This window comes from Phallusia mammillata, chromosome 5 (assembly GCF_965637545.1).
Source record: "Phallusia mammillata chromosome 5, kaPhaMamm4.hap1.1, whole genome shotgun sequence".
Classification (NCBI taxonomy): Eukaryota; Metazoa; Chordata; class Ascidiacea; order Phlebobranchia; family Ascidiidae; genus Phallusia; species Phallusia mammillata.
In genome coordinates, this window is record NC_137256.1 from 13,946,262 (window position 1) to 14,085,083 (window position 138,822).

At 36.7% G+C, this 138,822-nt stretch overlaps 20 protein-coding genes and 1 long non-coding RNA gene across 27 annotated transcripts; 12 read left to right on the forward strand and 9 right to left on the reverse strand.

Moving 5' to 3' along the window:
* Positions 1–4,076: 4,076 nt before the first annotated feature.
* Positions 4,077–9,119, forward strand: LOC145228040 (T-cell immunomodulatory protein-like). The gene is made up of 13 exons (XM_080093013.1): positions 4,077–4,227; positions 4,333–4,420; positions 4,477–4,635; positions 4,703–4,874; positions 4,964–5,168; positions 5,425–5,570; positions 6,381–6,476; positions 6,626–6,766; positions 6,831–7,038; positions 7,095–7,169; positions 7,430–7,595; positions 7,729–7,825; positions 8,310–9,119. Exons 1-13 carry the CDS (start codon positions 4,129–4,131, stop codon positions 8,485–8,487), a joined length of 1,830 nt encoding a protein of 609 aa, XP_079949139.1. The 5' UTR covers positions 4,077–4,128; the 3' UTR covers positions 8,488–9,119.
* A 4,178-nt stretch (positions 9,120–13,297) lies between these two features.
* Positions 13,298–17,974, forward strand: LOC145228038 (uridine-cytidine kinase-like 1). The gene is made up of 16 exons (XM_080093011.1): positions 13,298–13,475; positions 14,153–14,234; positions 15,001–15,100; positions 15,155–15,261; positions 15,347–15,517; positions 15,579–15,650; positions 15,711–15,806; positions 15,860–15,953; positions 16,013–16,074; positions 16,153–16,169; positions 16,314–16,412; positions 16,475–16,631; positions 16,696–16,818; positions 16,888–17,010; positions 17,068–17,209; positions 17,392–17,974. Exons 1-16 carry the CDS (start codon positions 13,408–13,410, stop codon positions 17,424–17,426), a joined length of 1,548 nt encoding a protein of 515 aa, XP_079949137.1. The 5' UTR covers positions 13,298–13,407; the 3' UTR covers positions 17,427–17,974.
* Positions 17,539–21,981, reverse strand: LOC145228039 (uncharacterized). The gene is made up of 2 exons (XM_080093012.1): positions 21,610–21,981; positions 17,539–18,586 (listed from the first exon to the last, which is right to left on the reverse strand). Exon 2 carries the CDS (start codon positions 18,559–18,561, stop codon positions 17,908–17,910), a length of 654 nt encoding a protein of 217 aa, XP_079949138.1. The 5' UTR covers positions 18,562–18,586; positions 21,610–21,981; the 3' UTR covers positions 17,539–17,907.
* A 1,192-nt stretch (positions 21,982–23,173) lies between these two features.
* On the forward strand, positions 23,174–25,228 carry LOC145230477 (small ribosomal subunit protein eS21-like). 2 transcript variants are annotated; one of them, XM_080095904.1, is made up of 5 exons: positions 23,174–23,259; positions 23,634–23,792; positions 24,015–24,098; positions 25,031–25,086; positions 25,153–25,228. In XM_080095904.1, exons 2-5 carry the CDS (start codon positions 23,694–23,696, stop codon positions 25,172–25,174), a joined length of 261 nt encoding a protein of 86 aa, XP_079952030.1. In that variant the 5' UTR covers positions 23,174–23,259; positions 23,634–23,693; the 3' UTR covers positions 25,175–25,228. The 2 variants fall into 2 exon arrangements, with proteins under 2 accessions (XP_079952030.1, XP_079952031.1); XM_080095905.1 differs by lacking the exon at positions 23,174–23,259 and adding an exon at positions 23,380–23,494.
* Positions 25,229–29,441: 4,213 nt separating this feature from the next.
* On the reverse strand, positions 29,442–31,699 carry LOC145227634 (uncharacterized). The gene is made up of 5 exons (XM_080092510.1): positions 31,179–31,699; positions 30,972–31,115; positions 30,800–30,903; positions 30,474–30,634; positions 29,442–29,988 (listed from the first exon to the last, which is right to left on the reverse strand). The coding sequence occupies exons 1-5, from the start codon at positions 31,232–31,234 to the stop codon at positions 29,608–29,610; spliced, it is 846 nt and encodes a 281-aa protein (XP_079948636.1). The 5' UTR covers positions 31,235–31,699; the 3' UTR covers positions 29,442–29,607.
* Positions 31,700–31,768: 69 nt separating this feature from the next.
* LOC145227630 (uncharacterized) lies at positions 31,769–38,054 on the forward strand. Its single transcript, XM_080092502.1, has 7 exons — positions 31,769–32,385; positions 32,503–32,583; positions 33,797–34,441; positions 34,509–34,614; positions 34,673–37,074; positions 37,192–37,237; positions 37,505–38,054. The coding sequence occupies exons 1-7, from the start codon at positions 32,177–32,179 to the stop codon at positions 37,658–37,660; spliced, it is 3,645 nt and encodes a 1,214-aa protein (XP_079948628.1). The 5' UTR covers positions 31,769–32,176; the 3' UTR covers positions 37,661–38,054.
* LOC145227631 (uncharacterized) lies at positions 37,868–46,462 on the reverse strand. Its single transcript, XM_080092504.1, has 16 exons — positions 46,133–46,462; positions 45,879–46,024; positions 45,703–45,807; positions 45,516–45,641; positions 43,951–44,046; positions 43,697–43,807; positions 43,449–43,639; positions 43,007–43,167; positions 42,821–42,934; positions 40,874–40,985; positions 40,723–40,817; positions 40,444–40,634; positions 40,212–40,382; positions 38,756–38,899; positions 38,339–38,399; positions 37,868–38,269 (listed from the first exon to the last, which is right to left on the reverse strand). Exons 1-16 carry the CDS (start codon positions 46,223–46,225, stop codon positions 38,174–38,176), a joined length of 2,013 nt encoding a protein of 670 aa, XP_079948630.1. The 5' UTR covers positions 46,226–46,462; the 3' UTR covers positions 37,868–38,173.
* Positions 46,463–46,486: 24 nt separating this feature from the next.
* LOC145227632 (uncharacterized) lies at positions 46,487–60,966 on the forward strand. 3 transcript variants are annotated; one of them, XM_080092506.1, is made up of 17 exons: positions 46,487–46,947; positions 47,008–47,116; positions 48,238–48,314; positions 48,513–48,598; positions 48,660–48,706; positions 55,026–55,102; positions 55,177–55,238; positions 55,304–55,478; positions 55,537–55,642; positions 55,717–55,810; positions 55,993–56,153; positions 58,834–58,985; positions 59,895–59,961; positions 60,021–60,087; positions 60,151–60,194; positions 60,276–60,308; positions 60,378–60,966. In XM_080092506.1, the coding sequence occupies exons 1-17, from the start codon at positions 46,777–46,779 to the stop codon at positions 60,422–60,424; spliced, it is 1,575 nt and encodes a 524-aa protein (XP_079948632.1). In that variant the 5' UTR covers positions 46,487–46,776; the 3' UTR covers positions 60,425–60,966. The 3 variants fall into 3 exon arrangements, with proteins under 3 accessions (XP_079948632.1, XP_079948631.1, XP_079948633.1); XM_080092505.1 differs by having other exon boundaries at positions 60,276–60,966; XM_080092507.1 differs by lacking the exon at positions 60,021–60,087 and having other exon boundaries at positions 60,378–60,505.
* On the reverse strand, positions 59,795–62,769 carry LOC145227633 (hsp70-binding protein 1-like). 2 transcript variants are annotated; one of them, XM_080092508.1, is made up of 8 exons: positions 62,229–62,769; positions 62,022–62,146; positions 61,227–61,426; positions 61,046–61,170; positions 60,791–60,989; positions 60,581–60,727; positions 60,381–60,521; positions 59,795–60,313 (listed from the first exon to the last, which is right to left on the reverse strand). In XM_080092508.1, exons 1-7 carry the CDS (start codon positions 62,245–62,247, stop codon positions 60,386–60,388), a joined length of 951 nt encoding a protein of 316 aa, XP_079948634.1. In that variant the 5' UTR covers positions 62,248–62,769; the 3' UTR covers positions 59,795–60,313; positions 60,381–60,385. The 2 variants fall into 2 exon arrangements, with proteins under 2 accessions (XP_079948634.1, XP_079948635.1); XM_080092509.1 differs by having other exon boundaries at positions 59,795–60,521; positions 61,227–61,423; positions 62,229–62,764.
* Positions 62,770–67,314: 4,545 nt separating this feature from the next.
* Positions 67,315–69,218, forward strand: LOC145228794 (high mobility group protein 20A-like). The gene has a single exon (XM_080093979.1). The coding sequence runs from the start codon at positions 67,443–67,445 to the stop codon at positions 68,316–68,318; it is 876 nt and encodes a 291-aa protein (XP_079950105.1). The 5' UTR covers positions 67,315–67,442; the 3' UTR covers positions 68,319–69,218.
* Positions 68,401–69,218, forward strand: LOC145228795 (mitochondrial S-adenosylmethionine carrier protein-like). Its single transcript, XM_080093980.1, has one exon. The coding sequence runs from the start codon at positions 68,401–68,403 to the stop codon at positions 69,208–69,210; it is 810 nt and encodes a 269-aa protein (XP_079950106.1). The 3' UTR covers positions 69,211–69,218.
* A 34-nt stretch (positions 69,219–69,252) lies between these two features.
* Positions 69,253–76,095, reverse strand: LOC145228796 (GTP-binding nuclear protein ran-1-like). Its single transcript, XM_080093981.1, has 4 exons — positions 76,011–76,095; positions 75,762–75,943; positions 69,856–69,978; positions 69,253–69,724 (listed from the first exon to the last, which is right to left on the reverse strand). The coding sequence occupies exons 1-4, from the start codon at positions 76,093–76,095 to the stop codon at positions 69,443–69,445; spliced, it is 672 nt and encodes a 223-aa protein (XP_079950107.1). The 3' UTR covers positions 69,253–69,442.
* Positions 76,010–76,950, reverse strand: LOC145228797 (uncharacterized). Its single transcript, XM_080093982.1, has one exon. It carries the CDS (start codon positions 76,858–76,860, stop codon positions 76,249–76,251), a length of 612 nt encoding a protein of 203 aa, XP_079950108.1. The 5' UTR covers positions 76,861–76,950; the 3' UTR covers positions 76,010–76,248.
* A 4,470-nt stretch (positions 76,951–81,420) lies between these two features.
* LOC145228461 (ras-related protein Rab-35-like) lies at positions 81,421–87,286 on the forward strand. The gene is made up of 6 exons (XM_080093515.1): positions 81,421–81,563; positions 81,621–81,671; positions 81,980–82,103; positions 85,696–85,820; positions 85,892–86,016; positions 86,083–87,286. The coding sequence occupies exons 1-6, from the start codon at positions 81,512–81,514 to the stop codon at positions 86,215–86,217; spliced, it is 612 nt and encodes a 203-aa protein (XP_079949641.1). The 5' UTR covers positions 81,421–81,511; the 3' UTR covers positions 86,218–87,286.
* Positions 86,954–99,399, reverse strand: LOC145228460 (uncharacterized). Its single transcript, XM_080093514.1, has 19 exons — positions 99,230–99,399; positions 98,761–98,893; positions 98,523–98,688; positions 98,289–98,383; positions 97,964–98,186; positions 97,696–97,841; positions 96,111–96,309; positions 95,897–96,021; positions 95,453–95,592; positions 93,602–93,795; positions 93,500–93,542; positions 93,333–93,431; positions 93,219–93,282; positions 92,925–92,994; positions 92,645–92,708; positions 91,736–91,897; positions 89,803–89,842; positions 89,575–89,648; positions 86,954–89,518 (listed from the first exon to the last, which is right to left on the reverse strand). Exons 1-19 carry the CDS (start codon positions 99,345–99,347, stop codon positions 87,081–87,083), a joined length of 4,593 nt encoding a protein of 1,530 aa, XP_079949640.1. The 5' UTR covers positions 99,348–99,399; the 3' UTR covers positions 86,954–87,080.
* Positions 99,400–100,295: 896 nt separating this feature from the next.
* LOC145229777 (uncharacterized) lies at positions 100,296–101,114 on the reverse strand. Its single transcript, XR_013860480.1, has 3 exons — positions 100,956–101,114; positions 100,816–100,874; positions 100,296–100,750 (listed from the first exon to the last, which is right to left on the reverse strand). It is a non-coding gene; the product is annotated as an uncharacterized LOC145229777 (long non-coding RNA).
* Positions 101,115–107,242: 6,128 nt separating this feature from the next.
* LOC145229880 (growth/differentiation factor 6-A-like) lies at positions 107,243–109,671 on the forward strand. Its single transcript, XM_080095222.1, has 5 exons — positions 107,243–107,372; positions 107,586–107,723; positions 107,788–107,888; positions 107,953–108,063; positions 109,175–109,671. The coding sequence occupies exons 1-5, from the start codon at positions 107,249–107,251 to the stop codon at positions 109,328–109,330; spliced, it is 630 nt and encodes a 209-aa protein (XP_079951348.1). The 5' UTR covers positions 107,243–107,248; the 3' UTR covers positions 109,331–109,671.
* Positions 109,672–120,669: 10,998 nt separating this feature from the next.
* Positions 120,670–121,777, forward strand: LOC145230522 (2-oxoglutarate and iron-dependent oxygenase domain-containing protein 3-like). The gene has a single exon (XM_080095964.1). It carries the CDS (start codon positions 120,855–120,857, stop codon positions 121,746–121,748), a length of 894 nt encoding a protein of 297 aa, XP_079952090.1. The 5' UTR covers positions 120,670–120,854; the 3' UTR covers positions 121,749–121,777.
* A 5,827-nt stretch (positions 121,778–127,604) lies between these two features.
* Positions 127,605–129,390, forward strand: LOC145228995 (CDP-diacylglycerol--glycerol-3-phosphate 3-phosphatidyltransferase, mitochondrial-like). Its single transcript, XM_080094231.1, has one exon. It carries the CDS (start codon positions 127,703–127,705, stop codon positions 129,248–129,250), a length of 1,548 nt encoding a protein of 515 aa, XP_079950357.1. The 5' UTR covers positions 127,605–127,702; the 3' UTR covers positions 129,251–129,390.
* A 10-nt stretch (positions 129,391–129,400) lies between these two features.
* LOC145228994 (pentatricopeptide repeat-containing protein 1, mitochondrial-like) lies at positions 129,401–132,960 on the forward strand. 3 transcript variants are annotated; one of them, XM_080094227.1, is made up of 14 exons: positions 129,401–129,531; positions 129,853–129,975; positions 130,048–130,175; positions 130,246–130,386; positions 130,461–130,628; positions 131,085–131,234; positions 131,303–131,412; positions 131,508–131,688; positions 131,753–131,959; positions 132,022–132,207; positions 132,320–132,445; positions 132,509–132,593; positions 132,651–132,781; positions 132,835–132,960. In XM_080094227.1, the coding sequence occupies exons 1-14, from the start codon at positions 129,411–129,413 to the stop codon at positions 132,925–132,927; spliced, it is 1,950 nt and encodes a 649-aa protein (XP_079950353.1). In that variant the 5' UTR covers positions 129,401–129,410; the 3' UTR covers positions 132,928–132,960. The 3 variants fall into 3 exon arrangements, with proteins under 3 accessions (XP_079950353.1, XP_079950354.1, XP_079950356.1); XM_080094228.1 differs by having other exon boundaries at positions 132,022–132,177; XM_080094230.1 differs by lacking the exon at positions 131,085–131,234.
* On the reverse strand, positions 132,808–137,404 carry LOC145228996 (homer protein homolog 2-like). Its single transcript, XM_080094232.1, has 8 exons — positions 136,241–137,404; positions 136,013–136,169; positions 135,461–135,618; positions 135,258–135,360; positions 134,411–134,547; positions 133,995–134,151; positions 133,744–133,935; positions 132,808–133,472 (listed from the first exon to the last, which is right to left on the reverse strand). Exons 1-8 carry the CDS (start codon positions 136,243–136,245, stop codon positions 133,293–133,295), a joined length of 1,089 nt encoding a protein of 362 aa, XP_079950358.1. The 5' UTR covers positions 136,246–137,404; the 3' UTR covers positions 132,808–133,292.
* Positions 137,405–138,822: the final 1,418 nt, after the last annotated feature.

The following is a 138,822-nucleotide window of genomic DNA, read 5'->3' on the forward strand; positions in this document are numbered from 1 at the left end:
CTCTAGAAAGGAACGTTGATGGGATTTGTTCATTGTAGGCTAATGAAGCGGTGTCCGTTTTAAGTTAAAAAAGGTGCGATGAACCATTCAAATGCTGGATTAACTATCTAAACCTTTTTGCAAAAACTTTTTGTGACTTGCCTCGACTCGAACTGCTAATGACTTGACTCGACTTGAGACTCGAACCCCTTGTGACTTGACTTGACTTGGGACTCGGACCCCTACTGACTTGACTTGAGACTCGACTGATAGGACTCGTTACCCAACCCTGGTACTTGGTCGTCAGACCCGGGGGTCATTGCACCAGCCTGAGGTTTGTATCACAAATCATCATAGCCGCCGAGGGAAGTTGTTTGTGTTATTAACATCCTTCATAAAGTGTTGCTTGCAATGGCGTTAATGGGGCCACGTGGCGGACAATTATTTTCGAGCGTGGAACTAATGCCAAAAAACACTCCCTTTACAAGAGCCTGTTAGCCAAAAAATATGGAATTGTTTTAGGTCTTACTTGGTCTGCAGATCAACGCCGCCAAAAATCCACTGTTCCCGTATTGGGCGCGCTTGTGTTGGATCCGTGTTCTGCGTGCTACCATACTTTCATCAACGGCCACAACGTTAGGCCTTGAAAGCAGATCATGGGTGCAAATCTAACGAAAGTGTTTACATTTACTGAATAAGCTTACTTCTTGAAGAAAATTGCACCAACCCACACCCACAACCTGCCTTAATTTGAGATCAATGCCTCAGTCATAATCTCATCTTGACATACATCCAATGTCCCAAAATACAGTAACAAAGTTGTTGTAGGTCAAGATGACTCTTTTCAAAAAAGGAGCCTTTTCGAATGGAAACATTTTTCCTGCATGTCTGTTAAAACACGTACGAAACAATACTAAAAACAACATCAATTTCAAAATATTGGCCCTACAATATGTATTATCCATAGATACAGGCCATCCTTGACCGACGCGCAAACCTTCTCTTCCATATTAAATCCTGCAAAACTCCCATCTCCGTAAGTTTCCTTAAATTTAATTCACTGATCGCATTAAACAAAACAGTATAATTCAGTTAAATTGCATCAACAAAGTGAATAAATAACTCATAACGGGAGGTAACACGTTTCACTACTCACGAAAAAATACGGCATTGTTATGGTGTTGTTCTATGTGACGTAACATTTAAGATCTACAGCAGGGGTTCCCAACCTTTTTAGCTGCTCGTACCCCTTTGTCAGGTCAGAGCATTCTTCGTACCCCCAAAAAAATTCTGATGGAATTTTTCAGATATACTGTATATTATATTAAACATTAAACCGATATTTCATACAAAAATGCAAAAATTACATGGCCGTTTTGCCCCGGCTTCCACTACTTTCTCTAGTTCTAGAGGTGGAGAGTAGACCGTTTGTAGCAGATTTACAGCAAGGCTACACTGAATGGCCTCCTTTATTTGTGCATTTTCTTCCGAACTTGCTTCGTTGTTTATTGCTGGCAGAAAGTAAAGAAAGGAATGTTATGAGACAATAAGGCTTCCTACTAAATAACAACAATTATTTGCAGATAATTGTTGTTGTTTTTTCAAAGCAAAGACCGTAATAACATAATATCATTTACAATTCCAAAATAAAACTGTACTGTGAAATCTGTTTAAAACGCTGCTCTGTGAACCAAGGATCTTCGTACCCCTTGATGTTCAATCTCGTACCCCCAGTTGGAACCCCTGCTCTACAGTTTGCAAAAATCAGACAATTTGTGTTTCCCCTTATATTTGCTGTACCATTTTGGACACAAAATGGCTCCATACGCTTTATCGTGCAACAATGGCTTTGACAACTTTTGTTTAAAATATACATTTGGTGAAACAAGCTTCAACTCAACAACAAAAAGCAAGGAAAAATTATAGGAAACAGAAGCTTTGTGGTAATAAAAGTACATCAGGTGTCGACATAGGCTTTCCGTTGTTAAATTGACCTCTTGAAGCGGGTCGAGATTCGTCGGGGTGCACCTGTTTATCGGTCTCTTTTATCGGATCCGAAATGTCCTTGAGCTTTCGGCTCGAAACACGGTGCAAACATTCACAAGGCATTTGACTTTCACCAACTTCGACCCCACCATCTTAACCCTAGGCATTGTGACGTCACACTGAAACGATCGCTTGGTGCCGCACTTACGAGGAGGCGCAAAGAGATGCACGCTGTAGACTGGGCCCTTCCAACAATTATTGTCACGGTTGACTTTCTACGATCTAAACTTTAGCCGTAACCAGCACAAGAACTTCTGGCCATTTCGTAATCGTAGAAAACGATTGTCATTTCGCAATTTCCTGCTTAAATATTACAGTTTGGAATTTGAGCATGTGCAGCTCATCGGCGAGCAAGAGGTGTTTTGCAGAAACGAGCAAGTTTAGAAGTAGAATACATGTACTAAATGTGGCCCAATGGAGGTATTTTTTTGGCATGGCGTTATTAGAATCATTGAGGACGTACCAATTTTCAGCTTTGTGCGATGGTCGTTCCAAAGAGTATTAAAAAAAAGTTTTCTATACTCTTTGGTCGTTCTTAAAATGGGAAATGGTATTTCGTGAAATGGGAAAATTGTCAGGCTATAAGAAAAATGTGTGGCGTCATAGCGACGTATCTGTACTATGACATAGTTCATTATGTGCAAAGTAGGGTTGCCATACGTCAGGATTTTCCCTGACATGTTAGGGAATTCATGGTTTAAATTTGCGGCAGGGAGAAATGTTAAAATGTACTTAAAAGTCAGGAATTTAAGAAAAAAATATAGATATACTATGAAATAAATGCACCAACGGAGAAAATTTCTGGTAGTTAGCTACAACCGCGTTCAAACCATGAACGTAAAGAGGTAAACTGGGGGCGTCTAACAATACGCGTTAAATGCATAAATAAAAATCCGCGTCTCAAGAAAACACAGCGTTCGATGCTAACGTGGGGACGAGGGAAATTTCATTTGCTGTAACTGTGCACCTATAATATGCAAGGAACCAACTAACAACAAAAAGTCGAATTTCGTTAGATATAAAAACGTTTTTACAGTGGCATTGCATTTCAAATTTAAAAAGGCCTTCTCGGCTCCCAGGGATATTTTTGTGTGAAAATTTGATAATGGTCTGAATGGTTTTTAGAGGGGTAAAGGTTGGCGATCTGATATGTGCTTATTGTTTCAAGGATAGTGAGAGTAGTGAGTTTATTCCGGAATAAGTATTTGGATCGCAAAAAGGTTAACGCTGCGGTTCTCAAACTGGGGTCCGCGGTCATTTAGGACTCCGTGAGGCAATTTTGCGGGGACCGCAAAAAGGTGGAAGTAATTCTATATTCTTATTTGTCGTCAGTTTGTGCAAATGAATAAGTTTAAATCAAAGTGAATATGAGAATCAACCGTCTCCATTGCTAAACAATAGGCTTTATTGCATGACAATTAACAAAAATGCAATTGTTCGCGCGCAAATTGTAATGTTTAACGTTAAATGTTTTAATGTCAGATTTGGATCATTGTTTTGCAGAATTTCGCGTAACTAGCTAAAATCCTGCAATTAACTTTCGTTTTTCTGAAATACACACCAGGCTTAAGGACCGCAAGCCCTCGAAATAATGGCAAAGGGACCGTTTAGAGAAAATAACGAAAAAGTTTGAGAACCACTTGGTTAACGCAACTGAGATAAATTTTGTCAGGGATTGTGTATCACAAAATATGGCAACCCTAGTGTAAAGGTCATCGGTGTAGGTACAGGTATGACGTAAATGTGACGTGTGATCATGATAGTATACCAGACCCGTTTTTTTAATACTCTGTGGAATAAATCATACTTTTACAAGATCCGAATAGAAATGATTCGTTAAATGTATACTTGGCCCAACTACGTTGTGGCAATCAACATTGGTAGAGCTGCTAACGTGAGAACCCGCGATTTGTTAAATATCAAGAGGTGGCGTCAACATTTACCGTAGCAATCACTGCCCAAGCGTGTCGAGCACAACAGACTGATCGCATTTTTGATTTGTGGAGTGTGGACTGTGGTCGTGCGTTTATGAACAGAATTCTTTTTAATGTCGATTATAAGTCAGCAAAAAAATAACCCACTTCTTGTTTGTAACTAGCTGCAATGTCATGCAACAATAAGTTTAGACTACTGATAAGATGTTTTGTTGTAGTTGTTTGCTCACAATATTCTGCTGCACAAATCCTTGAAGTTTCTTCAGAAGTAAGAAGCACTTCTATTTTTTATTAAACGTTGCAAATCCTTTATTTTATGTTTAAATGATTATTATCAAGCATGTGGTTTAGTGTTTGTTTCATTAACTTTCAGGTCTTTCCCTCTGGAACAGAAAAAGGTTTTGTTGCTGCCTATGCTGATGTCAATAATGATAAATACACAGATGTTTTTATGGTGAAAGGTAAGTAGAGGATTTGTTTAAAAAAATTATCAATTTAATTTTCACCTGTTTTGCAGGAACTAATGAAATCAACATTCTGGCAGCAGCCACTAAGAACTTGATTTCTCTCTCTCATTTGCAAACAGTTACATGCAACTGTTCAGGTTCTATTAGTGCTTTATTTCCTGCTGACTATAATGCAGATGGATACCTTGACCTTTTAGTAACAACGTCAGGTATGAAACATCACAGTTGACTTGTTCATTAAAGTTGATTAGTCAATATGCATCATTTATACTTCAGAACAATCAAAACAGGAGTCCATTTCCTTGTTTCTTACCTTTGGAACTAAATCAAGGTTGCTTTCTGGAAATTTTGTACCAATATTAAGTAATGTGAAAGATCAACCATTGCTACTTGATGCAAATGCTGATATGATTCCTGATTTGTTCCTTTCTCTTAGTAACAACTCAAGGTATGCAACTGATGTAACTCTTGTAACAAAAAGACAAACTGCTATTCAATATGTAGATATAATGTGAGTAAACAGTATGTTTTTGTTAGATTGTTTTTGCTGGGTCACACCAGCCCTCCGGCAACAGACTGGAATTATAAAATCATATCATTCATTGCAAGCACAGTTATGCCATCATTGTATGAAATGAGGGTTCCTCATTCATGTGCTTTTGTTGATACGGATGCTGATGGAAATGCAGAGCTTGTTGTTACCTCAATAAATGAAAAGGTTGCAATTTACGAAACATGGAAGGTAGACATTTTCATTTCAATGTCAGATACTATGTAAATGTGGCTTTTTTTGTAGAGATTATAATATTACATAGGTTTTTTTTAAAGAAATCCTGTTTTAAAACCAATTCGAATTGAGTAACAAATGAATATTTTCATTTGTTAACAAATGGTGTCTGTGAAAAAACATTTACCAAAATGTAGTATATCTGAGTTGGCAATATACATGAAACTGTATTTCCAGTTGCAAAATTCAGTTTGTGGATTTTGAATTGCAGGGTACGGCCACAGGGTTAAACCAGAGTAGCTGCGAAACTCTAGACCTTGGTGCAAATTTTGAAATTGGACAATCTGTATTTGTTGATTTGGATGGAGACTCAATTCAAGAACATTTAGTGCCAGTGTGTGAAATTGTTGGGATGAGGTATGTACAATCCCTGTTTAATACATTATTTGCATGCTAAAGGAAAGGTATGGATGGTAATTATGTGTCCCCTTTGAAGTGCCTGTGCTCTTGTCAGACAATCAAATCCCATGGGAGAGATTGGTTAGTTTATGGTCAATCAGATATGTTAGTTTACGGTCGGACCACTGCTTTATGCATGACCAGGTGTGCCATCAGGCTTTGTTCTCGCTAGAATAGAGCTGTAACATTTTTAGTTTTGTATCACAATGACGGACATTACATGTATTGGGTGGCAGACGGTACATATAATCTTTGTCCAAGAGGACAGAGACAGTCATGCAGTGGCTTCTGCCAGGATCATATGCGACATGAGAGAAGGGAGAAAATAGTTGACAGGTTAACCGTTGTACGAATCAAACTATAGAAAAGTCTCAAACACGTCTGGCAAAATGTTGCAAACAAAACAATAAAAAACGACCATAACATGTCAAAGGGTTATTGTCTGCATTATCACTGCAAGAGGTGTTTCTATCGAACTAGACACACAAATGTGCCAATGTTAGTGCTTTAATATTATCAGGATTTAATGACCTAATTACCAAACTATTTTGTAACTTTTCTTTGGAGTTTAGAAATATTCGCATCATATTTATACTGTTACTTATTTGCATTTACATGTCTGTGGGGACCCATTCGTTTTTGCAAGGCAGAACAATCATGTTAGTAGATCAGATGATGTATAGAGTAAATTGTTAAATAGGACAGAGAATATATAAATTGGCAATATATAGGAAAGCCGCCTTTCTAGTTTTTCCAATAATTTTTTAGGTGCAACCAAAGTAAAATTTTTGCACAGCGTGGTGAGAAATGGGTGGAAGTTTTTGTTGCAGAACCTGATTGGAATTTTGTGTCTATAAAACAGAGGTAAGAATTGTGATGTTATTAAACTGTTTGACTATTTTTTATCAAATGTACATTACTGGACAGCTTGGGATTTAATATATGTACTTTTTACTAATTTTTATTGTTTCACCATTTTAATAAGAAATATGTTTTACCTTATGCCTTTGTAGTCACATGAAACAACCAATCACACTTATAACTGGGGACTACAACCAAGATACTTTTATTGACATTTTGTGTATAATGCAAAACAAACTAAAAGGTGACTCAACTACACAGGAAACTGTAATATTATTTGGAAAGCAATGCAGGCATGTATTCCTTTTTTTAAATGCTACATATTAACATACATTAACATTTGTATATTTTTTTCAGTGAGGAATACTGTCAGATATTTGGGCACCAGTTCAAACTGTCATTGATTGTTCCCAATAGTGAAGGTTCATTTTCCAGTTCGTTTTTTGACCTATCCAATGATGGCAGTCTTGATGTTTTTGTATCTGTTGCCAAATTAGATGGATTGCACTCAGTTCATGCCTACCGAAACACATTGGCAATAGATGCAAGCTTTCTATTTGTAAAGGTTAAGCAAGTGAATAAATTTAGAATATTTAGGTCAACTATTATTTTATTTTTCAGATACTGTCAGGAAAAACAAAAACTGGCTCTAATGTTGCTGGTGGTACAGTGTCATATTCTACAATAAACACTATGGTGTGTATACATTATCTAATCCTGTGTTTACCATGTGTCATGTTATATGACATTTACCTTGGGGAGCAGTATTAAGTTTCCCATGAAATTGGTATGAAATATTTTAATTGTTAAATATCCAGCATTTTACGTTTTTTTTATGTTTCAAAGGTCAAGTCGTTTATTACAAACAAGGTTTGAATGTGACTTCAAAGCAGTTTTTTTGTATTTTTTACGAAACATATTCATATTTATGTGGGTTTTGTGTTACAAAATTTCAGGGTGGAATGTTACAAAATTCAGCAACACAACTTTCACAGACAGCTCATTTATCTCTTCAGTTACCTTATGTCAGTTTTAGTTTGGGAAGGCTGCCAAATTTTGTTGATCAACTGCAAGTTGCTGTACCCTCTTGTCTTCTTCCTTCTCAATTTTGTGCAATACCATGTAATTAAGTTAATGCATCCACATATATGCATAATATTTCAATAATTGTACTATTTTAATCATTCACTGGACTAGCAAACTTAACCTAGTAATTGTAAAAGTTTGGTTAAATACTTTGAGCTTTAATCTCCAGATATTTCTAATCACAATCAGTCCAAAAAGCTCTGGACAATGATTATTCCAAACTCTCAGATGTATGTTGTTCCTCATCCTCCGAGTGATTCCAGCAGGTAATTCGACATAACTATTCTTAGATGAACACTATGCTCAGTGACAAATCTGTTAATACCACTACTCACAATATAAAGCCTGAACATGATTTGTCTAATGTCTGTAATATTATTTGGGCTTCCTAGGAGAAGTATTAACTGATAAAATATGGTCTTGGACAACAGTATCAAAGTTAAAGCTAGAGAAAAAGAATATGAAAGCTTTCTGTTAATTTGTTTTTTTTTAATACCTACGATTTCTAATGCAGTTCTAAATTACTGAATTTTGACATTTGTTCAAAAAAAAATTACACAATTTTCAACTCTGTAGCCATTGTCCAACAGCTGTTGCTTTTTAAAATACTATTTAAGTTTTCATCCATACTCTTTTTAAAAAAACCTGAAAGGCACAAAAAATGAAGCCAATCTTCTAGTTTACTCCCAATGCAAATATTGATAAATTATAAATTCGGTACATACCAACACCACAAAAACATTTTTACAGGTGGACTAATGAACTACTGGTTACTCCAGGACACAATCTTCTTGACACACTTGCTGTACTAGTTGCAACATGTGCTGTGGTTGCTATTGCAATTGTTACCTTACACTGTATGGAACGACGAGAGGACAGACAGGAAAAGATACAAGAAGCTCATCGATTTCATTTTGATGCGATGTAGCTTATGCTCGTTGTGGCAATGAAAGTTACGATCTTCATGATATGAAGCCTAGGATATTTTCAAGCACATCTTCACTGTGAAAAGTCTAAAGTGCAAACGGAGTCATATCAAGCTGGGCCACTGTTTCTTGACAAGGATCCAAAATGAAGAGATTTGTAAGCAACCTGTGATGTGATGGGTTTGCTGAATTGGATCGTTCGAATCAGCGGCTTCAACAGATCAATTTGTTTAGGTTCGGCCAAAACCGATTTTGTTCATGCACACAAGTGTAAAGTGTCCAATTTTTTGAATTTCATTAAGGTTCATGCAAGTTTATTCTCAAGTTGGCAGATATGAAGAGATCGTGGGAATATGTGCAAATCATTTACTTAAAGTCAACTTGATTAAAGAAAAAAGCTAGTGTATCTAGTTTGTAATAACGCTTTTTTCGTACCAACTGCTTGCTGCATTTTGTCTTGCATTTTTTCTTGGGGACCGGCAGAAAAATTTGCAGTGGACAAATGAAATTTTTGGGTAAAAGTTGTATGATGTAGTTATTTTTTTATTCCAGAGGGGTAAGCGCCCCTTACTCATGTCTCTGTTTTCTGGCGCCCAGATCTGCTTTCCACGATATTAAAACTAAATGAACTAAAGATGTTTTCAGTCTGTTTTCTCGATAAGCTTCGATCTGAGTGCGAAACAGCTTTGGTTTTAGGTACATCCGGTTAATCCTGTGGTTGTCAAACTGCGGTGTTTTTTAGATGGTACGCGAGCAGCTTTCTGCTATACGTACTTCAAAACAGATCCGGAAATGCAATTTAACTGACCCAAGTGATGGACGTTCTTTTGGAAATGCTAACATTGCTTGTTTTAAACACTGTCCTATTATCTTGGTCTACACATCCAAACAGCGCGGCCCTACTATGCCGAACAGGCAGCACATTTTTATGCATTACCATACCTGCGTGGGTAAAATTCCTGACGGTTTCAATAAATATCTTTGCCGACACCAAACAAACTTGTGCGTTATAGGATGTTGTTACCAACCCAAACAGTCCATTTTTGGTACATTAGCATTTTGAAAGAGATGAAAAGTGCATTTTTCCCCTTAAAGCAGCTGTTCTTAAACTGGTGTCCGTGAGGCAATTTTGGCGGGACCGCGAAAAGCTTGAAGTAAGTCTATAATGATATTTGGCGTCAGTTTGTGCCACTAAATAAGTCTGAATCAAAATAGATCCGACTGTCTCCATTGCTACACAATAACCTTTATTGCATGACAACTAACAAACATGCAATTGTTCGCACACAATCGTAATGTTTGTGTTGTTTTGTCTTTTCTGTGTTGTCACATGCTGTCTTTGGATCATCATTGTGCGCAATTTTGCATAACTAGTTAAAATCCTGCAGTCAACTTTCGTTTTTCTGAAATACACATTTAGGCATTTTAGGTTCAGCCGAAGCCGCTCAAATCGATTCGCTGGTTCGAATTCATTCTTTGAAACTTGACTACTTGCTTGAAATGTCATGTACCCCACTGTACATACCGTATTTACTCTATTGTAAGCCGCGGCTTATATTGTTTTTTACCGGCCGTTGGTGCGGCTTAACCGGGGGCGGCTTACAATCGAGGGCGGCTTACATTTTAATTTTATACCCATAGTATTTCTACACTCCAACATTTTAATTTATTTGGGTCAAAACTTGTATGCGTGTACGGATTATACGTCGATATACAGATAAGGGCAAATAGTTATAGAAAAGATGTATTATCAACAGGGGCGGCTCGTGCGAGGGGGCTGCGGAGCTGCAGCACCCCCAGTATTTTTACTTGACATTCCTATTCCAAGTTGTTATACCAAACAATCTTTACATATAGTTTTTATGTTTGATCAGTGTATACTAAGAATAACTTTTATGGCATTAATCGGCATTTTATTAAAATAAAATTAATAAAAATTTTGTATTATTTAAAAATTAAAAAAAAAAAATAATAATAATAATAAGTTATCTATGGCGGAGCTGCAGCTCCAGTTTCGTGACGTTTCATGACGTTTTCAGTTGTGCGCATGCGCACTTGAAAAAGCTACATGCCGGGCGAAATAGGCGAGAGGGGACTGTGGCTCGCGCAGCCCCTCCCGTGACGTAGCGCTAGTTGTGTTGTCTGCTTCGCGTCAGTGAGCTCCAAAGCCAAACCCGTGTACTGTGTTTTTAAGTTCGACAGTGAGTGCAGTTAAATAATTATTTTGCTATCATTAAATTTATTGTTTGACTGTTAGTCGTGACTTTTTAAGATGACTGTAAGTGGGTTTCAGTTTTTACAGTTATCATTGAATTGAATAAGTGTATCTCACACCTTGAAAAAGAAAAAAGGTCATCTAACACCTTTTAAAGTCACAATTAACCTTTATAATAAATAACTGAATTAAAAAGATTTATGAAAGTATGGGACAAAAAATCTGCTACTCAAATGTCATGCAGGAATAAGCAACAACAAGAAATACTCAGTTTTAGTTCCTAATGCTACCAAAAAAAATTAAATTTGTGACTGTGAAGTTAAATGCCTCACTGAAATTCAGGCAATATCAAATGCAGAACAAACAACTGCAAGCAACAGGAATTTTGAAATGAAGACAAAAAAAGAGTGAAGACAATTTAAAGTGTGGATTTCTTAACACACCATGTGGACAGTATTTGCAACCAAGTGCAATCATGTGTATTGATATAATGGACATGTACTGTTTGTCTAATCTAAACAGTAGCTGCTAAATTGCTTCACAGGAAGTGTTTCTTAAGAATGAACATTCTACAGACAAGATAGTAGTGACACCAAGCACGTCCTATTGTTGACAAAGAAAAGCTAGTTACTCAAATGAAAATGTTTCTGTAGATCTGATGTTCATGATTACTTTGAAAATAATTAATCTAGAGATGATGTTTTGACAAGTTAAATTACTAGGATGAAAAATCCTTTTTGCTGTTTTCATAATTCCTTCAAAGGCAAAACAGTTCTTTTTAACACTGAAAAAGATGCCAATTTTTCTGGGGAACACCAATATTTCCAAAAGACTTGCACTTGCAGTGCTAGTACTAAATAGAAAAACAGTTTCTTAGTTATCATTTGGGATTAAGGAAGAAGCTATCAATTATCATGCCCAAACTATAACTTCATGATTCATTTTGGTTGGAAAAAGGAAGCACAAGATTTAATAATATGGTTTAAATTTAAGTGAGAGTGTTGTAAATTTTAAAGCTTGAAGGCGTTTTGCACTTAAAAAAGAAATTATAAGCTATTTGCCAGCAAGCAGCAATTATAGCAGTTAAGAAACTAAAATACAATTAATAGTCTGTACACAAAAATTCAAGAAAGATGTTTAAATGAACAAGTTCTGAAACCAATGTAATGTGGTTGTTAAATTTGTTAGTTATGATACCAATAAAAAGCTGTATGGCTAGTTTTTTTTTGTCACAATAATCTGTGAAGTGTCATAGAATATGTCAAAATGTTGAAAACGCTGACTGTGGCTAAATTTACTTAAATGAAACCTGACAATTTTTGTTGTCGAACTGAAATACTTCGACCTTTTTCGACTCATTTATATCTATTTTTTCTATTACTTTTTTTTCTATATTCCTGTTGTGTTTTACCGTATTTACAACCGCTTCGTTTCGAAGCTGTGCCACGTGTGCTTTTGTTTTTCACATTATTACTGAACGTTATTGTGTTTGGCCCGTCGCTGTGCAAGTAAACAAAATACACAAATGATGCCGTCTGCTGTTTACACTCGTGTACATTATTGCGTAACAAAAATTACGTCACAATGGAGTTGCTAATTAAGATTTGTATTACTTGTTTTTCTGCACAAAACAAATGGCTAGAAAACTAGAAATGTAGCTTTTCAATATATTGCCAACTCATATATATTCAGTAGAGGGGGGGCAGCACCCCCACAAATTTCAGGCACGAGCCGCCACTGATTATCAAACAATAGTATCTAAAATTCTAGCGTGCGGCTTACAATCAAGGGCGGCTTACATTCTTTTTTAACACCTCAACATGCGGCTTATAATCGAGGGCTACTTAAAAACGAGGGCGCCTTTCAATCGAGTAATACGGTAGTGATTTTTTACCCACACCCCAACAGGGGATTTCCCCAAACTTTTACATGTGCTGGCTGCGGTCGAAGACGTTTGTTAAGAAAAGTCCGTTCGAACGATCCTTAAGTAAAAAAACACGTAAAATGTACCCGTTGCTCGAACACCGGTAGTACACACACCAACAGCCACCTCCAAAAGTGAGAATTGTGTGTTAAATGTTGCCAAATTGATAATAATGGATATGATGCGATAATTGTAAGTGTTCACTGTTCGTTGTGTTCAGGTGTTTAATAACATGTTCACTGTTTTATTATAGGTGATTTACAAATGTCATTAAAGTAAATAAAGAAAAAAATAACTTTTTTTATCTTTAAATGCGCGAAACTTGTTTGTTGTGGAGACAAATTTATGTGATATTATGAAAGAAATAAAATAATGATTGCATAAGATTTTTTAAGCCAGTTAAGAAGGGACCCAATGCTACAAACAAATACCAAACACAAATATTACAGTTCTCAGGCAATCGATGATAACTCTAACATAAACATGTAATAGCAATGCTATAATAAATTATTATACCATGTAAAAATTTTTTGATAAATCAAGAACCATTGATTGTAATTGTAATGGCAAATAGTATCAAAACATTAGTTTGAAATTTAAAAAAAATCCCAAAAACTACACTGTTAATGCTTGTCAAACAGTTTAAAAAGACATTTTTGGTGTATTCTAAATTCAATTGGGCAGTAGTTTGATTTTATTTAGCAATGTGAAGGACTGTAGTTAAATTGTGTATTTGACAACTTTTTGCGGTTTTGGTAGCTTTTTTGTGAGTAGTTATTTCAAATGAATTGCATGGATAAAGGGCCAAGTAATCATCACAAGGAACGGAGGTTGTCATCAAGATCAAACAGGTTTGTTTGTTTATGTGTGAGTTTGTGACTTAATGTGTGAAATAGTGTTTTTATCCAATTTTTTCTTCACAAAATTATTGACCAAATAGGATGACATAACATCTTTTATAAATGGCCGTTGTCAAAAGCAACAAGTTTTGTTTAACTCAAAGCGGTTACCCAACTATTTAGGTAATATTGCCAGGAAATTAATGTTTATTATTCACAATTACAAGCATTTAATGATTTTAGGAGAATTGTTTGTTCACAGTTTGTACCTTTGGTGTAAACAATAATAATCCAAACAATCTGTAACACAAACCAGTGACACCCTATCACAGTGGTTTGGAAACCAATAGGCTCACGAGCCAAATGTGACTTTTGATGTCTCACAAATCTCACTTTGCATTTCTGAACACAAAAAGGCTTTGTATTTCTAAATGTATTTTCATCCATGTCTTTTTTAACACACTTCTAAGTCTTGTATTGAAGTGTAACAGAAAAAAAAAACTGTTAGTAGTATTCAAAGTAAAAAAATGTATGGCTTTCATAGAATTATTGTTTAAAGTAGGTGACTTTAATGCCTCTCTCAGAAGCAAACATAGTATAGGACCAATAGCTTTATATTAGAATTAGTTTTGTTAGTTTAGTAATTGTTGTTTTATTTTGTGATTAAGAATTGTAAACAATTGTTTCAGTGGTGAATCTGATGATATCATCGAAACCGCAAGAATACCCACTTCAACTGGAAGACGCAAAAGAAATACAAGTGTTTCTGAAGTAAAAAAAATGAAATGTTAATTTAAAAGACCTGTCTTTGCATTTAAACTGCTGTTTAGCACCTGTAGTAGGGTAACAAGTCTTAAAGACAATCTTGTTGTTCAATTCATTAACGAAGTCAATAATGATGCATAATACAGAAACACCTGTAATGGAAGGTAGCACAAGAGAACTGCATTCCAACAATTTTTATTCATATTGTTGGTCATGGACACATGACCAAAGCATTATCTAAACCAGGGGTCTCAAACACGCGGCCCGCCAAGGGTTTTTGTGCAGCCCGCGAAGTAACTTTTTAGAAGTTGTGTTTTACTCTGGCGGAATACCGTTTTTGACTAGAAAGTTTACATAATACAATCATTTTTCTATTAGTGGTATATGTCACGTTTTCACAAGATAATCAAACTCGCTCCGTTTTAGAATCAGCAATTGCGATTGTTGCGTCATATTTCATACATTGTTACGTAATTGTAGGGCATTGTTTCCACATAAAGCACAGTTGACTTTCACTTTGCTACACTGTATATCTGTTTGTTATTTAATACAATATTGTTTTTTAATGTCGCTAATGGCACAAATGATCATTTCATTTTTTAATCTTGCAATATTTTGTTTGATATCGATATAGTGCGGCCCTTGACTTACTTAGAAGTTTATTTTTGGCCCCCAAAGCAGTTTGAGTTTGAGACCCCTGATCTAAACCAATATAAGTAGTACTGTTGTATATGTTATGTGCAATGCAATACTTGATGCATTTGCATTGCAGCCTATTAGTGTCATTCAAACAACAAAACGAGCAATATATACTGCCGGCAGACCACCTTGGTACAATGAACAGGGGGAACAGAAAGAAGCATTTATTATAGGTATGTTGAAAAAAAAACTGAAAAAATAACATACAATCAAGTCATTTTTCAAAGGTTTGAGTGGAGGTAGTGCATCAGGTAAAACAACTGTTGCTGAAAAAATAATTCAGGCACTGGACTTCCCATGGGTTGTTCTTCTGTCAATGGACTCATTTTACAAGGTTGTACATTTGTTGGCATACATGAATATTAGGTTATTCCAGGAAAAATATGAATTTGTATTTTACCCTGTTCTGTTCTGTTTAGGTGTTGACTCCCGAGCAACATGAAATAGCTGAACAAAATGAATATGACTTTGATCATATTGATGCATTCGATTTCGATCTTTGTTGTGAAACTCTAAGAAATCTGAAGCAAGGAAAGAAAGTGGAAATACCAATGTATGACTTTACAACACATGCAAGGAAAAAAAACACTGTATGATTTGATCCTATTTGCTGAAAAACATGTGTAACAAACATATTTATTTGCTTTGCAGAAAACGTTGTATGGAGCTAATGTAGTAATATTTGAGGGAATAATGTCTTTTGTAAAACCTGAACTGCGAGAGGTAAATTAAAAAATCATATTTATATCAGTGCTGCTTTTTTAAACTTTATACAATATTTAGATACTGGACATGAAAGTGTTCGTTGATGCAGATTCCGATGAGCGATTGGCAAGGAGGTTAAGAAGAGACATAACACAACGTGGCAGAAACCTACAGGTCTGTTTGAAAGTTGCATTAAGACATGAAACAGTACATGTTATGATATGCAGGGAGTATTACACCAATACCACAAATTTGTAAAACCAGCATTTGAGCAGTTTATTGAACCAACCATCCAATATGCAGATATTGTTGTTCCAAGAGGTATTTATTACAGATTTTTCTAATTAAAATGCTTTATCAACTAAAAAAGTTTGTTTTAGGTGGCTCAAATGAAGTTGCAATTGACTTGATTGCACAACATGTTCACACTCAGTTAGAAATTGTAAGTGAATTTATTCAGCAAACTGTGTTGCTCACCTTGTATTAAACCCTAGTTCATTTTTTTATGTTCTGCGAAAAGCGAAATCTAAACTTCAGGTATGTCGTTGAATTGTAAGATAAAAGTTTAAAATAAATGTCATATTTCACTCAATAAAATATTTTGCCAAAATTGCTTTTAGCAATACTGTGGCTATATAATCTGTTGCCAATTGCACTATGCCACTGGCGTTTATTTTGTAGGAGTCAACTAGCTAATGCCCATATAGGTCAACCTCTACCTTCTACATTACATGTCCTCGATAATACCCCACAGGTTCAGGGAATTCATACAATTTTAAGGTGCGTGAAATTCAACATTCGGGGCAATTTCTGTTTTCTGGAATTCCATGAAAATTGTTTAGGGACCAGTCCACAAGTCGTGATGACTTTGTGTTTTACTCCAAACGTCTCATGCGCTTGTTGTTTGAGTTTGCACTTTCATTTCTGCCACATTCAGATCATAAAGTTGAAACTCCACAGGACAAAGTTTATGATGGAAGAAAATTCAGTGGAACAGGGGTAAACAAATGTTCACATATTTATTTAATTACCAAGCTGATTTTGATGATTTGTGATGTATTAGTTGTGTGGCATGTCAATTCTGAGGGCTGGTGAAACAATGGAACCAGCTTTATTTTCTGTTACAAAAGATATACGTCTAGGAAAGATCCTTATTCAGACAAACCTTGAAACAAATGAGCCAGAGGTATTTTTTGGAAAAATGCTGCTAAATGTCAGCGATCATATTTAATGTCAATGTTTGTTAATTCACCAGCTTCATTACATTCGTGTGCCAAGAAAAATTCATGAAGATCATGTGATATTGATGGATGCAACAGTTGCAACTGGGGCAGCAGCCATGATGGCAATTAGGGTGTTGCTTGATCATGATGTGAAGGTATGCAATTAAATGATTGTAATAAATCTCCATACCTTTTATCACCACCACTTTCAGGAGGAAAACATTTTATTGGTTTCTTTACTGATGGCTGAAACAGGAGTTCATTCAGTGGCATATGCCTTCCCAAGAGTCCAAATAATCACAACGGCTGTTGATAAACAACTGGACTCAAATTATCACATTATTCCTGGGTTAGGTAGGTAACGCCATTGCTCTAAATATAGTTCTCAAATTGAGTCCATTCTATAAAAATATGTTTTTGTAAAAACTATTTAGTTGCTGAGATAGCTCTTTCACTTCTTCCTGTGCTAAGCCACATTGTTACACTGAATAATTTAACAATTTTCAGACAATCTTATTTTATGTGTATATTTGCAGGTAATTTTGGTGACAGATACTTCGGCACTGAGTAAATAAAACTGGTTCAACCATTTGATTGTTTAGTATCACAACTTTATGAGTAAACAATTTCTAATTGGTTCTAACTATGCTGCTTGTTGTTGTCTCTTGTTATTTGATCGCCTGTAATTTTTACATATCCTGCTGTTTTAATAATTCACATCATGGTGCATCACATATATAACACATGCAATTTAGAGATACATAGCACTTTCAACACTGATACATGAAAATCAACAGTTAAAGAAAAGTTTTTTTTTTACAAACCAACTACATTGCAGACCTTTTTGTTTACACGTTAAACTTCCATTTTAGGACCAAAATAGCAACATAATCAACTTATGAATATCCTACAATGTACTCAATTAACTTAAAATAAGTCAACTTCTACACAACTTTGTTAGCAAGAAGACAATATGAAAACTTGGACACTTTGATGAAACATTACTGCCATGATTCAACAGCTTTTAATAGAGAGCCTCTATAGTGTGTGTGTCATGTGTACATCATTTCTGCCATTTGTGACATTTTCCGGGGGGAAAATAAAAAGTTATCAAAAGCACATGTGAGGTCATGTACACTTACCAAACTGTCAATTTCTTGTTTAGCATACTGAACAGGTGCACTTGTCTGTAAGTGATGCACATCACTTCTCACATTATTTTGCATTGTTTTCAGTGGAACACCAGAATCTGGTTTTGTTTGTAGATATAATTTACTGTCAACAACTTCAAACTTCTTCTGTTTCAATTTTGAATTTGATTTGGGGGTTTTCCTGCAGAATCGCAACCCCACTTCATTTGATAATGTTTTAAAACAGCACACAGTGTTGTGGCAAATAGATCCAAACAACCTGGAATTATTTTGTCTTGAAAATGAAGGAACTAATTTGTCTTTGGTTTCTGGTTCTGTTTTTATTTTTGTCTCTAATACCATGTGTTGCAGTAAAGAAAGGCATTTTAATATAGACTCTGCTTCTTCCAGGGTTGTGCCTCGCTTGTACACAAACTTGGGCTGCTTTAAAATTTTTGTTCGATTTGTGCTTCCAGCACAACAAGATATCCTGGTTTTCAATGTATGCCTCTCCAATACTTTTTGCTTCTTTCGTGGGTGACAGAATAGTTTATGTCTGTGTTCTTTTCTTTTCATACTTCTTAACCAATCTTATGTTTTCCTAAAATATAGTCATTTTAAGAAAAACTACTAATAGACAGTCCATGGTCATCGAATTTACAAAGTTGAAGGTTTCAAACCAAAAAGAGGGTTTACCATTTCTAATAAATTCTATAAGATTTCAATTAAACTTGCACCCATCACTACTTAATAGATGAAATCTGACCGCTGAATAAAACAAATTATTACTAATCCCCGAAAAAAGGCCTTCTATAAATCAGATATATGTTTTACTACCAACTGTGAATGACCTACCAAGATTGTAAACCAGTTGACCACTGAGTGAGGAATATATATAGTGTCCAGGCCATGGGTCTTCCTTTAATATTCTTTAATTAATCTCATGCCCCATTTAAGTTTATGTTGGTAATCAGGTGTTATTTCTAATAAATTCTATAAGATTTCAATTAAACTTGCACAGTCTAAAAGTCTTTAAACCAACATTACATTAGACCAGTGGTTCTTAACCTTTTTATAACGGTCGAACCCCTACGATATTCTTCAGCCTTTGGTCGAACCCCAAAGTTACATCCTAGGTTTTTAACCCATTTTGTTTGGTGGGTCATAATTATTTTTTGTTCAAACGTAGTGGCAACATTTACTGTTTTTCATTTTGTTAAATTTTGACATAATAATACAAGCAACTTGTTTCAGGATAATTCCGGGAATTTTTAGTTTTTACAAAAATGAAGCATTGTATTTTTAGCATCAGTACACAGACATGAAAAAGATGAAGTATATGATAAGTTTTTGCTGCCAACCAAACTTCGTTGTTTTTCTGCTTACGAACAATGCGCACAGTGCTCTTTGTTACGTAAAAAAAAGAAAATAAAACCTTAGTGCAGGGGTGCACAACCTTTTTGCTAGGACGGCCGCATCGCAGATTCTTACTTCACCAACGGCCGCCATGTACCTGCTTTTTTGTTTTGAAATACTTGGTTTATATCATATATATACCATCTAATAGCGCCCCCAAAACCCAGATTAATTTCTAGTTTGGTGCACAGATTAAGCTGCACAGCATGGAGATCAGATTAAGTGTTTATGATGTCATAATCTATATTGTGATGCTTGTGGTGCCTGTTTTATTCGCATTGTTTGCACACAATAGGAAAAAGTGTGACCCATATGGTTATTAGGCGGGTAATATTCTTTTCAGTACCACAACGTCACGGCCGCCTGAACATATATTTTAACAAACATGTTCATGACCGCACAAACTCGTCTCTGCGGCCGCAGGTTGTGTACCCCTCCCTTTGGCAAATAGAAATGCCTTTTTTAGCGACTATAGACCCTATAGGGCATTTACTTCAACTCTGTGTCCATGTACTTTTTACATCAATGTGATGTTACTTCATTCTCTAGTTTCAACAAGGCTATTTGTGACCAAAGCCAATTTTGAAACAGGTAAAATGTTATCCCGAAAAATCATATAGAAACTGACAAACAAAGAAGCCAATAGTAGCAAGGGTGTGATAAATCCTTCCCAACCTTATGCCCAGTCTGCAGAGTATGGCAGCTGGACATTTCACATGCAGAAATTTAGCATACTACCTGATCCTGTTTATTACTTGTGCTGTACCTGGTATAATTGGCCTTAATCAGACTTATAGGTTTTGCGTGCACGCACAAAGGACACAGTGGTCCTGCATGCACAAGATCTTGTAGGGTACTGCCATATTCTACAGACTAGCCTCACACCATGTGTGGCAGCCAAATTAAATGACCGCAAGACGGCCTTTTTCAGGAACAGAACATATCATTTATTAGGTTCTTTCTGTGACCAAAGACTAAGCCACGCAAAACTAAAAAATACACATGCAGACTTAATAGTAGTGATGGGACGAGTACCCGGTACTGGGTATCGATGGTATCGAACGATTTCAGTTGTATCGATACTCGGTATCGAAATATTTTGTCTCAGTTTTCGATACCAACGTGCGAGTACCGAAGGCCGATTTACACCATAAGAATATGGGCAACTTTATGCCAATATTTGCTTCGGACAGCACAAAATTGGAAAAAAGTTCCGCCAGTTTATGTATATTTTTTCGCTATCACATGGAGATTACATTTTTCGGCATGTGTGTGTGCACGCCTGTACCCCGACCATGGCAGATAAATTAGCCAGTGATATACAACTAAGTACAACACTACACCTAAGTACTCGGTATCGAAGGTATATTCATGTGGTACTCGGTATCGGTACTCGCTTCAAAACCTGGTATCGACCCATCACTACTTAATAGATGAAATCTGACCGCTGAATAAAACAAATTATTACTAATCCCCGAAAAAAGGCCTTCTATAAATCAGATATATGTTTTACTACCAACTGTGAATGACCTACCAAGATTGTAAACCAGTTGACCACTGAGTGAGGAATATATATAGTGTCCAGGCCATGGGTCTTCCTTTAATATTCTTTAATTAATCTCATGCCCCATTTAAGTTTATGTTGGTAATCAGGTGTTAGTTTTTAGTTTTATGACAACAGTAAAGTATGTCAAGAATGTTTGTGTTTACCCACCAACGTGTAGAAAAGCCACTGATAAACATTTCAATTTGACAGAATTAAGAACCAAATAAAAATTTAATAGTTAACACTGCTGGATATCCACCCAAATGTTGGCAATTCAGCGCCGGAATAATTGCAACACAATAATTGATAATGATTTAAAACATTGCAACCAGATTGTGCACCGTCCCTTGTCAACCATTATAAGACCTTTCAAAATAGTTAAACTGCATCACAAGGGTAAACAAATGGAAACTAAGTGGCAACAGATAACAGTGTTAATGATTTGTGACAATTATTCTTTAAACGTAAACAAAAGCTAACTTTATTCAAATTGGCTGGGTAATCACTAATCACTGTGGCGAAAATTTTAACAAGGAACCATAACAACAACTGTTTAAAAATTTAGCACATAACGATTGTAAACATATGTCTAATATTTTGGAGTAGAGGGTTGAAAAACAGACAAGCGTAAGTCCAATTATAAAAGTTACAAAACAACGTACTTGACATGTGTAAATTTTCTCAAGCCGTGCATATCTGCGTTAGGCAGAAAAGAAAATGGTATGAATACAATAACCATAATTACTATGATATAAATCACTCAACTCCAACAGGCCAACGGCTAAACCTGTAAAAAACAGAACTGACAAAAATTATTTATCAACATAGATTTTTCCATTGCCAATTGATAGTAACGATTGTCACTTCGATCGACTATCACGTAACAACCCCAAACACTGCATTTCCAATATGTACTGTCGACCCGACTAAAACGATGTAGCCGTTGTACTGCACTAATGCACTTGACTTAACCTAAGTTGCACAAGTGTCCGTCACCCACCCTTTCAGCACAAAACCATTTGCCCGTGACAACTATTCTTTAATTTACCCATAAATGTGATATCTATGGGTTGCGACCTCAAGTTGGTTCGTTGGTTTTGAGGGTGGTTTTGATTAACTTTATTTTGCAACGGCATTAAACTGTTGTGCAATAAACTCTGCATCGAGTCACGAGCCGTTCTACACTCTACAGCAGTGGTTCCCAACCTTTTTAAACTTGCGGCACCCTATCAAAGAGATAAATAGTTTGCGGCACCCTGGAAAAACTAGATCAATTTTATGAGTTTTCTGTATTTCAAATAACTGTATAAAAAAACACAGAATAACTGTATGAAATAACACAGAGTTAGTTGTGTAGCGAGCGTAAATAAACGTATTTATTCAAAAGTCAGTGTGAAATTTGGGCTTGGCTTCTTGCACAAAGTCCCCTAATATCTGGGGTCACATTCGATAAAGCCACTCGCATTTCTTCGTCGACTATAAGTAGTCGTTCTCGTTTTTTAGTTTTTATGTTCGTTAATAGGGAAAATCCACTCCCATATAGGTATGGCGATGAAACTGCAACAAAAGCACAGTAGCTTTCTTTCCAACGCAAGGATTTTCATTTTCAATTTTTATCCAGAACTCGTCGAGAGGCATCTGCTTGTACATAAGCCTTAATATTTCCATCGTTATTTCCATCGAATGCCAACTAATTCTTATTCTTTAAGATTCAAAACAATATGAGAGCCCAGTAAAAATGGATTTCTTACCCATGCGCAATTTTTCGTGGACAAGCTGGGAAAAAAACTTCTCAAAACTTACTGCCAGCGACTTCCCCACTAAGCGACTCTCCAGAAAGGAGCCTGGAATACCTGCGAGACGCGAAACTTAATACGCAATAAAAGTCTATAGAATATAAATAAATTCCGCACTTAACGGGTTAAAGTTAAAACAAAGAATGGGTCGCATTATTGGAATATCAATATCTCGCGGCACCCTTGAACATTCCAATCGGCACCCCAGGGTGCCGCGGCACCCCGGTTGGGAACCACTGCTCTACAGTTTGGCAAAATGCATCGTTTGGACAAAATCGGAATTTTCGGTCAAAGGTCGAATAATTTCGGCCGAAGCTTGGATGGCAATGTTCACATAACCTGAATTTTAGTAAAAAATATTCCAACATACACAGGCAACTAAAATACTATTTAGGCATGGGTAAATCTGATATGGTTGTATGACATTTATGATTTCTATTACTCTTGAAGTTTTTGACAAAACCGAGTGGTGAAGTTCTTTTCTTTCCACGCGGCAAACACGACCAGGTGTCTGTGGTAAGAATATGCTTTATTTCGTTATAGTATTTTTGCATTGTGATAAACATAATTCATTTTTAGTTAGTGTTCGAGGTTTTTAAATGTGTATTGATTGTGTATACTTGGGTCAGATTATTGTTATGACTTAATTTTAAGTTGACCGTTTTCAATCATTTGTGAATATTGTTAAATGTGACAATCGTTTATTTATGTATCACGCACCGACTAAAAACTAGCGAAGTAGATAAATCAGGTATGTACTAAATTGGGTAATAATATTATTACAAAATATATAACTCTTTGTTAGAATATATTCCCATTTCCTACACTGCAGCTTTAATGCAGATTTATATGGTATGCTGTAATTGTTGAAGTTAAAATTGTTTTTGCAGAAAGAGATCGTAACTCTGAAAACTCTGACAGACAAGAAGTCTAAACCGCAAGCAAAAAGTATGCAGAACGACGCAGGAGAAATTGTTGACTTGTATATTCCTCGCAAATGCACAGCCAGTGGCCGTATTATTGGTGCTAAAGACCATGCATCTGTACAGGTAAACAAATGTTACAGTGCTGGGGACTAATCATATCATAATGATGAAAGTGTTTAAAAAACTATGAAAAAACAGACGTTTACACCTATTGTGCTCATGGTCTGGCACACAATCCTTTTTTTTAAATACTGGTTGAAATTGAGCCTGACACGACAGGGTTATTAGTAAAAACAGGGTTATCAGTATCACATTATAGGTTTAATATTTGATTTTTATTCACAGCTGTCCATCATTGATGTTGACGAAACTGGGCGAGCATTAAGCACATCCAAGGCATACACTGTCTGTGGAGACATAAGAAGAATGGTATTTGCTTTAGGTGTTGTCTACTAATAGTCAGTGTTTGAACATATAAAACTTAAGTTTCAAAACCACCAACTAAACACATGGGTTCCATGCTAAACATGTGGTAAATGGGAAGTTTAATTGTTTTTGTACACATCAATTAATTTTGTAACGTTAAGGTCTTTGTGTTTATGCACACCAAAAAAAAGTTGAACCCTAATTTACAGTGTGCCACAGCTTTTGCAAAAATTGAATTGGGTGTATTTAGGTCAGTGGTTCTTAACCATTTTGGTGTGGTTTCCCACTAAAGTCAACCACCAACTTCGAATTTCCCCCTCTGTTATTTTTAAAACTGATGTTTTGTACCCTACACTAACAAAAAAAATATTCTTTAAATGAAATAATTTTGTGAAGCGATGTGGTCTGGAACCCCAAAGGTATACTGCAATCTTATTTAGTTTAATTAGTGCTTCAGTGAGAGATTAAAGTTGTTGGAATATTGAAGAGTCTCCTCTGCTTGCAATAGTCATTTATTGCATCACAATCAACAAAGGAAAGGTTTTTATTCGCGCACAATAGCAAAGTCATTGATACTTTTAGTCTGGTCTGTGATGTAACAAACAGCCTTTGGATTTGTATGTGCCTTGTAAGCCTTGCTGAAATTAATCTTACATGTTGTTGCGGAAAATGTTAGGAAAGTAAATTTCAACGATTAATTCAAAGCCGGGTTCGACCCTCAGGCCCGAGTTTGGTTACCTGACTTACATAATTTCCCTCTGAAAACATCAAATTTCCCACTAGTGGGAAATTTCCCACCGGTAAAGAACCACTGATTTAGGTCATGTTTTTGTGGGATATTATTTAAAAACTTCCAAAGCCTGGATTTATCAACCTGTTATCCTGCTATATAATTGTGCTGTTTTTTTAAATATATTTTTATCATTGGCAACCAGGGGGAATCAGATGACTGTCTCAACCGGCTCGCTTTGCGTGATGGAACAATGTACAAGTAAGTGATTGTTGGGAAATAGTGAAACTGTTCTACATGTTGTTTATGCCTGTGTTTTATTTGCAGGGGCTTCAACAAACAATGTTAAAACATTTATGTTTGGGCGCTTTTTACGATTCCAATAAAATATGCTTCAGCAAAATTTGTTGTTTTTTGATGACAACCATAAAAAATAGACTCAGACTTAAACGATTTTTATCAAGCTGTTCAATGGGTTCCCCCAAAAAAGTGGTTTGGTTCCAACTGATCTCTCGTTTTCATTATTTTTTATCGTCCAGTCGGTGACCACTTTCACAGAAGTATATCAAAATCGAGGAAATCTTTTTTTTCTGATAAAATTTTATCTGTGCGTTCTCCAGGCCAGGTTGAGAAACACTTTTCTATAATAACATTATTTCGGCCACTCCTGGCCAGTTTTTGTAGCCCCAAAGTTTAAAATAATAAAACAAACGCTGAGAAGCAGCCAAAACCATACCGAAACTAATATACTTCATAACCCTTAATTATGGGTCCCCTTCCCTGAAGGGGACACATATTGATTTTACTCAAATTGTTTTTGTTTTTTTGTTTTCTTCCCAAAGTTTGTCCGACTCGTTTTTCCATAAAATGTTTGATGGATTTGGATGAAATTTACACAGATGGTAGATATAGTTATGTAGATGTGCATCCCACTTTGGTTTTGTTGATAACCCCAGTATTTACCCCGCTAGCCCCCTAAAATGGGTTATTTTCTTCCCAAAGTTTGTCCGACTCGTTTTTCCATCAAATGTTTGATGGATTTGGATGAAATTTACACAGATGGTAGATATAGTTATGTAGATGTGCATCCCACTTTGGTTTTGTTGATAACCCCAGTATTTACCCCGCTAGCCCCCTAAAATGGGTTATTTTCTTCCCAAAGTTTATCCGACTCGTTTTTCCATCAAATGTTTGATGGATGTGGCTGAAACTTATACAGATGGTAGATACAGTTATGTAGATGTGCATCCCACTTTGTTTGTCCACATAACCCCGCTACCCCCTAAAATGGGTGAGTTTGTAAACAGTGTCAGAATTGGCTGAAATTTGGATAGCTTGTAGAGTATGCCATTTATAGTTGTCGATTGTTGTGTTCAACCCTGTAGCCCTAACATTTACTCACAAGCCCCCAAAGTGTAAAACGTATTTGTTTGTTACTGGGCACCACAAACGAAAGATTTCTGTTGCTCAATAGTGTTACAAGGGCAAGCAGTTGTATGTTACTCGTTTGTGACTTTGTGGATTGCTTGGTGAACTTTTTTGTGCCATGACAGTTAAGGGGTTGTTAACAGCCCTATGACGTCAGAAACATTAACGGTTGTTGCTCAAAACACCTCTAGTGGTCGACATTTTAAACATTGGCAGATTGGGCTGAAATTTTGCAGTACTATTGATTGAGGTTTCCTATTTTTTTGGTTTGTGTGTCGGACCCCATTAGTTACCCTACTAGCCCCCTAAAATGGGTCAGTTTTTTTAAACAGTGTCGGGATTGGATAAAATTTGGGTAGTATGTGGACTATGCTATTTGTAGGTTTCAGTTGATGTGTTTTACCTTGTAGCCCCAACATTTACTCAACTAGCCCCCTAAAATAAATGAACTTTTAAAAAACGTCCTAATTATATGAAATTTTGCAAAGTTTATTAAACATACCAAGTCCTCAAATGTTATGATTTGCCCTGTAGCACCACAACTTAACCAACTAATTCCTAAAATAGGTGGCCCTTTTCACAATGTTCGAATTGAATGAAAACCGGACAGCTTGTAGAATTTGCTATTTATGGGTCCCCTTCCCTGAAGGGGACACATATTGTTTTTGTCTATATTTTTTTTTTCTTTCTAACGCGGATTTGTTCCCACGTTTTGGTCAAGAAAGAATGGTTCAAACTTTTTCAAATTTACACACATTACAGATATTGGTCTAAAGATGGTCCATGTGAATTTTGACCCTGTTTGATCCCTCGGTTCACCCACAGCCCCCCAAAATGTGAATTTTTTTAACGCGGATTTGTTCCCACGTTTTGGTCAAGAAAGAATGGTTCAAACTTTTTCAAATTTACACTTATTATAGATATTGGTCAAAAGATGGTCCATGTGAATTTTGACCCCATTTGATCCCTCAGTTCACCCACAGCCCCCCAAAATGTGAATTTTTTTAACGCGGATTTGTTCCCACGTTTTGGTCAAGAAAGAATGGTTCAAACTTTTTCAAATTTACACTTATTATAGATATTGGTCAAAAGATGGTCCATGTGAATTTTGACCCCTTGGTTCACCCACAGCCCCCCAAAACGTGAAATTTTTAAAACGGCTATACTTGCTAAAGCAGATGTTTCTGGAGTTACATACGTTTTGATTGGTACATTGCAGCGTATTTTAAACTATTTTGTAACTTAAAGTTGTATATATCCATTTTCACCCCTTTAGCCCCAAATATTTGTTTGTTTGTTCACATGTTATTGAGGCCAGAAATACAAGACTTAACCTGCTGAAATTTTTAACAGCTGTGGATAGGGGGCTCCTTGTTGGCTGGTAAAAATTTCAGTGCAATCGGCTCAGTAATAGTAAATATACGGTTTTACATACAATCTTCTGTAATATTTGTGCTAGCTCAGTGCACAGCTGACGCAATGGGAGTGATAGTGATTGACGATAGTGGCACATGGAAAAAATGCCTCTGCTTCACGCATGAACGCAGTCGTCACTTGACCATTTTCTCATTGGTTGGAATTAAGATGATACGGTGTTAGTGATATTGCGCTGTAAACGTTAACGCTGCGGGGTCACGGCAGGGACAGGCGATGCGTATGACGTCATGACCGTATTTGCCTGTCGCTCAGTGCACAGCTGACGCAATGGGAGTGATTGACCATAGTGGCGCATAGAAAAAAAAATGCCTCTGCTTTACGCATGAACGCAGTCGTTACGTGACCATTTTCTCAGTCAGATAGAAGTCTCAACTCTCAAGGGAGTAATTCACTTGTTTACGATTAAGGCGGGTGAATGCAGCGGGAGTGCTCAGCTTGACGTCCGGACCGACGTTTTATGAGGCAGTCATGTCGGTGATTAGAAATCAGCTGTTTTTGCGCAGCTCTATGCTATGTCGTTTTATTAAGTTGTCAAGCTCATTTTAAGTTTTGGAAAATTGTGTTTAAAAACTGACCTTGAACGACAATATCAAGGTCAAAGCATGAGAATAAATTAAAAGTATTTTTCCTGTTCCTATTTACTGTGTTTTGTAATTATATGACAATAATGATGCAAAAACAATACGGACAACACTTTTTGGGTTAAGGCTAAAGTTGGTTAAGCTTGTCCTTAAGAATCTAAAAATAACCAGTATGTTTGTTTCCCATAAATCCGCACAAACGCGCATGTGGGGACCCATTCGTTTTTGCTTGCAAAAACAATCATATGTGTAGATCAAATGATGTGTATAGTAAATTGGTAAATTTTTACTGTTACCAAATCGCATGTGCATATGTGTGGGGACCCATTAGATTATGCTTGCAGAAACAATTAGGTTATAAAGTGCCAGGAAAAAGATAGGGACCCAATTAAATGTAGGTGCCAAATATATATCCATTATGAATATAGTAAATGGAATATGTGATACATCATTAAATATGATGTAGTATGTATAACCCGGCAATATATAGGAAAACCACTATTCTAATTATTTTTTGTTTTACCCCATTATGCCACTACTTACTCTTTCGTTTCTTTGAAAAGGAACGTTAAATAGGACATACTTCAAACAATATCTGGGGTGAATCTAAATTTATATAGTTTGTACTCATAGTATTATACATAGTATTATTATGTGTGCCGATCGCTGCGTTTTACCTTACAACACTAAACGTTCACATGGTTATCTCTTGAAATGCATTATCTACAACTTTGCATGTGTGGGGACCCATGAGTTTCTGCTTGCAGAAACAACTAAGGTTATAAAAGACAGCAGATGGTATGGGACCCAATATAAAATAAGCATAGGAAATATATCAATGTTTTAAAATAGGTTATAGTGTATATGCAAGGGCAATATGTGCTAAGCCACCCTTCTAGTTTAGAATATAAACCATAATCACATCCCTAACTCCACTAAATGTCTGTAACACTCCCATCGAACCACTGTTTTCCTTACACAACACAACCAGCTTAAAAAGCTGTATATTTTCGGGTGAATCTGGTGATTAGATTCGGACATAATTGCTGTTTTTGTTAGAACGTTTGGTTGTCCGCAAAATAAGATCTGTTTAAGATGCCTTCAAAAACTATTTGTAAACACAGTTCATTCACTATCACCATACTTCAAACTATGTCACTGTTTTTTACTTCATAAACACTCTTATGGGAAGTATGCTATTTTTATTTTACCCTGCTGTGAAAAAACGTCAACCGTATGACAACGAAGAGTTGCTTGATCATTAAAGTTGCAAAACGTGGCAACTGGCAGGCGCAACAACACGCAGCTTATCGAAATTTATAACCGACATATTTTTTTAATCAACTCTATACAATTGCGGTTCCATTCCTGCTGTTGAGTACAAAAGACAACAACTCGTAGCAATCTCAACTTGCATAATGAAATGGTGAAATCTCGCTTCTGTGCTCATATTGTATAAGCCTAAGGATGTTGCCAGTGTTGCATTTTCAACAATCGCTAGAACAGCTGTGGCCAAAGCAAGCGCAACAGACGCAATTTTTCTTTGTGATGGAGTTCCAATCCAGCAGTTGTAGGACGCAATAAGGTGAAGGGCTCCAATGCAGAAAATGTGAAAAAATGGGCTTCCGCCCATCAATTTAATTTGTGTAGTTCGCAATCTATGTTGGTAAAGTCTGAAGTACAGAGCTTGAATAATGAAGTGCAATGCGACGGTTGCCTGTAAAACAGTAGGGTATATATTTAGTTGATCACCATGAAATCGGACCCATCGATAATTAATTAAGCGAGGGTTTGGTTGGAGTAGCGATGCACTGAACAAACCTCGAGAAAAACGAAAACAAACTGTAACGTCCGTTTCGACCGATCAACTGATCCGTAGGTTTTTAATGCATTTTTAGCTATACCATGATACACCAGGTCTCTAGCCTATGTTTTTAATTTATAAGCTGCCATAAACGCAAAACAAATATTTCAGCCGATGTGAAAAGTGACAAATTTATGCACAGATTTCATTTATAAAATATTTTTGCGTTGAAGACCCCACTTCACCAAAAGGACATGTTTTAAAATATCGGACCACACCTGTCATGAATTCTATGACAATGTCATGAAGGAGTTTGTAATCACAAGTTGAAAATGTTGGGACACACTGAGGATTATATTCACCGATGTATTCTAATATGGTAAGTATTTGTTTCTTACCCGACCCAAAACGATGGCGTATGATTTTGATCCCTGCATGATTTTTCTTCTTTCTGTCATGTCAGTGTAACCAAATATCACCAACAAACCTCCGATGAGGCCGAAGTACATCAAAACATGCATGAAGTTTATTTCTTGGTGCATATGTGTAGGATAGTCACCTAAAAAGCACAGTAAGACCTTTCCCACAATTTAGCCTAAAACTCGAGTTCGTATAGTGAGAAAAAGCACCCCACAAAATATCGAAAAATTTTGATACCGATAAACTGGTTTCAATTTCTGTGATTACTTTAAAACCCGGGAATTGTCAAATGTTTAAATCATACCGATTCCGCCGTCTCCAACAGGGTGATGTACAATCAACAACACTAAGCAGTAAGTGATAATCATCCCCAATGACGACATTTCTAAATTTCTTGAAAGCAGCAACCTTTAATATGTGTACGCTTGATAAAAACAAACAAGTGGATTTCGAAATTTTCAGCAAATTTTGCTTACCTGAGCCCAAAAAACACATAGGCCAAAAACGCAACATATATAAAGAAGACTGGAACACCGAGTGCCTTGAAATATGCCGATCGAACATCAAATGAGCCTAGATACCAGGTTGCATCGGCGAGAATGCATAACGAGAACATAACTCTGTCCAAACATATAGGCCCTAATTTTCAGTAACAGTTTACCACCAACTTCACAAAAACTTACCGGCATGACTGAAAAACAGACTTCTGAAAACCAGGAATTGGCGATCTCCTATCCATTCCGTTATCCGTTTAGAAACTACGACGTCTGACAGTGTAGTTATCACTGCTCTAGCCTAATTATAACGCTGTTGCTGAGAAGCAGGTAATTGCCAAGCAGCAGCTTTCATTTGAATCCCAGTAGTTCCCCTTGGTTAATCATTTACTGTTACCGCCACGAGCGTACCTCTTGCCAAACAACCCCGACAATGCGTATTACCCGGTACATTTTCATCGGCAATTCATAAACCGACTCGTGTAACGTTGTTACCTATTTTGAACACTTAACCAATGAATAGATGGATTCTTGTGAAGAAATCAAACATTTTGTAAACCAAATAAAATTCGGTTAGTCTGATTGTGAGAAGAGAAATTAAATTAACCTTTGATGACGTTGTTTGCCATTCTTTTTATGCGCTATATTGAACAACACAACCCACAAGTTAATTTCTTCTACAAAGCTTTGGCAATTGCTCTGTGTTGTAATCCTTACGTGACTTGTACCTTTTAAATGTTAAAACATAATTTTTGAGCTATTTTTAATCCACATTTTTGAACAACGCAATGTATTGCGTTTCGCAGAGAATTCGACATGCCTTTACATAGTTTTGCAAACAAAACAGCCTCTGAATATTTAATAACAAACCACTAACAATGACGAATTTAAAGTTCTCCGGACAATAGGACGTAATATGAGACGATTGCTTGGCGACCCCCGTCAGACAACAATTCTAAGATATACGTTTATGTATCTGCGTGTACCACCGAAATTCAAACGGTTGTAAATAGTATTTACTGAAGTTGGTTTGCTGCATGTAGTTATAAATTACCAAACATACTGTTTTGTCACAATATTAGGCACGGACGGTTGCGAGGACAGTTGTTGAGTAGCCCACTGGAATATGTGATGCCCACACTTTTCTGTTTTAGGGATTTTCTAAGGTTTCGTAGTAAAGAAACAATATGGTTGTGTGCTCGGTTTTGTTTCTAGATGAGTCTGAAATTAAACTGACAGTGAACGATCACGCATATGGACAAAGTTTTTTTGACGAGGTTTGCAGTTATTTCAATCTAGCAGAGAAAGATTACTTCGGCTTGAAGAGTGAATGCTCCATTTACAAAAATGTTTGGGTGAAGTCAGGCAAACGTTTGAAGCATCAGTTTTCCCAAAAGTAAGGTTATTTCCAAAAGTTAGTCTTTTAAAATGTATTTTATGTTATTTATATTCCGTTATTATGCTGTGGTGCATTCCTATTTGGCAATGAATTATTAATTCATGTTGTATGTAGAAAAGAAGATGTGTGGACATTCAAGTTTTTAGTGAAATTTTATCCTTCAGATCCCTCATTTGTAAAGGAAGAACTAACAAAGTAAGTAAAGCTTTTGTTTTATGTTTTATTTTGTTGCAACAATAAAGGAGCTGCGCTCACTGAACTGTCTCAATAATGTTTTTGATAAAAATAAGTAGGCTATATGTTTTGATATGTAGCTGTGGAAAGGTCACGAAATCCTACATGTTACCTTCAGCTGGATAATAAACTCTGTAGCTATTGTTACTGGATACATTTAATAAGGTTTGATTCCATAAAAGTGGAAGAAAACAATAAAAAGACGGCCCTTTAAATTCTTCTATTGTTTTGTTATAAAGGCCAGGCGTCCACCAACACGCGACTCTTAGGTTAAATTACGTCATTGTTTAACACATATTTTTGAGGACGGTCAAAGGAAAGGTACTCACAATGGCATAACATATGTCTGTTAATTTTATAATGAACAATACACAAGGTTTCAATAGCAACCAAGCATGCATCAGATAGTCTCAGTTAGTTATGTGTACGAAAATAAACATGTCAAACCCCAAACAATTTAAAAAAATTAGCAACATGCGTTTTTTGGTGAACAAATAAATCGAACTTTAGGAAAAAACTGCAGTTGGGACCCTAACATGCCTGGACTCGAGCCCTTTTTCCTAATCCCGTTTTATGGGTTTCTTTTTCCTTAAATCCCGGCATTGAAGGCAGGTATTTGGCACCTAATTGGGGTTAGGCGTTGAATAATTGTCAGACAAAAATTATTCTTAAGAAACGTACAATGCAAGTAAGCGTTCCTAGTTAAAGTAAGCGGTGTTCTTTGATGCGGACCTTAATTTAAACTCTATCACATTTAGGTCGAAAATTTACTTTCCGTGCTCAATTGTGCATGTAAGTTACACTAGGCGTGTATCAATTTGTTACGTACGGTGGTACTTTCTACAAACCTCCTCATGTATAGGCATATTTGCCAAACTGTAGTTTTTTCGGTTGAATAAGATTTCAAACCTAATTGTTAAAAATGTCCCGTACGGAACCTGTTTTTTTAAGTTTAAGAAAAAAGATTTTGAAAATGTAAGGGTTCTCACAATGGTTTTCGTGACCTGTTTGTTTGTATGATACTTTTTTAGTTGAAGGGAATATTTTGTAGGTGGCCTTAATTATTACCGGCATGATCCTCATACTTCACAAAACATGCATTTAATTCAGTCCCAAAATCCCAACCCTTCATAGTCAGGACATATGTTCAATCAAATTGCCTTTTGTTTTGTAGGTATCATCTTTGTCTACAAATGCGTGAGGACCTTTTGACAAAACGTCTTCCATGTCCGCTCGACACTTTGGCTGTTTTAAGTTCCTACTGGCTGCAATCAGAGTTTGGTGACAACGAAGCAGACGCGAAAGATCTGAAACAATCCCTTTCCTCCCTTCGCTCAATCTTGGATGAAAGATCGATTTCTGATTTTGAGCCCCAAGTCCTCAAGCTCTACAGATCACGTAGAGGAATGCCGGCAGTGGATGCAGATACACAATTTCTTCGATTGGCTTGTAGGCTGCCGCTGTATGGTGTCCATCGCTACACAGCGGCTGACAAACGCGGAGGTGCTTGTACTGTAGGCGTGAGTTCATCTGGGATTGTTGAAATCACCAGCAAGCACGACGCAGTCACGTACAAATGGAACCGCATCAAACACATCAACTTTAAAAAAAAAAAATTCTACCTTAAAATATTAGGTACATCGACCGAAAGTCATTCAATTTCAAAAAGTTTCACATTTGATTCGGCAGTCCAATCCAAGGCGCTCTGGCAGAATGCAGTAGATCATCACGTGTTTTACAGAACAACTGCTTCTGATAAAACGTCGACGGCCTCCATCCAAGGAACCCCGGTTGTCGATCAGCGGAACAAGCTTGGAAAGTATGCAAGATAGTTTTGCACCGATAACGCCCTGCGAACTATAATGTTTCATTTTTTCCATTTACAGAAAGCGTAAACTTAGTTTTCGACTAAGTTTTCGAAAGAAGCGAACCAAAACTGAGGCAGAAACGAGGGAAGAAAGCTCGCAACTTCGACGGCAAAATCCTACTGTGGTAACTATGGTTTTGTGGCTTTATTTTTTCTTTGTCTGAGCGATAAAACTTTTTTAAGGTAAGACACAGTAGTCTTCGAAGATCAGCAAGTTTAAAATCGGAAACATCCAGCAGTCCGTCGACTAGTGAAGCTTCGCCAATACAAAAAAACGAGCTACGGTCGATTCTGAAACAGGCGAAGCGTGAAAGCAGTTCCGAAGATGAAGACGACGGTCGACCCTACACAAGCGACGATTTAATCATCGACGAAACCACAAAAGTGGAAGTGGTGAAGTCAAATCTCCTGTTGGTTGAAACAATTCCAGAAGAAGATGAAGAAAGTGTCGAGATTGATGAGTCTACGACGTCTCCAAAGAAAACGGTTGAGCATCTTAACCAACCGGTTGAACCCACTGTTGTAAAAAATGTTCCTGTCATTGTGCACGAAACTTCACCTAAAGGCAAAGACGTAATAGCTGTTCACCCTCCAGAGGTTGTAATCGAGTCACTGAATGACAACCAAGAGTCTGAAACGCCCACAAATCCAATTAGCAGTTTGAGTACCAAAACCAATGCTCTGGGCCCGCCTCCATTACTACAACAACACACAAAGGATGCCTTAAAGATTAAGCTACACACCGAAATGTATGACGTCAATAATGAAATCACAACCGACACACGTGAATCGCCTAGGACCGACTCCTTCAAGCCTGTACCAAACGATGACCAACCGAAAAACGTTCCCGACGATATACCAGTATTTCCAGTCCAATCAATCAACACACCGGAAAATATGGATCGATCACTGGTTGCTAATACGCTGGATGGCAAACCAGATAGTCAAACACAGTCAAACACGTCAGAAGCGTCATCAATCTGTTCCAATCAATCTCCAGAACAGAAATTATTTGAAGAAAAACAAAGTTGGGACACGGGGTCCAACACCGTTGAAGTTTCGCCAAGCTGCAACGAGTTACCAAGAGCTGAATCATTGGAGGCCAATCAAGGGAGCGAACCTGAAGAAAACGTAGGAGACGAATTGCTTAGTTCATTAAACGTGAAAACCCCGAACTCGTCAACTGAACCCGATCCACCACAACCTATTATTAGGGAAAACACACCAATTGAAAAAATAACGGTCCAACTAAAAGATGAGGAAGATGCGGATGATTGGAAAACTATCGGTGCAAGCAGTGCAGTTGCAGTACTTGGCGATGATGACACTAACCTCAATGACGTTGTTGGATACGAAGAAGATGTAATTTCGTATGGAGAAGAGAACAGTAAAGATGAAGACCTGAGCCAGGTGGAAAGTTATTCATCCAAATCACCAGCGTCCAGTATTTCGGAATTGACCAACAATACAGACGAGCTTTGCAATCCTAACATATTGGATATTATTTGGGCTAAATGTTTAGGCCCCGAAAATTCAATGAATAACGTTTACCACGAGTTGTTTGGAGTCAAGTTGCGTCCCACAAAGGGGCGTTTGTATAAACGCGATGCAAAGTCAGACGCATTCGGCACCGTTGAATATCGATCCATCGGCGTACAAGTTCCATGCCTACCAGAAGAAGACACAAGCAAATCTACACGCAGGTGCATTCCGAGCTGGCCATTCGATCCAGATTCCCTTGCATCTAAATCAAAAATCGACGAATTAGACCAAGCTGCGATCACGGCAGCTTTGCAAGCACATGTAGAGTGCAACGAAATTCGCCAGAAAATAGAATCAAACATAAACACTAAGCCCGCTACAGCGGAAGAAAGATGCGACAGTGAAGATTCCAATCTCCCAACCCATAATGATAACCTCGAGTTTCCACTGTTTGCAAAAAGCGTTGCATTGTATTATCTACACAGCAGCACTGAGCCAAGTTCGCGCCGTTTATCCGGGGCATCTGCAGAAGAAACTTTGTCAGAAGCATCATCGCCGATACCTTTAGAAACTCCGAAATTTCCACCGCCTATAAAGCGCTTCGTTTCTGCCTCTGACACTGAGGAGAAGGATGAACGAGAATACAACATAGAAAATGATGGAAAATCACCACTGCAAGATGACTCCAGGCCACAGGATAAAACAGAGGAAAAACTAGTCTCGTCTGTAAACATAGTAACCAACCAAATTGCCCATGCTCCACCGCCTGAAGATGTCAATACGATAACATCAGAGCAGGAAAGTAGTTTGTCATCAGGAAGAAGTACTCCGCTTCCATCCAGTGCCGGATCCACGTTGTCAAGGTCCAGTTTTCCACGTTTTATTCATAGCGTTTTTCCATTGAGAAAATCGTCAGCTTCGTCGGAAAGCGGTCGTTCAAAGGAGCGCGGAAGAAAGAAACAAAAAAAGAGAAAATCTAATAAGTCAAAGAAAAGTGCCGACATACCAATTCTTAATCCGAACGCAGCAGATTCAATTGAAGAGCAACGAGACTTTACACCTGGCACAAATGAGACCCGAATTCCACCAGAAAACATGCCGGCGTAAGTGCTTTTATAATGATAGGCCAAACAACTTGATTAAAGACAATTGAACAGATAAATTATACAAATCAATATTAAACATATATCCTGTAGTCTGATTTGCATATTTTCGTTTAGGGATAAAACCGAACACAAAGACGAAAGACCAGCCGAATACTATCAGGTAATTAACACAAAGCACTTTAGAATATTTACCGTTATCGTGTTTTGCAGGAGTAAGTTTATTGTATCAATGCTACTCAAATCCGCAAAAAAATCATTTTGGACTCGAATATACCATTAAACAACAAAATAAAATACACTTTGTAGTTTTTTGAAGGCCGGTCGGTGATTAAATTTCAGGTTCAAAACCGTCCCGCAGTGCAAAAAAGGTTGCCGACCCCTGCTATATGGAGTACTGTTTCAAACAATATCACATCTTATAATCCAGGTTAACGATGATCGTGGCTCACAAGCCAGCGAAACTGATGAAACATCCGCAGTGAAAGATGACACCAACACAAGCACCACTGGAAGTATTGACGAAATCGTGTTGTCCGACGCCGACGAAGTCCACACACACAAAATCGTCAGCATAGAGTGCTGATACGTCATCTCCGCTGTACAGCAAGTCTAACGCTTTCACCATTTTGTCATTTTTTGTAGCGATGTATATATTGTTATAGCTGTTGCAGGTATCGCAAGATTTCTCTTTTATCGAAATGTTCATTCGACTGCGCGATTCACAAATAGCGATCTGCACTAAAGGCAAAGCGTTCTTTGCGCTGATTAAGTCAATCTAATACGCATTACATTTGATTGATATCTTTTATTTTTGCTGTTGCAGATAAAACATATTTTTGTAAATAAAAAAGTAGCTGTGATAACGATCAACATGGCCCTTGTCTGAATCCACAAAATTTAGTGCAGGTCAGTGGACTGTTTTCATTTAATACAAATGTGTAGAAGAAAACCTTATCTCTTGGTGTATATTGTTGTAGCCAAGTGATGAGTCACAGTTTGGTTAAGTTACTTCAATTTGCTTCTGTATCACCCACACTTGCTCATGCTAATGAGGAACCATCTTTCTATTCTCACTTCTCCACATACTTAGGTTTTCTCAGCTACCAACCACCGCTGTATGATGATAGGTATTCCAAAAGTCAGGGCCTAAATATCCATCCGGTTTAGGAACTTGATTCGTTTTTATGCATTCCTACAATGAAATTTATGATGGCGTTGGTGGCATAAAGAAATAGGAAAAAATAAATATATATATACCAACCAGTAAAAACATTTCAAGGCGCTGAAGAGGTCCCCCTTTGTTGCCAGAAACTTCTTTGATTCTGCACAATGTATATTCAATATCTGTACTTTTTTGGGTTAAAATGTACATTGTCTTTTACATCAAGATTTAGATAACACTTATGATATACATATACACCAGTGGTCTGCAACCTTTTAAACAAACCATGCAACTGTACTTGTGTAAAAATAACTACAACTTTGCAACCAACATTTTTGTTAATCACCTTACATGCCATCCTTGACATGTTAGCCAGGGGTTGCTGACCCCTGATCCACACATTTATTGCTAGGTTTAAAACAGTGCATATTTCACCATCACATGTGTATTATTTTGCATTTAATCAAAAGAAACTCATACATCTAAGCAAAAAAACACATTTAACATACAACTTACTTTGGAAAATAATCATGGCACAAAGAATAAAGAAGTTTTTTGAACTGGAGATTGTATGTTTCCATTAATGCATGTCCAGCAATTTCAAGAAAATCAAACAAAACTGTAGCAGTTATTTCAGGCCAAGGTTCGAGATTAAGCATTCTAATGAATGAAAAGTAAAACATTTTCGAACATTAAACTAGAAAGGGGGCTTTCCCATTATTTTCTATTTTATGTGTTCTATCTCCTATTCAACAATTTACTAGATCAGGGGTCTCCAACTCAAAAGTTGTCCTGGGCAAATTTTCGAACTACCTAGAAGCCACGGGCCATATGCAGTCTTCAATGTCAAAATGTTCTTAAAGGCCTTGTACTACATGCTACACCAAACATAGAAAAAACATGTGGTTACATTACCATGGAATTAACACTCTACGCCAGATGTTTCCAAACTAGATAGTTCATGGTCAGTCTTTAGTGGTTAATAGTTATTTTCATTGACCTCCAAGAGCTCATGGCATTACAATCTTACTTGCGCATTGATCAATGCCTTTTACTTCATAGCAAGCAACAAAGAAGGCAATTGTTTGCGCATAATTTCATATCTTAGTTTTGTCTGTGATGTCACAATCCACTCTTAAATCATTGATATGCATAACCAAGTGATAATATTTAGGTAAAATGAATTCTAAAGCTGTAGTGGTAAAAGTTAAAGTAACTTTTAGCAGATTACGCTGTTTAATTATGGGTCCCCTGACAATTTATTGACCACTTTTTGGGTACATGTAGTTCATCCTTTAACCTTTATTTTCTCTAACAACGTTATGCCAGATTAATCAATTCTTTGAGACTTTATTTGCGTCAAACTTAAAAAAAGGATTTACATTAGATAACTTACTTACATGTGCGTAAATTGGAATAAGTTTGATGCCTTATTCTTGACCAAACAAGTGTTAGACAGGAACAAGCCAGCACTATACAGAAAAAAATATGGACAAAAACAGGGAAGGGGCCCGCAATTATTTTCTTATTTGCCATTTAATGCTATTGTAGAGTGATTAATTCAACTTATAGTATTAACTGTTGGGGGTCCTGAAGTCTTGATTTTATTAATTTAAAATGTAAAAACATGTTAGCAGATAATTAAGAATCTAAACTGGTACTGCAGTCAGAATTGTTTTTTTATTCAATACATCAACCTATTCGTTTGTAGAATTGCATAAAGTGCCTATGTGTAAACCCAGTTTTATCAACAATTAACTATACTGGGAAATGCTGCCTGTCATTTCATTTATCTTTGATCTATCTTCACACAATTTCTTGTTACTCCCTAAAAATGGTGTAGCAACATGTTTTTCCCATTCAATAATAATTAATATATTACATAAGATTCAATACACCAGACAACTTCTGTATCATTTTGCAACCAATAACTTTAAGAGTATCAAAAAAAGCTCATAGCAAGTCAATTTACCTGGTGATCCACTTCCAACCTTCTTCAATGCCATGAGGATGTTTTCTTACATTGGGTGGAAGTGGGGATTGTATAAGTGCTGCATAAGTGCGGACAAAACCTGACATTCGCTTGAGATATTTATCCTGGGGTTCCACACTGCCATCCTCACCACAAATATAACCACGTAACCTAAACAACATCTGCTGCTAAATAAACATGTACATAAAAAGGGGGCTTAAACAGTACATACCTGTTGTACTCTAATTCAGATTGATTTTCAAGTTTAGGAACATAACAGGGAATTATAAAAGGACATTTCATTTGAAGTTGACCCAGCACTAATTCACCAACTACTTTATTTTGTTCCCATACTCCAAGCACTGTTAGGGCAAGACTAAACGCTGCAGCATGATTTGAAGACACCTGTCCCTCAGCTTGTTTCTAAAACATAAAATTCCTTCGAATTTAAACCAAAATTCTCACATAATATAATTGTAAATAACAATATTTATTGTTTAAACAAACATACCACAAACTTCTTGGCCATAAAAAAACATGCATAATTCGATGCATTTGGGTGGTTGGAAATGTTCACCCGTTGGTTCCCGAAATTAACATCTTGACCTGCATTACAATTGTCAAAATACTCCTGAACATTGGATTACACAAAAGTACCTTACCTTTCAACAGCCCATTAAGATCAGACAATTTGCTTTTTATGTCAGAGCCTGATCGATTTGTAATTGAAGAAATTGGAACACTGATTGCTTTTGTGAGGCCAATGATTAATTTCTGCAACAAATATTAACACACAATAATTTTTGTTGATACTTTGTAGAGCAGGGGTGGGGAACCTATTTAGTGGTGCGGGCCGCATGAATTGCACAAAATTTTCGGGCGGGCCAAATAGTTTTTTATTTTCAAATTCCGTCTAAAACTAGAAGGGTTGCTTAGCACGTATTGCCCTTGCACATACACTATAACCTATTTTAAAACATTGATATATTTCCTATGCTTATTTTATATTTGGTCCCATACCATCCACTGTCTTTTATAACCTTAGTTGTTTCTGCAAGCAGAAACTCATGGGTCCCCACACATGCAAAGTTTCAGATAATGCATTTCAAGAGATAACCATATGAAAGTTTAGTGTTGTAAGGTAAAACGCAGTGATCGGGACTGGGCTTAAATATTAATACTATGTAGAGTACAAACTATATAAATTTAGATTTACCCCAGGTATTGTTTGAAGTATGTCCCAGTTAAGGTTCTTTTTCAAAGAAACGAAGGAGTAAGTAGTGGCATAATGGGGTAAAACAAAAAATGAATAGTAAATTCTACAAGCTGTCCAATTTTCATTCAATTCGAACATTGTGAAAAGGGTTACACATTTTAGAGATTAGTTGGTTAAGTTGTGGTGCTACAGGGCAAAACATAACATTTGAGAACTTAGTATGTTTAATAAACTTTGCAAATTTTCATATAATTAGGACATTTTTTAAAAGTTCATTTATTTTAGGGGGCTAGTTAAGTAAATGTTGGGGCTACAAGGTAAAACACATCAATTGAAACCTACAAATAGCATAGTCCACATACTACCCAAATTTTATCCAATCCCGACACTGTTTAAAAAACTGACCCATTTTAGGGGGCTAGTAGGGTAACTAATGGGGTCCGACACACAAACTAAAAAAATAGGAAACCTCAATGACTCAATTAATAGTACTGCAAAATTTCAGCCAAATCCACCAATGTTTAAAATGTCGACCACTAGAGGTGTTTTGAGCAACAACCGTTAATGTTTCTTACATCATAGGGCTGTTAACAACCCCCTAACTGCCATGGAACAAAAATGTTCACCAAGCAATCCACAAAGTCACAAACGAGTAACATACAACTACTTGCCCTTGTAACACTATTGAGCAACAGAAATCTTTCGTTTGTGGTGCCCAGTAACATACAAATCTGTTTTACACTTTGGGGGCTTGTGGGGTAAATGTTGGGGCTACAGGGTTGAACACACCAATCGACATCTATAAATGGCATACTCTATAAGCTATCCAAATTTCAGCCAATTCTGACACTGTTTACAAACTCACCCATTTTAGGGGGCTAGCGGGGTAAATACTAGGGTTATTTGGACAAACAAAGTGGGATGCACATCTACATAACTATATCTACCATCTGTGCAAATTTCAGCCAAATCCATCAAACATTTGATGGAAAAACGAGACTGACAAACTTTGGGGAGAAGAAAAATGAAAGAAAAAAAAAAGAAAAAACAATTTGAGTAAAATCAATATGTGTCCCCTTCAGGGAAGGGGACCCATAAATACCCAAAGCACACAGGTGGTTTTATATATCATAGCTCCAGATTCTATTTTTTCTTTGCTGTTACTTGTTTGCAACAAACAAGGCATACAGGTTTATTACTTAATACGATTGAAAAATAAGAGTTTGTCTATTTTTTTTTAAAGTTTGGCGTCATAATGTGGAATGGGGAGATATTAAACATAAATCAACCATAAAGTCCAAGTCATTTCATGAAGGGGGGGCATATTAAAAAGGCAAGCAGCTGCATGCGGCTCATGGGCCGCAGGTTCCCCACCTCTGTTGTAGAGGCATACCTGATGTTGTTTATCTGAGTTCAGTTTTTTCATAATTTCCTCATATTGGTTGACCAGTTTCTTCAACTCTTGAAATCGAAAATAGGCTGATCGACTGACTGAGAGTTGCCAATCCTAAAATTCAAAATACTTTTTTAGAACATAAGCTTGTAACAAAAACTTTTTATGAATAAATTGTTACTGTACCTTTGGAAGGCTTGGACAAGACAATTCAGGGTTATTTTGTTTTAGCAGTTTTTGCTTTTCAATTTTCATGATTTGTTTTCTTTTCTCTTCCTTTTCCTGCTGGAGTTGCAACTGCTTCCTTTTGTCCTCTTCAACAAGTATGTTATGTCTTTTAAGTTCCTCTGACAAATAGACAAATGTGCTGATAAAGTACTTCATATGTTTATGATAATAGGATCACTTAAAAGAACAAGTTAAAGATGGACAGCAAAACAGTGACAGGATTTTGTAAAATGTAACTAAACACAATGTCAAAAACACTTTCTTTTTTGCAGTTGTTTTTAGTTTAAACATTCACACTTAGGCACAAAACTAAAATATGTATACATCCACTAGTCCAGTGGAGAATAAAAATTGAAAAATTATTGCAAAAATTTGTTGTTAAAACATATCTTTTTCAAACCTATTGTGGCAATTATTGTTTGCGAAATAAAAAGAAATTTTGCAAGAACGTCCGAGAGAAAAGTCCATTCTTCATGTTCCATGATTCCTTGTTTGTGACAATGCTCAGAAAGTTCTTGGATTTTATGAAAAATCTTTTCAAACGATTCTTGAAGAGTAACAATCTTTGCATCATGTACAAACTCCTTGTAACTTAACAGACAAACCATATATTGTATTGTGGTTTCTAACAAACACCACCTTATGTACCTTTCTTTTTGAAGAATCAGTTTGGTTCTTGCATAACACTCAGAACATTGATTAAAAATTGTTTCTGAATTGTCAAGTCTTTCCTTTCCTTGCTGCTGTTTAATCTGTTTCCTGAATACAAGTCAATGCGAACTATAACAACAAGTTGCAAAAGACAGTAACAACTATAAACGCAATCATTCTTACAAAAGAAATATATATGCATGATAATTTTTATTGCTTTTGCACAACTTAATGATAGTATTTTTACAAACCTTTTTTCAGCCTCTTGTAGTTTTGTTCTCAGTTTTCTGGAAGAACTTTGTTGCTGTTCAATATTTTGCTGCTTTATAGTGTTGGCACTGTGTTCGCTAAAAATAAACGCAGATTTAAAGGTTAGACTGCCAAGAAAATTTGCTTTACGAGCATGGTTACCACAGAAAATTTTTGACACAACATTTTTAGGGACTGAAAATATTTATTTTAGAGTTTTGACCTGGCTCTAAAACATTCACCAAGTCTGTTTTTTAAGTTTTTTTGATTGGAATTTTTACATATCGTAAAAAATAGCATGGATACCTTTAACTTAAATTCGCACTGAACTCTTAACATCTTTCTCCTTCACCCAAATGCAGGGGCAGCAAATACTCTTTGGAGCAAGTTACAAAAAAGGTAAGTTTTAACCTCTTGAACCCTAATTACATTTCAGCAAATTATTTCGTCCAATGTTAACACAACATATTACTGGCTTTGCTAGAGTGAAAAACTGTCGCACACCAAGCATAGGAAATCATTGTATGATAACACACGCAGTGGCGTATCCAAGGGGAAGGGGGGGGGGGGGGGGGGGTTTGGGGGTCCGGACCCCCCCTTTTCAAAAAGTTGTGCGTAAATTAAATAGGCCAAAATCGTTCCGTTTACCACTGTGTGATAACAGGGAGTCGTTATCTCAAAGATGTGAGCCTTCAATCTCTTGTATTCGCTTGTTATCTAATCGCCAATTGTGATGTAACAAGGGTTTAATAAGGAGGTTTATGCGCTAACAATCGGAAAGTTACGTGCCGGCTAGGACGCTGGTAGCAGTTTCTTGCTAAGTGGTAACTGCACTAAGTGCAACATATCAAACTGTTTTTGCATTTGAACAATGTAAAAGTGTAAAAAACGTGTAATTTCGTGTTGCTTTGATCCGCCAAACACGTAATAGTTTATCAAAAACATTAGATCGATGTAAATCGAGTTATGTTATTAGGGTAATTTGTTACTTGCCAGGCACAATTTATGCCTTCTGCAGTTACCACCTTTAGTGCATTCATGACTTTGCGCAACTTAACAGTAGGATTACCGCTTCAGCAAGAGATTTAGTTCTTTAGAAATTGGACCCTGTTTTTTTAAGCAACGATTTTGATTACCTGACAGTCACGCTTATTTTGCAGCTGCAGTTTGGCTGAGTAAGCTAGATAGCAGCGGCGAAATCAGAAAACTACAAAGCTTTCGCTAAAATTACCTGTTCTTCCTGTCAATTAGATGGGTAGAAAAACCGCCAATTTTGCAAAAAGTGCTTTGCCACAAAATGCGTCGTTTTGAATGACGTGTGACGGCATAATGACGTCATTAGGGATTTCCCCCAAAAAAATTGTCGGATCCCCCCCCCTTTAAAAATATCTGGATACGCCCCTGAACACACCACTAACATACAAGTGATGATAGTAAGGAAAGTAAACCTGGTGAACATTGAGTACTCTTTTTACGTACATCAGTTTTGCAGGGGTTGAAACATTATGCCCTATTGTGCCTTCAGTGGTAAATGAGGAAAACTTGTCAACAAGAATATTAAACCAACCTTGATTTTTGAAACATCATCAGATCATGCTGGCGTTTTTGTTCCCGAGATTCATCCTTTTGTTTCAATTTCTGCAACTTTTGTTGAGCGTTTAAAAAGGCCTTTTTTTCCTCTGCTTGATACTCTCTAAAGAATTGTGGCAAGAGGTAATATGTATTATGACTTTAATATAAAATTTACCAAGTACCTGAGTTTGTTTTGGATTTCAGTTTGCTTCAATGCTTCACTCTCTGCAATGTGTTGGGCAAGAATAACGTCTGCATTATCTCCAATTACATTAGGAACATGATTTCTGCAACAAAGTAAAGAAAACTCAATTTTAAAAAGTCAAAATAAATTGTACTGTAACACCATAAACCATACTTGCTTGATTTTTTGTTAAAAGATTTTGTCTGATAGTCGTATTTGCTTTCCATATATTTCAGCTCGTCTATATGAGCTTCGTCTTCTACTGCTTCCAGGCAAATCCTCAATTTGGTTAAATTGAATGGGTGCTGTGCTGAATCATTCTAAAAGTAATTTTGTCACTAATTTTGGGGGGTTATTTTTATTTGCCTTCATTTACTAAATATCCAACGGAAATAAGGGTGTTCATTTAAAAAATATAATTGGCGTACATTGTAAATTTTCTTCGTAGGAGAACGTGTGTTTCCATATTTTAGCTGCCCTTTATCAGACTGTGAGAGTCGTCCATAAATATCTGTCCCCATGCTAATGGCACTAAAAAATTATTGTCAGAAAGAGAAATTGCAAACTCTTTGTTCTTCGCACAAAAACTGCTGCAATAGACGTGTGCTATGCTGCTTTGTTGCAACTGAGAATTCGTCAATTCGATACCTCAAATTGCATGCAAGCGTTGTTACCAGGACCAGGTACCAGCAGATTTATATACTTGTTACTTGCTCCGTGTGTTCACCCAAGCGTGACCTTTGTGATGACTGATGAGAGCATAATTGTAACGCATTCTTCTATATGTTTCTACAGATTAAAGTCAATATAATTTTGTTAGAGATTGTTGCTGTAAATCCAAACACAGAAGTATTTTTTGCGCTAAACTAAACTTTCTCTTCTGAGGACTCCGGTGCGCAACACGCAGTGCGGCTCGACGACACACACACGCGGTCGGCGTGAATTTACTTGTTTACAATTCTGCATTGTTGCGTATTCGTTTGTTGCTATTGTTTACCAACAACGTCCACGTGCTCCTGCAATCTGATTCTCTGGATTCTGTGCTGAAAACCACAGCTGTTTGTATTTTACGATGGCGTTGCTAAATGCTCTTTACAAAATGCAGCAAATGGGACAGTGGTGTGACGTTCATCTGATCACTGCAAGTGGGCAGATTATAAAGTCTCACGCATGCATACTGTCTGCGGCTTCATCAACACTTGAAGAAATGATTAATTTGGGCTCTAGCGACCCGATTACCATGGTAGGTTTAATTTGAGTGTTGCATAATGCTAACAAACTTTAGAGTTTCTTCTATTTGTAGATCAAAACAGTTCTACTACCATCGGGAGTTGACTTTAAGACAATGGAAATATTAATCCAATACATATATACTTCTAATGACATTGTCCGGTTCAGAAATCAATCCAAAGGTTTTTATATTTTATCCACATGTTGTATATGTTTAGATTTGCTTTTTATGTGTTACCAGTTCGGCAATAGGGCTTAATGTGCACACATTTTTTGAAAATGTGCAGATACATATAAGGCAGGGGTGTGCAACCTTTGTTAATGTTGGACCAAATACAGTAGCCAAAATTCGATTTCCGGCCACACAAGTAAAATTTGCATTTGATTTTAGCCACATATTGCCTGGTCACAGAAAAATAGTATCGGGTGCATTAATCTGCTCAAAAATATATAATAGCGTGACTCGTTTGTCAGTACATTTGAAATCCAAGCCTTTCTGCGGGCCACATAACCTTTAATTAAAGGCTGCATTTGGCCAGAGGGCTGCAGGTTGCAAACCCCTGATATAAGGCAAGATTTTCTTTTTTGCCGAAAGGATATACATTTGCATTAATGTTGCAAACATCCCCTGTATTTTTTTATATTTTAAATGGCATTCTGTCATGTCAAGTAACTTATACATGTTGTTTTTCTTGTTAAATGCTGTGGATTAAGATTTTTAATATAACAGAATGAATCTGTACGCCAAAATGACAGAAAATGCAGGAATGTGGTTTAAAACAGATGTACTGTTTAAAAACATGCAGTTACAGTTAACCATAGAACTCGTACTTTTGCATTGTACTTCTAGTACTTTTCTCATGACATCTCAATACTATTTTTTAACCTGTTTCATTAACAAAACACATATTTTTTACCAAAACTTTACAGAATGGCTACAGCTTTTCAACAGCCTATAAAATTTATTTCCCTTGTCTTACATTTTGTTTAGGGCTATTTTCCTCTCTATTCACAGCTTTTATTGTTTTTAAATGCTTTTTACATTTTTTACAACATTTTACATTTAGACCTACACAGTTCGAGAAATGTGCAATTAATTTACCCCTCACATTTTTCAAAAAAATGTGCGCACCTTTACGCTTGCACATTTTTGCACACATTGTGCAATGTGCAAAAAATATACACATTGTGCAAAAAATGATCACATCCCAATATCCAGTTTGGTGCAAGCAGAAATGTATCACCTTTTTAAGTGCTTGTACTAATATTTCAAACTTTGAAACTAATATTTCTATTATCACAGGAAAAAAAATTCCAACAAAAGATGTCACAGATAAAATCATTAATGTTGGATCTCTTATTGGGATTGAACTTTTTGAGGTAAGAGGAACAAAATGATGTTGATTTTTTTTAGGTTTGGGCACAATCTTAGCGTGCAAATGGCAACAAACTAATGACTTCTAAGGTGCAAAATAAATTTCATCCCGACTATTATAAACTACAAAGCATCTATGTTCTGATTAAATATGTACTAAAACAGGTATATATAACAAATTATTTTTTATCAATTCAATACAGACAACCTCCAGAGTTGCTACAGAAAATGAGAAATTGAAACATAATGAGGAAAATCCAACAGCAGTTAAAGAGCAAAAGAAAAGAAGGTTAGCTTTAAATTATTCAATTTTACTGTTAAATACAACCAGCAAAAACAAATGCTTGTAGATCTAATGCCGGGAACACTAGACCAAGAAGAAACAGAAGAAATACATGTAGGTTTCATGAGCTAATTTTTTATTTTGTGTTGGTTCTAGAACAGGGGCGGGCAACTTCTCCAGTCGGCGGGCCTGATATGGGAAAATAAAGTACTTGGCGGGCCGGATTCCCGAATCGATACATTAATCGCGTATTTATCCAGTGATTTAAAAAGGATTTTTGACCACCTAAACCAGTGGTCTTCAACCATTTTAGCGAAATCGCCCCCTTGCTAGGGCACTGACTCAATATCGCCCCCCATTATATCGTTTTTTTAAAGTTCTTGACTCTTGAGCATTTGCGTGCAATTAGATTTACCCAGCACCAACGAATGCTTATGTTAACTGTTAAAACCCAATTTAATTGCTACAACAACACAGAGGGTCAATTTCACGCAATTCTAACGCATCCAAGCAAAGTTTGTGATGTCATAGACAAGATAACATCATACGATTATGCGCAAACAATAGCTATTTTTGTTATTTTGATATGGGGCATTACTCGGCAAAAGAGAAACCTATACATTCCACATTAATAACTTACACTAGATTTATCAAATTTAAGGATGATACAAAAACTTCGCAGTTTTTGAAGCGCTAGCAGACCTATAGAAAGTGTAAAAGTGAAACAAGTTTGAGGGAAAGCTCGTTACCGTTATATTAAAAAGGTATAGCCGGTCACCATACATAGTGCATACACCAATTTAATGCATACACCACAGACTTAGATAGTTTTTTTTTGCTTAGATAGTAACGGCGGGAAAGTTTTTTGCTATTGGGGAGCGTTACTGTCCGTTACAACTATAATTTGACGTAGTATGCAAGTAGTGGGGGATTGCGGCAGACTGTGGCCGGGGGCCACATTACCATGTATGACCTGGAAACTGTCTGCGGGCCGGTCAAAATCCCGTCGCAGGCCGGATCCGGCCCGCGGGCCGTATGTTGCCCGCCCCTGTTCTAGAACATCTGCATGAGTTCTATTCATAGACAATAAAAAAATAAACTACCTTCAGTTCAGTAACTTTTAGTTTCATTTGTTTGTGGAAACTAGTTTTCGAACCCCTTACTTGTTAATGAAGTAAACCAACTAAACCAACACAAAACAGCTACAAATAAAACAATTTGATTTATTTCTGTAGCATAACTATTTTATTAATATAATACATTAACTTGCTTGTTGTCATGGTATTTCACCAGTCAACTGTTATATTGTGGATTGCTGATTTTAAATGTACTAAATTTTGTACAAAAAGTTAATTTTAGTTGAATGATAAAGTTAGTCAACCACTGTGCCTTGTTACACATTTTTTATAAATATTGGCTCAACTCTTGTAGACTTATGTACCTGCTGGCTAAAATCATAATGACCTGGTGAATAAGGGTATGCCCCTGACATAAAACCAAGACATTACATTTCTCGTGACACTTTGCTCTTTTTAATGGATCCCCTTCCCTGAAGGGGACACATATTGTTTTTGTCCGTATTTTTTTTTCTTTTTTCTGTCTAACGCTGTTTTGTGAGACGCGTTTGGTCAAGAAAGAGTGCTTTAAATTTATTCAAATTTACAGAGATGTTAGTTAATAATCCAAATTTGATCCTTCTGAAGTTTAACTCCGATTGACCCAGCGGTTCACCCACATGCCCCCAAAACGTAAAATTTTTAAAACGGCTGTACTGACTAAAGTACAGCGTCTTGGAATTTCTTGCTTTGTTGTTTGGTGCAATGTAAGGTTTTTTAAAGAATTATGGGTTTCCCTGAAGGGGACGCATCTTGATTTCAATACGTTTTTTCTTTTTTCCGTCGTGAAGTTTGTCCATGCACTTTTGGCAACAAATCTTTGTTGGATTTGGACGAAACTTTCACAGATGGAAGATATGGTTATGTAGATGTGCCTTTTGGTTTGTTTGACTCGATAGCCCCAGTATTTACCCCGTTAGCCCCCTAAAAGGGGTAAAATTTTAAACAATGACCGAATTGGATGAAATTTGGTCAGTTTGTTCATTTTGCCATTTTAAGGCCTCGAATGTTGTGTTTCACCCTGTAGCCCCAATATTTACCCCACCAGCCCCCTAAAATGGGTAAAATTTTAAACAATGTCCGAATTGGATGAAATTTTGACAGTTTGTTCTTTGTGTCATAATTAGGTGTAGATTATTGTGTTTCACCCTGCAGCCCCAATATTTACCCCACCAGCCCCCCAAAAAGGCTGATTTTTAAACAATGTCCGAATTGGATGAAATTTTGACAGTTTGTTCATTTTGCCATAATTAGGTGTCGATTGTTGTGTTTCACCCTGCAGCCCCAATATTTACCCCACTGGCCCCCTAAAAATGGTGAATTTTTTAAACAAAGTCTGAATTGCATACAATTTTGACAGTTTGTTCAGTTTGCCATAATTAGGTGTCGATTGTTGTGTTTCATCCTGCAGCCCCAATATTTACCCTACTGGCCCCCTAAAATTGGTGAATTTCTTAAACAATGTCCGAATTGGATGAAATTTTGACAGTTTGCCATACTTAGGTGTTAATTGTAGTTTTTCACACTGCATCCCCAAGATTAATGCCACTGGTCCCCTAAAATGAGTGAATTTTTTAAACAATGTTTAAATTTAATGAAATATAGACAGTTTATAAAATACATCATCCATTGATCTCTTTTACCCTGTGAGCCCCACCTTCACCCCAGTAACCCCTAAGTGGGTGTAATTTCTAAACATTGGCCAACTTGCATGAAATTTGTGCAACACGGCATTTTTAGGTGTCGAATTTGACGTTTTACCCTGTAGTCCGATCAGTTACCCCACTGGCCCCTTGAAAAGGGTTAACTTTTTAAACAATGTCATGAAATTTAGAAATTTTTTATAATATTCTATTTTGAGGTGTTGATTGTTGAGTTTTGCTCTGCAGTCCCACCATTTACCCCATTAACTCCTGCAATGGTTTTTTTGCAAACAATTGCCGAATTGAATGTGACTTGAATAGTTTGTACCTCATATAGCATGATTGTGTCTGCAGACTTTTTTATCGCCCTGTTTAAACAGATAGCACCAAAATTTATCATAGTTTTTTTGCAAAATTCATTATTTACAACTTTGCATGTGTGGGGGACCCATGAGTTTCTGCTTGCAGAAACAACTAAGGCTATAAAAGACAGTGGCTGATATGGGACTTATTAAATAAAGTGTACGTAGTGTATGTGCAATGGCAATATGTGCTGAGCCACCCTTCTAGTTTTGTATCTTTTTTTCGGATTCACCTATTTTCACCCTTTAAACCCCGAAGTAATCGGTTTTAGTAATGCTGGCTTGTGAGACGCGCTTGGTCAAAAAAGAGTGCTTTAAATTTATTAAAATTTACAAAGATGTTAGTTAATAATCCAAATTTGATCCTCCTGAAGTTTGACCCCGATTGGCCCAGCGGTTCACCCACAGGCCCCCAAAACGTAAATTTTTTAAAACCGTTGTGCTGACTCAAGTACAGCATCTTGGAGTTTCATGCTTTGTTGTTTGGTGCAATGTAAGGTTTTTTGAAGAATTTTGTATCTTTTTTTCGGATTTTTTTACCCTTTAAACCCCGAAATAATCTGGTTTAGTTTTAGGGCAGAAATAAAAGCCCTATGGTGCAGAAATATTTAAAAAAAATAACAATTGTTTAAGCAGGGTATTTGTTTAGTATTTAAAATTTTGCCAGTTACCTTCACAACCCATAATATGTGTACGCTATAGTCAGATATAAGTCCCAAGGGAGGAATTCAGTGGTTTACGATTAAGGCGGCAGAGCGGGAGTGCTCAGCTTGACGTCTGGACAGACGTTTTACGAGACAGTCGTTTGGGTGATTAGAAATCAGCTGCTTTTTTGTGCAGCAATGCTGTGTCGTTTTATTGAGTTATCACGCGCATTTTCAGTTTTGGCGAAGTTTTTACACCTAAGACGTAATTTAAACTCGATAAACGTACTTCGGTTTCGTTTATGTCAGGCAAAACGTCGTTGATCAGCATAAATATGAAAAAATAAACTTAACTTTTTCAAATGCCGCGATAAATGGTCTTTAAATTCTCGTTGTCAGCTTGGCAGTCGCATAACCACAGGTCACTAAAGGTCAACTTTTAGGCATTACAACACAGTAAAGAATTTTTCGTCATAACGTATCTTCTTTATTTTTGACAAATCAATTCAAGAATCAGTACTTTAGTGATGTGTAAATTAGGCTGAACGGTATTGTTAACACTAAGGACTGCATGCTGTTAAAAACAGTGTCAAAAGGTCATTAAACGGTCGTTTTTGCGAAACAAAGTTAAGTGAAAAACAAGTTGCCTTAGTAGCAAACGACTTTTTTTATATAGTGTCTAATATAACAGTTAAGGCTTTCTAGGAAAATATGTGTTTAAAAACTGAACTTGAACGACAATATCAAGGTCAAAGCAAGAGATTAAATTGAAAGTATTTTCCCCGTTCTTTTTTCACCGATTTTTTGTAATTATATGACAATAATGATGCAAAAAGAATACGGACAAAAACTTTTAAAGTCAAGTTAATGCTTTGTGAACAATTTGTCCTTAAGAATCTAAAAATAACCGCAACATAGGTTTACCGTAAATCTGCATAAGCACGCGTGTGGGGACCCATTTGTTTTTGCTTGCAAAAACAATCATACATGTAGATACAATTGTGTATAGTATAGTAAATATCGTATAGAATATATAAAATTGAAGTATATCAGAAAGCCACTTTTCTAGTTATGGGTCCCCATCCATGAAGGGGGCACATATTGTTTTTGTCCATATTTTTTTTTTCTTTTTTCTGTCTAACGCTGGTTTGTGAGACACGTTTGGTCAAGAAAGAGTGCTTCAAATTTATTCAAATTTTCAGAGATGTTAGTTAATAATCCAAATTTGATCCTCCTGAAGTTTGACCCCGATTGACCCAGCGGTTCACCCACAGGCCCCCAAAACGTAAATTTTTTAAAACGGCTGTACTGACTAAAGTACAGCATCTTGGAGTTTCATGCTTTGTTGTTTGGTGCAATGTAAGGTTTTTTAAAGAATTTTGTATCTTTTTTTCGGATTCACCGATTTTTCACCCTTTTAAACCCCGAAATAATCTGGTTTAGTTTTAGGCCAGAAATACAAGCCCTATGGTGCAGAAATATTTAAAAATTTTAACAATTGTTTAAGCAGGCTATTCGTTTAGTATTTAAAATTTTGCCAGTTACCTTTACAACCCATAATATGTGTACGCTATCAGTCAGATATAAGTCCCAAGGGAGGAATTCAGTGGTTTACGCTTAAGGCGGCAGAGCGGGAGTGCTCAGCTTGACGTCCAGACCGACGTGTTTTACGAGACAGTCGTTTGGGTGATTAGAAATGAGCTGTTTTTTTTGTGCAGCAATGCTGTGTCGTTTGATTGAGTTATCACGCGCATTTTCAGTTTTGGCGAAGGTTTTACACCTAAGATGTAATTTAAACTCGATAAACGTACTTTGGTTTCATTTATGTCAGGCAAAACGTCGTTGATCAGCATAAATATGAAAAAATAAACTTAACTTTTTCGAACGCCGCAATAAATGATCTTTTCTCGTTGTCAGCTTGGCCGTCGCATAACCACGGGTCACTGAAGGTCAACTTGTAGGCATTACAACACAGTTAAGAATTTTTCATCATAACATACCTTCTTTATTTTTGACAAATCAATTCAAGAATCAGGGTATTGTTGAACACCAAGGTCTGCATGCTGTTAAAATCAGTGTCAAAGGGTCATTTAACGGTCGTTTTTGCAAAACAAAGTTAAGTGAAAAACAAGTTGTGATGTATACCTTTGTAGCAAACGACTTTTTTATATTGTGTCTAATATAACAGTTAAGGCTTTCTAGGAAAATTTGTGTTTAAAAACTGAACTTGAACGACAATATCAAGGTCAAAGCAAGAGATTAAATTGAAAGTATTTTCCACATTCTTTTGTCACCAATTTTTTGTAATTATATCACAATCATGATGCAAAAAGAATATGAAAAAGAACTTGTAAAGTTAAGTTAATGCTTGGTGAAAAATTTGTCCTTAATAATCTAAAAATAGCCGCAACATAGGTTTACCGTAAATCCGCATGAACACGCATGTGGGGACCCATTCGTTTTTGCTTGCAAAAACAATCATACATGTAAGATAAAATTGTGTATAGTATAGTAAATATCGTATAGAATATATAAAATGGAAGTATATCAGAAAACCACTTTTCTAGTTGATTTTACAAACACAAAGTTTACAGAAAAAACACAAAAATGAACTTTAAATAAGGGCATATGGTTACTATGTCCGTTAACCTATTGCTTGAAATTTTTAGCTAATTCGGAAGAACACACTTTCTCAAGTGGTGAAGTTCCCAGCCCTGTACATCATGCAGACATGGACTGTGCTAAGGTTTATTATGATTTATTGCAGTTTTCTTCACAGGATTGAAACTTGAATAATGTTGTGTCGATTTTAATTTAAAGGTTGATGAACATACCTCTCCTACCTTTTCGTGTGATGAATGTGGCAAACAATTCAAACAAAGGTTAGTACTTGGTCATTTGATGCATTACTTATACACTGACTTATACACTAAGTAATCTGTAACAGAAAAGCATGGCAGCTTCACATGGATGAAATTCATAGCCCAGGAAAAAATATTTGTAGTTTCTGTCAAAAATCTTTTGCAACCCAACAAAAACTTGACCGACACATACAGAGACATAGAAATCGAACTACTTGTACCATTTGCAATAAGTCTTTCACTAATGATTATGTTATGCAAGTAAGTGAAGCCGCATGGATTGTGTGCTGGGTTTTATGACATGTTTACTTTTTTATAGCTGCACTTACGCACTCATACAGGACAGGAACGGTTTTCTTGTCATATTTGTGAAAAAAAATTTCCATACAAAAGCAGCTTAACCACACATTTGCTTATACATTCAGGTGCAATATTAATAACATGTTTTCTGATATTGTGTGAGATGTCAAAGACATGACAAACATATTTTGTTTTACAGATAAAAAAGCATATATCTGTTCTGTTTGTGGCAAGTCTTTTAGACAAAAAATTCATGCCAAAGAACATGAATCTCAACACTCTGGTGTAAAAAGGTTGTTATTAAAAGTTTGTAATAAGCCTTTGTTATCTTATTAGGGGTTTTTGGTGTTCTACCAAACAATATATGATATAGAATTGGTGATTAACTGAAACTTCTAAATCTTTAGGGCACAGTTTATAAAAATGCAATCTACAGTATATGAAGCCACTTTTTTTAAACTATTGCTGTTTGTAGGTACCAGTGCAGTGATTGCAGTAAGTCATTTGCACATCGAAGTGGATTGATGAGACATATAAATGACATCCACCAGAAGATTCGACCATTTATATGTGAATCTTGTGGTAGATCATTTTCTCGCAAAGTAAAACTGACAGAACACAGAAGAATACACACAGGTTACAATTTGTTTCACCTTTCCCTCCGTTGCTCGATTTCACTCTGTTTTTTTTATCCCTTGAAGTTTGTCCAGGCATGAAATCTTTGATGGATTTGAATGAAACTTTCACAGGTGGTAGATATTGCCATCTAGTTGTTTGACTCGTTACCCCAGCCCCCTAAAATGGGTCAATTTTTGAACAACGTCCGAATTTATTGAAATTTGGGTCTTGTAGAGTTTGCCATTTATAGTGTTTTACCCTGTAGCCTATGTATTTACCCTACTAGCCCCATACAATGGCTGGATTTTTTTAACAATGTCTGAAATGGATGAAATTTGGGCAGTTTGTTCAAAATAAGCATAGGAAAGAAAGTTGTTGACTTTAATTTAGTTAAAGCAATGCTGCTAAAGTTACTCATTCGGGGAAACACAAGCAGCTCAGACAGGATTAGAACCCACAACCTTGCAAACCAGTGATCTGTAGAGTCAAGTCAGCTTTTGAAAAAACTTGAATTGACTGGGACTTGTTACACAGTAAACTAGGACGTCCTGTTATATAACCTGTTCAGTTGGCTACAATCAAACAACAGCAGCATTTTGCCATTGTAATTTGTTTTTCACAGAATTGCAGTAAATAAAAATGTCAGAATCAAGTACTTGGTATTAGGTGGTTACCACATTGCACAAACCCTTTAGTGCAGTGTTTTTCAACCTTTTTCCTGTAGCACCCCTTTCAGGTCTACATAATTTATTAATGTCCCATCAAAACTGACCAAAATCCAAACAATTTTATTTCACCTACAATATCAATGCAATAATTGAGAGCCGAATCTTTAATTTAGATTTTAGATTTTTTTCTAAAATAATAACAGGCTTATGGTTAATCAACCACCACTGCTGACAGTGCTCGTTGCTTTTAACTTGGTACCAGTGATGGGCCAAAACTGCAATTGTCTGTTTGGTCGAGCACCGAGCATCTTACTTTAAAGATTGGTGCTCGGTCTAGCCCGCTAGGTGTATTGTGACTGTAACAAACTGTTCTCAGTTACATGGTGTTTCTTACTTATTTTTAGGCCACTTTTTTAGTCCCCAGTGTCGTGTTAAAGCTGTAAAGGTCTCTTTCGCATAGCATGTGAGGCAAGCCAACGCTAAGTGAAATAAACAGCTACTGATTGAAAACACTTTAGACCAGTGGTTCTTAACCTTTTTTCCTTGCTGCACCCCTTTCAAATCACTAACCAATTTTCGCTCCCCCTTCTGTAATTGCTTAAATAGAATAGACCTAACCAACCTTAATGATTCAGCATCCCCGCACCCCCCCAGGAACAGTTCTCGCACCCCTTAGGGTGCATGCACCCCAGGTTAAGAACCCCTGCTTTAGACTGTGCGTGTTTTTCGACAATTTAAGAAAAACAGCCACTTTTATTCTTGGGGACCCAACTTTGGTAGGTCAGCAGTGAACAAATGACACATTGAATTGTAATGTCAATAAACCCGTTCATGACTTGCCTGTTACATTATTGTTTAATAAGCAAGTAATCAGCAGTGATTTTTCTAATGCTCGGCTTAATTACTGCGACTGAGTATCGCATGGTGCTCATGTTCTGGGTCGGTTAGGCCAAGCACTCAATTATTACCTGCAATTTTTTACCAAAAGATAACGCATTGTGACATCATTATCAAAACCACATAACAATACGAAGTACCCTATACAGTCAATGCCGAGTCAAAATTTACTTTTAAGGTCACTGGAGAGATATAACAAAATGACTAAGTCGTTTTGTTTCATATTACCTGCTGTATTGTTTCCCAGCCCCCCTAATCGCTCAGGTTTTCTCCAGCACCCCCTCAGTGATAGCAAACGCCCCCAGCGGGGGCCCTGGTGCCCCAGTTGAGAACTACTGCTTTGGTGCATGCAAAAAAGATAGACATATAGCGTCACAATGGCCCTAACAATCACCAAGCCATTTTTCTCAATTGGTTTGTGTTTCCGTCTACACCACTGTTCCTATGTGGTGATATGTTTTCCATTTTTCACTTAGTGTTTTTTGTTTCAAAACAACTCCATAGCAACTTTCCATATTATCTGTGGTACACACTTTTTTTTCCATAACAAGTGTAGGTTTCTTTCAGGTTGTTAACAAAAAGTAGAGTCGTTGTCCCCTTAATATTGCTAGTAGCAAGTGAAGGCTAAAATTTCAAATGCATTTATGGACTGCACGAGTCTGAGTCAAATCAAAAAATCTAAACCCTTCCTCTGAAGGAGTTCAACCCCACTCTGCAACAAAGGATCAAATGAGTCAACAGTTTGGTGTGCTATCACATGACCCAGTCTAATGTTACTGTGGGTCAGAAGAATATGACTAAGCAACACTTGTGTTACTAAAGACTTATTTTTGCTGGTATATAAGTTTTTACTTGCAAAAGTTGCACACATGTCTATGACTTCTGTAATTTAATAATATATATATTTTTTACTTTTCTATCATTTTTTTATCCATGAGGCATGTTTAAATAATTTGAAAGTGGCAAAAAATATGGTTTTTACCAAAACCTGTAGAGAACACACTAATATGCTCTGTTATGATGTTCATGAGAAAACTATGGTCATTAAGCTTAAATGGTGCTTTACCTTTCCATTCTACTGTTTTATAACTCAGTACTGTAGGATATAAGCATCAAAAACATTATTATTTTAGGTGAAAAACCATATGTATGTAGTGAATGTGGCACATCATACAAATCAAACAGAAGTTTAAAAAACCACAAAAAATCAAGACATGGAATAATTGTGCCAGAGTATGTAACAGGAATTTGGAAACAACCGAGCCAACGGAACGAAAAGAAAAAGGTTTGGAAACTGGGTGACTGCTAATTGTGTAGTATTTCCCTTTAATCTGTGACACTTTGTTTTCAACCACATGCAGGGTTCCCGCGGTTATGGAAAACCTGGAAAGGTTATGGAATTTAAATTTGTATTTTTAAGGCCTGGAAAAGTTTTGAAAAAGGCCAACTTTTGCAAAAGTCCTTAAAAAAAAGTATGGAATTTGGTGACTGTTTTACCCTAAAAATGCCAGATAGGGATAGGAATTTCAAATCACGTAACATATGAATATTCGTTGCAATTATGGTAAATTGGCTGCATCTAGCAAAGCCTCTTTACTAGTTTTGCGATGGGAATAGCTCGATTTTTTTTCGAGTAAGGTTATGGAAATTTGTTTTTTTCCCTTGAAAAGTTTTCGAAAAGTCATAGAATTTGTGAACGAAAATTGTGCGGGAACCCTGCACATGTGGAAGTACAGACACGATTTGAATGTATAACTATTTGACATAATAGTGATTCGTAATGGCAGATTATGGTCTTTTTCATGGTTGCCATATTTTTATTAGACCATATTAAAGTCATCAGTAAATAAATATAAGTGTGTTTCAAATGGTCATGCTTTTAGTTTGCTGCTCATTTTCCTACAGGTGCATTTAACAACTAATGATTTACAGTTCGAGTCAATGAATTGTAACACTTATCAGTTTTACATTTTTTGTGGTCACATAAAATTATTTATTCTAACTCTGTTAAGAAAAGTCCAATAGTTCTGTAACCAAATAAATAATGCCTAAATTAACTTGGATGCTGGTAGTAAACCCAAAAAGGACAGCATATGATTGCAACGAAGCAAATTTTGTATTATGGTTACAGCATAAACCCATATTCACAAAAGAAAACCTTGCATGATTCAGTTTTTGAACTTTTTGACTTTAGGTTGCAGCAGAAGAATGCCATCCAATGACTGAAAGTGCTACTGCAGACATTCCATACACAGTATCAGGTATATACAGCATTAAGTGTTTCTTTCAGTATTTGAGTAGCTCTACTTTGTCTCTTTAGGTTGTGTCATGCCACTAAAACATTCACCTCTTGTTGCAATTAACCAGGACAATTTATTCTCTACCAGGTATATATTTGCATCAAACTGACATCTAAATAATTGTACTTTTAATTTTTTTTTTATACACAGAACGACTTCAGTTGAAAATCACATTCCAGCAACTGCAATAACAAGTAAGTTAGTTTTTACGACTAGGCATTGTACAAGGTAATTTTTAAAAGATTCTGGTTGTGATAGCCAAACCTTTATTTTAGATATTGCTGAAGAAGTTGTGATACCACCAGTTGGTAAGCTTAAAAAAGTGGAATTATTATTAGAACCAGTTGTATTTTTTATATGTTTATTTTGTCCTTCAGTACTTTCATCAGCTTTCCATTTGGGACAAAGAGGTGCAACCAATTAATGTACGAATCTCTTCACATCCATTTACCAGTTCTGTATTGTCATTGCAAAGGCATTTATTTAATAGAATGTCGTTAGTGCATTTAGCCAGGATGTTTCTGCGAAAATAGGTGTGATATAACAAGAAAATTGCAGCTTTAATCAAAATATCAAATACTTTGCACTTTTACAATCCTCCAAGAAGGGTTGGTATTGCTTGCATGAAAAAGAAAGCAGTTCAAGTACAAATTCCAGCAAATCAGGCTTGTCGGAAGTGGAAAGAATATTTAAAAAGGAGGGTAAAAAGTTCTGTTCATGAACGTATCTGGGACATAAACCATACGGATTAAAATTATAAAATAAACTTCAGTATTTGCATGCAACTGACTTTAGAACCTCATGATGTTCACTTGCTAAATTTTTTAACAGAAAAATGCATCTTAATTGAATTTTGTAGATTGGCAATTGTAAAGCAGTGGATAGACATTCAAATCCATTACATTCTTTAAAAGAATCAAATGCTTTTTTGTTTTGTCGCACAATACATGAAACTCCATGAAGGTATTTCTGAGACAATTGGGCATTTTCTAAAACATAGTAAAGTGAGTATATGGTACATGTATTTTACAAACCAGTCCGTTACCTGTGATTTTTTCATTTAACTGAATTAACTTCAGTAATTTGGATAGAACGGACAAATCAACAAGTGCATTTTGACAATATACATTGTTTTGTGAAACAGCCACCAAAACTTCAGTAGCAGCATACCTATTATATGCCAACAAACATATTTCTTTTTTTTAATTCAGTTGACACAAAGATACCTTAATTTCACATTAGTGTGATTCAAGTATTCCAATATCACTGGAAATCCACCGATCTTATGCAAATCACAGGCAAGATCAATATTTTCACAAAGATCAGCTACCTCTTCCAAAATTGCTTGTTCATCACAATCAGCACATGTTGTGTCAGTATTTGCCTTTTGCAGAACAGCAATACAAGCCTTTAGGTGCTCAACCTGCTAACATATAACCACTTCTGCACATCAATTTTTAAACATAGGTACACTATTCACAGTTTTGAATAATCTGAGCAAAAAAATCAGAGCCAGTATATTGGTGTATAACATAACTACGTTTCGACAAGTGCTATTGTCATCATCAGGTTGTAAAAGATAAAAGCGACAGAAGGCATGCAACTGGGTGACATACAACGGTAAAAAAAGGCGACACGAAATTAACTTGTAAAAGCAATTAAACGGAGATAAAAGAACGCACGCGGAAAGGAGGTGTACCCGAGGCAAGTACGACCGCTATATATTAAACAAGTAGAGTGGTGTAGATTCCTGGTCTTTGTTTAATTCCGGGTTATGCTGTTGTATGAAAAGCGATTCAAGAAGCATTAATTTGTATCGGTGTTGTGTGCTGCCTAAACGTCTGGGCCTTCTGTCGCTTTTATTTTTTACAACCTGATGATGACAATGGCACTTGTCGAAACGTAGTTATGTTATACACCAATATACTGGCTCTGATTTTTTTGCTCCAATTTTTAAACAGTTTTCCCAAACATTTAGTTTGACTCATTTAGGTTTCAAAACGACAGAAATGAATTTGTACCAGCTTGTCAGGTCCAGTAATATCTTGCAAGGCAGATTTTAGCCACTTGATGTCTGTGGGAGAAGACTGCTCTTGAGGTACTACATCTCTATTTGAACTGGTTTCAATAGCTAGTCGAAATAACTCTAAAAATGTAATTGGTAAGTTTGTAATTGCATATTGAGTACACATGCAAAAAAACATAGTTAGCCTCAAAACTCTCCTTACTTTCACTGTTTCTGTTCATTGATATTAGGCAGTGAATCTTCACACTTCCAATTCAAAATCTGTTTCAATTATAACTGAGTGAAAATTTTAGTTTTGCAATCAAGGTTTTACAGTTTAAGACAAAAATAAAAACATTTTGGGTTTTTGACATAAAAAGCACGAAATGTTGAAAAGGTTTATGGTGACATAAGCAACAACCGCAATCTTAGACTGAAAACCCGAGTTTTCTGTACTGCTGAAAGCTGTTTGATAGTAAATATATGAAGAGCACATTATGGTAGTAAAACTTTTTAGATGTGTTTGTAAAGAGGTCGCGTTGTGTTAGAAAATCTGTAAAGGGGGTCGCAAAGCAAAAAGGTTGAGAACCACCGCCATAGCTGAACTGAGTAAATCGGACAGTTAAATTCATTGCATTCGATCACAAAATCGCGGTCGATTGATAAAAACTATTTGCGCTATAAGGGGTTTCCCCAAATTTTGGTGGTGCACCGTCCACCACAGAGCATGGGTCTGCAAAAATTTTTATGCGACACGCAAATGCATTATTATATTATCATACATTATTATACGTGCCGAAACTAAATAATTCAACAACACAAGTCCAAAAAGTTTTTTTTACTCTAGCCAATGAGTGACTGTGCAAGTTGGGAAAAGCGCGAGTGAAAATAAAACTGCGTTTACCGCCTTGGACGAGAAATGCCAGTGGCAGCCATGGGCGTCCGCAGGAAAAAATACAGGGGAGGGCAATACTATCGTCACATCGCCGTTCGGGAAACGGTATTTCAGAACAAAAATCTTCTGACTGTCCTTCTCATTCTTGCCAATCCCAAAGTAACATAAAAATACAATAAACACAATATTAACTATTACTGATATATGTGGTAGGTTGGCAAACAATTTTTAACGGAAGTTGGATTTACATGAACAAACCTTATCAGATGTAACAACAGATACAGTGAAGATATTACATAATGTCTTTTTGACACATCCACCAATGACGTAATAATATGCTTGTTACCGAGCTATTGTTAAGTAATAATGTTCGATTCATTTAAACTGTTGTGAAACCTCAACCAGCTGTTACAGTTCCAGCTTGTATTAGGTGCGTTAAAGGGGGTGGATACCAGCGACGTCTTTAATTTATGTGCCATAAATAAGTTAGTTTCTGTATCACACTGTGTGAATGTTTATCATGTTTTATTTTAAGTGGCGGATTTTCCGACCTTATGCGTTTTTCTTTTTTCCACGTGCCCCCCTCTGCGGACGCCCATGGTGGCAGCTGTGGCGTCATTTCGTAGACAACGCTGGGTTGCTTTTTTGCGAGTGACTTCCTGCATTGTTGCAATTTTTGTGGGCCCACATTGATATTTACAGCAGGGATGCCAAATTTGGCCATGTTTGAAAGTGATTGGCACCAAAAATCGCAACTGGCGGTTTGGCCGAAATATCTGTTATAGTTGGCGGTTTGAGGAACCGGTTGGCACCCAAACGCCACCGTTGTTAGTCAAAGGTAATCTTTTTGACCCAACAAAATCGACATTAGATCAATGTTGGTTGGGATTTTGAATTATTGAAAGACCGCCTCCGTCCAGTTCTCTTTGTTCGACCAATAAATGCAACAATAAAATAATCAGATAAAAAATTAAGATGGTAATCAGAATGTTTGTGACGGGTTTCAAACCAGTTTACGACAATGAGTGAAAGTAGGCTACATGAAAGTGGAAGAAGACTAGCTAGGCCTATATCCAGGGTTGCCATACCGTCCTTATTTCTAAGATTTGTCCTTATTTTGAAGTGCAATGTCTTAGAAAAGTTCTTTGTCCTTCTTTCTAAGAAATGTCCTTATTTTTGACTTGAGTCCTTCTTTTGTCTTATTTTCAACAATTACTAGTCAAATCTCTGGTGCAAGTAAAAATAAACCTAGACCCGAACTGTTGTGAGATGCACGAAGTTTTTTCTACGAACAAGTAGCTGCAAAAGATTGTTTCTGGCCAAAATATTGCATATGACATGTCACGGCTCGTACAAATCAAAGATTTGTTCAAAAACCTTTGTTTTGTTTCGTAGGAAAATGTAATTTTTCGGTTGTCCTTGTTTTTGGTTTCAAGTCGATGGCAACCCTGCCTATATCCCAGCCGAACTAATACTGTCTTGCAAATTGCATCGCCAAAAATGTTGAAGGTCTGTAAAACGGTAAAGTTATTCGAAAAGTTGGTTTAATTTAAAATTGCTACGCCAGTTTGGAATTTGTAACTAAAAAAAAAACATTACTCAGCCTATTCGTTTTTTTTTCGACATACGTTCACGACCCGAACTTTAGAGCGGATTCCGTGCTCTATCAGCCTGACAATGCTCAACAGTGGGTTAACACAGGGGTCGCAACCTTTTTGTACCGCGGATTGTTTTTGAAACTAAAATTTTATCGCGGACCGGCCTTTAAAAAACGACTAATGTTCAGCAATAAAAACGGCTAAATGAAATTATTGTTACCGTACTCAACAGTTTGATGCCTTGGAAAATAAAAAATACAAACGAATTCAACAAGATGCTCTTGGAACCACTGCCCTAAAAAGTCGCAACGAGGCGCTGTGGATTGACCATCATCATTTCGCCGAAATGAAAAGTGCGAGAATTGTTAATAAGCGTTACGCACCACTGCGTGTGGTTTCCAAAATATTTTTCATTTTCATTTTTTTCAAAAACCATAAAACGTGGTCAAGGTACGTACAAATCGACATTTTGAGGTCTGGGAGAAAACGTTTCAACTTGTAAAAGTCACATTTCTGGTTTCAAACAGTATGTGCCACGAAATGACTTACCGATGTATGCTCGCAAATGTCGCTCACGCATAAACGCATTTACAATATAGTGTCCAATGTTCAGAACAAAATAAAAATACATTCCGCGCCTAGTATTTTTCTATAAATTGGCACAGATGTGTGATAAAGCAAGTAGTTTCAACTCGTAAAGTCCAATTTATGGTCTCATTTCGTATTTGCCAACGAAATGACTTTTACCGATATATGCTCGCAAATGTCGCTCACACATAAACGCATTTACAATATAGTGTAAACGCAACTGAAGAAAATTTGTCGAAGATTGTGCATCAACAAATACGGTAACTCTAACCTAGAAGAAAGTGCGCCCTATGAAACACGACTGCCGTGCTTCAAATGTAATACCAAATTTGACAGCAGTAACGCTAAATTCATAAAAAAAAATTACAACCAACAGGCAGACTATCAAACAAACAAAAAATCTTTCAGATTTAAACACATTAACATAGTTAATATTAAAAAGTATGTAAATATAAGAACCTTAAAACAGCTCTACTTACCAAAGCATTCAGTAGCAAGTGAGGGCTAAGTTGGATCATGAATCATTATGCCACCTCGTGCAAAATCCGTAACAATGGCCATCACAACAAATGCTTCATTAACCGCTGTTTGATTGGACGGTTTCAAAATCGCGTGAAATACTATTCAGGAGGAGGAAAATCTTCTCTAGAGAACTTTTAAAACATAACTTTATTCGGTCCAATGATTTTCCAACACACAGGAAACCACGCTAAAGTGATGAGCCCAATCATTGTGACGTCACAGGAAAAAATTGCTTACTTGCTGCTTGAATGTATTTGCTTACACTTTGGCAACAAGCGAAATACGGCAAATGTCATTTCGTTGGCAAATACGAAATGAGACCACAAATTGGGCTTTACGAGTTGAAACTACTTGCTCTAACACACACCTGTGCCAATTTATAGAAAAATATTAGGCGCGGAATGTATTTTTATTTTGTTCTGAACATTGGACGCTATATTGTACATGCGTTTATGTGTGAGCGACATTTGCGAGCATACATCGGTATAAGTCATTTCGTTGGCAAATACTGTTTGAAACCTGAAATGTGATTTTACAAGCTGAAACTTTTTCTCCCAGACCTCAAAATGTCGATTTGTACGTACCTTGACCACGTTTTATGGTTTCAAAACAACTGAAAATGAAAAATTTTTTGGAAACCACACGCAGTGGTGCGTAATGCTTATTAACAATTCTCGCACTTTTCATTTCGGCGAAATGATGATGGTGTGGATTGGCAGGGTAAATTGTCGGAGAAACGAAAGCATGTTATTGTAAACAAGGTGCAAATTTATCGATTCTTGTGCGTTTACACTACCTCAGTTCTATTTTATTAAGATTACGATTGGGTGCACAAGCTAAAAATACTAATTTATTGCCTATGTACAACTTCGTACCTCTATTTGCGTTAGGTCAATATGGGTGTCCTCAACCAAAGTACATATAAAACACAAGTAGTCCAACCCATTGTTACGCGATAGAGCCTCATGGACGCCATTTTGTGTCCAAATTAATACAGCAGGTATAGGAAAAAACACATAAATTGTTAGATTTTTACAAACTGGTTGGCTTTAACGCGAAATTGATGGGCAAAGTCGAATAAAACTTTTACATTTGAGCGTGATAATGCACGCTGAATGCAAATATTTTAAGGTTACATGAAAAATAAGCGGCAAAATTTACATGAAAAAAAGCAATTTGGCTTTTAATATTACGGTGAAATGTTAGAACCCGAAATTTTCATTCAATTTGGCGAATCAAATTCGCGTTTTAACTCTCCAGTTTTTAAATATCGGTGTTATTTTTCTCTACCCACAGTATCATTTTGGACACAAAATGGCTCCATAGGCTTTATTGCGTAACAATAGGTTGGACAATTTGTTTTATACAGACTTTGTCCTCAACGACAGTTAATGCACAGAGCTTGACAACCAATGACATAGTTGTCAGCAAACTGCATGCGCTTCGAAAATCACTCAACCGTTCAATGCCGAATCGCGGGAACTGGCAACTACCGCCGAATTGAGGTTAAAAATTAAAATGGCCTATTTTACTAGCTGAGGCGAGGTTTTTAATTAATATAACATTAAAACCATATCCCTGCCTAAAAGGTATTCTGCAATTTCTTGGCGTTAAGTAAAAATGCTTGCGTGGAAAAGGCTGAATACGAAAACTGCCGAATCGCAAAACAGTCAGTTTTTTTTCCGCACAACCATTGGTAAACTTCTAAACATACTACTGGGCGTCAGTGCAACTTATTAATTATGGTATCGAATTCATTGTGTTATACATTTGTGCCAATGTTGTTACACGGTTAACTATTTCAAGGGACACCAAGATTGTGAAGTTGTTTAGAATGAGTCAAACTGATGATTTAATTGGTGATGATATGGAGGGAAGCAAAAAAACTTGGCCAAGGAATAAAAGAAAAAAAACAATGAAAGATGAAAATGCACCAAAAAAGCCTTTAAATGGGTATGTTTTGTTCATGAATGCCAGGCGGGAAAGTATAACAAAGCAAAACCCAAACATGCAATTTGCTGATATAACAAAGCTTCTGGGTGAAGAATGGGGCTCAATGAATGAAAAACAGAGAAGTTTTTACCTAGACTCAGCGGAAAAGGAGAGAGAGAGGTACAAGAAAAAAATGGAAGAATATAAGAAAACAGATTCGTACAAAAAATTTCTGGAAAAAAAGGGTGATGTAAAGCAACAACCTCAGGATTTAATTGACAAGTCTGTGGAAGAAAAACGTAATGTTACAACAAGTGTTGAAGCATCACATAAAAAACATAGTGAAAGCAACATTCCAATTTTTACAGAACACTTCCTGGATTATAATAAGGCAAGGGAAAGTGAACTTCACCAACTAAACAAAGCAAACATGGCTTACGAAAAGCAAAATATTGTACTTGACAAGCATGTTGCCAACCTTAAAAATGCAGTAGAAAAACTTAATCAGGAAATTGAGGAACAAAATTTGAAAAACTTTGAGCTAGAAAAAAAATTGACAGGTTTTCGCTCTTTACTACTTGATGCATTCAGTGAAATTCGCATACCTGCAAGTGGCATGTTACCAACTGCAGAAAACATTGATACTTATATTGCTGAAGCTTGTGAAATGCTGCAGGGCAATATAGATGACCGATCCTATGTGACTGCTGTTCAAGATGTGATGACCAAAGTAAATTTTCAAACTTTGGAGGTTTCACAGGATGAACATGACGATTGATGGTTTTACTTTAGTTGATTAACTTTTTGTATTTTATGTTTAGATAATAGAAAGCAACAACACATTATAGACTTCCCATAAAATGGAAACAACTGAGTGGACAGCTTCCTTAATTAGTGGCGCTGTAGCTGGTTTAGCTGTTGATATTTCTCTTTTCCCGGTGGATACTGTGAAGACAAGGTTGCAAACCAAACATGGTTTTCTAAAAAGTGGTGGGTTTCGAAATCTTTACACTGGAATTGGACCAGTGGTTTTAGGATCTGCTCCAGGTGCAGCAGTTTTTTTTACAGTATACGAAACTGCCAAAACTGTGTTTAAGCAAGAGAATCAGTCAAAAATGGCTACATCTTTTAACAGCATGTTTGCAGCCTGTGTGGGTGAAACTGCTGCCTGTGGAGTAAGAGTTCCTGTTGAATTAATTAAACAGAGAGCCCAAGTGGGAGGTGGCAAAGGAACTTTCAAAATATTTGTTGACATTTTGCTCAGTGAAGGCCCTTTTGGCATGTATCGTGGATACCGGAGCACAGTTTTAAGAGAGATTCCATTTTCCCTGGTTCAATTCCCAATTTGGGAAGTACTAAAAAAGCTAGCAGCCAGTCCAAGTGAACATACCACACCGTTACAAAGTGCTCTTTGCGGCTTTATTTCTGGTGGTTTAGCTGCAGCTGTAACAACACCATTAGATGTTGCAAAAACTAGGATTATGCTTGCTTCTAAAGAAGAAACTGCTGCCAGTGGGAAAATATTTCCTGTACTGTTAAACATTTACAGAAATGAAGGAATCCATGCACTTTTTCTAGGTGTGAAACCTAGAGTTATTCTTATTTCTGTTGGTGGTTTTGTATTTCTAGGTACATACGACTTGGTTAAATCATTTTTTACAATAAAATAATAATTCTTTTTGTAGTCTATCTTCAGAAGCATACTGTGCAAGAACAAGAAAAAAATCATTTTATTTTTGAATGAACTTTACAAGTCATGTTTCAAGTGAACAAAAAGGGCAGTGGAATACAATTTATTTTACCAATAACTATACACATGTTTGTTTCCTCAAATTAAAATCGGTTGTAATGTGGGTTAAGCAGGACTAAAAAGTTGAACAAGCAAGCGACTGTTTGTACTGATTATAAGTCATCATCTTCATCAGGCAGGGAAACCTGTTTCGCACGATCCAATTCTGCCTCATACTCTTTCATAAGAGATTCATCAACTTTAACTTCTGGGGGCAAAAGTGCTGGCATTTGTACAAACTCAAGATTAGGGTCACCAACTAACTTTCTTGCCATCCACAAAAATGGCTTTTCAAAGTTGTAATTGGATTTGGCTGAAATATCATAGTACTGCAGATTTTTCTTGCGGTGAAAGTTAATGGCTTTAGCTTTGACTTTTCTGTCTTTGATGTCCACCTTTAAAAAAAATTGCACAAATAAAATGTTTTAGTAGTGATTGTCTTAATGTTTCAAATACTGGTGTAGTTTCATCAACTTTTCACAAACTAATTTAAAAAATAATTAGACAAAAACTCAGGGGTGTTCACCTTGTTTCCAACAAGTACGATCGGAATATTTTCACAGACTCTGACCAAGTCCCGGTGCCAGTTGGGAACATTCTTGTATGTGACTCTTGAAGTGACATCAAACATAATTATTGCGCATTCACCCTACAAAACAAAAAGTAACATTGTCCAAGTCAGAACAGTCTACATTTCAACACATTTGGTTACATTTTAAAGTGGTGCAGGTGAATTGACGGGTAAAAACTGACATGCCGATGATACACATTTTCATTAAAACTGAGAAACAAACTTGAAAGAAAAAAGAGCAAAGCACTGTGTCCAGAATGGACCCCTAATACAATAGAAAAGTATTTGCTGCAACATGTACGAATGTTGAAGTCTTATTCCATTTTGACATATTTATAGTACCTGTAGTCAGCGTAGTGTCAAACAAAGCAATAGTCAAAGGTGTAATAGACATTATTAATAAAAATATGACCTATTTTAGGGTGCTTGTATGGTATGTGGTGGGGCTATGGGCAAAACACAGCGCCTTATGACCTGAATTACAATCTATCAATATCACACCCCACTCAGCCACTGTAGACAAATTTTACCACCATGAGTGAGAATGCATTTTGTTACATTCCGGCCATGATCGTCAACAAACAAAGATAATCATGAGAGAAAACAAAGCTCAAAAACTGTTTTAATTTAGTGGTTTTTATTGCTTTCACTAGGAGTAACTGCATTGTGAGCAAACAAAAGTGTTTCATATGTGCATTTCATGTTGGACTGGTTTGTATGTCCCAATGTCAAATGTTATTATACTCGGTATTACTGCATTCTCTTTGCGATATTTACAATCAATCCTGAAGCTTCTACTTGTATGACAAAATGTTTTTTGTTTCTAAAATCGAAACACAATTAAATGCTGACAACATGTTGCAAACAGAGTCACCGATAGGTAACAAACAAACCTCACATACTAATTGTTAAGCATGCCTCTAAATGCCATAGTTACAGGTATGTTGTTGTTAGTGCCCTCTGACTAGACATCAGCTAGTCCTTTGACCTATTTTGTGTTACACATACATTTACTTTTTATAAATGGTCAGAACACAAAATTTTATTGGTTTCAATTACCCCATATAAACAGCAGATTTGGATTCATCCCTACACAAAAACCAAGTGTTGTTTCGCAATTTTATATCATGTCCATATTGAAGAAGCTTTTGACAAATCACAATACATTTGCTTTGACAAATCCACAATACATTTATGCCATAATGCTGTTGTAATCTCCCACTGTGGGATATACTCCACCCCTCACATTGTAATACAACTAACTTTGTCCAGTAACACCCGTGGTTATGCATGGGGCAGGAGCCATTTCGGATCTTACATTTACTCCCATCTCCCCAGTGGGAATTAAGTTAGCAAGGGCAAAATGTGCTTTGATACATATTTGGGACCGTAAATGTGACCACTAGGCTGATATAAACTCAAACTAGAAGGGTGGCTTGGCACATATTGCCCTTGCATATACACTATAAGTGTTGTAAGGTAAAACGCAGTGATCGGCACTGGGCTTAAATAATAATACTATGTAGAGTACAAACTATATAAATTTAGATTCACCCCAGATATTGTTTGAACTATGTCCTATTTAACGTTCCTTTTCAAAGAAACGAAGGAGTAAGTAGTGGCATAACGGGGTAAAACAAAAAATAAATAGCAAATTCTACAAGCTGTCCGGTTTCATTCAATTCGAACATTGTGAAAAGGGTCACCTATTTTAGGAATTAGTTGGTTAAGTTGTGGTGCTACAGGGCAAAACATAACATTTGAGGACTTAGTATGTTTAATAAACTTGGCAAAATTTCATATAATTAGGACGTTTTTTAAAAGTTCATTTATTTTAGGGGGCTAGTTGAGTAAATGTTGGGGCTACAAGGTAAAACACATCAATTGAAACCTACAAATAGCATAGTCCACATATATACTACCCAAATTTTATCCAATCCTGACACTGTTTAAAAAACTGACCCATTTTAGGAGGCTAGTAGGGTAACTAATGGGGTCCGACACACAAACTAAAAAAATAGGAAACCTCCATGACTCAATCAATAGTACTCCAAAATTTCAGCCAAATCTGCCAATGTTTAAAATGTCGACCACTAGAGGTGTTTTGAGCAACAACCGTTAATGTTTCTTACATCATAGGGCTGTTAACAACCCCCTAACTGCCATGGCACAAAAATGTTCACCAAGCAATCCACAAAGTCACAAACGAGTAACATACAACTGCTTGCCCTTGTAACACTATTGAGCAACAGAAATCTTTCGTTTGTGGTGTCAAGTAACATACAAATACGTTTTACACTTTGGGGGCTTGTGGGGTAAATGTACTAACTATAAATGGCATACTTTACAAACTATCCAAATTTCAGCCAATTCTGACATTGTTTACAAACTCACCCATTTTAGGGGGCTAGCGGGGAAAATACTAGGGTTATTTGGACAAACAAAGTGGGACGCACATCTACATAACTTTATCTACCATCTGTATACGTTTCAGCCACATCCATCAAACATTTGATAGAAAAACGAGTCGGACAAACTTTGGGAAGAAAAATACCCATTTTAGGGGGCTAGCGGGGTAAATACTGGGGTTATCAACAAAATCAAAGTGGGGTGCACATCTACATAACTATATCTACCATATGTGTAAATTCCATCCAAATCCATCAAACATTTGATGGAAAAACGAGTCGGACAAACTTTGGGAAGAAAATAACCCATTTTAGGGGGCTAGCGGGGTAAATACTGGGGTTATCAACAAAAACAAAGTGGGATGCACATCTACATAACTATATCTACCATCTGTGTAAATTTCAGCCAAATCCATCAAACATTTGATGGAAAAAACGAGTCGGACAAACTTTGGGAAGAAAAAACAAACAAACAATTTGAGTAAAATCAATATGTGTCCCCTTCAGGGAAGGGGACCCATAATAACACCACACCAACAGCTGTATATCACATTAAGGGTTGTATTTCTGACCTAAACAACTGGTAAAGTTAACAACTTATTTGCGGCTAAAGGGGTGAAAAAAATGGCTAAATTGAACTAAAAGTCACAAAATGATTTAAAACATCAAACTCATGGATCATACTTTTGTGAGTATTACTGTACGTCAACCGCTGGGTCAGCTAGGGTCAGCTAGGGTCAAACTTTTGAAGAATCAACTTGGGATAACCAACTAACATGTGTGTAAATTAAAAAAAGTTTGAAGCACTCTTTCTTGACCAATCGGTTAAAACAATCCAGCATGCGACAGTGTCCCATTAAGAAGGGGTTCCAAAATTGAGAAAATGGTGCAATGCAAAAAAACGTTCTTATTGTGTCGCAATATGTTTATTTTCTGTGAAACCGCTTGTTGTGCAGTAGTCAGATGGCATTGATGACCTTTTACCTCGATTTTGGTTGCACACAAAGTTTTGCCTGACGTGTACAAAACACAAAGGTTGTACAATATGCAACCTTGTTTTACAATAAAAAAAACACACATAGGCTTACTATTAGGGATGTTCAAAGTAAAAATATCGACACCCGGTCATTGTACCAGTTGCAAAAGATGGCAAGTGACTCGTCGCCGCCTAATCAGCGCTCTACAACGCCTTAACACAGTGGTTCTCAAACTTTTCCGGGTAGCGTACCACCTGACAACTTTTTGTATTGCTGCGTACCACCTAAAGTCCTAAACCCTGTTTGAATGGATAGATCAAGAAACAGGCCCATTTTCTCGAACTTGCCAACTTATTTAGCAGTTTCAAAAGAATGTCGAAAACACGAGTTTCGCCCAAACCAGGGCTGATCAGTTGAGTCTGTTGAGTTGCAATTTAGATTGGACTTAAATTAGGTATCGAAGAAAGTTACTCGCGTACCACCTGAAAAGATCCGGCGTACCACTAGTGGTACGTGTATCACAGTTTGAGAACCACTGCCTTAACGCCAAGTCACGAGTCGCTACAACAACAGCATACCGATGGTTGTGCATTGGAAGCATACGATTAGCGCACTTGTTACGCATCTGATCACGTCATTACGTTTATGCCATTAAACAACGCACCGGCGACTTTTTGCAACATCTTACCAGATTCTAATTGTTTTCCGACTTTGGCAACAAAAAAACGTTTAACGGTCATGGCGTTAGGCAGCGATTTAAAGTATGGGATTGTCTGTTAATATCACAATAACAGTGAAGGAACCCCAAACATACGACGATTTGGTCAAACATAAAAATGTAGTGAGTAAACGCTGCAAAGTTCACGTTTTGTGTTGCAAAATCGCAGGTAGTTTAATTGGGATTTGAAAATGTATCACCCAATGTCCCAACTTTGTTTGCTAGGGTGCCTGTTTTTGCAGTTGTTTTAGGTTACCAAATGTTATATATTTGTACACGAGGGAGTCTATGTCAGTTCTCTGCCACCAGACAAATCAAAGTACCACAGCATGCTTACAACAGAGTTACTTCTACTGAAGGCACTAAAAATCACTGAATAAAATTGTTATAATTATTTTTTAACCTTATGCTAATTTTTCTGGCTTTGTGGATTTCGGGGCATTTAGTTTCAATGCAGTTTGCAAAGTTTTTTCCCGTGTTTTTTTTGTTTTGGTTGGTTCTTTTTTACATTATAAATGAAAAATATGTTTTATAATGTATTAAACTAGTCTACTTTAGATGTTGTCAAGATTAATGATTGTACAGTCAAAAATAATTTAAGAATTGGATTCGATATTCTAGATTTGAAACAATTGTTCTAGAATACCCAGTTATTCTACTTTGAACATCCCTACTTACTATCGTTGGAAAAATACAACAACAAACTATTATATGTAGTGACAGAGAACCACGACCAACAATAAGTGATGTCTGCCACCACAGTGAGATACAAGGGACAAAAACATTAACAGCTCTATTTCAGCACATATTTGGGACTATAAGGGTAACCATCAGGCCGATCAGGCTAAATTTTCATGCAACAACCTAATCTTGGTTTGGGACATAAAAAGTTGATCCCAGCAATATGACATGCTGTTTATAGTAGATCACATCAAACATAGCCTAATATTGTCAGCATAGGCGTAGAATTTTGAAAAATACCGGGGGTGCGACTTTTGATCTTCGGCGCCAATACGTATATCACGTGCAGGATATCTACCTATAATAGGATACTTAGGCAGTATGGGACCAAATACCGATACCTCAACATTATTTTGCAAATAGTCACTTAACACAATTTAATCATGTGGTTGCGACATTTGCTGTGCGTCTGATAACATATGTAGGCTAGGAAAGGACAATTTGCCGAATCAGCAATTTTAACAACGATTTAGTTTTAAAGTAATTTGTTACGGCGGGAAATAACAGTAGAGGCAATTTACGTTCAAATATAGCTGGCCACTACACGGAGGTCACCTTGGTTTAGTTTAGGTCGTTGCAGTGCTTTGAAAACAGACTTTAAAGACGGCTTAGGAATCGTTAATGGAGACCAACACAACAACATATAAGTGGCTATATGCAACTTGCATTGTTTAATGTCGGTTCAAGGAATTCATAATATTTGATTGCAGATAGTTATTGCGCCGAATAATAATAAAACGTTAGTCTGTATGTCATGTTTATGTTACAATAAAATCCCGTTTATTTCGAAACAATGCAATTGTTGCGTTACAACCGATGTCTGTTCAATCAATAACATGACTACAAACGCATTTGTATTTGGCTGGAAACACGTTTTAAAACCGACGTAACTGGAACAAAATGCGATATTGACGTTATACAAAGGTCAAAGCCGGGGGTGCGCGGCACCCCCGTGCTCTACGCCAGTGATTGTCAGTTGATAAACATTTATAGATAACTATGCAAAAAGGAGAATACCTGTATGTAATAACCATCTCGAAGACCTCCAAATTTTTCTTGTCCAGCAGTATCCCAAACATTAAAACGAATAGGTCCTCTGTTTGTGCAAAACTCAACAGGGTGCACCTCAACACCCAATGTAGCCACATATTTCTTTTCAAATTCTCCAGTGAGATGCCTTTTTACAAAGGTAGTTTTTCCTAAATTTTGAAGGACAAGAAAAATTAACTCCTACAGTTAAAAATTCAAAATAAAATGTAAACATACCCACGCCGCCATCTCCCACCAGAACTAATTTAAAGCATGCAACCCCATTTTGACTAATAGGTCCTTGTGTTTGTTGAAGTGCCATTTTGTTGCTATCCTAATGTTGTAATAAATTGAAAGTCAGATATATTTGCCAAACATTAATACCTATAATAGAAAATATTTAAATTTTGAAACAATTTGTTTCATAAACATTACAAAATATAGGATAAAAACATCAAGGTAGTATATTGAAATGTCATTTGTTACATTTTTTAATTTGTTTTAGTATGCTAGTAAGTTGGTTCATATCAGAGTTGCTGTTTAACATCTTAATGTGATTTAACAACTCTAAAAGTCTGTGCTCAATTTTATCAACATCCTGAAGCTTGTTTTGTAGAAGTGTGTGCACTTGTCTTGCTTTTTTGATCTGAAAGTTTAAGTCCTGTATCTTGCTTTCTTGGTCTGTAATAATATCAGCATGCTTTGATGTGACCGGATTCGTAACTTTTTCAAATTTTCGTCGAAGGATGGAATCCTGAACCATGGCATGTAATGGAATGTTCAAAACTACATGGTTTAAGTAGTTTGCTAGTATTTCTGATGGCAAGTCAAGAGATGAGTAAAAGAGCTCAACAAATTGTAGAACTCCAGTTTGTATTTGCTCTGGTGATGTTAATTCATCCTCAAAATACTCATGGAGATAAGCCCTTGTCGCTGGAATAAGAGCAATAAAGTTTTGAACACACAGGTTAAAAACCATATCAGTCATTTGTTCTGCGCATGTTCCAAAATATTGAATAGCATGAAGATTTTCATCCATAGCAACTGTCAGCTCTTTTTGGTTTTTACAGTCTGCCATTGTTTTCATGTTTAACTGTAATAGAACAAAATTCAAAACATTTCATGTTATAAAATGTTACAAGAAAAACAATGTTATTCAAAGTTTCCAGCAGTACAATATCTAGTTTGATAAAAAAAGATCGGTATAAAAATATAACCGCCTATAATATCATCTCAATCTCAGGTTTCAAAAACCTAGATTTAAAGTTTAAACTATGTGCTTGGTAATAGTAACCTTTGTCCGATAAACAAGACGCAGCTGAAAAGTTATTTCAAACTAACCGCCCATGGAGAGCGAATCTGACATGGAAACGAAACCTAATTGAATAATTTTCTCTAGAAACTCTACATATACCAAGGGTACTGCAAAATGTACAAAAAAATCATTATAGCCCCGCGCGTAACAAAAACCGCATTGCGAAATTGTTTGTCACGTGGTGGTGGCCTGGAGGGGCAAATGGTGGTCGTTGATTTCTTCCCGCCTTTTATTCCAAAAAGGGACAAGCAACTTATTATCGTTGTTTCACCGGTTATAAATTCATCTACGAGGAAGTGGAGATTATTTTTAAACAATACTCCAAGGTGACCTTTGGTCAAAATAAAATTTGAACGTTTGTGTAAAATCGGATTAAAAAACGTGTTCATGTGTAATAAACAGCAAAAACAAAAAAATGTCGGATTTAACGCACTGTGGCCAGTTTGTCACAAACCAAGTGCTCGGTTTTACAGTTATCTGTAAAAAAAATGTCTGGTGGATGATTAAAACTTCTTTTTTGATGCGCAAGTGGTACGCTATCAAAGAAAGGTTGGGAACCACTAGGATTTAATGCAGGGGCGGGCAACTTCTCCAGTCGGCGGGCCTGATATGGGAAAATGAAGTACTTGGCGGGCCGAATTCCTGAATCGATACATTAATCGCGTATTTATCCAGTGATTTAAAACGGATTCTTGACCACCTAAACCAGGGTTTGCCAACCCGCGGCTCCGGAGCCGCATGCGGCTCTTTGGTCCCTCCATATCGGCTCAGGTTTTGAAATTACCGAATGTTTGAAACATTTGATTTTAAAATCTGTGACGGTTTTGCCGGACACACCGCGCTTCTAAAAAGAAGCAAGCTGGCGGCGCGCAAGTTCTTAAATACTGTTTTGGTTTGCAGTGTGTGTGCCCGCGCAACAACACCTGTTTGAAATTGTTATGACACAAACGTGTTAAACAAAGAAATAAAAATTAGCGTCTGAAGAAAACAGAACATTTAACGCTACATGGGGAGATTAATTTGCTTTCACTGCTGATAAGGCTGGTTTACCAATGTGCCCAATAATATGCAATTAAAAAACGCTTATGAAGTTGCATTTCATTTCATAACGACTTTGTGGCTCCTAGGGTTTAATTTACTATGGTTCGAATGGCTCTTTGAGTGGTAAAGGTTGGCGACCCCTGACCTAAACCAAATACAATTAAGAACGTCACAATTACAATACAGTCCAAACAATCTAACTGATATAACATAAACTTATTCACCACAGCAAATTTAATGCATACACCACAGACTTAGGTACTGCTGAAACACTAACTAGGGTACATATTTTTGGACCTCGTGCCCCCCTTCAAGTATCCCTGTAGGACCTGTGGCCCCCTTAAAAAATGCAAATGGCAATCTCATGTTGGAATTCGGTACTAATACATAAAATCTAAATGTAGGGTAGGTAGGGTAAGCTAAAGATGACATCAGTGACCTACAATTATGGCGGAGTGGTTGGTGCAATCCCCCTTGTGTTCACAAGGTTGTTAGTTTTAATACTACGTCGGCCGCTGGTGTTTCCCAGTGATTTAACGGTCTTGCAACTCAACGGCGGAAATTGAAACAATCAAACAAACAACAAGTGGGTCCCGAATGTCGTCGGCCTAAACTTCCTAAAGCTAATTAAATGTGATCATGGAATATGATTTGAAATTTAGTGCGTAGTGTATTATAACAATAAGGATAAGATTTGGAGGAAATACTAAAATCTTTTGTGGCATCACAATAAAATGGGAAGCTATTTTGTTTAGATTGCCGCTGGGGTCATATCCAGTGGTGGGATTCCATTTTTTGTCGGCCGGTTCTATCACAAAAGTCATATTTTTCAGCCGGTTCTGTTACAAAAATTCCATTGACCGTAACCAGTAATGTTAACCGGTTCGCTGATCTCTAGGGCAATTATTTTTTGACTTGACAGATTGTCAAAATTGTTTACAAACTGCATTGTCGTGGTGTTGTACAGGTTGCACTGTCAGTGAACTTTTCATTTTACACCTTGTAGCCTACTTTATACTGTTGTAAATGGCCCATTGTCTACTTATTGTGAATCATAAAACCATTGTGAAATAATTTAGGTTGATATGGTGTGATGCTCAACACCTCAAAACGCTTAAAATTTTTGTAGGTCCCCAGTCATTTTACGGCAGCTGTAGGTTAGGTGCAGCTCTTGATTTTTTCATACGTCAAAATTTTGTCAAAAAATTTCAGAATTTTCGATTTGTAGGTCAAATTTTTTATATTGCTAAAAAATATAATTGCCCTACTGATCTCATAACATTTTGTGAGAACGTGCAAACGTGCATGAAAAAGCACCATGTCGGATAGCAGAACAGGGGTCAGGGAGGTATAGGGCAGTGGTTCTCAACCTTTCGTGGGCCGTGGCTGCCTAAACTTAACTTTTTGGCTTCGTGCCCCCCTTTATGTAACCCTGTATAAGACCTGTGCCCCCCTTAAAAAGTACAAACAGGTCAAATAATGTAAACAAAAATCCGTAATCGTGAAAAACCTCAATATAGAGTATAGACAAATAGTATGTGAAATAATCGATTAAATTAGGAAATAAAGTTATTTGCAACACGCATTAATTATGCATTCAAAAAATGGCATTTAGTGTGTGTTTCTAGTAAACCTACTCCCGTGACCTACCGGAGCACAGCTCGTGCCCCCCGGGGGTGGTTGAGAACCACTGGTATGGGGAGTTAGAAAGGTGTGCTCCCCAGAACTATTTCAGTGTTTAAGTTTTGTTTGGGACGGCACCTTATTTCTGTTCGATGCCATAAAAGTTCTGTTTCTGTCTTTTTCACGCTTGACTTCATCTAGTTTGGAAATTACAGATTGGTATCGTTCCTAACCCTAGGTTTTCGTAATTTCGAGATATCGCCATTGTGTGATTATTTCGTGGCCGTGCTGGTCTTAAATACGCGATCTAGTACCCAAATTACTCATGTGTAGCCTACTATAAAAATCATGAAATTTATTTTAATAAAAAGAATAATCTATGCAATGAACAAACTTTATGTAAACTATTCAGTATTCACGTTACTTGTTTTATTTCAGGACTACAAAAATTAAAAATACACCATCTATAATGACCTACACCAGTGGTTCTCAAACTCGGTTTTTTGGGCCACATGCGGCTCCCAACTACTTATTTTGCGGCTCGCACCAGACCTCAGAAAACCACCAAAGATTGCTATTTTAGCTTTCAAAGTAATAATGTTTAGTGATTTTCTGAAGGTTTCGTTTTTTTGCGGCTCCCTGCACACTTAAAAAATACCATTTGGCCCCGACAATAAAAAAGTTTTAGAACCACTGATCTACACTGAAATAATCAGGCCACAAACATTACGTTAAAATTCTAGAATAGTTCGTTGGAACAGAATGCGGCATTCACATGAAGTCTGGACATTCCATATTACATAGCCGTAAATTGCGCATTGGAAAGTAACCAGTTAGTTTTGTCATTAAGACAAGGTATCATGTCAAGCCAAGGAAAGCAGTGATTGCATGTGTAAAGTATAGGCGATGTATATTTTTAATTGATTCACTTTTTTGTTGCTTGGTTTGTGATGTCGTCACAGCGCCTTTATTACGTATGACTTGTGCAGTTTGTGTATTCGGGTACATACGAATTACGAAGTTCATTGTTATAAAACAGGAAACAGAAAACAGGGGCGCCTTACCGCGTCACAATTTCACTTTTTTGTGAAACTAAACACCATGAACAGTATTATTAGCTCAGTAACTTGCAAGATTAGTTTGGTATAGACTAATTTTTTTATTTAGATTTAGCATTTGGTATAAATGAAGGTAAAAAATGAATTGAAGAATTAATCATATCCTCTTCCTAATTGTTCCCATTTTTATTGCAACCCTTTACCCTTCTCTACAACTCAAACTTTGTTCACAGGCAGTAAAGTTAGAAATGCAGAGGTGTTGAATATTATTTATTTAATTCTATAGATATTTGTGTGTTTCGGATGTCTTTGTTACTTTTTCTTTCTAAATTTTAGCTTGCAAACAGAAAGTTTAAATTGACTTTATTTTCTACTGCTGGTAATGCATATCTATTATTCAATCGTTTTTCCCTTTCCAATGAGGGTGTTTGTGTTTTTATAGATATTAACAGTTGCTTGTTTGTTTATTATTGTGTATAATCTTAGATTTTATTTGTAAAGTATCCAGTCTATACTAGCAAATTGTAAAGAATAGGATCAAAAAGAAAATGATTTTATTCTGTTAAGAATGACTTTTAACCTGAGTTGTTAAATGGCCAATTTAGTACCATTTTTTTGTTCACTAATCTTGTTTTTAACCAAGCTATTGAAGGTATTTTTCTAATGACAATACATAATCTTTAAATATTTTTGGTTGAAATATGGCAAGGGAGTATGACCATTTGTTCAAGTTGCTAATTATAGGGGACAGTGGTAAGTTTGTGTTTTAACAAAAATAAACAAAAGTTCTTTATCTTGGTTATTTTAAAGGTGTTGGAAAAAGCAGTTTGCTTCTACGGTTTGCTGATAACACATTTTCAGGTAAAGTATATTATCATGTTATAATAACTTTACTAGTTTGTAGAACACCCCATTGTGGTTTGTCAGTTGATATTTTTTACCATATAGTTACAATACTAACTGTGCTACACATTGCAATGCATACAACATGATAATATTTTGCCCTGAACTAGTCAACCAGCTAACCCTTAACAGGTGGATTTCAACAATCAAAGCTTATTGAAACACTAATGACACTAAAAACTAAAAACACTAATGCAATATTTTACTTAAAAACACTACATAACTCAATGAAAAATAACCTGTTAAGTTGTTGTTGTTTTTTGTAGGAAGCTATATCACTACCATTGGTGTGGATTTTAAAATTAGGACAGTTGAAATCAATGGTGAAAAAGTAAAACTTCAAATTTGGGACACAGCTGGCCAAGAAAGATTTCGGACAATAACATCTACGTAAGTAATAAAGTCTGCCCACTTATTATTGGTCCCCTTCCCTTGATGTATCCAGATTTTTTTCTGTTCAGTGCTGGTTTGTTATACACGTTTGGTAAAGAGAAAGTGCTTCAAGTTTATACGTTAGTTATTTATCCAAATGTTAGTCATTTATCCAAAGTTGATCCTTCCAAAGTTTGACCCCGATTGAACCAGCGGTTCACCCACAGGACTCCCAAAACATACAAATTTTAAACCGGTTGTTCTGAAAGTACATGCTTCTGGGCAGGCAATCAGACGTGCACAACATTTATAAGGATGGCCCAGTTAAGGTTGTGTACAGATCGGTTGATTTTACTATCCTATCGTCATTTACCATTTAAAAAACTCAGTCTGTGCGACTTTTACAAAGAGATCATCAATCCAGTTATTTGCATATTTCGTTAAAAATTGATGTGATTATCTGCTTTATGGGATAAACCTGTATGTGATTAACCGGACGATTTTCTTAACAAACGATGGGCGACGGTTGGGAATTTTTAATTGTGAGTTAATTAAACGGATTATGCGATTAACTGATAACTGGATTCGTCTGTACCTTATGTTATGAACAGTAACATGCTTTCGTGTACAGTCTAGTTAACCTTCTTTAACACTCTAGGGCAGTACATGGTTCTCAACCTTTGACAGCTCAGGGCCCCCTTCAAGTAACCTCTCAGTTGTCCGATTGCACAAACATGTGTGATTGATGATAACTCACCAAATGAGTCAAGAAGTCAAGGCCATCTTTTAGGATAGATATTGTAATTCCATCAGTCTACTTCAGGGGTCACCAAACTGCGGCCCGCGGGCCGGATCCGGCCCTCGAGGTCATTTCATCCCGCCCTCGACCATGTTTTTGGTTTGCTAAATCGTATTCATAACTTTGTAACATTCAAAAATTAATTTACTTCCTACGAGAGTTTTCCTGTTGCCATATGTAGAAATAATGTTACATAGTTTCATAGGATTACAACGCCCAGGATTGATCAAAACCAGTTTCAAGCAATGAACATGGTTGCTTGTATTATCTTATGTATCAAAAAATATTATTTTGGGGGTTCCGCAAAAAGTGACTAAATGCCTTAAAGCACGGGTGGGGAACCTACTTAGTACCGCGGGCCGCATGAATTGCACAACATTTTTGGGCGGGCCAAATATTTTTAAATTCCATGTAAAATAACCCAAAGTAGAAGTGGTTTCATATTTCATCGCTCCAGATTTGATTTTTTCTTGGCTGTTGCATGTTTGCAACAAACAAGGCATACAGGTTTATCAATTCATTCGACTAAAAAAAGAGCGTGTCCAATCTTTCTTGAACACCCTAGCTCCATTATACCGATCTGTCTTTTTTCCAATAATATATTTTAAACAACAATACGGATCCACCCGAATAGCTCTAAAACCAATTTAAAACTAACACCACATGGCAAATGATTTGTTACTGCAAGGAGAGACAATCGAGTGGCTGTTACGTCACAAATATAGCAAGTGCTTGAAAGTGTGGCGATTTTTATAAGTTTGGCGTCTTAGTGTGAAATGGGGAGATTACCAGTAATGTCGAAGTCATTTGTACATAAACATTTTATTGTTTTTTATGCTATGTTGTATACTGTACCAAACTTGCGACGGGGGCCACATTAAAATGGCAAGCGGGACGCATGTTAAATTGTGTTTAACGTAGTTTCCGTACAAATTTAAATGGCATTGCTTTAATCCAACACATAATTGTTTACCGCTAAATTTTGGTGAGCCGCACTACGTAGAACTTTTTTGTAATATACGACTGAATTTGCTATTTTATTTCACTTCATGTAGTGAGACCACAATGCACCACTGCTGTTACTCAAGGCCCATGTTAAAAAAATAATGGCATTTATTTTGTCACAAAGCGCTTTTTTGGGCTATGCCTACTGCAATATATTTAATGATATGTGTTCTCGGGTCGCAACAAGTCTTCTGAGCCTAATAGTTTGGACCACCTTGAGCTGGATATCAGTGGTTTGATTTGGAAGTGTACAAGCTTTTGCTAAAGCCTTTTTTCTTCATGACAAGTAGCATTATTCATATTTCTATTTTACAAGGCCTGATCAATTCCACATTATGGTAGCATTAGCATAACAAATGTTTCTTTGTTATAAATATAATATATTCAATGTTACGTTACAATACATTCCCTTTAAACCAGGGGCAGCAATCCCTGGCATGCATTTTAAGGTTGGCAAACAAAGTGATTTTTTTATGCCAACCGATTTGGGTATTTTTATTGAAGTACAAATTTAACCTGTTCACTGCTTGTTTTTTTGTTTTTTTATCATGCCATTAAGATCGCCTGGCACAAACCACTATTATCCACAAAAACGTTGGCACATGAAGCCATTACCAAATCAAAATAATGATTATATTGACATGCGCCGCATAAATGCATGCCAACCCCTGCTGTAAAGAGACACATGTTTTACATGATAGACAATGTAATTTGGAAAACATTTAACCATTTCAAGGCATGTGGTTTGTTTCCCTTGCAACCAACATTGCAGAAAAGCAAAAACATATTTATTACCACAAACAGACAGGGAGCCAATAAGTGGACTTCAAAAATAAGCGGTGAATGCATAGGCTAAAATTTGAAGCTGTAGGATATCTAAAAAAATGCCTTACCAGTATATAATGCTTTGTTCAAAACATCTAACATCTGGGACCTTCCTAATTATGGGTTCCCTTCCCTGAAGGGGACACATATTGATTTTACTCAAATTGTTTGTTTGTTTTTTCTTTTTTTTTTCTTTCTTTTTTTTCTTCCCAAAGTTTGTCCGACTCGTTTTTCCATCGAATGTTTGATGGATTTGGCTGAAATTTACACAGATGGTAGATATAGTTATGTAGATGTGCATCCCACTTTGTTTTTGTTGATAACCCCAGTATTTACCCCGCTAGCCCCCTAAAATGGGTATTTTTTCCCCGAAGTTTGTCCGACTCGTTTTTCCATCCAATGTTTGATGGATTTGGCTGAAATTTACACAGATGGTAGATATATTCATGTAGATGTGTATCCCACTTTGTTTTTGTTGATAACCCCAGTAATTACCCCGCTAGCCCCCTAAAATGGGTGAGTTTTTAAACAGTGTCAGAATTGGCTGAAATTTGGATTTCTTGTAGAGTATGCCATTTATAGGTGTCGATTGTTGTGTTCAACCCTGTAGTCCTAACATTTACCCCACAAGCCCCTAAAGTGTAAAACGTATTTGTATGTTACTGGGCACCACAAACGAAAGATTTCTTTGGCGCAATAGTGTTACAAGGGCAACCAGTTGTATGTTGCTCGTTGGTGGGTTGCTTGGTGGACGTTTTTGCGCCATTGCAGTTAGGGGCTTGTTAACAGCCCTATGACGTCAGAAACATTAACGGTTGTTGCTCAAAACACCTCTAGTATAATTCCCAAGATGTAATATGGCGCAGCAAAAAATAATGCAAGAATTAGATTTGTCATTCTGGATCCGAAACAACTGTATTGGAATACCTTGTGGTTCTGATTTGAATGTTAATAATGAAAACACATTTTGTGTTTTATTAGGTATTACCGAGGCACACATGGAGTTATTGTTGTTTATGATGTTCAAAGTGCGGAGTCATTTGTCAATGTCAAGAGATGGCTCCATGAAATTGAACAAAATTGTGACACAGTGAATAGAATTTTAGGTTTGTTTTCAGTAGCTGCTTAGTTTCTTAATGCAGAAAATGTTTTTGAAACAAAAAAATGGTCCTTTCAGTTGGAAACAAAGATGACTCACCTGAAAACAAAGTTGTCGAGACAGCTGATGCCCGGAAGTTTGCTGACCAACTAAACATTACTTTGTTTGAAACAAGTGCAAAAGAAAACAAAAATGTTGAAGAGGTATGCACCTTGAAAGTAAAACACAAATTTTTCAAATTACCAACAATAATATTTGGAAACTTTTAGATGTTTACTGAAATTACCCGTCAAGTACTCGAGACAAAGAAAAATTCACAACATCTAGTTGGTCCTTCTACTGGAGGAAATGCAATCAAGGTGAAAAACGATGGAGGAAAAAAAAAGAAAGGAGGTTGCTGCTGATTTTATTCTACTTGAAGTTGAAATTGTGTGTTGATCCACATACAGCAGATTGCAGAAGCCATGAACAATGAAGCAGGCTGTCTTGTCAAGGGCTGGGTTCATACACATTTTGTTGGCATTGTCACACCATTATATTATTCTAGTATGTTTATCGCCACTTGGTAAAATATTAACTTTCACCAGAAAATCAAATTTGCAACTACTTATTAGGTAATGCTTTAATTTATCATTAATTGATGTAAAATGTGATTTGTGCCAAAAGTAATAAAAATGTGTCACAGTTGGCACACAGTCCGTTTATCATTTAATCTTCTGCCATAATCTCATTAATGTCAGATCAAACATGATTAGTATATTTGTTTGTTTGTGATATGTTTATACTAACTGTTTTATTCACATTATGTAATATGAGATTTTTATTTCCCTCTTTAAGCGTATTTTAACTAGTATCTGTATTGGGTTTTGCAATGTCAAGTCGAAGTGAACAAATGTGTTAATCGTTCATGGCACTGTTCCGTCTTGGTGCTTCCTTGCACTTGATAATCGAAACCCAATTCTTTGAAATTTTTGATATCAAAACTGTTCTAAATCCTACAACTTACCATCTGGTTAGTTCCAAGTTTTTTTTTTCATTATTGCAATGTTATTTACCTTCAGTAAATACTTTCTGCTCTTAGACTAAGTGTTTTTGTCACATAGGCACTTACTGCCCTGGAATAAAATAGGTTTTGAAAAATATGTTAACTGTTTTATTCTAAAACATGAAGTCGTTGTATATAACAGTAAAAATTAACAAGCAAATGGCAAATATGTAAAACATTGACAATACCAACTAACGCAACAAAAACATACAAGCATAAATTTTAGACAACATTGTTAGAAGTCTGAGATTCCAACCAAATGCTTGTGTCACATTCCAATGTGTACAGACCACTGCTTTGGGGTGGACTTGACACCTCTTCATCATAGGATATTCCAACAAACTCGTAGGATTTACAAGAACTGTCCGCTTGTTTACTTGTGTGTCGAGAATTTTCATTTTTCAATAAAGCAACTTGCTCAGACAAAACACTTTTAGTGATGTTTTTTGAAAGTTGATCAATTCCAGCCTTTATTATTTGGTTGGATTCTGTGCTTTCGGATTCAGTAAAATCTGACACTGAAGTTTGAGTGGAACTGGTTCCTGTAACATGCTTTGCTTCTTCATGTGGTTTAACTGTAGGTAAGCAAGTGACTGCTTTGAAGTCATGTTCAGTATTTGATGTTACACTGATGTTTGACAAAAGGTGAGATCTTGGTATATCACTCATTTGCAAAAAAGAACTGGTCATTGCACTGTCCTCATTTTTTCTGGTTACGACCAAATCAGTTTTGTTGTAGTTTTTAGCACCACTACACAAATGACTTTTTGCTGTTGGCAAGTCAGTATAGCTTGCATTCAAGTTAGCTTGTGAATCTAAAATAGCTATGCCAGATTTTTCAGAATAAATGTTAACACCTTTTGTCATGACTGGTGTTGATGTTTTTACACCTTTCTCGTAAAGCATTTTTGCTACACTTGCTTGATTTCCAGGTGTTTTGTCAAGTTGGCTCTCTTCATGCCCATGGTCAAGTGCTGTCACATATAATGGTGTGAGATTTTTATCCTCTGCAGAGGAACTAAATTCAGCAGGAAAAAACCTTGCAGGTCTGTCATCATCAATGTCTGAATTACTGGCAGACTTTTGTTGGCTATCCACTTTGTTGCATAGAGGAATCTTTTCTGCAGATTTTGCCTCAAATGCAGAGAGCTTTTGTTTAAATGTCCACTTACTTGGGGTCACATCAAAAACTGGTTTGCATATTTCAAATATAGGCGGTGTCTTTGTGCCACCTTCATCTCCAACAGACATTGCCTCAATACCTGAGCATGCAGATGGAATACAAACTTGGACAGATTTTGTAACTTTCGCATCTGACAGATTAAGTGTAATATGAGGGTCATCACCATGTTGTGTTTCTTTTTCATCAGGTGTTTTGCAGCTGGATACTATCTTATCAGATGGGACTGCAATTAAAGACCAATCACCTGTGCGTCCCAAAAACTCTGTAATGGAAGGTGGGTGTACCGCAGAAATTACTGGTTTTGTGTCAAATGTATTAAAAGATATTGATGTTTGAGAAGCTCTACTATTAGTTTTCATTACTGGATAAAGTACTGGGTTACCTTTTTTTGATTCTTCTTGAAAAGGCACTGTTTTACCATCAACAACATCAAAACCTGTGATATCATTACAAAGCTGTTCTACCTTTACATTTGCTGCAGTACTGTTCTCTGTTTGCTTATCATTTTCCTTGCATTCCAAGACAGCATTTCTGTCTGCAAAGTCTGCAAAAATATCCACAAGATCTTCACTGGTAATACTAAATCTTTTTGCCTTGCTTTCACTTTCGAATATACAGTTTTCTGACTTTCTGTTTGCAAACTGACCAAACAAAGCTTCCAGAGTAGGTGAATTTTCTGCTGATGGTTGGGGAGCAAACTTTGGCTCCTTGATTTTGAGCAGACTCTCATTTGTCATGTCAGTTTTATGCTCACATACTAGGTTTAAATTGCCTGGTGATTTCTTGATCTCTTTCAGTGGTTCATTCTCTGAAAGATTGCTAAAAATTACTTCTACAGATTCCATTGATTCAGTGCAAGCAGTTTGGGACTCAGTTGGGTTTACTTTAGTTTCTGGGGTTGTTATATTCAAAACTGTGTCTTTTGACTGAGTTTGCTGTTTTCTATATGATCTATCGTTGTTTGGGCACTTGGTTGCCTTATTTCGCTTCACTTTGTGAAATTTTTTTGACTTGCACTTGCCTTTATTTTCATTGGATGCTCCATTTTCAAACTTCTTTGGCTCTAAGACTTCGGATAATGTATTTTGCTCTTTAACTTTATCCACATATTGGCAATCAATTCCTGCAGCACTTAAAACCTCATCAACAAAATTGGTTTCTACACCACTTCCATTTGCGTGAAAGACTTTATCTTCATTGACTGAGACCTGGTGTTGATTGCCATTGTCCAATGTTGGTTTTGCATTCTGTTCTCCAGTTGGTGGCTTAATACTAAAGAACTTGGAAAACTCCTCAAGTGACTGTTGCACTTTTTGCACAGAGCAATGTAAAGGGGATGTTACATTCGATAATATTTGTATTTCTGCAGAATCATCTGCTGTTTGGCTCTTTGCTTCTATTTTTTCATGAGTTGTTTCACAAGACTTTCGTTGTCTTAGTTTGCTGTATCTGTGACAAGATTTAGCTCCTGGGGAATCTGGAAAAGTGAACAAATGCAATGACTGCAGCTGAGCAAGGCTAATAACTGCTTACCATTTACAAAAAACATATTTTGGCTTTCACCAGAAGTAGGTCTTGGAGGCAGGGTGCTTTGATAAACTGGAGACCTGCACAAATTTGGAACATGTTTGTTTTTAAATGTCAGCATTTTTGTCACCCAACTATATAGTTCTTAATTTGTTTAAAAAAATCTACCTAACATTAATTTAAAATTTCAATAAACAACAATTATTCAACCAGATTATTGTTTTTTTAACGAACCTGTTGTTGGAAGAAGAAGCCTGCATGCTCTCAATGGCTTCTACAAAGTAAGGATTGTTAAATAAACAGAGATTTACACAAGACTAGAAGAGTGAGCACATACACTATGTAGGTTAAAACTCATGGGTCCCCAAAACCAAAGTAGTAAACAAATAACCATAAGAAACTTGGGTGTTATAAAGTCAAACATAGTGATTGGTAGTGTGCCTTAAATAATTATGTTATGTAAAGTACAAACTAGGGTTGGGTATTTGAAGGATCAAATAAAATCTGGTCAAATAGGTCAAATACTATGCACACTATTAAATTGCAATTCTAGTTTAAAATTGGAAGTGAAATCTTCTTATAAACCATAAGTAATGGATGCAAAGGTTTTAATTCATGCAAATTTGTTTGTGTAATGGAAAATGTGCAGTTTATATTATATTACAGCATTTTTTGACTGCATCACATGTTCTTATTTTACCACTGGACCCATCAATGTGTCTGTATTTTTTATTCAATGTTTACATTTATGGACTGGTTTCTAACAATATTCTATATACATCAGATTAAAGTCTAATTTAAACTGAGATGTAACTGCAAAACTTGCTCATCCTTCTGGATGGCAGAAGATGACAGTACATACATTGTTTATGCCATTAAATCTAATTGGCCTGTAGTTAATCCACAAAAATCTATTCAGGGCAACTTTAAGCCAAATATCTACAAACAATGTTTTGATCAATGACAGAAAAAAGTAGACTGTAGGCATAGAAGTTTACACATCTGCTTTTAATTACTTGGCTTTTTTCTGAAAGTCAAAGGCTTTGCGACAAAGCTGTACTTTTCCCATGGACACATTATACTAGATTTTTATTTACATAGAAACTGTACTAGAAGTTATCTATGCTTTTCAATTGCGCTGCAGACGAAAAGTATCCACTAATTGTTTCGGGCATTTATTTCTGATGAACACAGTACATCTATATTGGCTTTTAAAGCACAATTTACCATACCATATTCGATTTTTGCAATTAAAAATAGTATTCACCGGTCAAATAGAGTGCTGTCAATTGGCCGGCTTGCCAACCCTAGTACGAACTGTCCAAATCTCATGCTATTCAGACATTGTTCTAAATTTCTAAATAGCGTAAAACACTGACATCTAAAAATGGCATATTATACAAACTGTCACCATGTCATTTCACTCGAATATTGCAAAAAAAATCACCAATTTTAGGGGATTAGAAGGGTAAATGTTAGCACTACAGGGTAAAACCTAATAATCTACAAATGCTAAATTTAAAAAAAAAAAAAAAAAAAAAAAAACCTAATAATCTACAAATGCTAACAGCTACAAATGCTAAATTCAACAAACTGTCAAAATTTCATCCAAATCAGACATTGTTTAAAAAATCACCCATTTTAGGGGTCTAGTGGGGTAAATATTGGGGCTACAGGGTAAAACACAACGAACAATACCTTAAAATGGTACAATAAACGAACTGTCCAAACTTCATCCAAATCAAACATTGTTTCAAACTTTACCCATTTTAGGTCTAGTGGGGTAAATACTGGGGCTATTAGGTCAAACAAAACAGATGGCACATCTACAAGACTATATCTACCATCTGTGAAAGTTTCATCCAAATTCACCAAAGATTTCAAGCCAAAAGTGCACAAACTTCATGGGAGAAAAAAAAGGAAAAAATGAGTGAAATCAAGATGCATCCCTTTTGGGGACCCATAAATAGTTGAGTTTATATCGTCTGGCAAAATCATAGCAGCACAATTGTGCTAAAATATTCACCAGGCCGGAAATAGCTGCTCAATGTTCAGACATTAAAAAGCGCGACAAAGTTGAGAGTACAATTGGTGGAGGGATGTAGACACGCTGTAGCTACACCGCTACCATAAGATAGTTACTATAAGTAGCAAGTAAAGTCTTAACCTGATTGCCGCTTTCTGTCTCCCGGTTGGGTATCGCTGTATTCAGGAGGTGGTTCCCTGAATGCAGCCACAGGTACTGGTGCAAGATAGCTGGAACCAAGATAGGAATTGGTAAAAGAAAGGGACATCCGTTCTTCATTTAACTCGTTGTGCAAACTGTCAGCTTTATAAACAAATAAATCTTCGTTTTTATTTTGTCTAAAAAATTCTTCTGGATTAAATGCATAGTGCTGTAAGTCTTGTTTTTAGTAATCCAACAACATTCATCATGCCAAAAATCCAATTCAGTGCCTGTTTGTGTGTTTTGTTAAAAAAATGTATCTAGTCCTCCATTCCCCAAATTAAATCTTTTTTGCACTAAACTTACACTTTTTGTCAACAGTTGTGTTTTAAAAATCCAGGCCAAACTATCTTTGCTGCCTTAACTTTCATTCTTTCACATTTAATGCTGCAAAATGCTTCTTTTATGTATTTATTATGCTTTATAGCTTTACCTTGACTAGACATCCCTGACAAAACATACTCTCCAGCATTGCTTTTGCAATCACTCAGATCAGGGTAAGAGCTTGGCCTATCTATTGCTGTATGATCTGAAAATGCTTGAACATTTTTCTCATGCTCATTAGTTTCTTCTTTACATTTCATTGTGTTTTTTTCCTTGTCATAGAGTATTTTGTCGAAGTCTTCTGTAGTCAAAACTTCAATTGCACTTTCACTGTAAGGGCCACAACACATTATCACTATAGTTTAGGTAAAAAAACACCCATAAAACAAATGGTACCTTTTGCAAACTAAGCTACTGTCTAACGAATCAGTGTCCAACAGATCTTGGTGAATAATGCCAGCAACTTCATCTCTATGCATAGTGCAAATTATCGAAAATGCCAAATAATAAAGAAAAACATGTTACCTTTCACGTAAGTTAGTTGATTGTGAAACAGAATGATCCCAGTTTTTAGGTTCTTCTCCGCATCCTTAAAATGGGTTTGTGATATGTAAGCGATTTATACAAACGTTAAAAGACTAGCATACAGATTTTGAATTTTGTGGACTAAAATATTTTGTGCATTGCATAACAAAGAGCAAAGACTTAAACAAGACCATGTTATATAGAAATGAACATTACAACTCATAAAATAATAAATAACAATGAAAAGTAGGTAAAACAATTTTCTGCCTTAGTATGTTACCCAGTGTATGATTTGCAGAATGTGGAGTGCTTGTAGAAACAGATGTTGTTGCATTTGCACAAATGAAACCCTTAAAAAAAACAAATTTTGGATGTTTACTTATCACAAATTTGAAGATGAAATGATACCTGCTGACTGGTAATGAAACTTGATGCTGGAAATTCTGGTGTTCGCAAAGTTGCACCGGAACTTAATGACCTTTAAACAGTGGTCAGCACATACATCAGAAGATATGAAACATAAATATTTTCCCCAAAAATACAATTAACAAGTGATTACAAATAACATTTTTACCTTCTTTGTTTCAAATTTCCATCCCCAACAGTCATTGCTTGCTGTTGAGTAACTTGAAAAGCACCTACAATTCATATTTTGACATTTTGAGGATAATTTACACAAATTGCTTACATGAATCTGGCTGATCAATTCCCATGTCAACCTCTGTTCTGCTAGACATGTGCTTTGTTTTTTGGTTGTATTCCTCTTGTTGCATGTAGTTACCAAATCCTAAAAGCAGATTTGTGATTTTGTATTGGGCCTAATTTAAACCTACACGTAACATATTTTATACTAACCATAAGTACGTTCATAACTTGTGCTGTCATGACATGAATCAGTCTAAAAAATTGGAGGGTGATGCACAACATTTTACATGATATTTTTTATACATTTCTAACCTTTTTTAACACATTCAAGACAGAGTAGATTTCATGTAGCTCTGTTGTTCTTTTGCTTCTGGACACTGACAAACCTTTTTTCAGCACATTATGTAAAATTTTTGGAACAACTGTTGGGACAAGCAACATTCGGCCCATGGATACAATTTGGTGGCGAACACTGTCTGCATCAAATGCCTTCCAAGGCAGGATTCCTTTTTTTAGGAAAGAAAGATACATGTTAATTTTATTTTATTGTGGAGATGGAAAATGAAAGCTTGACAAATACACCAAATGGTTTTAAATGGACTATAATTTAAATTTAAAGCTTATTAACTAGAAGGGTGGCTTAGCACATATTGCCCCTGCATATACACTATAACCTATTTTAAAACATAAATATATTTCCTATGCTTATTTTGTATTGGGTCCCATATTAGTCACCGTCTTTTATAACCTTAGTCGTTTCTGCAGGCAAAAACTCATGGGTCCCCACACATGCAAAGTTGAAAATAATGCAATTCAAGAGATAACCATGAGAAAGTCGGGTGTTGTAAGGTAAAACACAGTGACCGGCACTGGGCTTAAATAATAATGCTATGTAGAATACGAACTATAAAATTAGATTCACCCCAGATATTGTTTGAAGTATGTCCTATTTAACGTTTTAAAAAACTGACACATTTTAGGGGGCTAGTAGGGTAACTAATTGGGTTCGACACACAAATTAAAAAATTTATAAAAACCGCAATGACTCAATCAATAGTACTGCAAAATTTCAGCCCAATACGCCAATGTTTAAAATTTCGACCACTAGAGGTGTTTTGAGCAACAACCGGTAATGTTTCTGACGTCATAGGGCTGTTGACAAGCCCCTAACTGCCATGGCGCAAAAACGACCACCAAGCAACCCACCAACGAGTAACATACAACTGGTTTCCCTTGTAACACTATTGCGCCAAAGAAATCTTTCGTTTGTGGTGCCCAGTAACATACAAATACGTTTTACACTTTAGGGGCTTGTGGGGTAAATGTTAGGACTACAGGGTTGAACACAACAATCGACACCTACAAATGGCATACTATACAAGAAATCCAAATTTCAGCCAATTCTGACACTGTTTGAAAACTCACCCATTTTAGGGGGCTAGCGGGGTAATTACTGGGGCTATCAACAAAAACAAAGTGGGATGCACATCTATATGAATACATCTACCATCTGTGTAAATTTCAGCCAAATCCATCAAACATTTGATGGAAAAACGAGTCGGACAAACTTTGGGTAAAAACACCCATTTTAGGGGGCGAGCGGGGTAAATACTGGGGTTATCAACAAAAACAAAGTGGGATGCACATCTACATAACTATATCTACCATCTGTGTAAATTTCAGCCAAATCCATCAAACATTTAATGGAAAAACGAGTCGGACAAACTTCGGGGAAAAAATACCCATTTTAGGGGGCTAGCGGGGTAAATACTGGGGTTATCAACAAAAACAAAGTGGGATGCACATCTACATAACTATACCTACAATCTGTGTAAATTTCAGCCAAATCCATCAAACATTTGATGGAAAAACGAGTCGGACAAACTTTGGGAAGAAAAAAAACAAAAACAATTCGAGTAAAATCAACATGTGTCCACTTCAGGGAAGGGGACCCATAGTTACTAAAAATATTCCTTAACCAACTGAAGTACTGCCATCCTTAAATTTATTATGTTTATGTAGGAAAAACATAGAAGTATTTATTTAAGTATTGGTATAAAAACAGTGTTATCACTCAATTTGCCTGTAGTGGTAGAACAACAATCTTCTGAGTGGAAATAAATGAATGTAAAGATTCTTTTTTAACCAAGAGAAACAAATCACCTGACATTGTCTCACAAACAACAACACAAAAGCTGTAAATATCACTTTGTACAGAAGGCTGTTTGTTCACCAGCAACTCAGGTGCAAGCCATCTGTTAAATACTGGAGAAATTGGATGCGAGATCGGAGAGCAGTCCTTTCTAAAAGCATTTTTTGTATGACTAAAATGCCTTTGATTTGGCGAAACACTAGATTTTCATGATTCCCTTTACTAAAACCATATTTTGTGCAATTGGTCAACCAAATAGAAATATCAAAATGTAAAAAGTCCTTTCAACCATCTTGATCAGTAAATCAAACTACAGACAATTCTGGTTAAGAGCAACTGCGATTTGTTGAGCATTTCTTGCATTTAATAAAAATAGTTTTTCGAATCATGATGGTTTTACGGTAACCAGAATTGTCTGTTCTGTAAACAAACAACACAAAATACATGAAGTAAACCTATGTAAAGTGTAATAAAAGTCAGCTAGTTTGGCAGTTTGCCAATTGCAGATATAAATTGCATGTGATGATATACAGCAATGCACAAATCCCTGTTGATGGAGGTATGATATAGCATCAGTCATCTAAAAAAAATACATAAAACAACAAATTAAAGTAAATTTTAATTTTAAACTTTAAATTTGTTTAAAAATTAACAATCATTCAGCCACACCTGCTGCAGCAAAAATACAGTATCCAATCCCGAAAGTTTTCTTTCATGTAACAAATGGTACAAGGAACCAAGTGCTACATGCTCATATAAAAAACAATATGGAACCAATGGTGATGTATGTTCAGCTCTAGAACTGGAGTCTTGTCCATTGTAGAAACAAGTTCCCACAAGAAGCAATATGTTTGGATGTCTTAACAAGCTGTACACAAAATAGCAAATGGATTATTTATAGTATAAGTGGCCAAACTGCAGCTCCAGAGCCGCATGTGGCCCTTTCAGCCTTTAATTGCGGCTCTTTGATGTTGCACATGCATTTCCCTATCTTGCTGAGTTGTTTAACCTGATTATAAACCAATGCATTCTATCACATATTAATCACAGACTGACTGTTTGTAATCACCAATGTACATTCTGAAAACCGAAACGAACATTATTCTACAGAAGCGTGCTAGCTTTTGCATTGTAGTCAAATATATTGTCAGATTGAAGCTGTAAGTCAGGACTGGTATTAAAAGCATTTTACATTTGTATTGCGACTTATACTAGCAATAACTGCAAAGTTTAGCCCAAAAAATGTCGTTGAAAAATAATTGCAAAAAAGAAAGATAAACAGGAAAATATAACTTATAAAACAGAATGGGAGAAGGAGTTTGCATTCATTGATAATGGAGGTTTACCTCTGTGTCTTATCTGTCAAGCTTCATACAATCATTACAAAACTAGCAACTTGAACGTCATTACGAAGCTAAACACAAAAACTTTCCCATCATATCAGCCTAATTTCAAACACCTTGCAGCCCAGGTGGAGACTCACAGTATCACCACACAACAATAATCATTATTTAATAGCGTACACTTCATTACAAGTGAATAAATTCGTTTTTGATTTTTTGTGTTGTGACTCTTTCAAAACTATGTTTTGTGATATGCGGCTCGAGCATGAAGCAGGTCTGGCCACCCCTGGTTTATACAAAACATGACAATGCCTAACATGCCTGCCTTGGGATATTGATTTTGATATCATCAGGTTACATTTGTCGAACGGATTTAAAATGTGAAAATTGCAATGTTTTGTGTGGCGGATCAGAGTGTATTTCATTTTTATTAAATGTGCAAGACACAAGTTATCTCAGACTGCGGAAAGATGCTTATTAGGATGTTAATGACATATGGAATTTTACAGCGGGTGACACAAGTTTACTACTGCCACCTAAAAAAAACAGATTAGCAAAACATCCACTACACTAATGGTGCATGTGGTATGTCGTAAAAATGACTGACATTAACAAATCTGCCTCAGTTCAAAACTTTGATCCAAATGAAAGCTACGGGCCATGACATGCTTTATTGGGTCTATAGTTGTTTATCATGCCGTAAGACAAAGTTAAGGGTATGTGCTACCTCTATCAAACTATACAATTTTTGCACCTCTGATTTAGAGTCAATATTTAAACAACTATATATTTCTAGAATAGGCAACTGTCCTACGTATTTTTTTTTCGTAGATTTTTTTTTTTTTGTAGTAAGTATTTTTGTAGATTATTTATGTATAATATTCCTGTTGGTCCTATTCTTGTTGACTTACCCATTGATTTTTAGTTCATGAATCAGGAGGTCATTGGCATAAGCAATTGGTTTTGATGTGTGCTGTTTTTTCCTATGCTTGCAAGTTTTAAGTGTAACCACTTGTTGGCCCCACTTTCCTTTTGTTATAACAAACTGAGGTGGTGCCTGTAATGAAAAACTACACAAACATAGTTGCAAAATAAATTGCTATCCACAAAAAAGATCAAATATTTAGACATTTATTTTCTGGAAACACCCAAAAAATGTAAAACACGAGGAAAACATACCTGACTGGATGATCCAATTCCAGATAACTTATCAAAATTTACCATGGGAATTAATGCAGCAGGTCCAACTTGTGATAAGTTTTCATTTTTGACACAACATTCAGCAATACATTTAATTGCTGTAAAGTCACCATAACCTTTGTTGTTAAGTGTAGATGTACTCTGATTTGATGCTTGACATTGCAAATCCGCTGATGTTTCATAAATCCCCTTGGTTAAAATTCTAAACAACAACAGTTTTATAAAAAACAAAACAAATATTTACATCATAAAACAACATAACTAACTTATACCGGTGGTATATCTGAACAACTAGTTGAACTACCTGGAAAGACTGGAAGATGAAGTATTTGTCAGCAAGTTATTGTTGAAGAGATGTACACAAACATCAGACTGCCTTCGATCAATAAAATTCAAAATCTATGAATTTTCAAATGCACTTTTTTAAAGAAACTAAACGATGCATGTTTATTTGACACTACATACACATGCTAAAAATAATTTGTGTGCCATAGTTGAAACAAAAATTGAAAATTGTCACACAGCCACTGTTACATACCTTTTTGTTTTTCTTTTGCCCTGCTTCAACTGCCCAATCTCGAGGCACTCGACCTTTACTGTCATGAAGCCTCAAATCCCCACCATGGTCAAGACATGCTGCTAAAACAGATGTAACACAAGAGAGAGCTGCTGCATGTGTAGCTGTACTTCCATCATCACTGCGTCTGTGTGGCAAGTTGTGTTATCCAAAATATAATGTTTACATTTCTAACACCATCAAATAATATTCAAGCTACCGGTTCGGGTTTGCTCCAAGGCACAGTAGTATCAAAACACATTTGGTGTGTCCCATATAACAGCTCACATACAATGAAGTTTGGCCACTTGTATTGCAGTAGTCGTCTACATGACCATTGTGACCTACACCATCTGAATATGTTTGTGATTTTAAAATCCAAAAAAGGGATTTTATGCAAAACAAATTAATTGCACGAAATTTCTATATATAGCAGGATTTATTCATGATTGTTGACTATTATTGAGTGTCTGTATAATTTTCTGTAATAATAATTGATAAGCCAACAGTGTTTCTGAATCAGAAATCAGAATTACTCAACAAATGACACAAAGTTATTGTTTTTTGGCATGAATGAAGCGACCAGTCAAACATACTGTTTGTTTGGACAGACATCGTTCATGGTGTATGTACTTCTAACATGATTAAAAAAATATCTTAGTAAATCAGATGGCTATGGCACATGTTACCTGCAAGACAAGATTGGAGTTTTTTGTGTTTTCCTTCACTTACATATCGAAACAGTTCTCGTTTAAACACATTCATACTTTTCACTCTTTCCAAAGATATAATACCGCTGCGACGCATACCTTTTTATGTTAAGCCTACATTACAAAATAGCTTTTTTATTCGTACGGAGTCTACGTGGTAAATTTTGTTGTGTATTGTTTGCAGACGAAATCGAAAGAAAAATTACGATTTTTATGTGAGTTTTTACAAGATGTTGTAATGTGAAGTATTCTTTTAGTTGTGCGCTTGGCCAATGTAAAAAAGGGGAGCACTTAAATACGCACTTAACGCAAAACTATTTAATGTTTAGTCAGTTTACCATACAGTTTCATACACTTGATTTGTTGTGTATGCACCCGCTGAAAAAAGTTTCTGTGTTGAAAAAAACAAACGCTGCCGTTTGAATTTTTGTTTTTCAGTAACCACATTCGCAGTCCGCACTGGATCGACTTTACAAAGTGTCCTCGAACAGAAAATAGTTGAGCTGATGGTGTTTTCCCGACTGCATCCCCGAATTTGCGGGCTCATTTTTTCTTTTTATTTATTATTTAACTGTTTTTTTTTTCGTGTTATGTCCTACAACTATCGTGTATTATTGTCTCTGTGTTCTGTACCGCACCCTTTTATTCTGGCGTCGAAAACTATCCAACATGGTTTCTTTTCCTGTCCAACCCCACCCCCTTTCCCTAACACGGGTGGTTAGCTTTTAGATCCCAACTTGACTGGTTCCACAAAACGTAGCCTCCCGATGTCCTCCAACATTATCCTCTTATGGGAGTCCCTGCCACATAACGCTAATAGTAACGTTGTAGGGACAGTGCCTTAACCATCCATCCACCAATTGTACACCTTTGTCGCGCTTTATAGCGTCCCAACGTTGCACAGCTATTTCCGGCTTGGTAAATATTTTAGCGCAATTGTGCTGCTAAGATTTGTATGACCCAGCAAAATAAACTCATCTCAACGTCAAACTATCGCTTTGCACACAACGAAAAAGTCGAACAAAAGCCTAAAATTATACCTTCGGATGCGTCACTAAACAGGTATAGATCTTGCACCATGGGCAGCCTGACCTATCAGTGACCTGCCAGACATTTGTTAAAATCCCCTCGCCCATGTCAGTGTATACACTGCGATTTGGGCCTTTCGTGGGCTTCTCTAAAGGCAGTGCTACCAATACTAGTGAGGGTGTCGGGCACCGGCAGACCTCTTTGTGTCATACCGTGAACCTGTGGTTTATTACAAAGCATAATTGTTGCACTGTCTTTTAATTGGTAGAGGGCGTGACTCTATGCGCCCAGACAGAACAGCAGGGGCGATCGCTTCAATTCCTAGAACGGTTCTCAACGCGCCTTTCCTCGCGCTCAACAACTCCAAGGCACCAAGAGCCAAAATAACGAATTCTTTTATTAAGGCAATTAAGGACAGGGGTGGCGCTCGAGGGTTCAGCAGCAAGACTAGCACAAGGGCAAATGCGGTTTCTGCAAATATGCACTAATTTAGTTAAGGAAATAGACGAGAACTTATCAGTACAGTTGACTCTTACCGAACTATTATAGGACCAGAGTCACAGTAACATTCAAAGCGATGAGGAGATTTTAGGTTCTGCAAATACAGCATCAAATTCAATAAACATCACCAAAACACATTAGTAACGAACTGCGAGACTTTAGGCAACAAGCTTACCGGAATAATACAGTTATTTACAGCAACAGCAAGTTGGCTGACGACGGTGTGGGATCCGTGGGCCAGAAATGCACAATTACACATTGGACGACCGGCAACAGTTCAGTTAGCACAAATTTCCTATTCGTTACCAAAGAAACAAGCATAACCAGTCAATTAAATAAAGCATGCTGCCTCTATCCAGTCGCTAATAAACACGAGGCAGCCACGCTTACAAGTCGTGACTTCAGTAAAACAATGCCAAGGTTGTGACATCATAAGCACCGATTGTGTGATAGTAATGTCACCAGGTTGCACAACATTGCGCCATACAAGTAAGTTAAGGCTACTGGCGCAAAACATAGAAAACATAATAATATGTACAATGGCGATGTAACAATAATTTTTACCAACAATTTGCAACAACAACACCAACTGCAAGTCTCGATAAGCGCGAGTTAGTAGGCTTCGTTTTTACCAAATCCAAATTGTAAGTATAGGTCTAAGATGCAATGTAATTTTGAACGATAAGTTAATAATCTCTAAATACAGTTTGTAATGTCGCAGACAATATTAAAACAAATTCATATTGTGTGTGAACAGTTGAAAAAGGAGCGCGTAAACACGTGTTTTCCACACCCGTTTACAAGTGTTTTTCCATTCTAACTGCAAAAAATATCTGACCGCCCACAGTATAAGGGTCTGCGTGGGCAAAACTCCGGACGGTTTTAATAACTTTCTTTGGCGACACCAAAGTTCCGTTACAATGTATTACAAGTATAGCACACGTTACACGTTACCAACCCCCCAAAAAATGCCGTTTTTCATAAAATTTCATTACTATCACAAAGATAAAAAGCGCAGTTTTGTTTCAAATAAGTTACAAAAGTTTACAAAGTTTTGCAAGATCCCTTTCAACAGAATATTGTCTACTTTTTAAGATGCATAGTCGCATGAATATGCGCGGTAGGGTGCATCGTACATCAAAATCAGTACTGACAATTAACCGTTATAATCATGGGCGTCCGCAGGAAAAAATACAGGGGAGGGCAAAACTATCGTCACATCGCTGTTCGATAAACGGTATTTCAGAACAAAAAATTTTTTTGTCACAACATAGCTTCTTTAAACTTTACACATAAACTCCAGAAACAATACGTATTGTTAGACTGTATTGGGAGACTGTATTGTTAATCACTAAGGACTGCGTGCTATTAAAAACCGTGTCAAAAGATCTTAAAACGGTCGTTCGATGACTATACCGCACTAAGCTACTGAAGAACAATTATATGACAATAATGATGCAAAAACAATACGGACAAAACTTTTTCAAAGTTGGGTTAATGCTTTCTAATAATTTGTCCTTAAAAATCGAAAAATAACCGCAACATTTGTTTACCGTAAATCCGCACAAACACGTCTGTGGGGACCCATTCGTTTTTGCTTGCAAAAACAATCATATATGTAGATCAAATGATGTGTACAGTAAATTGGTAAATATCATGTAGATTGTTTAGAATATATAAAATGGAAGTATATCAGAAAGCCACCTTTCTAGTTTAAAACGATATATCTCTAAAATTCTGACGGTTACACGGACTCAAATCTCGGGGGACAGGGGAAATAAAATTACGTCAAAAATGTGACAGAGTGTGTCCGAACGTTTTGTGTATAATTCGAAACTGCTTATGATGGATTTATTATTTGAAGTAAGCAACCCGTTGTTTAACAATTTATGTGCCAATCAAAAACAATCAATCGCACATGACTTGGCGTCCCCTCGCTTTGATGGACACAAGTTTTTTTTGCGAATCGCGTCCCTCTCTAGCCTTAGAAGAGGAACTCCGCACTGTTGCCTGATGACATCTGTCCATTGATGTGCCATCACCAACACAAAATAATTCTACAAGTTAAAAAAGTCAAGCTAAACATATTTATGAAACTATATGGGACTTTGCGAAGCAAAACCTGGAGTTAACATACAAAAGATTAACTTCGTAACATAACCTTGCTTGGAATGACTCAAGGGTCATACTACGTCACAAACAAGATTAAAACAATAATAGAATTTTGCGTGAACAATCGTCTCTTTTGTTAACTGAAAATAATGTGAGAAAAGATTATTTCTTGTTACATAAGATTACAGAAAAACGCTTTGCTCCTTGCGGCTCCTTTAAAATCGCTTGACGGACCCCAGTTTAAGAACTGCTGTTTGAAATAAACACAATCCTAAAATTAATGTTTTTCCCACATGAATTTTATTAGGGTAGCGGTACCTAACAGGGACCCGTGCCCCTGGGAGCTGTATTTTGAGGCGACATACGGGTGTAGGCTCACTAGAAACATTCACCAACTAATGCTGAATTGTTGTTACATATTCTTGTGCTTCGGCATTTCACTAATTTTCTGGCCATAACGTATCGTTTAAAGTGGGCGCTGTTCGTGTTGGGGTACGTAAAACCTTACAATTTATACCGTTTATCTATTTTTTTAGAAATTAATACCTATCTTGATTAATCCTGGACTGTATAAGTTTACGGAGGGCACAGGTCCCGAGGGTTATTTAAAGAGGGTCACTATCTATGAGAGGTTGAGAACCACTACTAGGGCATGAAGGTTTGATTGTGCATGAATAGGTATGCGACAAAGTGTGACGGCTGCGTCATACAAGCTCAACTTTAAGTAGCGCGGAAAAAAGAGATAGTAAAATAACGTTGCTAGTTAGATTGGTGATTACTAACTTTGCATTAAATTGCTCGTTCATTAGCGCACTCTAATCCCCAAAAAATCCAAAAGTGAGGAAGTAGAATTTCCAGAATTCTAACCTAGTTTGGTTGAAAACGAATAAGGTAAAACCTGATCACGAGGGTAAATGGATAATGGTCATTGTCAGAACAACTATCAAGATTTTTTCTATTATACCTTCTATGTGTCAATATTTAACCATGTGTAATAAACAGATCTTGTAGCGTGGTATTAAAACACAAAACTTTGTTGCAATTGATACGAAAAACAAAAAATCCAAATAATTCAACGTCGGCTATTTTTTTGTTGGGGCGATCAAATAATTTGTTGAAAACTTAGCGGTATGAAACACTATATTAGGGTTACCATACATGGGTAAGCAAATTTCTTGACGGTTTAAATCAGAGGTTCTCAAACTGGGGTCCGCGATTCTTTAGGGGTCCGTGAAGCAATTTTGGGGTGACCGCGAAGCGGCTGAAGTAATTTTATAATCTTATTTGGCGTCAGTTTGTGCCACCAAATAAGTATAAATCAAAGTAGAATTGAGAATCGACTGTCTTCATTACTAACAATAGCCTTTATTGAATGACAAACTATCAAAAATGCAATTGTTCGCGCACAATCGTAATGCTTTTTGTCTTGTCTGTGATGTCACAAGCTGTCTTTGGATCATTGTTATGCGCAATTTTGCATAACTAGCTAAAATTCTGCAATCAACTTTCGTTTTTCTGAAATACGCATTTAGGTTTGAGAACCGCGAGCCCTCGAAATAAAAGGGATCCGTTTTGAAAAAAATATGAAAAAGTTTGAGAACCGCTGGTTTAAATACATATATCTTTGGTGACACCAAACTTGCTTTATATAGAATAATGTTATGTCGCTAACCACAACAGTTTTCCTTTTAAGCTAAGAATTGCGAGAACTACTGTACATTAGGCTACTCGGCGTTAAAACTTCGGACATTTAGTGTGTGTTTTGTAATTATTTCTGGACACAGATTTTAAGCCCGAATTCCGGACATGTCAGGGAAATTACGGACGTCTTTTTAGTAACTCTGCGTGACCATATGTATTAAATTTAAAACAACATTATAAACAATAATTATACAAAATATTATACCGTATTGAGAACATGGAGATTATAAAGGGATTTTTTAATATATTTTAAATACAGTTTGATACTTGACTGTATTGCGTTAAACTTGATTCGCAGTACGCCGTTTCGGCAACAATATTTTACCGGAACGTCGGTTAGATTTTATCACTAGTTCTTACTGCAACTCTAATATTTACGTTTTCTGTGGTTTTGGAATGAAAACATTGTGGTTCATTAGCACATAGTCGATGTGTATCAGCGTGGGAACTAAAAGTTTTGTGTTGGTGTGCAAAAGGTTTCTCGAAAGCGCCCTCAAAACCAAATACCAGGCGTTTATTAGAAGGCAGTTCCTTGACTTTAGTTGCAGTTGGTCGTTCAGTGGCAAGACAACGATAGCTCCATTGAAACAAGCTATGTACTGCAGTGTTGCATTTGCGTTGGCAGGCTGTTTGTTTGCAGTGTCTGCAACCAGGCTCCATCATGTCCAACGTGGGATTGCCAGTAACTTAAGACGAGACTTTGTACCATCTCATCGCGACTTACATTTAATTCAAAATTGCCTTTCTGGCCAAACCTTTGCATCGTAAGTGAAGTTTAATTGGTTTATTGTGTGAATAATTAAAATTATCTGTGGGCGGTAGAATGCAAAATCAGTAACTTCCAAAAACCTGTGGTAAAACAATTTGGCAAAAACAATAATTGTATTTTTACAGTCCGCAAGAAACGAAACAATGCAGGTCCATTATGCATGTGGTGTCCAAAATGTCTCAGCCAAGATCGCTGAATCGTCGACGCCGTAAGTATATGAGACAATATAATGACAGAATATAACGGTAGATGTGTCCAAAACTATTTAATAGGTACTCCGTTCTTGCCACCCAAATCATTTTTGTGTGATGTGTTTGTATAAAATTGAATTACATTTTCAAATAACCAATGTGAATATCTTATCTTTGCAATTCAGGGGTATGTAATGCCTTTCCAATATCAGGTAAGGTTTTTTCGCCTGTGAATTGAGTGTGTTACTTTAATGTAGAAAAAATGCATGTCATTGAACTAAAACATTAGGTCACTAATTCCGCTTCTTTGCCATTAACCTATAATATCGAGCGTTTTAACGTTGAAATTAAAAATGCTCTAACACCTGCCTTTGTCTAATATCTTTTTTTGTTCATTAAGGCATAAAACAGTGCGCTGATTTTAACAAAACAGTTAATTTTAGAAATTTAAAATGTATCATACAAAGATAACGGTACTCGAATTATGCTAATATGTGTTGGTCAATTTCCTTGCACACATTATAACATTTTTTACTACTTTTTTCAGGTGATTTGAGAGATCTACAGATGGAGTACATCAAAGGTGGTATAAGTTTAATTTGTCAAACACGTTAATATAACTTCGTATGATTCTTCCCGAAACAAATGCAGGTATTGTTGATTTAATCAATCGACAGCCAGGATATGAAATCGCCAGAAAAAACATTCGGGATATTGTTGCCCCGTGTGCCAACTATTCAAAGCTTGTTAGCAAACAATGGCAAAGCTTTTTTAAGAAAAGAGTGACCAAAAATCCCAAGTTTGGAAAAACTATGCTTCCCATGTCCCAGGAAATTACCGACAATACTGTGGAGGCCATGTTTCTTCCCCCTTCTGACAGGTGCGGTTGCAAATTTGTTGAGATAATTCATACCTAATTGTATCTGTTAAGTTACAAACAAGTTTTACGAGCGCGTTTTTTCCGCGATATTGTAGTTGGTTAATAATTATATTATGTATTGCATTGTACGTTGTTTTTTTCACAAATATCAATTGCTTCCATCAACTCTCTTAAAGGGAGCGTTTTGTAAACGCGAAACCGAAATCTGTCGATCTTATTTTGCAACGGATTCCACCTTGTCAAATAGACGAGTGGTACGGGTCGTACGAGGTCACGGTCGAACGGGTAGAGGAAGACCGCACTTTAGTGCTCTATCAAGCGCAGCAGGTTTGCATTTCAACCACATGGTTGCACGATTTTACAGTAAATTGTTTGACAAGTTAATGGGAAGAATTTTTAGCATATCAATCACAGGAATCGGCTTTCCCACGTTCTGTTTAACGACTTAACTCCTGTATAACTTCCACTTTATGTTAAAACCTCAAACGACAACAAACCTTTACCTAAGTTCATTTCAGTAAACACCAGTCGTGTTGTGATAAAAGGACCAATTATTTAATAGTACCAAAATGTATGTCTATATACCTGTTGATGTAGTTATTCTAAGGCAAAATATGTGTTAGCTTAGAAAAGCGATAGCGATGGTAATGGTATTATACATTTTTCAAACCCCCGGCAGCATTTTCGCTTTTTAAACCTAGGCCTACTCTTGCTTCGTTTGGCGGCTGTAAGCGGATAGTGTGTGCTTTGAACAAAACGGCACCCCAAACCGGAAATGCGTTGTTTACTTTTTCCCACAGGCAAGCTGCCCCACAATGGAAGGTTATCTTATGCTGGCCAATTTAAACTTTCAGCCTATCTGGCAGTGGTTTACTAGCAACACGTCGTCTCTACTTAAACTGCGAGTTCGTGTACGACCCTTGGAGCAAATAATAGCAGGTATAATTTATTCGTTTAGATTTTACGTTAGTTTCTTGGCGTCGGCAACACAGCAGTTTAGGAAGCCACTGCAGGTGCACTTCAAATTGTTTTGGCGTCCCTGTCAAAATTATCAATTTTAGATAATTCTCTCCCATGATAGCATCTACGAAAGCATTTTTTTTCTCCCATGACCTCATGTGCACTATGATTTTATTGAAATTGTCGACACAGGTACCAGCGCAACGGGTGAGCACATAAACGTTCTCAAGCGGGCCATGGCGCTGACCATTTTCTGTCAGAAACCACTGGGTGCACCGAAGCACCGCATCAGACAACCAACAGGAATGCCGTTGCCTGCAAACATGTCACGTAAGGGATTGTTCAACGACAAGTCATTGATCGACCTTTCCTTGTTTTATCTAAATCGTTACAGGAGTAAATATGAGAAATAAGCGTCAGGCAGACAATGCATTGACTCAAAGCACAGTTGCTTGCCAACGATTTAGCTTTCCGGTCAATTTCGAAGCTGAATGGGTAATTAAACAGCGGTCAACATATAATTTATCTGCATTTAACACAATATCTTTTTACATGAAAGCATGGATCCGTTTATCCCCAAAACTTTGACGTGGGCGAATGTGCAGGAGTTTGCGCCTATCCAATGTCGCACCACTTGCACCCCACAAACCATGCAATCACCATGAAACTGGTAAGGCTTTGCAGAGACCTTGACAGTTGATATAGTTTATTGCATTCGAACATTTTAACGAAACATAAACAGGATCATTTGTTTGATATTAAATTATTTATTTCGGGAAATGTTTGTAAATAGACAATATACAGCAGGCTAAGCCCAGGGGTACACCACCTGCGGTCGCGGAGACGAATTTATGCGGCCATGAACATCAGTATTTAAGCATATGTGCTGGCGGTCGCGAATTGACTGGACATAAAGATTCAAAACTCAATTGATTCCGTGGGTCAGAAAACATATGTTACTGGCCCAGTATAGCCATATACGCGGCAGTCGTTTGTACCAAAGTCTACATAAAACACAAGTTGTCCAACCTATTGTTACGCAATAAAGACTATGGAGTCATTTTGTGTCCAAAATGACACAGCACTGAAAGAAAAATAATACATAAATTGTCTGATTTTTACAAACTGGATAGCTTAGACGCAAATTTAATTCGCCAAATTGAATAAAAATTTGGGGTTCTAACATTTCAACGCAATATCAAAAGCTAAATTGATGTTTTTCATGTAATTTTGGCCGCCAAATTTTCATGTAAACTTTAAATATTTGCGTTCAGCGAGCATTATGACACTCAAATGTTAGAACCCAAAAGTTTTATTTGATTTTGCCTATCAAATTGGCGTTAAAGCCCACCAGTTTGTAAAAATCAGACATTTTATGTGTTTTTCCCTATATCTGCTGTATTAATTTGGACACAAAATGGCGTCCATGCGGCTCTTTCGCGTAACAATGGGTTGGACTACTTGTGTTTTATATATACTTTGGTTTGTACGAGTATTGTGTGTAAACAAATAAATAAACAAGCAACAAACAACTTAATACAGATAATGACGTCATAAACAGCTAACTTATGACTTAATGCAATTCGATTTTTTTACAAAAGTAATTTACTAACATTGGTGAAAAAGGGTGTGCAATGCGGTCGTCAATAACGAAAAGGTTGTGTACTCCTGTTTTAGACCTTAACAATTCGTCTCAGTGTCTACGGTATGTGAAAATATTAACATATATAACCCTATTATAACCCTATATAACCCTATTTACTGACTGTCCGAATTCCTAGGAAGAGGTTTTCAACCCGAACCCAGCTGTTCGGCCAACCGTAGACTGTGTCCCAATCAGCCTGGGTGATATCGCTGAGCTACAGTTCAACACCGCTGGTGACGTAAACCTCTTTGAAGTGGATGACGTCGTTGTAAAGCAATGTGGATGTGCATAAATCCTGCATTAAAACATATCATGTCATTGTTATTTGCATGTCACCGTAGTTTCTTTTACTTTCTGAATATCTGTTACTAGTTTGTAGTTACACGTTTCCCTGTTGGGTTGTTCAAAATCAATATATTTTACTGCAATTATCAGTGTTGTTCAATTCTTTTTGCGCGCTTTGGTTCGATATTCCTATTCTCTGAACCTTAACCATGAACACAAAAAATGCAAAACGTGTCATTATAAATGCGAAACTTGTCAACCATGTCGTTATAGCAACGTCTATTGTGTGTAGTTTCGACAAACTGTTTTGTCTCGTCATTATCATTACCACAAATGTAAAACATGAAAATAAAACACGACAACAAGGCGGCCAAAACAGAGTGACGGTAATAATTTATAGCATTAGTGCAGGGGTTCTTAACCAGGGGTATGTGTGCCCCTTGGGGGTACGAAGCATCAAAGCAGGGGCTACGACATGCAGGGTGAAATCAGGGAGTCGAACCGGAACTGAACCCGAACCCGTAAACCGGTTTGAGCGGGAAATTTCATTAAACCCGAACCGAACCCGAACCGAACCCGAACCCGAACCGCTAATTACGATTTTCTAAAAACCCGAACCGGAGTTGAACCCCATATTTTGTTTGGCGTTGGACCCGAACCGGAACCGAACCAGTAAAAAATGCAGTCTGTTGTTTATTTTGTGATTTTTTCAAAACAGCGCACTGAAGAATACGCGAGATAACACTTACAGGGCGTGTCAAGAATAACAGTGCACGGGCAAAATTATTTTGCAGTTTGATAAGACCAGGTAGATGATGGGTAGAATTAAATTGAAACGAATAAAAATGTGAACCGGTTTAAAAACCGCAAACCGGTTCGGACCGGTTATTTTGCCCAAACCGGAACAAAACCCGAACCCGAAAATATACATTTTTAAAAACCTGAACCGAACCCGAACCCCTAAAAACAAAACCAAGTAAACCCGAACCGAACCTGAACCCATATGACAAGCGGTTCGACTCCCTGGGTGAAATTACATGCTATTTAGGCATATTTGTGAAGAATGCGTAACAAGTTACTTTGTTACATACAGTATCCAGAACCGGTTAGTTTTGTACTACTTACAGTACTGTTTTCATGCATGCATTCAACACCCAATTTATAAATACACTGAGTTTAATTGTTACAATTTTATTTACTTCCGTCGGCCATTTTAGACAGGGGCTACGAGAAAATATTACGAAAGCTCAAAGGGTACGAGCGCAAAAAAGGTTAAGAAACACTGCATTAGTGGTAAGGGCTCTTAGGTCTCCAGTTTAAAATATATATCCTGATTGAAATTTCAGTTGATATAAGCGAAAGACAAAAGATTTGCAGTCTATTGTAACCATGATTACTTATGTTTAGGTTAAGGTGGTCCGACACTAAGACAATAAATCACATTAGGGTTTGGTAAATACTAAGCGGGCTGCACAAACAAAAACTCTTTTGTATCACAGGATTTGCAGTTTTAATCAGCTCCATTATTAAAAAATATTTCTGTTGCTTTGTGTCTCATTGGCATTGTGGGCTACTTTCATCGTTCAACAAATCATAATCAAGTCATTTGCCACATAAGATTGCAGGCAAGGTTTGTGGCCATACCGATAGTAAGTTTGTTCAAAAGCAAAATTATTATAGCTTTACTTCAAATTTAACAATTGTTGTACCAGATCAGGGGTCACCAAACTACGGCCCGCGAGGTCATTTTATCCGGCCCGAGACCACATTTTTTGGTTTGCTGAACCGTATTGATAAGATTGTAACATTCAAAAATTAATCTGTTTATCACAAAAGTTTTCCTGTCGCGATTTGTAAAATTGATATAACTCAGTACATAGTAACAAAGCCCATGATTAATCCAAAGCCAGTATGTTACGTCACAGACAAGACTACAAGTGTTAATTGTGCGCAAACAATTGCCTTATTTTGTTAGTTGTGACGTAATATACAAGCATTGCTCTTAAGATGAGACGAGCTATACAATTTAACAGTCCAGATTTTAAAATAGAAAGACCATATCTTGGCGCCCTTATAAAAATCGCCCCGCGGGCTAAGTTTGGAAGGACGGCGCTAAGACATGTAAACTATGCGGCCCGCGCGAATCATTTTTAAACTCATCCGGCCCGCAGTGAAAAAAGTTTGGTGACCCCTGTGCCAGATCGTCAAAAACTAGACAAAATATCTACAGTGGCCCCAAACTTCGACAACAACTGAGAGCCGCATAAAACCAATCAGCAATAACGAAATGAAAACATCTAAAGCAATAAAACAGTCAAACCATTTGATGTCAATTTATTTAGTGTTCTATTATAACCATTACAATATAAAACAATTGCTTTATTACACTAGAAAGAAAATATTACAATGCAAGTACCATATATTACTTATGATAGATTGCCAGCGATTGTCTTCGTCACGGTTGAGTAACACTTTACGGGGTGGGCTATTTTTGCATGTGTAACATGCAGACATCGTAGGAAAAGAGTAAACAGTGATCAATATGTCAGGTATTTGGCAAGATTTACCACTGGAAGTAAGTAACGACCATCTTATGGTTGACTTTGAACCAGACGACGATGAGTCTGAAATGTTTTGTACAGTCAAAATTCCGCCGAACAATTCTGTAAGAAATCTTGGCAAAAATGGAAGCCAACATTGAACTAACTTCTCACGGATATAAAGTCTTGGGAGAGTGGAATAAAAAAATTGAAAAAAATAACAACCCCAACGTTCTCTACACGGAGTGTGCGTGATGTTGCGGAAACGCACTAAGCTTTTTTAAAACTGATTTGCCCAACAGACATGCGGGCAAACTTCTTTTAGACATAAAAGTTATTTGTTTCTGTTAATAAAACGTCTGGTAGATAGCGCACCGACTTAAAAAAATCTGCCAACAGTGTTCAAATATGTAATTTGAAAATAAAATACAAAAATTCATGTTTGACAAAAAAATTCATGTGTTTATTTATTTTGAACATTTTGGCATTGGTTCTTCACACAAATGTTTTCAGGCATTGACTGAACCATGTGTTGTATTGCCTTCCTTAATTTTTTTATAACTTTTCTTTGGTTGACGAAAATCACTGAAGCGAGTAGCGCAAAATGGGTTTTCCCCACTGATCTCTATAAACACTGGATTGCGCTACTCCGTTGAACGGTTGGGTGATTTTTGAAGCAAATTGAAGCGTAATGGCGGCTGAAAAGGAAGCCCCAAAAATGCATTGCGGGCAATGGGGAGAGAGTGGAAAAATGACGATAATTTTTATTTTAGGCATTTGTGTAGCGATTTTTGCAGATATGATTTGTAGATTAATAGGACGCATGTATTCCAGTGTGCAATAACCAATAAATATGTGTAGATTGACTGTGATGTGTATTAGTGTATGTGTACTGGGAATACATTATTCAGTTAATGTTGAAATAAATCTGTATTAAGTGGTAATAAATGTTTTATTGTGCAATATAAGTAGTTTACATGCATTTATTAATATTTAAGACACAAATCCAACAAGAATGGCTATTTTCTTCACACAAGATGATGTGATACTTTATTTAGCATCACCTTGTGCTGATCCAAACTGCTGTTTTTGATTGTCAACAAAGTCTTGGAGCTAAAATATGGCAGTTTAAAAGTTTTTTTGTAGTAGGTTCAACATTATTTTGCTTCTATGTTACAAACCATAAATCTAGTAAGCTCACAACTAGCTCATTTAATCTACCCTTTTCAGTTTGCAACCAACATGTGTTGAATAATTTTTTCTAATGTTGTGAATTCTCAAACTACAAACTCTTAACAAAATTATAATATATCAAAGAGATACATGTGCATATAAATGCATTTAAGACATCATAGCAGTTAGGGTGGACAAGTTTAACTACCCAAATGAGTTGCCTATTTATGTACTATTTCAGTCAGAATCAGGAAATATTGTTTTTATTCTACTTAAAATGCAATTTTCTGCAAAAACACACCTGCACACCAGTTATCACCAACACTTAAATTCTTGCCAAACAGGACTGAAGGCAACAAATACACCAGCCAAGTTCATACAGATATCCTGTATTTTCTGTCAGATGATCACCATCATAACAGATGGTGCATTCACAAAATAAAAAAACAACAACCTCAAAGTTGTTTAAGTTTAAAATGTGCAGCATATCATGTTACAGGCAGTGTCAGAAATGATTACAAAACATACACAGTGGAAGTAGAACAGTATACACACAAAAAATATTTAATCTGATTCCAATCCCTCTGTAGTGTATTTGTTGTCGAAAAAGGCTGTATTTTAATCTTGCAGTGTCATAAAGCTTGACGGTTTGGGAGGAGACTGAAACATTCCAGTGGATTTTTACCAGAGACAGTAAAGGTTGCTTATTGGAGAAATATAAACCCTATTATGTCTGAAATGTTTGGAAACAAATTTATCATAAATGTAAAATGGAACTGCAAAAGTTCATAATATCACTATGGCAAGATAATAAAGACCCAAACCAAATGCACTCAATCAAGAAAAAAAAGTCAAATAGTGTTAAAATAGTTGAAATGTTATTTTAGTTTTTGTGATTTTAATTAAAATGTTATTCCACATGTTGGTCAGAATTTCCTGAAGTTTGATAACAGTCAAAAACAGCAGTTTGGATTAGCACAAGGTAATGTCACACAAAGAATTACATCATCTTGTGTGAAGGAAGTAGCCATCTTGTTGGATTCATGTCTAAAATACTTAAAAAAGCACGCAAACCACTTATATTGCATAATAAAACATTTATTTCCACTTAGTAATGATTTATTTCAACACTAACTTAATAACGTAAATCCAGTACACCTACGCTAATACACATCACAGTCAATCTACGCATATTTATAGGTTATTACACACTCCAATACATGCGTCCTATTAATCTACAAATCATATCTGCAAAAATCGCTATACAAATGCCTAAAACAAAAATTATCGTCATTTTTCCACTCTCTCCCCATTGCCCGCAATGCATTTTTGGGGCTTCCTTTTCAGCCGCCATTACGCTTCAATTTGCTTCAACCGTGACGGCCAGTAGCGCAATCCAGGGTTTATAGAGATCAGTGGTTTTCCCCAAGCGTTGTTCAAAAACAATAAGAGATTTCACATAGCTTGCTTTGCACATGCTCGAAATATACCGAACATTGGCGCCGAGTAGGCGGTGGCGGGGTGGCGCCGCCACCTTGCGTTTGTGAAGCACGGTGGCGGCCACCGTGGATATTTTGGTTTGTTTGCAGCGGTTTCTTACGGGACATCGTAAAATCTGAGAAAAATTAGGAACGATTTTGCTTTTTAACAAGTGTGCTGGCGAACAAGCAACAAAACACTGCAACCTGTTTGGGTTAGTGCCTTGTTTATGACGCCAAACACACAATTGTTGCTAAGCAACAATAAACTGCAACCTGTTTGGCCATTATTGTGTACAATTCGATTGTGCTGTGATAAATGTTTTTTTTATGTGAAACAGAGCAAGTTGTTGCAGCAACAACGAAACAAACATTTTTTAAACGCTGCTAAACCAATCATAAACCTGACAGCAAAGTGTTCCAAATCAATAGCCTATGATACCGACCATTCGAAAGAGCGCATGTAAATGAAATAAACGCATATCTTTAATGCACGTATATAAATTCGGCCAGGTAATTTCTGGGGTGGCAGCATAGCTATTTTATAATGGCTGCCACCCCAGAGATTTTTAGTGGGGTGGCCGCCACCCCTGCCACCCCGGGAATCGACGCCTATGGTGGCCACCGTGAATATTTTGGTTTGTTTGTTGCGGTATGTTTCAAAACATAAGTATGGTTTAAAACACGTAAAATCTGAAGAAAATCAGGAACGATTTTGCTTTTAAACAAGCGTGCGACGTAAAAGCAACAAAACGTGGCTTAAAACTCTAACCTGTTTTGGTTAGTGCCTTGTTTATAACGCCAAACACACAATTGTTGCCAGTCAATGTTTAGCCATTATTGTGTACAATGCGATTGTACTGTAACAAATGGAAATATTAGGTTTATACAGTGGTGGGATTCACTTTTTGTCAGCCGCTTCTAACAGAAAAGTCATATTTTTCAGCCGGTCCAGTTACAAAAAGTCTATTAACAGTAACCAGTAATGCTAACCGGTTCGCTGATCTCATAAAATTTCGTGAGACGGTTCCATAGAACCGGTGCGAACCGGCTGAATCCCACCACTGGGTTTATACAAAGAAACAACAACGTAACGAAACATTTTTAAACGTTGCTAAACCAATGCTTCAGCAAAGTGTTGTCGGCGCCCTGCTAGGGTTTCAGCAGTTGTCGGCGCCTATGCTAGGGTTACCATATTCTAGGATACACAATCCCTGACAAAATTTATCTCGGTTGCGTTAAGTCAGTTTTTCTCAAACTTTAAGTCTGAATGTCTTTTTCAGAAAAACGAAAGTTGATTGCAGGATTTTTTTGCGCATAACAGTGATCCAACAGTGATTGCGCACATGTTTGTTAGTTGTCATGCAAAAAAGCCTATTGTTTAGCAATGGAGACGGTCGATTCTCACTTTCACTTTGATTAAAACTCGTTTAGTTGCACAAACTGACGCCAAATAAGAATATAGAATTACTTCCACCTTTTCGCGGTCCCGCAAAATGCCCTAAAGCAGTGGTTCTTAACCTTTTTGGTGTGGTTTCCCACTAAAGTCAATCACCAACTTCGAATTTCCCCCTCTGGTTTTTTTATAAACATGTTTTGTGCCCTACGTAAAAAAAAATATTCTTTAAATGAAATAATTTTGTGGAGCGCTTTGGTCTGGACCCTAAAGGTATACTGCAATCTTATTTAGCTTAAATAGTGCTTCTGTAAGAGGTTAAAGTTTTTGGAATACTGAAGAGTCTGCTATGCTTGCATAAGTCATTTATTGCATCACAATCAACAAAGGAAAAGCTTTTATTAGTGCACAACAGCAAAGTTATTGATGGTTTTAGTCTTGGCTGTGATGTAACAAATGGCCTTTGGATTTGTATGTGTCTTGTAAACCTTAATTAAATCAATTTTACATGTTGTTGCAGAAAATTTTTAGTAATGAAACTTTCAACGGTTAATTCAAAGCCGGTTTCGACCATCGAGCCCGAGTTTGCTCTTTTCAAGCTTACATAATTTCCCTCCGAAAACATTAAATTTCCCACTAGTGGGAAATTTCCCACCGGTTAAGAACCACTGCCCTAAAGGAAGGCGGACCCCAGTTTGAGAACCGCTGTTCACCATTTTTGCGACCCACATATTTCTATTCCGGAATAAATTTAGAATATTCGGAAGTCACACGGACGGCGACACGAGAAAACTTGACTTACGATACTCTGATCCTTGTCAATTAACTTTTCTGCGTTCTGTTTAGTTAAGTTTATTAGGCTAAGCTCACTACTCTTACTATCCTTGAAACAATAAGCACATATATCAGGGGTCGCCAACCTTTACCACTCTAAAACCATTCGGACCATTTTCACACAGAACAAAAAAATGGGAGTCACAAATTTGAAATAAAATGCCACTGTCAAACTGTCTCACGACATTCGACTATTCGTTGTTAGTTAGTTCCTTGCATATTAGGTGCACAGTTATAGAGCAAATGAAATTTCCCACGTTCCCATGTAGCATTGAATGCTGTGTTTTCTTGGGACGCGGACTTTTATTTGTGTATTACCACATATTGTCAGACAACTAGTAACAAACAGGTATTGTTACGCGCGCACAACACTGCAAAACGAAACAGTAACCTTGTTTGTTAACCTGCGCGCCGCCAGTTTACCACTTTACGTTTCATGATATAGACGCGGTTGTAGCTAACTACTAGCCAGGGTAGCTAACTACTAGCTACTAGCCAAATTTCCCACGTTCCCATGTAGCATTGAATGCTGTGTTTTCTTGGGACGCGGACTTTTATTTGTGTATTACCGCATATTGTCAGACAACTAGTAACAAACAGGTATTGTTACGCGCGCACAACACTGCAAAACGAAACAGTAACCTTGTTTGTTAACCTGCGCGCCGCCAGTTTACCACTTTACGTTTCATGATATAGACGCGGTTGTAGCTAACTACTAGCCAGGGCTGCCACTGAGAATTTTAAGATATTCCAAGGTTTCTTCACAAAAAATCCCAAGATTTGTCCAAAAATCCCAAGAGAACCAAAAAATGGCAAAAACACAGTTTAAATCCTAGCTGGCGCAGGCAACATAATCTTTATAGTTACCCTAGGTCCCAGCCATCACGTACCTTTGAAAAGACGCTAAGAAATACCAGAAAAATACAAAAGAAAAGATATTTTTTTGTACATTTTTTTACTGGCACATGATACATCGAAAAGCCCTGTAGTACTGCATGGCCCGACTCACTAGTTTTGGCAGGGAATTTCAATCAACTTACACGGCCTCGAACACAAAAATGATGAAGCACTGTTACGCAAATCGTTACATGAAAAGATGATTTTTGCAAAAGGATAATTTTTGTTCGCAACAATAGTACTAATTGTATCTTAATCGTATTAAACGAATAATTTCAAAAAATCCCAAGGTTCAAAAAGTTTTTCCCAAGATCCCAAGCTCAGCATTGAAATCCCAAGATCTTGGGAAAAATCCCAAGGAGTGGCAGCCCTGCTAGAAACCCTTCTCCGATGGTACATTAATTTCCTAGTGTATATATTATTTTTTCTTCTTAAATTCCTGACTTTTAAGCAAGGATGGCAGTACGGTACGGTATGTATTACATTGACCGTACCACGTACCTCGATCGTTACGTAGAAGGTACCGTACCAAATGTCAAAAATCAAAACGTACCGTACCGTACGCAAAACCGTACCGTACCTTCAAATAAACCAATCGGGATTAGGTTGGATATATTTTATAGCATGCACTTAAAAGAGAGGTGTCTAAACCAGTGCTTTTCAACCGGGTGTATTGTACACCCCAGGGTGTACCATAATTTTTAAAGGGTATACCATTTTGATGGGGTGTACTGGGGTGTACCAGATACAAAATATAATATACCTATGACCCAGGCATCACAATAGGCAGGTTTCAGTTTTAGAACAGACTGACTGGAGTGTACAATATATGGCACAACATGCATCTCAAGTGTACGTTGATTTTAAGTTACAAAACTCTATTTGTGACATCATAATTCAATATTTCACTTGATAATCGTTGTTAATGGTAGTTATTTTTGAAATTATGGATTATGGCTTGTTGGTGTTGTGCTCATCATCATTATTTCTGTTGGGACCACAGATTTAGTGTGTTACAGGGTTGAATAATTTTTTCACTAGGGTGTACAAATTTTGAGTAAACGTTAAAAGGGTGTACAGTTTCAAAAAAGGTTGACAAGCACTGGTCTAAACTCACAAGCTGCCCCACTACAACCAGCTTATTCGAAATGAAAGGTTGATGTGTTTTCTGCGATGGGCTCGTATAGCGACAGTGTGTAATTTTCATTTATTTCGCGTATCAGTACGGTGGTACGGGTACGCTTTTGTTACGGTGGTACGCTCTAGTGTAGGATCGTACCGCGGACCGTACCCGTACTTCAGCTTCCTTTGCGTACCGTACTTTTTGATGAAATTTGCAGCGTACCGTACCGTACTGCCATCCTTGCTTCTTAGTACATTTTAACATTTCTCGCTGACGCAGATGTAAACACTGAATTCCCAGACATATCAGGGGAAATCCTGACGTATGGCAACCCTAGCCCATGCAACTGCTAAATACCGATAGGTGACGTAAAGAGCGCAGTTTTTAAGTTAATAGTTAGACTGGGTTAAGGTTAGGAGCTAAGTTTTTAGGTTAATTTTATTGTTGTTATCATTATGAAACCACCACCTAAAGGTGGCTGTACGTGCACAGGATCTGTTTCGGTCCGTTTTCGTCCGTCATGCGTATACGCGCGTGAATTTCGGTCCGTCGCCTTCCGTCGATGTGTATATACACAGAATGCGAACCATGCGTTTTGTCCGAAAACGGACGTTAACGCAAGGCCTTCCGAACAAATAGAACATGTTCTATTTTTTGGACGATACGCATGCGATTTTCGATCCAGGGTAGAGCAAAACTGAGCGATATCTCAAAATGGCTCAGTTATTTTGATCAAAACACAAGCTATCTTGTTTCCACAAATGAAAAGAATTAAGTATTATGCAAGGTTTTATTTCTGAACAGGTCAAAACACATGCTATCCTAATAGACCTAGGGTTGCCATATTTTATGAAACACAATCCCTGACAAAATTTATCTCGGTTGCGTGAACCCAGTTTTTCTCAAACTTCAAGTCTAAATGTGTTAACGTAAGTCTGAATGTGTATTTCAGAAAAACGAAAGTTGGTTGCAGGTTTTTAGATAGTTATGCAAAATTGCGCATAACAATGATCCAAATTTGACATCACAGACAAGACAAAAGCATTACAATTGTGCGCGAACAATTGCATTTTTGTTAGTTGTCATACAATAAAGCCTTTTGTTTAACAATGGAGACGGTTGATTCTCACTTTCACTTTGATTACAACTTATTCAGTTGCACAAACTGACGCCAAATAAGAATTACTTCCACCGTTTCGAGATCCCCGCAAAATGTCCTACAGGACCGCGGACCCCAGTTTGCGAACCGCTGCGTTAACCATTTTTGCGATCCAAACACTTCTATTCCGGAATAAATTAGAATATTCAGAAGTCACACGGACGGCGACACGAGAAAACGTTACATGCGATACTCTGATCCTTGTCAATTACTTTCTGCGTAGGCTTCTGTTTAGTAAATGGGAGTCACAAGGACCTTTTTAAGTTTGAAGAAACATGCCACTTTAAAACATGTTTTTATGTCTCACGCATTCGACCTTTAGTTGTTAGTTTTAAGGAAATGAAATTTCCCACGTTCTCATGTAACATCAAATGCTGTGGTTTCTTGAGACGCGGATTTTTATTTGTGTATTTAACGCATGTTGTTAAACATCTAGTAACAAACAGGTATTGTTACGGGCGCACACACACCAAACAGTAACATGTACGTTAACCTGCGCGCCGCCAGTTTACCTCTTTACGTTTCATGGTATTGACGCGGTTGTAGCTAACTACTAGAAACTTTCTCCGTTGGTACATTAATTTCATAGTATATATATATTTATGTATTTTTTCTTAAATTCCTGACTTTTAAGTACATTTTAACATTTCTCCCTGACGCAGATTTAAACACTGACATGTCAGGGAAAATCCTGACGAATGGCAACCCTACCCTAACCGTCAGCATTTTTACACAACTTGCATTTTAAACATCAGCGAGCGCTCTTTGCGCCACTTAACGGTATTTAGCAGCTTGTTTGGTGTGAGTTCTTGCGTAGTTGTTGTTATTACTGGCTACTGCCAATGCCATGTGGCGCCGGTGCCGATCTGGCAAACATTACCAGTAATTAAAAGGGAAGTTTGAGCTACTTGAAACTACAAGGTTACACTGTATGAAACAGTTCAAAAAAATGAAGAAGCAAAAGCAATCCAAAAAGCCAGCCGGAGATCAAGCACGTTATAAAACAAGTATTATATACTATTTGGCTGTGTTGGGAGCTGTCTTTGGAGCATGGCTAATTTTTGTGTGTTTGGAAAACAAAGCGTTTGCACCAAGAAGCGATTTTATTACTTCAAAAATTAAGCAAGTATCCTGTTCATCAGATTACAAAAAATACCCTATATTCGAAAAATGTACACCTGCTACTTTGTGTGCAAGATGTGTTAAAGATGGTCTTATAAGTGAATCAGAGTTGGACACATTAACTAATTTGGCAAAAAATGGTTTCAGTTATGGGGGATCATTTGGTGGTGCATCCATTCTTGATTTGCATTCTGGTGCATTATCTGCAGGAGGCAAATTTATTAATATTTACCAAGCTTTAAATGAGTCTCAGCTTTCCGATTTATTTTCTGGTGATGCAATGAAAGTATATGAAAAAGTCAAAAACAAGATCAAGGGTGCAGTCACAAATGAATTCGGTGTTGACCCTGTAAACCTGTTTTTGACTAAACCAACATTCTTTTCCAAAATGACATCTAAACCAGCATATACCAAGCATGATGAGTATTGGCACAGCCACATAGATAAAGTTCAATATGGATCATTTGATTACACTTCTCTACTATATCTAAGTGACTATGGCAGTGATTTTGAAGGTGGTCGGTTTGTTTTTGATGATAAAAATGATACAATAGAACCCAAATTAGGAAGAGTATCTTTTTTTACCTCTGGTTCTGAAAATCCACACCATGTTGAAAAAGTGATTGATGGTACAAGATATGCAATGACTGTTTCATTTACTTGTGATCCCAAACACAGTATTGAGAACAGTCTGTGGCAGTAGATATTTCAATACAAGTGTGCAATACTACATATCTTGTTTGTTTTACTTTTATGATTGTGGTTATATTAAGGCTTAAAAGCATTCTTTTAGGTTTTTGCATTGGTTGTTAAGTTGACAGATTTTTTACATCACCCAATCTTGTAAACAACAATAATTTTTGTGGTTGAGACTAAACATTTATTCGCATTCTGAGCAGAAAGTTAAGACAGTTTTTGAGTATAAACATCACAATGTTTCAACAGATTAACACTCAAATGCTGGCCTTTTGATCAGAATATTCAGAACTGTGCACGGTGAGCCTAAGTTTATTCAAATTGGTTCATTAACCACTACAAGCATGATACCAAACATACTGCAAAGTCATTAGAGCCTGGGTTTCCCTAAATTTTGTTGATGACAAGATCATGCCAGCTAAACTTAAAAGAAATTCTAGTTTTAAACGGCTTTAACTCACCGTTTGAGGAGAAAACTGATGGCAATCATCAACACTCAAAACTACTGTATTAAGGCAGCTGATTGGCTGTTTTGGATCAGCATAGAAAACAGTACTTTTGTGGAATTTACTGAGTGGGTGGACAACGCCTGAAGGCGTGATGCATCGGGTCCGCCATTAAGCGTGAGCGTTAATGTGTTGTTTTGCTTTTAACTTAAACAAGCTTATAACTGATGCGAGTAAAAGATGGTAATGTTTTATAATGTTGGCAAAAAAGGAGCATCAATTTAAAAGCCAATGTTTATCGTTGATCATTTTTGATCTTTTCTAGTCCTTGAGACCAACGAGACTTGATGTGTGTTGCGTGACCGGAATAAAAGACAAAAATTAAATTGATATTTTGTGGATCGTGTCGGCTCTATGCAGCTAGGGCAGGGGCGGGCAACTTCTCCAGTCGACGGGCCTGATATGGAAAAATGAAGTACTTGGCGGGCCGGATTCCTGAATCGATACATTAATCGCGTATTTATCCAGTGATTTAAAACGGATTCTTAGCCACAACCAAATACAATTAAGAACGTCACAATTAGGCCTACAATACAGTCCAAAACTCCAAACACAATGAGCGAATACGACGCATAAGACGAGAGTCAGAGAAAGAAGGCAATCTGTCCGGTTCGCTGTAGTATGAAGGCACACGATAACGGAAGTGAGAGAGACCGCTACATGACCCCCCTCCAGAAACGGACATAATAAAATTAACACATAAAACGCGACGGAGTGCGAATTTGACGCGTGCGCGTTTGTTGGCCCGAAGGTAAAGTTTCTGGCTGGTGACCTGGTGAATCCGCCAGGGCAGGAACGGGTTCGGGTGGAACCGGATCGGGCGGTGCTGAAATATGCGATTTCTTCTCGGATGGCACCGGTTGTGTCGGCGTTGGTCGTCATACCTACCAAATGTAGCGAGGTGTTTATTCGACGTACATCGTAATAGAATAACACAATGAGCGAATACGACGCATAAGACGAGAGTCAGAGAAAGAAGGCAATCTGTCCGGTTCGCTGTAGTATGAAGGCACACGATAACGGAAGTGAGAGAGGCCGCTACACACGTGTGGAAACAAAGGAAACCGTGAAAGCAGGCCACACACAAGGTTGGCAGTTATGTCGTAACAATGGATGTATGATGCAATGGTAACAACGGCGGGAAAGTTTTTTACTATTGGGGACAACTATAATTTGACATAGTAAGCAAGTAGTGGGGGGTTGCGGCAGACTGTGGCCGCGGGCCACATTATCATGTAAGACCGGAAACTGGCCGCTGGCCGCTCAAAACCCCGTCTGTATGTTACCCGCCCCTGAGCTAGTAAGAGTTAAGAATTGTAATAAGGAACTTACTCGCTACTGCGGAAACCGCGAGAAGCAGAAGGAACAACAAGCTTCCAGGTCAATAATAACATAGCCCAAGAAGCTTTAGCTGACGCAGGAGAACATTTCCATTTTCCAAACCAATAGTGGATCCAAGGCCTAATTGTTATTCATTGCGAGAACCACATGCTTCCGCAAAAGTAAGTTTGTAGTGCCGAAGTGCCGGACAAAGACTTGGGGGACGTGGAAAAAAAAGGTTAAGAACCGCTGTTGTAGAATGTTTACATTTCGAACATCCACACACTCTCGGCAACGTTATACGGTCGTATCCCATGTATGATTCGTGGAACTGTTTTCATTAATAGGTAATGCGGCGGTGATACCTGATATATGTTCAATATCTTGTACACAAGAAGTGGGAAAAGTTGCAAAAGCATGTAGTTTGCAATAGGCAATATTTGCGACAACCTGCTCTTAGCAGCGCTTGATGGCTGATATAGACTGATGCTTGTCACAGCCAATATAGCCACAAGAACACTTTCGCAAGGGCCAACATTTTTTGGTGGAGGGGGTAAAGATAGGGGCAAAAATGTATTTTAACTTTATACAATTTGGTCTGAAACACCGAGCTATAGGACCAAGAGGGAGCATCTCTAAATTTTTGGGGTAGATTTTTTGGCCTCTATAGCGCCCCTCGCTACTCCAATGGATGCAGTGGAATGTGTAGTGTAGTACAAACCTAGCTAAGTCTACATAAAATGTAATTTGTCAGACAAATTGTTACGCAATAGAGCAGTGGTTCTTAACCTTTTTGGTGTAGTTTTCCTCTAAAGTCAAACACCAAGTTCGAATTTCCCCAATTATTTTTCGATTGACATAATTTTGTGAAGTAATTTAGGCGGAATCTGCAAGACCTTAACAGCTTGCTGCGATCTTTTTTAGTTTGAATAGTACTTCCGTGAGAGAGTAACAGTTTGTGGAATATTGAAGAGTTTCCTCTGCTTGCAATGCTCATTTATTGTATTACAATCAACTTGAAAAAGCATTTATTCGCGCACAATATCTAATTCTAAGGCATTGATACTTTTAGTTTTGTCTGTGATGTCACAAACGGCTTCTGATTTTATGCGTCTTCAGAAACTAGGCAAAATTAATCATACATGTTTTTGCGGAAATAACTGTCAATGGTTAATTCAAGGCCGGATCTGACCCGCGGCCAGAGTTTGGTGACATACATAATTTCCCACCGGTTGATCACCACTGCAACAGAGCCTTCTGGGCAAGTGCCAAGTGTCCCCTCTTGCCCCTACGTGCCGGCGCCCATGCAGATCGAGTTGCAAGTCGGGCCGGGCTTTTCGGGCCGGGCTTTTCGGGCCGGGCTTTTCGGGCCGGGCTTTTCGGGCCGGGTTCGGGCTTGGGTATTTGTGAGAAAACGGGCTTAAAACGGACCTGACTTTACGTTCCGTGTCCGCTATTTTTTTAAATAAAATCACTCAGCTAAGTAACAAGTCTCTGGCTTTGACCTACTGTCCACCCTACTTCAAAACGTATTGTTTACCCCATTGTCTACTATTGTTCATTGTGTTTTTTGTCGTTCCCTTTTTATTTCTCATGCTTTGTTGCAAGCCTTTCGTGGATATGCCTGTGAATCAAAATTTCGGGCCTAAACGGGCTGTTCAAAAACGTTTCAGGTTCGGGCCGGGCTTCGGGCTTATATACTTTCGGCCTCGGGTTCGGGCCGGGTTCGGGCTCAGATTTTGGGCCCGCTTGCAACTCTGCGCCCATGCGTGTGTATTATTTTCATAATAGAGTTCGCAAGCCCAGGGCAGAACCTTGGCACGCGAACTGATTTGTTAAGGGCAATGCAACTGCGTGCAAAGAGTGCGTATAATCCTTCATTTACGGGGCGGTCAGCCACGTATGCACAAAACTTAAAGTAGTAACGCCATTGTAGCGGCAATTATTGTGTACAATGTTTACATTAACGTGTGCATTTTCGTGTGCAACAGCATTTTATACAATAACAACAGGAAATGTGTTTCACCCGTCACAATAAGTTTTCTAAGATATTTTGAGTCATTTGGTTATTCTAGAATGCCCTGCACAAACATAAGGTGTTTGTTCATCATTACGCATACTTCCTCTTGTTTATACTGTCGTTTCCGTTTCAAGTTTAAAGGCCACTCGTATTTGAGAAGAAGCATAGCAGCATGACTTTATAAATTGCACCTTTGCCATAAAATAAATTCTATAACTTAAAGGAAAAAAGGTTTACTGCAAAACCAAGTTTTAAAACTTTTTGCGTTACTATATATCAGGGAGTCGAACCGCTTGTCATATGGGTTCAGGTTCGGTTCGGGTTCACTTGGTCTTGTTTTAAAAGGTTCGGGTTCGGTTCAGGTTTTTAAAGATGTTTATTTTCGGGTTCGGGTTTTGTTCCGGTTTGGGCGAATTATCCGGTTTAAACTGGTTTCCGGTTTTTAAACCGGTTCAAATTTTTATTCTTTTTAATTTAATTCTACTCATCATCTACCTGGCCTTATTAAACTCCAAAAGAATTTTGACTGTGCACTGTTATTTTTCACGCCCTATAAGTGTTATCTTGCGTATTGTTTCATGCGCTGTTTTGAAACACAATCACAAAATATAATACAGACAGCATTTTTTGCTGGTTTGGTTCCGGTTCGGGTTCGGGTTCAACGCCAATCAAAATATGGGGTTCAACTCCGGTTCGGGTTTTTAGAAATTCGTAGTTAGCGGTTCGGGTTCGGTTCGGGTTTAATGAAATTAACCGCTCAAACCGGTTCGCGGGTTCGGGTTCAGATCAGACTTACCAAACAATTTGTAATGAACATTATAGTTTACACTGTAGCCGCCCTTGACAAATCGTCATCGAGGCAGGTGCGGCTACACCATCAACATTTTTTAAGTCCTGGTTCGGTACGTGGCGTTGTGATGAAATCATGTCATAAACATTTAAGTTTCGGTCAATTTTAATATCACCTGCATATAGAAATGGCCATTTAATCAACATTTATTTTGCGTAGCCTACCAGTACGGTGGTACGGTACGCTTTTGGTACTGTGGTAGGCTACGCTCTGGTGATGGAGCGTATAACATCTATACCCGTACTTTTTCATTTGTTGCGTACCGCTACTACGCTACGTATGGTGCTTTTTGATTATTTTTGCTACGTATCGTACCGTGGGCTACTGTAGCTAGTGCCATTCTTGCTCATGTGATCGAATTGTAATATTATTGTCATTAGCCTACTTACAATTATAAACCCTATCCCCGGACCCCGACCCTATAGAAGCCCTAACCGTATTTTAATGCGTTTTATTAGTAGATTGCGTAATTTAAGCCCGTTTCGTACTTCTTTTCAGGCAATACTTTTATTTCGAAAGCAACCTATTTTTCTTAAATTTTAATTTTTATCATGACGACAAACTTTTATTTTTCTGTGTCCTTGCACCGTCGCTGAGGCGTGGGTATCTCAGTTCTCAGCGTTCGGGATAGATTTGTTTACATGCCGAAAACGCACGTGTTCCATTTGTGTCTGAAGGAATTTCTAAATTGCTTGCAAGGCTTATTCAATCAATGAAAACCAATATTGTAAAAGATTTTTAGCAGTATTTCTCGTCAATAAATCGTAAACGCAAAAACAGCATTTGCTGCAATTAACATTTTTGGGACAAGGTCGGTTGGCAAAATGTGAATGTACCTGAGGTGACAGCACTAGATAGAACCTTATTTCGATAATATTGTTGATGTGCACATCTAACCCAGTGGTTTTAGAAACTTTTCCATTATTTTTTCAAAACGGTCGCGTTGTCTTTACTCTTTATATCGAGGGCTCGCGGTCCTTAAGCCTGAATGTGTGTTTTAGCAAAACGAAGGTTGATTTGCAGAACTTTAGCTTGTTATGCAAAATTACGCATAACAATGATCCAAAGACAGTTTGTGACATCACACAAAAGACAGAAAACTTTTGTTGGGAACCACTGATCTAACCTATCATATTAAAGTTGCAAATTAATTTACCTAGATATTGTTTTTAGCCTGATTAAGGGTGACAAGCAGTCTGTAAATCGAATTTCTATGGAATGATGTTAGTCATTCTCTTTTTGGTTTATCTTTTTAGCTAAAAAGTATGGATAAGGATGGGTTACTTAAAGACTTTGAATGGATTTCCAAATATGCACACTGCTACCCTGTTAATGGTAATGATGTAGTTGTATTGGAAAGTCCACAGTGCTTTTACCAAGCTCTTTCAGATGGAATACTAACTGCAAAAAAGAGAGTAGTAATGACCGCACTGTATTGGGGAACAGGGCAATTGGAAAAATCCTTGGTTGATAAACTCATGCAAACATTAAAAAAGAAGGAAGAAAAAGATGACAAGATGGAAGTTGAAATTCTTATTGATTATACCCGTGGATCAAGAAAGAATTTAGGCAGTTCAACACAGATGCTCTTGCCCTTGGTCAAAGAATATAAAAATCCTGCCATGGTAAAAGGCTGTTCCTTGCAAGTATCCCTTTATCATTCTCCTCAACTAAGGGGCACATTAAAATCGTTTCTTCCTGACAAATGGAATGAAATAATTGGTTTAGCTCACATGAAGGTTTTTGTTTTTGATGATACTGTTATTATTTCTGGAGCAAATTTGAGCAATGATTATTTTACCAACCGACAAGATAGGTACATAAAATTTGAAAACAGCAAGCCACTAGCTGATTACTTCCATGCATTAGTGAAGGCAGTAAGCTCATTTTCGTTTCATTTACAACATGATGGCAGTGTCAAATTTTCTGCTGATTGTCCACACCATCCTTTTGAGGGAAGTTATGATCTTTTTATTTCATACATTAGAAGCTGTCTTCAGCCATTAATTTATCCAGAATTTGTAAGCACACAAATGCAACCAAACTGCACAACATCAGGCTTGGTGCAAAAATCTCTGAGGTTTGTTTCGTGGCTTTGGAATGGAAACTATTGGCCTGACAAAAAGCAAAACATCTTCCAAGACATGGATGGTGCCAGTCAATTAAAAGTTTTAAACAACAAGGATACATTTGTATTTCCTTCAGTGCAACTTGGGTTTGCTGGAATTAAACAAGATGAGTTTATAACCAAAAAAATACTTCAAAGTGCTAAAAGTTCTTCACAAGTATGTTTGACTTCAGGTTACTTCAATTTAACGAATGATTATGTTGATATTATCACCAAAAGTATGGCAAAGTTTGATATATATGTTGCATCACCAGAAGCCAATGGATTTTTGAATGCCCATGGCTTGCCAGGTTACATTCCTTCCATGTATGTTTATCTGACAAAAAAATTTTATGACCGCCTGCAAAATGACAGACGAAATGAGTCAGTCAAGCTTTGGGAATATATTAAACCAGGTTGGACTTACCATGCCAAAGGAATGTGGTTTTATGACCAGCACAAGACTGGACCATTTTTGACCATGATTGGTTCACCAAACTTTGGGTCACGGTCAGTGCAGCGTGATTTGGAAGCACAAGTGACAGTGATAACATCAAACAAAAATTTGATGAAGCAGCTCCACATGGAAAAGTCAAGAATTGTAGATTTTTCACAGCCCATAGTTAAAGAGACATTTGTGCAACCACGATACAATGTTCCGAAATGGGTTGCCATGATTTCAGCTATAATAAGGCATTATTTTTAACCATTTCTTGCAGTATTTTTCGTGTATGTACCCAAATTATGACCAATTCATTGTCAGCTGTTATAATGTCATGCATATATTTTTTCTTGAAGAATTTTGAATTTTCTAATTGATATTTATTTAATATTGCCTCCAAATTATTTTATTTAGAAACAAAGTGATGTTATGTCCCAACTGTGTAAAGTTAATATGTGTGCAATCAAAAATTTTGCAAAGAATAATTGTGCATGCCCAGAGGCAAAGAAATGGATTGGGTAGCTATAAAGTGTTGCAGGAAAAATGTAAGTGGAAGCTCCGGTTTCTATTTCTAAACAGGGCTAGAACTTCATTTGTTTGTCAGTAAACTGAACAAAAATATTTCATATTATATAAATCAGATGAGAATTGTAATTTTTGTAAATTTTTTGTATCTGTTTTGTGACTAACTTTGCTGTTACTAAACAAAATAACATTTCAGATTTCAACAACACCTTACCCCGATTTATAAAAGTTTGGTTTTGGTTGACAATATGATTTTAGAGTGATAATTGTTTTCATAATATTAACTAGAATACTTAACTGAGAGGAACTTTATGCAAATAACTCCCCTTTGTGTTTGACAGTGCAATGGTATTCAACCAATTCAAATTCCAAAATAAGTTCTCACACCAGTTATAGCAGTGATTTCCAGGTTGATGCTGACAGCCAATCGGGTGACACATTTGGATCTTATGCACAACAAAAAGGTGTTTATGATGTTCAAAACAGGAGTGATGGCTAAAGTTTTGGTTTACTGTTGATGATTGTTGTGAATTTAGGTATAAAGGTGTTTGAGCGACTTCCTGAAAGTACTAAAGATGTTGCTGAAGAGGAAGAGATTGTCTCTGGAAAAAATGAACCGTTTTGGTATCACTATGAATGTAAAAAACTCGCAAAACTTGGCAAAGTAACAGTGTTTGTTTTGTAAACAATCTTAAATTTAGTGTGAATTTTGGGGTTAAATGCATTTGTTGTAGGTTGATGAGTGTCTTGAGATGTTGGAAACTCAAATGTTAAAAAAGGATAAAGTAAAACCACAAAACTACAACTTTGCAGTTGTAATCGGTGCTCTCGGAAGAGTTGGAGATGTGAATAAAGCTTACAACTTGTATTATAAGGCAATTAAAACAAATCTGAAATTTAATTAGAAACAATATTTGTCATTTAACTGTCTATGATATATGTTTAAAAGATGAAGGATTATGGATTGAAACCCTCCTTACCATGCATTACATCATTGTTTAATGCAGTGGGTAATTCCACACAAGCCAGAGATTTGGTGAAAGTTCAGAAACTCCAAACAGAATTGCAAGAAAAGAATGTTCGCTTACATCGGAATTCATATAGTGCTTTAATGAAAGTACGTTTAAGGCATACTTGGGATAAAAAAATTGCAAATAGCAAGTTCGTTGGATTTAAATCCGAAACCCTTTTTTGATCATAATCCATAGAGACAGTTTAAACTGAAAAAAGGATTTATTTTTTTACACAGTTGTCAACTTTACCACTTTTGCATGTTTTTGTTTGGTAAAAAAATCACCAATCTCATGTAACTAATGTGCAATAAGAACACACATTTGTGCAATTAGAACATTCACAGAAGTTTCATCAATGTATGTGACATATACATTTTTTACAGCAGGGTATAAATGCCAGAAATAAGAAAAAACCTGATACAAATAAAAGTGTAAATACAGAATAGGTTTTAATTTATCTATTTTGAAATGATCCTAGAATAGTATGCTTTTCTGATTCAGGCATCTCTGAGCATATTTTTATATGTCTCCCCATATTATTTTTCTTTTCATCACTATAGGCATATGCAAGACATGAAGGTTTTCAGTCAACTTTGCAAGTTTTTAGGCAGGCAATAGGAAATGGATTTGAACCAGATGCAGCTTATTTTTCCATTTTGTTGTCTAGTTGCAAGTTGGATAAAAAAAATGGTTTTTTGCATGCTATTCAGGTGACCTTTGCAATTAAAGTGTTTCTTGCAGTACAATTGGTGTGAATGTCCACTTTTTGTATCAATAGGTTTGGAAAACCATGACAAAACTGGGCATTAAACCTACTGGTCATGTTGTAACATCATTTTTGCAAGTTGTTAAATGTTGTGAGATTGGTGACGTTGACGAAGCAAATAGGTGGGCTTAATGATATGAGTTCCAAACTCATTGTAACACATAATGTGTTGACTAGTATTTTTACAAGGATATGCTTTTTCTATTAAACATCAAAGAACTCTCTTCCAAACTTCAAAGCCTATTGTACCAGATGACTATATTCGAAAATACATCCGCCAGTTCAAATGGCTAAAGGGACAAAAGTCAGCACCAAAGCCTCAAAACCAAACCAGTGATGTTCCTCCACTGATCGAGAGCAACACATTTCAAATCAGTGATTCAAAATTTCAATCAAGTGTATGAAAAAAAATGTTGAGATAAAAATCTCATTAGGGTTTTAAAAAATGTTGTTTTAATATAGGTTGATTTGGATTTTGGTGCAAGTCCAGTGTCTATTTTATCTGCACCAAATAAAAAAAGCTTGAATTTGTTGTCAGAATCTGGTGACAATCAAACTGTTGTCAGTATTACTTCTTGTCCCAATCCAGAAGATAGGCTTCTTTTGGTTGGAGGCTATCGCAATTTCCTTCAACTTTTAAAACAGCATGAAATTCCAGGAAATGTTAAAGTGTGTTTGATACAATTTTTTGTCATGGTAAAATATTGGCATGTTACATTACTTGTTTTTAGATTTTTACCACTTTGGCAGAGATAATGCCGGATTCATATGAAGACGAAAACCACCTAATATCAGTTGCAGAAAAGTCAAAATGCGAATTGGATGTAGATTTTTACAACTGCATCATGAGAAAACGGTTTAAACGGAAAAGTGATATTGAGGGCAAAGTAACCGCATGTTTTCACAGTTTTTTGCATGTATGTGGGCAAAAAGTTTCCCTATTTTGTGCAGTTTATTAAATAGATCATTCACACATAAATAAGTGCATACTTTGCATGGTAGACGTGGTAAATGAACATTTTATGTTAGGAAATATGGGATCACATTTTGAACAAAAATTTGCAACCAAATTTTCGTTCTTGGTGTGTCTATGCCCTTTCTGTGAAACACTTCAAAGAAGGGAAAAACTTTCTCTCTGATCTTGAATCAAATAAGGTGTGTTAAAATCATATTTATAAAACTGACCTATAGTTTCTATTGTTTGTTTGTTTTTTGCAGGTAACACCAAATGCATTAATGATGCACACGTTAATTATTGGTGCTTTAAAACACAGGCGTAAATGGGATATTCCAGGCTCTGAAGGTAATATATTTTGTTTTTCAATAATTATGTGGTGCAGTACCAACATATACATTTCAGAGATTTTCTGTCCTGACTATGCGTACTTGTCTTTTCTGATGTCTCACATGAAAAATAAAGGAGTGTTAGTGAATCTGGATATTGTGTCTGCATTGGAAACTGCAGCAGCGACCCCAAGAGGCTATCAAAAGGTAAGTGCAAAAAAACAGTGATAATGTGGTCTCTAATGTTTGTATTTTGGCAGTGGTCCAAGCCCAATCCAAAGTTGGAAAAAGTCATAAAATCTTTTAGAGAATTCTACAACAAATGGCTAACAGAAATACACATAAAAGATTGAGTCATTGCAAAATAAACAAAAATATGATTTTTATGTCTTGTCTGGCTACAATGTGTTGAAGACAGAATAGCGACAGAATAGCACCACACTGCACAATAAACTTGAAGAGGCAAGAGGTGCAACAAACATTGCAACGTAGGTAAAACTGGCAACGCAACATAGCATTATAGTAGCTTCCAAAGGGCAGTGATTGAAGAAATATAATAGTTGAAGAAAAAATAAATGCAATAGTGCAGCATGGAAGATAAACAGCAATATCAGCTGGTCATGCAATAAAATAAAAATCCGCTATATACATACAACCAACAACAAATGATTTCAGGTAGAATAATAAAATGATCATTTATGACACCAACACCAGCTATTCAAAGCGTGGATTGAAGTTTCTGTGTCACAGCTGTTATGTCAGTCAGGTAATTTGCTAGCTCACCGAGCAAATGTTGTCCTTCAAGCTGTTTTCGACTCTTCTCACGAGCAGCTTGAACTGACTTCTCCTCCACTGTTGCTAGTTTTTCTTTTAATTGATGCACTTCATCATATGATTTCTAGAAATAAAACAGTGGATAATTTTAACAAAAGCAGAAACAACGTAAAACACGAGACTGAGGAGCACTAAAATTGACCCAATGAAATACAAATAAAAAGAAAGTAACATACCCCTAGAAAACTGCAGTTTTGCATACTGTTTAGGTATGTATGGCTTGTCCCCATTTCTATAAATCATGTACATTTCAACTGTACTTCTGATAGTTGCTACTAAGCTACTACCAGCTGCCCACAAACAAAAAACAGCATATGCCAACCAGGTTTTGTTACCTTTATTCTGACAGCACACTCATTGTGTTGCTTTTCCACAACATTTAAAACTCCAACTCTCTGTTGTAGCATATTGCACTCTTGTGATTTTTCAGACAGTTCAATTTGAAGTTGTTCAAGTTGCTTCTTTAAACCATCAATTTGATCCAAATATTCTGCTTCCTTTATTTTTTCAAACTTTGTGTCGCTTAGCTAAAAATGCCTTGCCATTACAATTACATGACAAAATTTGCACATCATTAATTTTTCACCTGTTTTTTTAATTGTTCATTGTCTTCTTTGTACATTGCAAGTTGTCGGTGCCATTGATCAACGTTGGACATGGATTCTTGTAAAGCTGTTGTCAACCGCGTGTTTGTACTTTTTAGCGCTTGCAACTCTGTTTCTGATTTTTTTGAATTGGCGGAGCTAATAGATACATATAACGCTCAGTTACAGAAGTTCAAAAAGAATAACAGCAACTTTACCAGATTAAAATTTGGGCTTTGAAACTTTAATGTACTCAAGCATGGAATAATTAAAACAGAAAAAGTAAAAGACAGATGTCATTTGTCTACTTTTGCCTATTAAAGCTATGCTAATTCCTTAAATTTAAACATTTAAAAATAATTCATGTTTTATACAACACATACCCATCTAAACTTAAGTAAGAAAACCTAATGCCAACCTTTGAGTAACTGCAAGCTTTAATCGTTCATTTTGCAATCGCAAGTTCCGTAACTCAGAAGAGAGAAAATTATTACGACTGTCATCAGAAGCAGAGCTAAACAGTTCCTCATCATAATCATGGCCTCCACTGACATCCTTCAGAGAAGATTTTATAAAATAAGTTAATGATTAGCTTAACTTGTTGGCAAACTCAGTGAGTAATCAGAGAAATTATTTTATTACTTGTTTTTGTTATGGAATCTGGCTTAGTGCATCATGATCATGTTATACAGGTACATTAGGATTTGACACAATTAATAATCTAAACATAAAATGACTATTTTCCATTTAGAGCTTATTTTAACAACATATAAAGCCTGTTTTGTTTTTAAATAGCTTGAGGTTTGTTTCACAAGCGATGGGCAATTTTGGGTATTTCAAATTCATGATTGTGAAGAGAAATGCTAGTAAAAATATGATGCAAGTGCAATATAGATTATTGAAAAAAGACCACAAAGGCTTAAGATTATTTAAACAATGGGTTGAAATAAATTTTTCAATTTATAAAAAAATGTTTTTTTTATCACAAATTACACAAAAACTATTTTTTTAATGCTGATATCAACAGGTTTCTGTATTTTAAAAAAGTGTATTTCCCACAATTCTTTACAGGCAAGTCTTAACTATAGGTAATACCTAACTCCGGAATTCTATTCCCCTAATGACCAACCAAGTAGTCAATAATATTGATTAATGGCATATTGAAGCTTCCTTGGTGGAAAATTGATCACAAGACTTATGCAAAACTTGGCTTAGCACTCATGTATACAGTATTCATGCAGTTGACAATCTCCCATATTGGTTACCTCTTTGGTGCTGTTTGTTGTTGGTTTTTCATTGTCCTGATCGTTATGACCATTACTAGTAACAGTTGTTTCACTATTTTCTGATAGTTCTCTTGCTCTGTCACTGCAAACATTTGAAATGATTTAAATGTGGATCATACTATAGGGGTAGTGCAGTTTTCAATGCAGTGAATGTGTAAATAAGTGAATTATAAGCAACATACCGTATGTCTTCAAATTGTTCAGTAAACTTTGAAAGCAGAATGTCTGTTGAAAATCCAAGTCCATATACAGTGTTTGCTCGTATATCTGCCCATTGACCGAATTTTGCTGAAGTTTTTGTAAATGCCATTTCACTTGTTACTGTACTATTGATAATGGCCTAAAATGAACAAATCATTGGAAAAGCAGTTGTATGTACATGAATGTTAATGTATTATTGTGCGGGTAAAAAGCGCACTTAAAAAAACTCAGTTCCAGTAGTTGAGCAACAATTTAATTACATCATTTATGGTAGAAAGCACCAATCATTCTATTTAACTCTGGTATCACTAGTCATAGCAACATACAATGGACTACCACATCAGCTCATGATTAGGAACAGCTGTATGACTGAGGCAGGCAATAAATTATTCATGGAAGAACTATAACAAAAACATATTGCTAAAGGGCAGCTTAGCATGTGAAGTCAATAACAGTTTTTGTGTGTAGATTAAAGTAATCATGTTGTTACACAAAACATTTTGAAACAAAAAAATAGGTGAGATTTTTTTTACCTTTGAACCCTCAACACTTATTATTCTGTATGACTTCCTGGTGGAATCAAAAAAGAAATTGACAGTGGCAGCTGCCTTGCTAGCTGGTATCCAGGACTTTTTTGTTACTGGATCTATTACAAAGACATGCGCTTTGCTGCTGTAGATTGGAACCTCTCTAAAAATGCGTAAATAAAATGAATGATTATACACATATTTAGGTTTTGTTTCCAGTAAATGTACACTTACCCCATTTTTGCGTTTTTTCCCAGGTTTTGGCTATTAAATTAACAGCTTCACTTACATTGTGAAAAAACAAGTGCTGCCACTTATGTGGTTAAACCACTATAAACGGTCCCTACAAAATATTCTTAAAAAAAGCTTTGTTACAGTGTGAGTGGTACATTTAAAGATTTAATAAGAAAGAACTTATGTTATTGCTTGGTTTTATAGCCCAATAACAATAAAAGTAAATAAATGTAAAGTACACTGGCATCCATTTGGGGCTATACATTTGTGCAGTACAGCTCCTAACATGTCCCAACAACTTAAATATGTTGTTAATTTTTTATTCTGTAACCACATATTTTCAAAAAGGTTACATAACATGAAAAGCGCTACAAATCTTTCTCAGGTAAGTAATTTGAAGGGACTTTGCCAAATAAGCTCTTTTTGCAATGCTGGTACATGACAGTCTTCAAGTTGGTGTGTTAACAACTTGTTAATGTTCAAGAGTTAAGCCAAAACAATAAAATTTGCGAATATTTTAAGATTACACGGTATGCATTAGTGTGGCATGGTGACAACTTTTGCACCCTTCTATGGCATATTTTAAGTTTTTGACACTTATAGCCTGTATGTGGTCTGCAACACTGTGGAAACAAGACCTCTGTAAGTAGTGTGGTAGAAGTGGAAAAAATTGAAATCACTGTGCTGCAAGGCAAACCATTTTTTGGGTGCATTGGCATTAGTCAATATCATAGGCGCCGAGTAGGCGGTGGCTCCGCCACCTTGGTTTTCTATTGCACGGTGGCGGCCACCGTGGATATTTTGGGTTGTTCGTAGTGGTATCGTACGAAATATCATCAAATGAAGAAAATTAGTAACACTTTTGCTTTTAAACAAGCGTACCGGCAAAATAACCACAAAACGTGGCTTTAAACAGCAACATACTTAGGTTAGTGCCTTGTTTATGACGCCAAACACACAATTGTCTGCCAGTGAATGTCTGGTCATTGTTGTGTACAACGCAAATGTGGTGTAATAAATGGTTATCTCAGGATATAAAACAGCAACAACTTGATGAAACATTCTTTGAACGTTGCTAAGCCAATGACAAACGTTACAGCAACGTGTGGCAAGGCTTTCAGTTCTTGTAATTGCATTCATTAGTGATGTCACTTGAAGTGATGTCATATTTTTTCAATATGATCCAATGCCAACACAAGCAACCATACTGATGTTACAATACAAAAACTGTGCATGTTTCACTAGTACAAACATGTGTTTGTGCTTTCCAACACACATATAAATTAAAAAATGTAATAGTCTAAACCAGTGCTCTGCAACCTTTTTTGGTTGGTGAACCCTTACAGTTTTGTGATGAACTCATGCACCCTGATTACTTAAAACAGCGGTTCCCAACCAGTGGATCGCGACTCCAACTGGGGTCGCCTGACAATTTGCCAGGGGTCGCCTAAGACATGGTTCCCAACTCATTTTAGGCCATAGACCCCTAGCCCCAATAAAATAAACTCATTGACCACTTTATTGTAGAGAAAAAATACAGGCAATGTTAATTTAGAGCCTACTAATTTTATCCTTGGGGCCACTGCAACTTGGCAAATGTTATCAAGTGGTCATGGCACAAGAAAGGTTGGGAACCGCTGACTTAAAAGGTAAACTGAGGTAAAAAGCGACATGAAAAATCATTATGCATATCATCATCATCCGGGGCGCATCTAAAATATACAGGATCACTTGGTGCATTATTAACACAGCTTGGTGCACCTTTATAACACTTGGTGCACCTTTATATCGCTTGGTTCACATTTATAACGCGTTGTGCACCTTTATAAATGCTTTATGCACATTTATATCGTTTGGTGCACATTTATATCACTTGGTTCACCCTTATATCACTTGGTGCACCTTTATGACACTTGGCATACCTTTATATCGCTAGGTAAAGGTGCATGTAGCATTATACAGGTGCACCAAGCAAAACAAAGTCGTACCGAGCGATATAAAGTTGCACCGGCCAAAATAAAGGTGCACCAAGTGGAATATATGTGCAAATCTGTGCACCAAGCGACATAAAGGTGCATCAAGCAATCTAAAGGCGCATCATGCGACATAAGGGTGAACCAAGCGATATAGATGTGCACCATGCTATATTAAGATGCACCAAGTAATATCAAGGTGCACCAAGCGATCAGAGCGACCCTGTATATTTTAGATGTACTGTCATCAACCGCACTGAAAAGGATAGACACCAACATTTAAAAAATACAGTTTCATTTATACATCAGTTAAAACCTACATATTTTTTCTAATATCCTGAAAGTGAAGTATTAATGGTTCATTATAGGTTTGTGATGCACCCCCTTGTATACCTTTTCGTACTGGTGCACACTGCACACCATGCATATTTTGTGCACACCGGTTGAAGAGCACATGTCTAAACTCTAAACTGATCATTTCTTTTTGTGTGTCATTGTTGATCTGATTAACTGAGTGGTTTTACGAATAACAAATTCATCTGTGTAGGCTACATCACTCTACAAACAAAGCTGGTAGAGTGGTAGGTATAAATTGAAATGCATTTGATG

Coding starts and splice junctions, on each gene's coding strand:
- LOC145227634 (XM_080092510.1), bottom strand. CDS start 31,234: ATGGATAGGAGATCGCCAATTCCTGGTTTTCAGAAGTCTGTTTTTCAG. Junction 31,116..31,178: donor TCTGTTTTTCAGTCATGCCG/GTAAGTTTTTGT, acceptor ATGTTTGGACAG/AGTTATGTTCTCGTTATGCA. Junction 30,635..30,799: donor TGTTGGAGACGGCGGAATCG/GTATGATTTAAA, acceptor TGTGCTTTTTAG/GTGACTATCCTACACATATG.
- LOC145228796 (XM_080093981.1), bottom strand. CDS start 76,095: ATGGCACTTCAACAAACACAAGGACCTATTAGTCAAAATGGGGTTGCA. Junction 75,944..76,010: donor GGTGGGAGATGGCGGCGTGG/GTATGTTTACAT, acceptor TTCAAAATTTAG/GAAAAACTACCTTTGTAAAA. Junction 69,725..69,855: donor TCGTACTTGTTGGAAACAAG/GTGAACACCCCT, acceptor TTTTTTTTAAAG/GTGGACATCAAAGACAGAAA.
- LOC145227630 (XM_080092502.1), top strand. CDS start 32,177: ATGGTTGTGTGCTCGGTTTTGTTTCTAGATGAGTCTGAAATTAAACTG. Junction 32,584..33,796: donor GTAAAGGAAGAACTAACAAA/GTAAGTAAAGCT, acceptor TTTGTTTTGTAG/GTATCATCTTTGTCTACAAA. Junction 37,238..37,504: donor GACCAGCCGAATACTATCAG/GTAATTAACACA, acceptor CTTATAATCCAG/GTTAACGATGATCGTGGCTC.
- LOC145228460 (XM_080093514.1), bottom strand. CDS start 99,347: ATGCGTCGCAGCGGTATTATATCTTTGGAAAGAGTGAAAAGTATGAAT. Junction 92,709..92,924: donor TTCTGCAAATCATACACTGG/GTAACATACTAA, acceptor ACCCATTTTAAG/GATGCGGAGAAGAACCTAAA. Junction 91,898..92,644: donor TCAACTAACTTACGTGAAAG/GTAACATGTTTT, acceptor TTGTTTATAAAG/CTGACAGTTTGCACAACGAG.
- LOC145227632 (XM_080092505.1), top strand. CDS start 46,777: ATGGCGTTGCTAAATGCTCTTTACAAAATGCAGCAAATGGGACAGTGG. Junction 55,103..55,176: donor CAGACATGGACTGTGCTAAG/GTTTATTATGAT, acceptor TTTAATTTAAAG/GTTGATGAACATACCTCTCC. Junction 55,479..55,536: donor CTAATGATTATGTTATGCAA/GTAAGTGAAGCC, acceptor ACTTTTTTATAG/CTGCACTTACGCACTCATAC.
- LOC145228994 (XM_080094227.1), top strand. CDS start 129,411: ATGTTATGTCCCAACTGTGTAAAGTTAATATGTGTGCAATCAAAAATT. Junction 130,629..131,084: donor CATATAGTGCTTTAATGAAA/GTACGTTTAAGG, acceptor TCATCACTATAG/GCATATGCAAGACATGAAGG. Junction 132,782..132,834: donor CCCCAAGAGGCTATCAAAAG/GTAAGTGCAAAA, acceptor GTATTTTGGCAG/TGGTCCAAGCCCAATCCAAA.
- LOC145228996 (XM_080094232.1), bottom strand. Junction 135,361..135,460: donor GAACAATTTGAAGACATACG/GTATGTTGCTTA, acceptor AAATGTTTGCAG/TGACAGAGCAAGAGAACTAT. Junction 133,473..133,743: donor AGTGTGCTGTCAGAATAAAG/GTAACAAAACCT, acceptor TTTTATTTCTAG/AAATCATATGATGAAGTGCA.
- LOC145227631 (XM_080092504.1), bottom strand. CDS start 46,225: ATGGGGACAGATATTTATGGACGACTCTCACAGTCTGATAAAGGGCAG. Junction 46,025..46,132: donor CTACGAAGAAAATTTACAAT/GTACGCCAATTA, acceptor AATTACTTTTAG/AATGATTCAGCACAGCACCC. Junction 45,642..45,702: donor GAAATCCAAAACAAACTCAG/GTACTTGGTAAA, acceptor ACAATTCTTTAG/AGAGTATCAAGCAGAGGAAA.
- LOC145228797 (XM_080093982.1), bottom strand. CDS start 76,860: ATGAAAACAATGGCAGACTGTAAAAACCAAAAAGAGCTGACAGTTGCT.
- LOC145229880 (XM_080095222.1), top strand. CDS start 107,249: ATGGAAGGTTATCTTATGCTGGCCAATTTAAACTTTCAGCCTATCTGG. Junction 107,724..107,787: donor GTTGCCTGCAAACATGTCAC/GTAAGGGATTGT, acceptor AAATCGTTACAG/GAGTAAATATGAGAAATAAG. Junction 107,889..107,952: donor TCAATTTCGAAGCTGAATGG/GTAATTAAACAG, acceptor TTTACATGAAAG/CATGGATCCGTTTATCCCCA.
- LOC145227633 (XM_080092508.1), bottom strand. Junction 60,990..61,045: donor GTTAAATGAAAAAATCACAG/GTAACGGACTGG, acceptor ACTATGTTTTAG/AAAATGCCCAATTGTCTCAG. Junction 60,522..60,580: donor GAGGATTGTAAAAGTGCAAA/GTATTTGATATT, acceptor CTATTTTCGCAG/AAACATCCTGGCTAAATGCA.
- LOC145228038 (XM_080093011.1), top strand. CDS start 13,408: ATGAATTGCATGGATAAAGGGCCAAGTAATCATCACAAGGAACGGAGG. Junction 14,235..15,000: donor GAAATACAAGTGTTTCTGAA/GTAAAAAAAATG, acceptor TTTGCATTGCAG/CCTATTAGTGTCATTCAAAC. Junction 15,651..15,710: donor TAAAACCTGAACTGCGAGAG/GTAAATTAAAAA, acceptor TACAATATTTAG/ATACTGGACATGAAAGTGTT.
- LOC145228794 (XM_080093979.1), top strand. CDS start 67,443: ATGAGTCAAACTGATGATTTAATTGGTGATGATATGGAGGGAAGCAAA.
- LOC145228795 (XM_080093980.1), top strand. CDS start 68,401: ATGGAAACAACTGAGTGGACAGCTTCCTTAATTAGTGGCGCTGTAGCT.
- LOC145230522 (XM_080095964.1), top strand. CDS start 120,855: ATGAAACAGTTCAAAAAAATGAAGAAGCAAAAGCAATCCAAAAAGCCA.
- LOC145230477 (XM_080095904.1), top strand. CDS start 23,694: ATGCAGAACGACGCAGGAGAAATTGTTGACTTGTATATTCCTCGCAAA. Junction 24,099..25,030: donor GTGGAGACATAAGAAGAATG/GTATTTGCTTTA, acceptor ATTGGCAACCAG/GGGGAATCAGATGACTGTCT. Junction 25,087..25,152: donor CGTGATGGAACAATGTACAA/GTAAGTGATTGT, acceptor TTTTATTTGCAG/GGGCTTCAACAAACAATGTT.
- LOC145228995 (XM_080094231.1), top strand. CDS start 127,703: ATGGATAAGGATGGGTTACTTAAAGACTTTGAATGGATTTCCAAATAT.
- LOC145228039 (XM_080093012.1), bottom strand. CDS start 18,561: ATGAAAAGAAAAGAACACAGACATAAACTATTCTGTCACCCACGAAAG.
- LOC145228040 (XM_080093013.1), top strand. CDS start 4,129: ATGTCATGCAACAATAAGTTTAGACTACTGATAAGATGTTTTGTTGTA. Junction 4,228..4,332: donor TCCTTGAAGTTTCTTCAGAA/GTAAGAAGCACT, acceptor ATTAACTTTCAG/GTCTTTCCCTCTGGAACAGA. Junction 4,421..4,476: donor AGATGTTTTTATGGTGAAAG/GTAAGTAGAGGA, acceptor CCTGTTTTGCAG/GAACTAATGAAATCAACATT.
- LOC145228461 (XM_080093515.1), top strand. CDS start 81,512: ATGGCAAGGGAGTATGACCATTTGTTCAAGTTGCTAATTATAGGGGAC. Junction 81,564..81,620: donor GCTAATTATAGGGGACAGTG/GTAAGTTTGTGT, acceptor GTTATTTTAAAG/GTGTTGGAAAAAGCAGTTTG. Junction 86,017..86,082: donor AAAACAAAAATGTTGAAGAG/GTATGCACCTTG, acceptor GGAAACTTTTAG/ATGTTTACTGAAATTACCCG.